Source organism: Bidens hawaiensis, unplaced genomic scaffold, assembly GCF_021521415.1.
Source record: "Bidens hawaiensis isolate Kalapana, Puna unplaced genomic scaffold, B.hawaiensis_p1.1 tig00041925_1, whole genome shotgun sequence".
NCBI lineage: Eukaryota > Viridiplantae > Streptophyta > Magnoliopsida > Asterales > Asteraceae > Bidens > Bidens hawaiensis.
The window spans coordinates 55,177-159,276 of NW_027505754.1; the positions used below are offsets into that span (position 1 = coordinate 55,177).

Here is a 104,100-nt window from a genome sequence, read left to right on the forward strand (position 1 = left end):
ATTAAATTATCCAAATATTCCAAACAACCAAAGTACATCATCTTTAAAAATAAAAACAAAATAAATTCAAATTAAGTCTTGATAATTTCTTCTAACTTAAAATCATTACTAAATCTTTATCTTGGCAATCAAATCTAACAAAACCTGCACTGCGTATAAAATAGAGTAGATTTGTCAAAACAAGGAAGAGTGAGTAAAACATCAGTAAATCTAAATACAACATAATACAAAAATGCAAAACTGTCATTTGTGAGATAATCAATAAAGCCATTGAGAAATTAAGTGTGTTGGTAAAACCATTGCCTTGCGAAGTGAGTTTTGGCTACTACGACGGTCGTATGATCATACTATGAATGTGATTATAATGGACCTCTCTGAATGCAAGAACGCACCCGATAATAAAATCTACAATAAATCTTTGTAATTTAACTTTCACAAGAACACACCCGATCATCAATCCCGACCGTCTTTCTGGTTTTAGATTCATTTATTGAAATCATAGTTATTTATTCCACAATTATTGTTACTTAGGATTTCTCGTTGGTAGTTTCCGAAGACCGTGGTTTACCGTTTTCTTATCTAATCATTCCCGCTTTGTTTAATTTCTAAGGTGTGTGTCAAACTCTCCTCTTTTAACTCAATATTATTGTTTTAGGGACATATGCGTTTCTAAATATTTTATTATTTTATTACTATTTAATACTCAACTTGCAACTATTAGTCATGTGTGTTTAACAATTTATGTCTAACATGTTATATGCTTATATGCTTATTTGCTTATACCGTCGTACTAGCCATTGCCCAGTTCATCTGTCATCGAGCTTATCGACAACTTATTTACTTGCTTATTTACCGTCATAGTAGCCATCGCCCGGTGGCATCGAGCTTATCGACAACTTATTTACTTGCTTATTCGATTAAATTTCTTATCTCATTTGATACAGTTTGCACATTTTACTATACTCATTATATATACACTCATCTGGTGTTTTACTCACTCAACCTAGTGTTGACAAAATTATTGTATTTTTAACGCATATGCAGGTCACCGTCTGATATGATTACCAAGATTGTTTGAAGAAACTTAAGGTTGCATGCTAGAGAAGAAGATACAAGAATTTAAATTTGAACTTTGTTTTACTTGTTATTTATGAAATTTTGTACTTTAGTTATTTGATTTTGTTTGATTATTTGAATTGGAATAATAGATATTATTATTTTAAATATTGCATGATAGTACCTAGCAATCAGCTCACGCCCCAGCATTTTCGTCGTAGGTTGGGGTTTGACATTGGTAAAACCTAAACATTGTTGGTCCAGCTTTGAGGCGGTCAGTCGACACGAATTCAGTCAGTTTTGGTTATGTGCGTTATGGCATCAGAACTAAAACAAAAACAAAATTGGACCAATGAGGTGGTAGCGTCGGTCAGTAAAGCTCGGGCTTTGCTAATACCCGAGCGTTGAGGCGATGAGTCTACACAAATTTGGCCAGTCTTCGTCACGTTCGTTACGATACTTGAACTAAAAAAATAAAAACAAAATTGGTATCCTATCGGTTTTCGTTAATGTACCGATACTAAACAAAATGCGATGATTGTACACAAACTCGATCGGTTTCACTTAACAACACAACTATCCGGTCCACACCAAAGTTAATGTTGAAATATAAACCATTCTATACACAAAAACATAAATAACACAATTAAAAAATGAATTTGCTACATCAGGGATTCGAACCCGGGTTACAAACAGGCACAAACAGTTTTTAAATTACTGGTTAACTCAATTTGCCTTCTTTTTCCTATTGCCATGTGGATTAATTTATTTTATATCAGCATATTTAAATTCTAACACACAAAAAATTTATTTTGAAAATTTATAAGTTTATTAACTTAAGCTTAGGCATCACTTTATACTATTTTACACAATGAAAAACACGTTAACTAAATTACACAGATAAGAATTTTAAGTTTGATGGCTGTCATTGAAAGTTATATATCTAAATAAATTAAATACCAATATCTTTCTTTTACTTTTAGGTTTCAAAAGTAAGTCGTACAGATATGAAATACACAAAAACATAAAGAACACAATTGAAAAAATAAAACAATGATGTGCTACTTTAGGGACTTGAACCTGGATTACAAACTGGCACAAATATTTTCCTTTACCAACATAATCACCAAGCCAACACCAATGCATGTATTATCTTACCAAACAATTAATACATATACAAAAACAAAAAGAGCCCACTTTGTGGCACCAAACTCTTCTTTTATGCTAATTAGATAATTTGAGTCGTCCGATCATCAGGGCCGGCCTTTAGGGAGGGCGGGATGGTCGACGGCCTCCTGCCCGACAGCCCGTTAGGCCCGAAATTTTTTTAAAAAAAAATTATTAAATGTATTTTTATGAAAACCAATATGTATATTTAATGTTAAACTTAATTACATAATAACTAGTCTGGCTTAGTGGTAAAAGGGTATGACTTTCAATCAAAAGGTTGTGGGTTCTAGTCTCATTTGATACATGGTTTAAGCTTATTTTTATACAAATGTTTTTTATACAACCAAAATCATAGCCAAGTATGCCCATTTAAAAGTTTAATTGTTTAAAGCCAACAAAATACTTAATTTACTTTAGGCCCAAAATATTTTTCGCCTTCAACCCAAAATAATTTTTGCCTTCTCGGAGCCGGGCCTGCCAATCATATACAAATGTCATTCTTATTTGTATAGGATGGTAAGATAAGATGTAAAATTAGAGGTCATGAGTTAAAATCCTATACATTGTAAAAATTTAGTCGTTCAAAAAAAATCTAATCATATAAATGTTTAACCCTCCATGTCAATAATATAAGGACGAATCTAACTATTTCATATTAATATAAGGAGTTTTAGAGATACTCTTTTATGGCTAGAGCTCCTAAAGGCGTCATTACGTCACATTAGCGTCACGTCTGTGCACTTAGATAAGGGGGCTTCATTGCTTTTTTCAATAACATTCATGCAATGGAAAAAAGCCGCTTAAAATTAAAAAATATAGTGAAAAGGGAAAAAAAAGAGATTGGTCAAGACCACATGGACCCCACTATACCTTTTCCTCACTTTTTCACTAGCGCCCGCCGCCCGCTATTCTTTTGACGATAACAAAGAATAACGCCCTGATGGGTGATGGTCGGGTATTTTGTATATATATATTAATGTACTAATTATCTAGTTTTACTGAGTGTACTGTTAAAACTTTGGTACTTCATACGTGCTTTTGTATTTCTGGTCATTGATCCTTAAAGATACCAAATAGGAGACCTGTACGAGCATAGAATGATATCACTGGAAGTCTGGAGCATGATTTGATGTATTGGGAAGTGTTACAAGGATTCGGGAAGAGTATGGATGAGAAATCACAAGCCGATGTTAAAACTGAACAAGATGGGTTGACAAAACGAGCTTATCCAGGGCTAGAAAATGAGTTACGGGGCCCATAATATATGAATTTTGGGTTTCTCGACGAGAGGAATCCAAATATGAGGTTTCTTAGGTCGCGATGCACGATGAGATGGGCATATGGCCATCGCGCATCGCGATGGACATAAAAAACGGGAAAAATCATGTTTTGACCTATATCTTCTATTTTACGAACCCTAATCAATTATTGACTACTTCCAGCAGCTATTAGGCGATTTTGGATGAATTTCAGGGCTACCAATCATCTCTTGATCAATCCTAATGGCCTTCCTCATCATAATTGAAGATCTATCGATGACGATGCTTGACTAGTCTTCTTCGATTCATTCCCGGGATGTAAAGTTGGTATTTTATTCAGTTTTTAATGTAACCAAGAACATACAATTTGTAATTATCGTTGATTGATCTATGAGTATTGATATTTAGTATTGTTGTGCATTCAATCGGTTTAGGTTTACGTTGATCAGAACGATTAGTTTGTTAGTTGCTATAGTAATTGCTCATAACGTTGTTTGACTAGATTGAATACAACGAAGCACACAATTTCCCTTAGTTGAGTCGCACTGGCAGTGGCCGTTTGATAATCAGCGCCGTGTGTTAGCGATTATTGGTGCCTAAGGTTTAACTTGTTAATCAGTCTTTAGTCAGTATGTGATAATTAATCGGTTATGTTGCATGAGAAACTGTTAAATTACATTCTTGAACCCCGGGGATGATTCATCTTTGTTAATTGCTTGAATTTGTGAATTTTATTAATTATTATTAAAACCAACTTAATTGCTTGTGTGATCATCACTAAAATATACTTCATAATGTTGAAACTTGTTTGCACGATTTATATTGACCACATACTCCTTGTGTTCGACACCCTACTTACCCTAGCTTGCTTAGGTGATTAGGAACTGATTTTAATTATTTTTTTACTAGATAGCGACAGTCTAGCGTCAATGGGTTTTATTAAAAGACTAGAGCAATAACTTTTCTTTATTTTTATTTGTTAATTGATAAATTATTATTAATTTTAGGTAATAATTAAAGATTTATGCGAGATAAGATGTTGATTAACAAAAATCAATCATTTTTCTATTTTCACTTCAGCATTTATTAGTTATTTACTTTTCTAACAAAAATTAGTTATGAAGTTGGAAAAAAGAACATGCAAAAGAAGTATTGTATTTGGGTCAAAGAAATATGTCATATACATTAATTTTGAAATCATTATTTGACCTTTAGCTCATAAATTTGGTTTATGATTAGTTACGAAGATTTATTCTTGGAAAGACAATTTAATACAAAGGTAAGAGTTTAATAATACATAATGAAATAAGTGTGATTACCCTATAAAATTTGATAAATTGAGAATAAGAGTTCTTCTTTATTCTAAAAAAATCTTACAATGCTTAATCTCTTTATCGTATTCATTCTCTTCATCATTCCAACATTTTCTTGTGCAGGTTCAACTAATTCTTCATCAAATTGCCTTTTGACTACTGATTGGCATATGTTTGTGAAGAATGGCCTCCCAAATGAGGACATTGTAGCTCATATTCGAGATGATGCTCCTTGGCATCAACCGGTATGTGACCACTGTAAACTATCTCCAGGGATTACTTTCGATTGGTACTTTTGTCCAGGCAGTTCTAGGTATTATTGCGACTTCACTTGGGGTTCAAAACAAAAAACCGTGTCATTGTATAGTAGCTACATTATAAGATTTTGTGGACATAAGTTTTTGTCGGGTACAGAGCATTGTTATTAGTTAGTTAAAGCAGACGGATTTTATGTAGCTAAGAAGGACCTAGCAATAGACGATCCAAATTGGAGTTATGAAAGCTCTTGGATTTAATTACATCATAACTATTATGGTTTTTTTAAAGAATGAGGTTTCAAATAAATATATCAATTTCATTCTAATTACTTCCGTCCCCTGTCTCTAGGGTGTCATGCCATTTTTTTTTACTTTGATCGTTTTTATTAGATTATTTATTATCGTATGTTTTTACTATTTAACTAACCTACCATTAATATATACATTTATATCACATGCAACCTGAAATTAATATTCATTTAAACGTTTAATTATAAAGCACTGCAAAACAAATTAGTATTACGGTTGAGGACGGTTGACAATTCGGCAAAAATCCGTTGGTTAAACTAGTTATTGGCGGCAGTTCATCGGGATACTCCATCATGTCGTGGGTAATTGAGTTTCCAACATATTAATGCTTGATTTCACCGACAGATTAACGATGGAGTATGTAGTTATGAAATTGAAAAACATTTTTCTAAACGACAGATTAAAAAATTGTTTTTTGACAAAAGAATTTTACTAACAAAATTTAGAAAAGAATATTGCAAATATGACGTGGATAATGCATAAAAGCATTTTGTGTCACATGCATCATTATCATTAGGTTAGAGATATTGTTGGTTTGAGATTGTTTTATGAGTTACCAACTTAAGCCCATACCACAAAGTGTGAGAAAGAATATTAGTTTACAAAAGAGAAAACTTCATAAAATAGGAATAAACTTTAACCAGTGTACTAATTAATAGTTTGATTAACCGTTTAAGTTTTTTTATTTTATTATTATTATTATTATTATTTGATATAATTTGGTCATACTATTTTGATTAACATGTTCCACTTATCAGCTTGTCAAAACCTTGAAACTTTTTATCCAGGAACTTGTTCAGAAATACCGTAATGAAAGGAAGATAGGAGTTTTTCGCTAGGTATTTGACCAATAAGATCGTCCAGTTCCTATAGAACCTATCACTAAAATACCCCTAGAGAGAGATAAGGCCAAGCGGAGCGAAAAGGGTTTTCCATGAGATGGTAAATGAAAACTATTAGCCCCACACGAAGTTTGTGAATAAGTGATTGTCTGATAATGAGCAAGGAATATCTGTCTTTCTGCTAAAGAGGATGTATTGAACTCATAATTCATTAGATACTTTTTAAACTTCAACATATATTAACCTTGATCAAGAGTTGCAATCTCTCATGTCAAAAATAAAACTGGTTGCAGAGGGAGGACGGTTCCTAAGAGGGGAAGGGGCACCCATATGAGTAGGGTTTATGGCTTCCAAACCACATGGCAACACCACCCCATCCCATGTGGGTAAGGTGCATGGCTTCATTTTATGGAAAAAGTTTGCCACACTACATTGATTCATTATTAACCATTGAAGAATTAAAATGAATTAATAAAGTTCTAGGGTACTTGTGGGTAGGTGATGTCTGTAAGTTTGTGGTTTGTGGGTACTTAATGGTAGAAATGAGGTGGCAGTACATGATTGACCAATGCATGAGTAATACCCATGAGTGCCCCTTCCTCTCTAATCATTCACGGTGGGTACATTCAGAGAAGACATCGAGAAGGAGGATAATTTTAAGATATATTATGTTAAATGGGCTCCAAAGACAGCAAACGATTAGATTAGACTTATTGGTGGAAATAGGGGTGCAAATGAGCCGAGCCGAGCCCAAACTCGACCAGTCTCGAGCCCGACTCGTTTAACTTACATAGAGCTCGAGCTCGGCTTGTTTACCATGTATAAGTTATTTTTTAAATAATATAATTATTTTTATATATCTTTTTCTATTATAGTTTTCCGTATAAAATAATATATATTATTTAGTTATTTTTATTTACTTTTTATTACATTATATATATTAATTAATATTTATTAAATATATATTTTAAAAGGTTATATAAATGGCATGCTTGTTTAGGCCCGTGAGCCGGCTCAAGCTCGATAAGTGAAGCTTGGGCTCGATTAAGCTCGCTTGTTCGAGCTTTTTAACGAGCCGATATCGAGTAACTCGAGCGGTCTCGGATCGTTTGTACCCCTAGATGGAAAGCAACATTTGTTATTAAAAAAATAAATGAATGTTACATATTGACTAGATAATAAAAACCAAATGGCATTTGACCAATAATATTTTGGTGTGTTAATTTGTTAACATAGAGAAAATTCATTTTTTTCAATTCATATGAGATAATTAATACATTATTTAATTCTTCGGTAACGAAAACAAGACAGTGGCATTGTAGGCAGGGATCTCTCCACACCAAGGAGCCAAATCACAATGGATCGAACAACTGGAAATGATAACAGAAAGCATAGGTAATTATAAGGAGTTCCAATCAGCGGATAAAGAAAGTAAACCACCTTACTTCTTTCGTCTATGAGGAAGAAATCAAATTGAAGAACCCGCGGTTATGCGCAAAACTTCAATTCTTGTTAGGGATCCTTCCTTTCTTCAAACGGAAGGAACAGATCTCTCCCTAGTTACGAACAAAAAACTGGGGCGGCCCATCTGGTTAGTTCAGCTATCACTGCTGGAAGCCCCTGCGGTTGTTCGGCTGCGTACTCCCCGTCCGCCTATCTCACACTCCCAAAGCATCTTTTTTTCATATTTCATTTTCCTTCGCCCGTCCATTCCTTTCAAGCGCCCTTAGACTCGTTACGTTATGGTTTCGAGGGTCATCCATTACGAAAAGACCTTCCTCTGAGTGGATATGTGGAAGTACGCTATGATGATCCAGAGAAACGTGTGGTTTCTCATAGTCACATCAAAAGATATTGTGGACAAAAGGTTTAATTTCTTTTGATTGGTACTTTTGTCCTAGTAGTACAAGGTATTATGACAATTTTACTTGGGGTTCAACCGTTCAAAACAAAAAATAGTGACATTGTATAGTAGCCACATCAAAAGATATTGTGAAGATAAATTTATATGAGGTACCGAGCATTGTTATTGGTTAGTTAAACTAAACAGATTTTTTGTAACCCTGAAAAACTTGTCAATAGATATCCAAATTGGAGTTATGAAATCCCTTGGATTTGAATATTGGATAGATATATATTTCTTTCTAATTTATTTCTATCCTTAGTTTTTAAATATGTGTGCCATTTTTGTTTTAACTTTTATCCTTGTTGATTAGGTTCATTATATTTTAACAACACGACTTTTTATAAACTTTAAGATTAATCAAGATAAAATATTGTTTGTACATCAAAGTAGTCATATATCGTGTCAACTTGAGTATTAAAAAAAACATTTTAAAATTATAGTTTCTTTAAAGTTGTTTTATTTAATGAAAAAATGGACGTTTATTAAATTAAATTATTTTGGTTGATAATTAAAATCCGTTTATGACTTAAGTTTTTCAATTAAATGCATAGCATGTGAGTTTTGTTTGAATTTAAATAGAACGAAGTAATTAACTTACTTATTACCAACTAGGTTTAAGACCCGCATATCACACGGACGAAAAATATAAAAATATATATATGAACCAAATGTTTATATATTCGAATACATTTATCATTGCAAAGTATACTGAAGGTGCAATTGTTTTATGACAAAACCAGAAAATGCATAACTATAAAACTGATTAAAATTGGAAGATAATGTAATTAGGTGAGTTATGGAAATGTGAATGTCATCTTTAGTGGTAATAATTTGCAATGTTTTCAGACCCGGCCCGGACGTCGACCCAGACAACTTGCCGGGTCAAAGGTCGGACCGACCCGGAAGGGTGGACCGGTGTTTAACCCGGATGATGTCATAAATAATTTAATATTATATATATAATAATAATAATAGTAGTAGTAGTAAATTAAAACATAAATAACAAACCAACTAATATTAATAATAATAAACTAAAATCGGATGTCAGGTTAGGAAATAGTAACGTCCGTGATAATATTGTATTGAAAGTATAATTTGTTTAAATTATAAATAAATAAAATGTTAAAATATATTACTTTAACCTGGATCTAAAAAACAGCCACCATCTTCCTCTCCATACATCTACCCTAACTTTATCTCATTCCACATCTCCATCTTCATACATGTAAGTTTATCACTTTCATGACTGAATCATATCACCATCTTCATCTCGCCATCTTCTTCATACCCCTATTCCTTTTTCTCTTTCACATATCTGCTTGTTTTTAGAGTTGCCGGATGACAACTGTCGGAATTGTGGCCGGAATATGTTTAGATTTTGCAATGTTGGTTAGAATCTTGGATTTAGTTACATTTACCGGTTCACCCGCCGGGTCACCGGGTCCGGGCCGACCGTCACCGGCAAGACCCGGCCGGGTTTTTAGAAAACGGTCGAATACCCTGACCCGACCCGGTATAGGGACCAGGTCCCGGTCAGACCGGTCCGACCGGTCGGGCCGGGTTTCAAAACACTGATAATTTGAATGCATGGATTAATGAGAAAATAGGAGACCAATGAATTCTATTCTATACAGTAAGTATATAGGTTACATAAATATGGGGTGAATAAAAACGACAAACATTTATACGCATGCCCAAAAAAGATAGAAATGGATGATTGATAAAACAAAAGCAACAAAACAAATTAATAATAAAATTATAATTGCAAACATTTTTATTATTTACATTTGTAAGAATAATATAATTAATTACAAACATTTATAAGCATGCACAAAAATGAGAAAATGTAACAACAAACAAGTCCAAACACGAATAGGTTCATAAAAACAAATCCGCCCATTTCATAAAGCTACTAAAGACATATAGCCCATCCATAGTGCCTCTCATACTTCCAAGCCCGATTCCTATATCGACTAAAACTAGATGAACTAATTCATAACTTGTAACAACTGAAATTAAGAGGATAACAGTTGCCAGCCAAATCTTGTGTTTTACATTATTTTTGCTGTTGAGACCAATTATTATGGGTCGGGCTAAACGTACCCTCCCTGGTTACTTGTCATACCCCCTCTTGGAAAACCAACTTTCATATTACCAATTGAAATCATATAATTACCAAATTAGCACAAAAATAAGGATTTCATATTATATTTTTTACAAGTTGCGTTTTTTTATGATTTCGAGTTTAGGGTTTTGGGTTTAGGGTTCGGGTTTAAGGTTTAGGATTTGGGTTTAGGTTTTCGGGTTTCGGTTTAGGGTTTAGGGTTCGGGTTTAAGGTTTAGGGTTCGGCTTTAGGGTTTTAGGTTTTCGAGTTTCGGGTTTATTTTGTAAAATAAGGATATTATAAATACATATATATTATTAAAATTAAAAAAAAGATATTATAAATATTTACAATATTGATACAAAAAAAATAGATTAATAGTAATACTTGATAGTTTTTTATTTGATATATGTAGTTGAGATTATTAAGTGAAAAAAATGTTGTAGGGACTAATATGTATATAAATAATGTTAAGAGGTAATAATAATTTTTCTAATAAGTTAAGAGGGTGTATATTTAGTAAAAATGATGTACGGGGAGGGTACGTTTAGCAACACCCTAATAACCCACTCGGAAGCTCAAGTGACAGTAGGCTCCCTTTTCCGATACACAACAATGATCCAACATTTAAGATCGAGCCCAGATTTTTATATAAATTTGTCCATTGAAAAGTCAACAAATCTATTATGGTCAAAATAATCCATCTTTTGTCAAACAAACAAACTTTCCAGACTTCCCAATTTAGCATGCATCATTTGCAATAAAGATGGTCGCTTTTAAATTGATTGCGTTATGCAAAATGTGTATATTTGTATATCTATCTAATATAACTATAAAATATATGAAAAAAGAAGTCTAGAGGTTCACACCAGCTGCTTGGCAAGCACATCAAGAAACCCAACCAAGCGAGAGAGCAAATGAGTTGGACACTTGGACAAACCTAAAAAAGAGTCAATAAAACACAATCCACTTAGTTTGAAATGTAAAATGTTATGGTGCTTCCCTAGGTACCCACAAGGGCCACAAGGGGGTACCAGAAGTTGGGCCTCCGTAGACATGCAAAAATGACAAAGGTCGTGAAGATTTGGTTAGTCAGTGAAATGAAATCAACGATTACACAAGGAATCTCATTTCATGAAAACAATTCCTTCCCACTCATTTTTTTTTCATTTCATTCATCTTTTTTCCTACTCTCTCTACAACACCACTTGACTACCACTGCCACCAGCCCACCACCACTACCATAACCAGTTAACCACCACCACCACTTGACCACAACCACTGTCGCTACCTGACCACCGCCACCACCTGACCACCAGTGCTACTAGGGATGACAATGGGTCGGATACTACCCATTTGTAAAAACGTGTCCCATATGCGGCCATTACCCGTTGGTATCGGGCATACCCGTTAGGATTTTCAAGTGCATTTTTTTTTATCATTATTATACTTTTATACCTTTTATTAATGCAACACCTATTGCAAACTAAAATATAAAAAACTCCATATATATAAACATTACAATAAAATACATAATATCATTATAATTTTTATATATACACTTCACAACTTATACAATACAAAGAATTTTTCGGGTATATGATTCAGGCATATAGTTCTGGTAAACGCGCATGGGTTTTCGGGAAATCGAGCCGCGTATCATTTAATCCCATACCCGGACCATACCCACATAAATTTTTAAATCTTAATCCCATACCCGACCAATACCCATTGGGTTTCGGGTATAACCGTCCCGTTTGTTTCGGGTATACCCGTCAGATTGGGCTTTTTTGCCATTCCTAAGTGCTACCCCCTCCCCACCAACACCAACACCACGACACTGCCTGACCACCACCGTCGCCATCCCGGACGTCAATGTAATTTTTTATTATGGTAATTATATTTAGAATATAAATATTTTTATTATTTCTATTTTATTTCCGTAAATTATATTTTTTACTACCAAACAACATAAAGTAATAATTCATTCATTTCCATATATTAACCTACCAAAACATATGAATGGTAATGACCCATTTTATTTACTCTCTCGTTCCATTTCCTCAAACCAAACCAAACCAAACATACAATTAAGAAAAAAAAAATCTAATTTTCTTTTCTTTTTTTTAAAAGTCAACCAATACATTTTATAATAATTGAATGAATTAAGAAAGCAACAAAAAAGCCATAAGTTTATACTATACTGGGCCTGCCGGCATCAAGTTTATTATCCTTCATTTCGTTGGTGGGAACTAAGAAACGCTTCTTTAAATATTCGAATATTTGAAAAAAGGAGAAGAAAAAAAGGAAGACGCCTCCATTACCACCAATCCCTAAACCACCACCGCCTCCTTCTGCTGCAGCTACTGTTATTAATATTATTATTTATTAATCTCCTCTCAATCAATCAATCAATCTTCACGGCTTCATCTCACCGCTGCTTCTGTTCGTAACCCTAATTACTAACCGCTACCGGTGCAACAGGTCAGTTTTCGATCATATTCATGATGATTTAAGATGATGCTATTTGGTGTAGAAGCTTCGATCGTGTTTTGATAAGCTGTTTATGGATTTTGCAACTATTGATATGATTTTCGTGTTAGGTTTTATGTACTTTATCTTCAATACGTGTAGTATGATATTGTTAATTTAGACTTGATCGAAGATATATTGTTTACAAAATGGAAATTGTTTTCAGTTTGATTTGAGAGAGTGATTGGAACTTAAAAGGTAGCTTAAACTGATAGGAAGCTCATATGCATGATATGAAGATGTTATGATTTGTGAATTTTGGTGTTTAATTTGGTTTATTGGAAGCATCGATTGTGTTTTGATTGAGCTGTGTATGGAGTTTGTAACTATTGATTTGATTTTCGTTAGGTTGGTTGTGGACGTTAGTGATATCGTTTTTAGGTTTTATAATACATATATGATTTTTGTTAAGTTAGTGATTATTGAAGATATATGAGCTACAAAATTGGAATAGCTTTGAGTTTTGACTTGGATTACTTAAAGCTAGCTTAAACTGACAGGAAGCTCATATACATGATATAATGATTTTGTGACTTGTGATTTTTCTATTTGATTGGTTGAAGCTGTCATTATGTTTTGGTTAAGCTGTTTATAGATTTGTTAGTTTTGAAATGATTTTCGTTAGTTTATTTGTGGACGTGAGTGATATGACTTCCAGGTGAGTTAGGGTTTAGGTCTTATACTCTTATGTAGTTTATCTTCAATAATATACGATTTTTGTTAATTTAGATTTGATCGAAGATATATTGTTTACAAAATTGAAATAGTTCTGAGTTTGACTTGGATTTTGAACGATTTGAGAGAATAATTGGAACTCGAAACTAGCTTAAACTGATAGGAAGAACATATACATGACATAAAGATTTTGTGATTTTGTTTATTGATAGGTTTTAGAAGATGTGATTTTATTTGGTTATGCTGTTTATAGAATTTGCCGTGTCGTTTCGCTGTTATTTTATTTACTAGTTGACTGATATGTTTGTTCCAGGTTAGTCAGGGTCCAGGTTTATGTTTGAGTAGCTTATGCTCTATGCATCATGGTTTAGTTGAGACTTAATCGAAACAGTTCTGATTGTGGATTTGGATTGGATTTTGTAAGATTTGAGAAATAACCGGAAATCAAAGCTACGTTAAACTTGATAGCAAGTTCAAATAGGGTATATTGGTGAAACTAAAAGATTGTAGGTTCTGAAGGTAACCTCTTTTAAGAACTACTCATTTTTCTGAGGAATTGTGTTAGTTTTTCATTATCCGGTGTAGAGTTTTTTATTCTGAAATACAGTAAATGATGGTGATATTGGGTTAATAGTTACTGCTTTATAGTAAATGGAATGTGATTATTGCATGTACATGTGCGTTAATGAGCATGCAACTATTTTAGGGGCTGGCTTCATATAATTTTCTGAATTAAATTTAATGCTGTTTGTGTTGGAAATTTGGTTGCAGAAATGGATGTCAATGGCAAGGATGATTTGAAGATACCACTTCTGGAACCCTCTGATGCTGTTGTACTAGATATTAAATCAGTTCGTACAATTACATTCAAAATAGGAGGTATCGAATGTGCATCATGTTCAACATCCATTGAATCTCTACTTCAGGATCTGAATGGTGTTGAGAGTGCCATTGTGTCGCCACTTCAAGGCCAAGCTGTTGTTAAATACGTGCCAGAACTTGTCGGCGTAAGCATTTTTTTGTGATGTTTACATTTATTGATAAACATTAAGCTATTGATTAATTTGAGTCTGTTATATCATATTATCAGGTAAAAGAAATTAAAGAAACCGTTGAAGATGCAGGCTTTGAAGTTATTGAAATTTCAGAGCAAGACATTGCAATATGCCGACTTAGACTTAAGGGAATGATGTGTACAAGTTGCTCCGAGTCGGTTGAACGTGCTCTTTCGATGGTTGAAGGTGTGAAAAAGGTGGTTGTTGGTTTAGCTCTTGAAGAAGCAAAGGTAAACTATGATCCCAATGTTATAAACACCGATCGCATAATCGAAGCAGTTGAAGATGCTGGATTTGGGGCTGAACTTATAGGTTCCGGCAATGATGGAAACAAAGTGCATATAAAACTTGAAGGAATTGTTTCTTTGGAAGATATGAATGCAATCAAGTGTTCTTTAGAGTCATTAAGTGGTGTCAATCATGTGGAAATTGACATGGATGAATGTAAGGTGACTGTTGGATATGATCCAGATTTGACGGGTTCACGATCACTTATACAGTTTATTCAAGAATCTTGTCATTATCAGGCAAGCTTATACGTGCCAGAAAGACGACACGAAACCGAGAAAAACCATGAAATTAAAATATACAGGAATCAGTTTTTGTGGAGCTGTTTATTTTCGGTTCCGCTTTTGTTGTTCTCTATGGTACTTCCAATGATTCCACCTTATGGAAACTGGTTAAACTATAAACTTCTTAACATGCTTACTGTTGGAATGGTTTTGAGGTGGATCCTCTGCACACCGGTACAGTTCATTATAGGTAAAAGGTAAGGTAATTTTCTTAATTCCATTTTGTTATTTAATTTCAAAAATACTTATTTTAACTTTTATTTTAGGTTTTATGTGGGGTCATATCATGCATTAAGGCGAAAATCTGCTAACATGGATGTGCTGGTTGCACTCGGCACTAATGCTGCTTACTTTTATTCTGTATACACAGTGATCAAAGCAATGTTTTCAGATGCATTTGAGGGACAAGATTTCTTTGAAACAAGTACAATGCTGATATCATTTATTCTTTTGGGTAAATATTTGGAGTCTATAGCTAAAGGAAAGACATCTGATGCTTTAGCAAAGTTGACCGACCTTGCTTCCGACACAGCCTGTCTTTTGACAATGGATAATAATGGAAATGTAATTTCAGAAACCGAAATTAGTTCTCAACTAATACAGAAAAACGACATTTTAAAGATATTTCCCGGGTCAAAGTTTCCAGTTGACGGGGTTATTATTGATGGTCATGGTTATGTGAATGAAAGTATGATCACAGGTGAAGCTATTCCAATTGCTAAAGGTCCCGGTGACAGGGTATAATTGCTTTGTTTTCTTCTTTTTATTTTTTTTTTGTTGAATTTGAATTGGTTAATGATTAGCATGCTATTTTTTTTTTTGAAATAATTTAAGGTGATTGGTGGGACTGTGAATGAAAATGGATGCTTGTTGATCAAGGTGACTCACATAGGGTCAGAAACTGCACTTTCACAAATTGTACAAATAGTTGAGGCTGCTCAACTTGCAAGAGCTCCTGTACAGAAGCTTGCTGATCGAATATCGAGGTTTTTTGTACCTGCGGTGAGTTAAACTCTTATTATTATTATTATTTTTTATTTTGTTTTAGCATAGTTTTATATATAACATGACTATTATTCAAATAATGCTTCTGTTGTAATCATGTTTGACACACCAATCATATGTTAGAAAAAAAACTGTTAGACAATAAGTGTTTACAGTCAAACAACCCGTGCAAATAAATTGCTTGCTTTTTACCTGAATCCATTACCAAACCTCCTGTTTGACTAGTCAACTTAGGGGTTTTAAACAGGTCGTCTTCGCGGTTTGGCCCGTCACAGAATATTTGACACGAACCTGAACACAACCAGGACTCGAAAATTGTGTCAGACATGTAAACCCAAACACGACCCGTTTGGCTCGAAGTTTTATTATTTCATGTAAAACAATTAGATTTTAATTATAAAAATATATGTTAATTTCTTTTTTATTTTTAAATTGTGGCAATGTGGCATAAGATAGCAAACCCATTTAATTTATTACATAAATTACATTCTAAAACAATAAATGGGTCAGACGGGTGAACCAGCGAACCCATTGGGCTGACTCGAACACGACCCGTTTAGCTAAATGGGCTCATGGGTTCGACCTTTTCCCAAACCTATTTATACCAAACCCAAACCCATGAATTTTGTGTTAGGTACATGTCGTGTTAGAAGTTCACACCTTTATCCAAGTCATGATGTGTGGACTTTTTTTTTATAATGTCGACTAGTTAATATCTTGATTTTTCAGGTTGTTGCAGCTGCTTTTGTGACATGGTTGGCATGGTTTATTCCCGGTGCATTTGGACTTTATCCAAAAAGCTGGATACCAAATGCAATGGATGAATTTGAGCTTGCATTACAGTTTGGAATTTCTGTTTTAGTTGTTGCATGCCCTTGTGCATTGGGTCTAGCCACACCTACTGCAGTTATGGTTGCAACTGGTAAGGGTGCTACACAGGGTGTCCTTATTAAGGGTGGTAACGCACTTGAAAAAGCACACAAGGTACTTTGTGATGTTTTGGGATGATGTTATGGATTATTTGATGGTTTATTGAGTTATGTTTGGATGTTGCAGGTTAACACAATTGTTTTTGATAAAACGGGAACATTGACTGTTGGAAAACCGGAAGTTGTTAGTGCTGTGCTTTTTTCTGAAATATCAATGGAGGAGTTTTGTAATATTGCAATTGCTGTTGAGGTGGGTCTATATTTTCTCAACGTTTACTTCACTAATTATATGGTTGGTGTCAAATTTGTTAATTTTTTGTGATACTTGATTTGACTTCTGGTTCAAAGTGGGTCATTTTAGCACTTGTCAAAATGACCAGGTTGGGTTGGGTTGACCCACATACTCACTTTACTTTTAAAGTTTTTGATAAATAGTTAATGTGCTGAAGTTTATTACAAAAACAATAGTATTATAGTGATAGTCTAAATCTTTGTATAAAAGCAATTTAAGAGGCTGTATGCAATATAAGTGGACTTTGGGCGAATTTAAACCCAATTTTTATAAATAATTAATTTGTTAAGAATGAGTACAAAACAATTTTTTTGTAGAAATTATGCAAATCTTATGAGTAAAAACAATTGAAGGAGACTGTGTATAATAAAATTGGACTTTGGTCTCCCATTTGGCATGTTTCCCTTTCAGCTACATTTTTTTATTTGACCTGTTTGAGATTATACACAACCCAGATTGATCCATTAAACGAGTTGAAGTTTCTAGACCTGTAAACAAACTGAATGTTCAGTGAACCGTTCACCGGGAATTTTGTTTATTCAGTAAACGAACAAACATGAACAAAACTTTTTGTTAATTTGGCTAAACGAACATGAACACATGTCTCGTTCATTCATTTATGTTCGGGAACCCTTGTTTATGTTTTTCATACATGTTCATTCTTTGATGTTTTCATTTATTGTTAAGCCCATTACAATTTTGTCTAGTTTTATTAACTAAAAATATCATCCATTACAATTTAGTTTAGTTGTATTACTTTTTAGGCCCAATGCATTAATATTCATGTATACTTTCAAATTGGTGTTTGCTCAATTATGTTTGTTTATATTCGTTCGTCTATGTTCAGTCATAATTATCTGTTTACATTCGTGAAATGATCGTTTATACTATTAATGCACATGAACAAGTTCATTTTCTTAATGAACGGAAACGAACAAGAAAACCCTGTTTGTTTAACTATTCGTCTATTCCTATCCGATCGTTTGTTCGGTTAAAGTGTAAAGAACAAACACAAACAAGAAACCCCCATTCTTTTAACTATTCATGTCCGATCGTTTATTCGGTTAAAGTTAAATGAATGAACACGAACATGCCCTGTTCGTGTTTGTTCAGTTCATTTACAGGCCTAGAAGTTTCCAATACTGAACAGATATTTCATATATTTATAGGCAAACAGTGAGCACCCAATAGCAAAAGCCATTGTGGAGCATTCAAAGAACAAACTACAGGATCATCAATCGCAAGTTGGAAACGGTTCAGTGGTGAAGGACTTTGAGGAGCACCCTGGAGCCGGAGTGGGGTGCAAAGTTGGAGACAAAACGGTTTTTGTTGGGAACAAGAAACTAATGAGGTTATCTAATGTTCCAGTTGACCCCGAGGTCGATAATTACTTTTCAGATAATGAAAAACTGGCACGCACGTGTGTAGTAGTGGCGGTTGATGGGAAGGTTGCTGGTGCTTTTGCAGTCACTGACCCAGTCAAACCAGAGGCTGCACACGTGATAACTTTTCTCAAGTCAATGAACGTTAACAGTATTATGGTAACTGGGGATAACTGGTCAACTGCAACCGCCATAGCAAAAGAGGTTGGGATTGAAAGTGTGTATGCTGAGATTGATCCTTTGGGTAAAGCCGATAGGATAAAAGATTTGCAGGTAAACTTGTTTTACTCGTGCCATTTCATTGTATAATATAACAAATCAAATATAAAAAACCATAATCGGGCCATTAGAGATGGACAAGCGGTCAAAGGTGGTTGACCGGGAATATTTTTTTAATCAAAGAGTCTTTTTTGCTAGATAATTAGTGTGTTTGATATGATTAGGGGTGTAAACAAGCCGAGCCGAGCTGGGCCTGTCTAAGCTCGAGCTCAACTCGTTTAAAGTTTTATTCTAAAGCTCGAGATCAGCTCGTGCATACTCGAGCAATGTTTGTTACTTATTTAATAGTTATTTAGTTATATTTATATATATTTTAATTATTTATATATGTATTTATAGTTATATTTTTTATAAATAACATAATATATATTTTTAAATTATTTTTATCATAATTTTATATATAATAATTATTATTATGTAAATATATTAATATTATATTTTATAATCGTTATATACATAATGGGCTCGAGCTCGAGATGTGAAGATTGGGCTCAAGCTTGTTTATTAAACTGGCTCTAATATAAGCCTGGGCCCAAGTGCATTTAACCTCGGCCTGATTCGAGCTTTTAGTGTGTCAATTACATATTGTAGCTCATGAGTGGCTTGCTTGTTTACACCTCCAGACGTGATTACAATAGTTCGATGGTTCAATATTTATTATATTACCTATTTGACTTGTTAAGGTCAGCCTTAGCTATAAATAGGTTTAAACCAACCTTGTGACCATTCGACCAATAGTATTTTCGGGTCAATAAAATGGTCAAGCATCTGATAACACAAAGTACGACCCGCAGGCAAGAGGAAAGACAGTTGCAATGGTGGGAGATGGAATAAACGACTCACCAGCACTCGTTGCAGCCAATGTGGGAATGGCGATTGGTGCAGGAACTGATGTAGCAATTGAAGCTGCTGACATAGTGCTCATCAAAAGCAACTTGGAAGATGTGATCACAGCCGTCGATCTCTCAAGAAAGACAATATCTAGAGTCCATCTCAACTATGTGTGGGCCCTTGGTTACAACATACTCGGCATGCCTATCGCAGCCGGAGTTCTATTCCCGTTCACTGGAATCCGGTTACCTCCTTGGTTGGCTGGAGCTCTTATGGCTGCTTCTTCTATTAGTGTGGTGTGTTCATCACTCCTCTTGCAGACATACAAGAAGCCCTTTGCATACTCAAAAAAGTAAAGGTTTTTTAGCTTGTGCGGAAATTATTTGCGTTGAGCTCCTAATAACGGGCTAGAAAAGTAACTATGTTAGCCATTTAGTAAAAAAGTTTTACATACATGAAAGTTATAATGCTGTTGACTTGATGTTTCATTTTGATTTTGACTTCCTATTTGACTTTTTAGCTTGTAAAAAAATTTGAATAACCTTATTTCTTTTTATATTGAGTTTTGACTTGCTATACATGTAACACATGGTCTCTTCACTCTCTTGTACGAACTAATACTGTTCGCTTTGCTAATTTGCACCCAACACAAAAAAGATAGAAAAACACGTATCTTGTACAAGATTATGGAGGCCATTTGATGCTTACTGTGAAATCTGAGTTGGGATTTGTTGTCGTGCTGACATGTGCCTAGTGTTTCTTAGCTGTTCCCGAGCTTTGATTCGAGCCCTAACACATAAATAAACCGGTTAGAAGATGACCCAAGGAGTGAAGCCTTGAGAGCACTCTCCAATGCTCAAGTCAATGAGTTAGTATATCGAGATACACATTTACATAAATCCACAATATACAAGCTTGTAATGTACAAACAGACTAGACAAATTGTTCTATTGTCTCGTGGTGTAAAACTTTCAATTTGAATCTGTAGAGTTCTGTTTTATTATTGGCTTTGGATTTGAATTTGGATTCACATCACATAGTCGACTCCAACGACTTCATAGACTCATTTGGAAGTTTTTAATAAATATAAAATAAATGAAAATAACAAATACAACATAAGTCCTTAGTATTGCAGAATGCAGATTGAAATGTTTGTAGAAACGAATCTTGTTAAGCTAGTGGATGATTTCCATACATGGAAAGCAATAAACGATGAATAAGAAAGCTATGAGAGTTGAATAAGAAACCAAAAGTTATAGAAGAAGAACGAAATTATAGACTAAATTATATATATATTAAAAACCAAATGTTTGTCATCTCACAAGTTTTACTATTCATGAGAAACACCAATTAGTTTCTTACATTTGTGCATAGCATCTCCACTTTCAACATTGGTAGTTACAACAATATTTACATTAATATCATTCTATGTCTACATAGCTATATTGATTTCTAAGAGTTTTGTCAATATAGTTGACAAATATATATTTTTAATCCTTAACTTTAAGTTTCACATATATACTTTTTTGCCCATTCAAATTTAAGTTTCACGTGTATACGTTTTTTTTCCATCAACTTTTGCTTTTCATGTTTCGCATATATAATTTTTTGGCCCTTCAAATTTAAGTTTCACGTGTATACGTTCATCAACTTTAGTTTTCCATGTTTCGCATATATATTTTTTTGGCTACTAAACTTTGGTAATTAAACTTTTGCCACGTAAATTTTGTCATTATGAATTGAACCGATACCGACCGACTTCCCGTCGTGTGCTAATCGCAACGTACGATTAGTTTTGAATTGCCAAACAAGTTTCACATATATACTTTTTGGCCCCTCAATGTTTGTTTTATATTTTTACTTTTTGGCTCATCAACTTGGGTAATGAAGTTTTCACGCTTACATCTTTATTTTTTGGTTCATTCAACTTTGGTAATGAACTTTTGCCACAATACTTTGATAGTAACACATCGAACTGATACCGACCGACTTTCTGCCACGTACTCGCTACAATGCAAACTAGCTAATTCAAACATAATGTATTTAATCTGTCCGCTGCAACGCTTGGATACAATTACTTGTTTGTTATAAAAAGTATTACAAACATTAAAATGATGTAAAATGGCGAATGGTTACTCCTAAGATTTTACATCTTCGTAACGTGTTAAGTTTTTGTTTGAACATGAAATGTTTGCCGTCATATTAACAAGTCATGAAGGACTTCCTAAATATGGAATGACGCAAAAAAAAGACCCTTTTGTATCCGTGTTATGTATTAATTTTTATTGGTTACATTAACTAGGGAACCATTTATTGTTAGAACGACGAATCCTTCGTATTTACGCCATGTGTCAACCTTTCTACATGTTACATTTCTTTAAGTAACGTGTTAATGCATCAAATTCATAAGACATCTGTAGTAGGGAGGGGTAAAACGCCCTCTATCCTCCTCCTCCTTATTCTTCTTCTTCTGGCCCAACCTCCTTCCAACTTCAACGTCTTCTCCACAACGCTTGGAGACATTTCAGGACTCAAAACACCCCTCAAAACGCAAGGGGGCGGTGTCCCCAGTGTTTTGGGTGCGTTTCCCTTCCAAAACGCTCCACTATGGGTGGCGTAAGCTAAAAGTATTTATTAAGGTGATAGATTATAGAATAGTCTAAAAGTTCTTTTTAACGGTCAACAAACAGAGAATTGTCTAGGTATTTCGTACGGGTGGCTCAATGGCTCAACAAACTGAAGATCACAAATATCCCAGTTTCCTTAATTGAGTCACCTATAGGGATGAGCTCGGGATGGTACTACCGACCGGTACCGATCCCGAAAATCCCGATTAGAAATTCAGAATTATTTGATACCGATATTTCATACAAAATTTAGAAAATACCAGTATTATACTGAACCGAACAGAGCCTATACCAACCATTATTATAAGTATTGTTACCAGTACCAAATCGATAAAAGTAACGACATCGCTAGTCACACATACATTCCTCCTCCAAAAAGTTAATAAATTTTTATTCACCTAGACTACGTCATTTTTGTTGTCCTTAAACCTGATTGATACTAGATTACGTCAACGACAAACAACATGAATTCAGACCGAACCTCTTCAGATTTGCTTCTAACTACTTCAGACCAAACCCCTTTCAACTTAGGTAATATCTTTCTTTCCCTCTTTCCTTTATTTAATTAATACTAATTATTTAGCTTTACCAGTACCAATTTCAGATCCAGTTTAATTGCATATTCATCATCACTGTAATTAATTAACCCAATGAATCTAACCAATCGAATGGATGAAGAACACCAATCTCTAACCTTTATGGAAACCGATATCCTAAACCCTAACCCCAATTCATCCTATCTAACCCAAGGGCAGAAAGGTCAATTCACCCTGGCCCCGAATGAAATGGTCCGATACCCGAGTCCGGTTGTTAATCCAGGTTGTAGCCTGCGTCGGGGACGATGATGTTAATAATGTCGGTGATGCTGCGGGTTCGAGTCGAAAATGTTTACATAAGAAGGGGAAATGGAAGACAGTGTCGAAGATCATGGTAAAGAAAGGCTGTAAAGTGTCGCCGCAGCAGTGCGAGGATAAGTTTAATGATTTGAATAAGCGGTTGAATGATATTTTGGGCCGAGGGGTGTCATGTCGAGTGGTGGAGAATCCGGCGTTGATGGATTCGATGCCGAGGTTAACGGTTAAGATGAAGGAAGATGTGAAGAAGATTTTGAGTTCGAAGCATTTTTGTATCTTTTTTGTTGTTCACTTAACTATAGGTTATATGAACCTTTAATAGTTATATACTTTTGATGGGATTGTTATTGTATGATATATAATATATCTCATTCATGTATTGTATTTGTGGTGACAACCTGCATTTGGAAATCTCTATTTACCTTAATGAAATCACAGACCAACTCGTTAGGACAGCAAGAAACAAGTACCAGTTATCGGATTGATCAACAAACCATTCACCAGATTGCAGTTGCAGATTGTAAAAACAAGAAATCAGAAAACAAAGAAACCTATAAATTAGGGATCAATTGAATGTCCAAGAAATAGCAGATTGCGAAAGCATCTATTTGAATGACCAAGACTTGCAATAGGGGAATGATTACGACGATAAACATCGAGAATATAATAGAATAGACAAACCAAGGTGTCCGGTTTGCGGGGGAGTTTGTCGAAGCCGTTGATCATGTTTTTGTCTCGTGCGGACTTGCTCAAGCCACTTGGCATGCTATTTCACTTGGTGTAAGATTCGTTTGGCGTATGCGTTCAGGATCTACCAGAGATTCATTAATACATATTTTTCGAAGAAGAAAGCTAAGGTGTTTAACGCCATTTGTATCATTACGTTTTGGTGCATTTGGAAGGCGAGAAATGATATGGTTTGAATTGTAAGCCGGTTGTGGTGGCGAGTGTGGTGTGTGATATTAAGGCTTTCGGGTTTTTATGGGTTAAGAACCAATCTAATATGTATAATTTGTCTTGGGAGGATTGACGAGGGTTTAAGGTGTAAGTAAGCGTGGGTGTGGTATCGGTTTTATGTTTTTGTGTGTAGATTGTTGTCAGTATTTCGGTGGACTTTCTCCTTGCCGGTGTTTATAATAACTTTTTGGTTGGTTGTTCAAAAGAACTAGGATGACAAACGAAAAGTTGAAAACGAACCCAAAGAAAATACCGTATGTTCAAAACATCTAGAGCACGTAATGAAACATGCAATAAACATCTACTCGAACCATACCCGTAAACATTTTAAAAGTTCTAACTTGTACACATAAATATATACTCTGAAAGCGGGAAAAAACAAAGACAAAGATGATAATGTATAATTTGTCTCAGGAGGATTGACGAGGGTTTAAGGTGCAAGTGTGTGCGTGGTGATGACAAACGAAAACGAACCCAAAGAAAATACCATACGTTCAAAACATCCCGAACATGTAATAATACTTCTAACAAACATCTACCCAAACCGTACCATAAACATAATCCTTAAGATAGTCATGGGCTCTAACTTCTAACTTGTACACATAATATTCTGAAGCTGCAAAAACAAAAACAAAAACAAAAACAAAACTAATAATAATAATAACAATGGAAGCACAGGGTGTGCAACAGCCATGGATGATGACCGCACAACCCCAACCACAGTACGCCTACGGTGCGCCGCCGCCGCCGTCGCAGCCATACCACCAGCCCACCACTCACGAAGAAATCCGTACGCTATGGATCGGTGACTTACCTTACTGGGCTGATGAATCCTACCTTCATTCATGGTTTGCCGCCACTAATGAGGTTACTAATTGCACTAATTACTGCTTATGTTTATTTCTATTGTGTATTTGTATCCTCTAGGGTTTCATACTCACAGAAATTAACCGTCAAAGCATGATCCTGGAAAAACTGATTGTTAGGATTTTGTAATTAGCAATTTAAATTGATGATTGTTGTTTAATTGTACCGGAAACTGTACAGGTTTTGGAAATTGGAAGAATTAGAGGTTGGAATCAAATGCACCAAAATTTGAAATTTAGGGTTATAAAATATTGTAAACGAACTCGGCTCGTTTAAATTATAGGGAGCTTGAGCTTGGCTTGTTTCGAGCTCTATTTCTAAAGCTCAAGCTCGCCCCATGAGTAGTTTTTCAAGCTCGGGCTTTGGCTCGGGTTGTTCTTAGTTTGTTAATTATCTTGTATATTTTTTTTATAATTATTTGTTACGTATGATTTTTTAATTATGATTTTGTACATTACATAATATATAATATTTGAGCATAGTAAATTATTAAAAAAGATGTTTTCAGGAAATTATATAATGTCGAAGTTGATCAAGTTGACCGACTACATCTGGTTCTGACTGAGGTTGATTGATTATGAGTAATATTGGCCGAATTGATCGCGTTTTACAACACTGATATATTATTATTTATTTTTAACGATTGTTAATAAATAATTATACATTAAATCAAAATTATACAATTAAAAGGCTTGTTTAGGCTCGCGAGTGGGCTCGAGCTCAAACTCCTATATTGAACAAGCTTATTTTTAGGCTTGAGCTCAATTCGATCTTTTTGCGAGCCAATCTCGAATAGCTCGCAAGCAGCTTGGCTCGTTTAAACACCTATTCTCAGTTATTGCAGATATTAACCACGGAAACACGTTACTGAAAACGTCAATTATAAGGATCTCATAATTAGCAGTATAAATTGATCTTATTGTTTTGTGTAATTCTACTGAAAACCATATTAGTTTTGAAATTTGAAATCAGATGTAGCAAAGTTTGACAATTAAGTCTTGATTATGGCATTTATGATGCAATTCCAGGTGCTTTCAATAAAGGTAATTCGTAACAAAGCAACAGGGCTTCCAGAAGGTTATGGATTTGTTGAATTTGCTTCACATGCAACAGCGGAAACTGTTCTTCAAACATACAACGGAACACAAGTTCCTGGAACCGAGTTAACTTTCAGGTTAAATTGGGCATCTTCAGGGATTGGAGAAAGACGACCCGATGCTCCGGACCATTCTATATTTGTAGGCGATTTAGCACCCGATGTTACAGATCATTTATTGCAAGAGACTTTTAGGACTCAGTATCCATCTGTTAGAGGTGCCAAAGTTGTGACTGATGCAAACACGGGTCGTTCAAAAGGGTATGGGTTTGTTAAGTTTGCGGATGAGATGGAAAGAAACCGAGCAATGACTGAAATGAACGGGATTTATTGCTCGACTCGACCTATGAGAATTAGTGCAGCAACACCAAAGAAGCCCACTGCTTTTCAACCGCAATATGTTGCACCAAAAGGTATGTATTATCATTTGAATGTGTTTTATTGTAGGTTAGAATATGTTACATCAAATGATAGAGAGAGAGGATGAGTTGTCTAGGTAGATTGGGATTGGGGTAAATGCGTGTGTTAACAACTTAACATATGACCCGTAGGCCCAAGTTAGGTTTCTCTAGGGTTCTGGTTTCTTTACTGTATGTATTGAGGATTCACCTAAGGGTATGCATAGGCTGGTTTGAGACAGTTTTTGGCTCAAACTGAACCAAAAACTGAGAATTTTGGTTTTATGCTTTTCAAAACCGTTCATGTTCGGCATGGGTTGGTCTTTTCGGTTTTTCCAGGTTGGCTTGAAAATTGTGGGCCGAAAAAAATTGTCCCAAAATATTGAATTTGGTTTTAGATATTTTTTGTTAATTAATAATTAATTGATTTGGGCTAAAGTATTTGGGTAATACTTTTTATTAAGTTTTTATAAACTTGTTAAAATTAAAATATGAAAATCCATTTGATCTGTTTGGCGTTTTTGGGTTTAGTTACATTACTTACATGCAAAATGGAAACCGAACCAAATGTTTGGTTTTTTTCTAAAACATAAAACCAAACCATCTGTTTTTAGTTGGGTTTGGTTATTTCAATATTTTGGTTCCGTCTTTCAGTTTCCTGCACACCTTCACTTCTCTTCATTCTAATTGATTTAGTTAAACTTGTACTAATGTTTACACTTTATAACTTTATTATGATTTACTGGGATATTTAAAGTCACATTATTTTATTTTAAATGTATGAATATAATGACTTTGTATATCTGGTTATTTAGGGGTCAAATAATTGGTATGAATGATCAGCTTCACACTTAGGAAGAACCATGATTACTCGTTGCCCTATATGCTATTCATTTTAAAGACTTTTCACCACATTTTCATTGTTAGTATTGCTGGCAAGAAAAAACTATAATCGTTGAAATTATATATGCTTAGATTTTTTTATGTATTAAATTAGTTATAAAAAGTATTAGATGGTTGATCATATATAGAATATTTTGGTCACTTTTTTACACCTTAATGGATGCTAAAATCTGCAAATTTGAGTTGAAGATGATGATTAATACACAATGTATTGTTGTATTTATTGGCAGGGTTATATCCAGCTTCTAGTATTCCTATGGACACTGATCCAACTAACACAACAGTAAGTTATCTGTATTAAAATATGGTTTTGTATCTATCTGTGTTCTTTATATGCATTGTTTTTATTGCAGGTTTATATTGGAAATCTTGATCCTGCTATTACAGAGGATGAATTGAGGCCGATTTTCTTGCAGTTTGGAGAAATAGTTTATGTCAAGATCCCTGCAGCCAAAGGATGCGGCTTTGTGCAATTTACAAATAGGTCAGTCTTTAATGTCAGGAAAAACTGTTTTCGCTTATGTGTCGGCCTATTTACCTGTATTTGGGCTGAATTGGGTTATCTTTTATCTTCAATGTGCCAAATTAAAATTTTATTTGTAAGGGATATGGGTGAAATGGGTCTAATAGGCTTGTAAACGAACCGAACAAACACAAACGGGGCATGTTCTTTTTTTTTTTTTTTACTTTAACCTAACAAATGATTGAACACGAACAATAAATGAATAAGGTTTTCTTGTTTGTTTTAGCTCATTAAGAAAACGAATGTGTTCACGTACGCGAAGAAACATAACTGAACATTGATGAACAAATATAAACGGACATAGTTGAGTGAACATCATGTAAAAGTAAACATGAACATTAAGCTGCTGTGCCTAAAAAGTTAGTAAAACTAGGCTAAGTTGTATTGGTGATTTTTTAATTACATAAAACTAGACTAAATGTAATGGAAATAAAAATGTGGAAAAATACGTAAGTGAACATAAGTTAAACAAACGTGAACTAGCGAACATAAATGAACATGGATTTAAATGAGTGAACGTAAACGAACGTTCATGAACATAAATGAACGAACAATGTGTTTATGTTAGTTTGTTTAACTAAATGAGCAAACATTGTTGTTCGTGATCGTTCATTTATTAAATATATGAACATAAACAGACTTCTTGTCAAATGGTTCACAAACAGTTCATTGAATGTTCGGTTCATTTACTGGCCTAGGTCAAAGTTGGTCAATGTTTAAATCAAATGCATAAAACCTCGTAAATAGTTTAGTTTGAAAATTTTGATCAATATCATAATAAAAAACTCTGTAACCATGAATTATTCAATCTTTTTGTAACCATCTCTTTATGATTAATAAGAATATATCTGTCTCATTCCATGTTGGATATTGTATATTTGTATGGTATGCAGGACATCTGCTGAAGAAGCAATTCAAAAGATGCATGGAAGTCAGATTGGTCAACTTGTTGTCCACCTTTCTTGGGGAAAAAGCAAGCAGGTCAAACATTATGGTCAAGAAAACTAAAAATTTCAAAGCCTAAAGGTTTAATATGCACTTTTACCAAAAAAATATTTTATGCTGTAGGACCCAGCTGGAATGTGGGCCCCACAACCCGATCCAACTCAATGGAGCAGTGCATATTATGGTTATGGGCAAGGTTATGATGCTTATGCTTATGGAGCAACTCAAGATCCATCATTATATGCATATGGCGCGTATGGTGGTTATGTGCAGTATCCTCAACAGGCAAGCCATTTTTCCTATTGTTATTGTATATCATTTCGCATTTCCTTAAAAACAAGTTATAAACTTCAATATAACTTTTATTCAATATGATATGATATTTAATTATTTATAAGATGTGATTGATTTCCAGGGTGAAGGTGAACAGGATATGGGTGCAGTGGCGGGAGTTGCACCGCCTGTGGAACATAGGGAGGAAATATATGATCCCTTAGCCACACCAGATGTTGACAAGTAAGTTTCTTCTTACTCATTTTATTATTATTATTATTATTATTATTATTATAAACTAATTTTTGTGCATTTAATTTTTGTAGATTGAATTCTATGTATCTTGCTACACATGGAAGCGCGATCTTGGGCCGTCCTATGTGGCAGAAAACATAATCTTTCTCATTACAATCGTAATTATGATTTTGTTCAATGAAAGAAAACTGAGCTAGTTGCTAGTTCACAAGAGTTTGACAATATTAGAAACTGCAATTATGTAGCGGAGATTGTAGATTCAAGCTGATTTATAAAATTCGGATTTTTATAGATATGGGGTTTGGTTTACTTGCTAATGTGTTTATGATATGTTGAATTATTTCAAGACATTTAGGGATTTACATATTTGAAGATCAAAAACCTTTTTAACATCTAAAACTAATCTAAGTTTAGGCTTGTTTGGCAGGATAAAATTATTATAATATATTTTGTTACCCATGGGATTTAAACCCTTACCTTAACCTCTTTATATTCAAATAACTAGAAAAGATAACAAAATCAATCTGGTCGGATTATTGAGTCTCAGTTTTTATGCTTCTGCATCACATTTTTTTGATGAAAATGTAGAAAGAAAACCTTCAATAAAGCTTGAAAAAAATGCAACATATTTTTTGTTTCTACTTAAAAAACTTTTTAAAAGTTCATATGAGGTTGCTATTTTATTTATCTTATCCCAAATACTTTTTTCCCTTGTTATCAGGGTGTTCAAAACTGCTTGAACAGTCTAAACCGAATCAAAATAACCTATTCTACCGGGTCAAGAGTACTGTGGTTTAGTTTACAGGTTGAAAAACCGATTTTCATGATTCGTCTCGTGGTTTTGGCTTGGAATAGATCATATAAACCGAACCGACTATAGAGGTAGGGTACCAAAAAGACCCAAATACCCTTAAGGGCTACCCGCGGGTCAATCAGAAGTCCCTCATAAGTCACCCGCGGGACATATAAACCATCCGCATAATCATCTGAGGAAGAAACACCCTCATAACGCATGCAGAAGCACCACAGCACCCTCAAAGGTCATCTGCGGGAAGAGCTATCCTTCCGCGTAAATAACCACGAGGTAAATGCTCCGGGACAGCTGTCAACACATGATTGCCTTCTAGAAGATTTACCAAGATGCTTTCTTGGGCAATATGTGAGCCCCCAGCCAGTCAATTGATGACAAGTGGCAAGGACGTTATAACCGTGCACATGGCCAATATCCCCCCAGTAGTCAATGGGAAAGAGACACGTGTCCAGGTTGTTATGCATGCACATGCAACGTATAGGATGAACCTACATGTCCAGACGGCTATGCAGGCATCTTCTTAAAGGATAGCTGGCCTCAATCACCTTCCAACACCCTTCGGCTATAAATACTCTCTCAACCATCATGAGGTATTCATTCACTCCCATTGTACTCTCTCAATTTACTTAAGTGCTTATATTCTACAGAACAGTACTTATTCTCACGCCGGAGGGTGGTTACGGGAAGACCCCCCCTCTTGTCCTTCCCGTAACGAGCTCACAGTGTCTGTTTTGCAGGTGTTTGTCACTGGACTTTAGGCAATTGGGTTCATATTGTTTGGCAGTTAACCGTATCCTACCCTGTTGACTCATCGGATCCAGGACTCATACCCGGGGAGAGGATCCGTGTTTCTTCACCGACCAAAAATAATATATACTTTGATTGTAACAACCAAAATAGAAACTATTACATTTATTTCGAACCACAAACACTATTCAATAACAAATCGAATTCGAAACAGTCACCGTGTAGAACAACCATAAATGCACAGAGTACAACTATATACTGCACGAAGACAACTCTTTAGTGAAGTTTAAAATAAAGTGTATAGTGTTCATCTCTCAGACTAAACAAAGGCTGCAGAAGATAATTCATATTCAACCCTTTAGCCACAAAGCTAATCGGATGGTAACTACTAATCCCATCATTCACCTTGAAGCTAGTCGCTGCCATAAACCCAGAATCCGAACCACCCGCATCACAGCTGAGTTTCACTGTTGCATTAAAACTATGCACAAAACAACCCTTCTGGCTTTCAGACTCCAATCTAACCATCCCTTCATTTCCGTCCACAAACCGGAACACCGCATTCCTCCTGGTATCGAATGAACCGCTTATTCCGAGATTCTGTTCCTTTCCTTGCTCTATGATTACCATTCCAGGGAGGCTGTATGGCTCTAGCATGACTGTTTTATTAATAACGTCGTTGCGTGATGAGACTCGGGTTTTGGGATCGACTGGGATGATTCTGAACGTCGAAAAGACGGAGTAGCTGGTTCCCGGGTCCGGGTATTCGACAGTAGTGAGGTAATTGGATGTGTGGGCAATTGCAAGTGTTGTGGTTCCAGTTTGTTGGGAAAGAGAGATTAACTGGGAGTTGTAATCCGATGGAACCGGAGTGATCCAGGCCGAAAGGGAATCAGAGTTCGGTTTTAAGTCGGAATCGCCTGTGATTATGGCGACTAGAAGATATGGTCCGAATAATATTGCATGAAGTGATGAATATTCAGACCGTTCATCTGCAATGTTAATATTTTTGTATCAGTCACTAAGAGTAGCATAAAGAGTCATTAACATATTTGTCACAAAAGAGTAACTAATATTTATTTCAGTCACTAAAGTAAAGAGTATTTATGTTTCAGTGACAAAAGGGTACCTTGAATAGCCTCAGTTCTAAGTGTGATCGGTAGTTCAAGGGTAATAACGTCCGATGAGCTCCATTTTTTTGTGACGGATAAGAAATTACCTGCATCAAGAAACTTGATAAAGCTTCATTATCAAAATAAAATTGTCTTTTTAATAAATGGGGTAAAAAAATGTTACGGTAACACCCGATTTCAAGCAAGATTTAGAGCTACCATAAATTCTTGTTATGAAATATGTGTTAATAATTTAATACATAGATGACATATAAGATTTATACCTGTAGATGTTAGAGGGACAGTGCGACCGTTAAGTGTTACTTTTGCATTTGATGTTGTCCAAAACGGTATTCTAAAATACAAAGTTGACGACAATCCTTCCTGAATAAAGCACGCAGTCGGTTTTGTAAACAATAAATCAATACCTAATATAACATTTTTCAGGATATTTAGAAACTTTAACCTTCTTTGGAGAGATTGTAGTTGTTACACGAAGGCGAGGGTCCCAAGACACAACGGGTGCAACTTTCTGGTCAACAACAATCTGTCCAAGTTTCCAGTTAACCGAGCTTGATATGTATTGGATAATGTACAGCCCAGGATCCTTTCCCGCATCTTCAAAGTAAATCGAATCACCCAATTTCGAGAACGATTCAATTCCTAAAGAAATGTTGAAAAATATAATTTTGTAGTCAAATAATTACATTTTTGCATTATTTATACAAGTAAATGTACTAAATTCAATATATAAACCTGTCCCATAACAACACCAAAAATCATTAAACTGTGTTCCCCATTTATGATATCCTGTAGCTTTCGACATGCCCGGGCCTAGTGGCAACATGTAAATCATAATTCCGGGTTCTTTCCCTCTTTGGATACTTAAGACACCGTTAGTCAACGCACGTTCATAATAATCAGCATACGCGATCTCTTTGGTCCATCTAAACAAATTCCTAGAAACCTAAAACACAAATGCAGGATTTATTATTATATACGACATCAAGACGAATAACTTGTTTACGAATCTACAAGGCACACCTTTAACATATTATAGGTAGTACATGATTCCCCGTTCTCGCTCTAAAAAAATTTGTATATAATAATGTAGTTAGGTCGAACGGGATTTCTACAAAAAATACCTTGTAGAGAGGATCGCCCGTAACTTCATATCGCGTCTGTGATCCGACAACAATTGGAATACCGTGTTGGCATGAAAGTCAGATAAATGATCGGCCTGCAAACACAATTTTTATTTTTTGCACAAGTTACTGATAGTACGATATTATTATATATAACTATATAAGTTACCTTTACAGCCAGCAGCCCGAGAAAACACGGTTTGTCAAACAGATGAGCCAACAAGTGCTTATTATCTCCCTAGTAACGAGAAATAGCCGGTTAACAAATGATTTATATTAATATAACATGTTATCAGGCTGACGCCACGAATAATTTAAGCAGACCCAAATTGACAGCATACCGTTATGGTATAGAGCCGATACAGGACATCATTCATTCCACCCGTCTCTTCATTCAAAGATAGCCAGTGCCGTTCAATAGTGTACTGTTTGATCACGTTTTGTACGCGTTTGCTAAAATAATCTGCCATTTGAGTCACCATTTTAGAGCTTGATTGTTTCCAGCCAAAACATACTGATCAACTAAACCTGCCATTATCTGATATTTACAAGAAACTAACGAATTAATATTTGGTAAAATAGTTAAAAATAATATTTAAAAACATGCCAATTCAACCTTGTGAATGGTGTAATATGGAGCCCAAACGAATTTAAGAGCTTCAAATCGATCAAAAAACTCAGTTGGGAAAGCCGAGAGGTAACCATCGCTCATTTGACACTCAGCGAGTGCAGATACTACTGCGGTCATCTTTTGTTTTAGAGCATCGTTCCCGGTGCTTGCCCACATGTGAGCTGTAGCACTCAAGTAATGCCATGATAATATTCAGTAGTGTATAACTTTAGTGTTACAAAACTACAAATAACGTGTAGATCGGATAATTATAGTCACCCTATTAGGATGCTGATGTTATAATACACAAAAATAATTAATTTTTGTTGTGTGTTAAATAACATATATATTATCTCCATGGCAGGTAAACTGGTAACAAGCTGCACTTTATGTAACCATGATGCACTTTAATAGTCATGTTACATATACTAAATAAAGTAACACAAGACACAAACCTGTAAAACTATCGCGAACCTCTTTATCTGGTGCCTCCCAACCGCCATAGGGGTCACCAGGCGTCGGCAGCCCTGCATTCTTTCTAAAGGTCCAAACCAACCGATCAACATCCAGCATTAACAAGTACTTCAAATTAGTTTGTTGAGCTTGACCATGTATCGAATCCGGGTCCAACCTCACATCATTTAAACTAATCTCATTCAAAAAATTCCCATTTGCATAAGACTTACCCCCTTGATTCTTCATCTGTCTATACATCATCATCCACTCGAATTCATCTTCCTGTTTCAACATTTTTCTAGGCAACAAACTAGCCCAAGCCGAATCATCGGTTGGGCTCAAATGAGTTGAATGATCATGTGACAGCAACACTTCATCTTTCCAAGTTTTGTTATGTGAATTCGACAACTCGTAACGAAGAATATGCGACGAGAGCTCAGTGCCAGTGTTGGTACATTCCTTACCAACAACAACATTACATGATAACATAACCAATATTACAACCACAAGCATCTTCATATTGGTTTAAAGTAACACAACAACGTACACTTGTGTTGAAATAAGTCACTTATATTAGTGAATACAACGAGTCGTGGACGGCACATAATTCGTTACCTGCCGCCACTAGAAAAGAATTCCTTTGGTGTTTCGCACGATAACTGGACACGTAATGACTGAAATGGAAGTGTGAGAATGGAAATAATGACATTGAAGTTAAGTAAATAATAAAAATGGGTATGAAGACTACTACATGAACAAGTAACTAAGTGTAAGTACAAAACAAGGGTAACTCACGGATGGGGTGTCGTTATCTAAGGATTTAGATGGATGTGAGTGAAGATGACAAATGAATGAATAATAATAATATTATTATGGGATTGTAAGCATAGCATGGACATGGAAGTGGTCAGAAAAGAAAGACTTTAAACAGTCCACTCTATGAATATATATGGGTGCCACTATCTTCTTTATGTACATGCACTAGTGTTTCTTTTAACTTTATATAAAGGTTACCTTGACTATGAAAACTCATACCTTTACTAGCCGAGTCGTGTCAGGGTTAAGGTCACCTTGAACTCGGCTCGGTTCGAATTTGAAACCTAAGCGAGCTAAGGAGTCTAGCCGAGGCATTTAAGCCAGGGCTAGCTAACCGAGCAGACTTTATGAGAGTCTGGACTCTCGAGCCTCGAATATTTTATACATCTTTAGATGTTAAATTTGGTGAAATCATGTTGTTTTGGTAAAACTATATCATTTTAGTTAAATATTTATAAATTAATCATCTATATCTACTCTTAGTATTAAAATATATTTGGTTTATAGATATATTTTAGCACGTCTCTATTTTATGTTACGTGGTGGATACAACTTTTCAAGTCATGATAAAGAGAAACAAATCTAACATCAAGAGTAATGTTAGGAAAAATTGTTCTAGGTACTAAAGTGTCATAATATTAAATAAATTTTGCAATTTAAGTGGGTAACCTCATCTTTTCACTTTTACCTTTAAACAAGTCACCTTTTTATATTAACTTTTTTTAACTCATAATGTTTTTTTAAATTTATATATAGGTTACCTTGACTACTAAAACCCGTATATTTACAAGCCGAACCGAGCTAACCCGGGTCAATTTGAACTCAACCACAGTTCGAATTTGAAACCTACGCGAGCTAAAGAGTCTAACCGAGGCAAGCCAAGGCTAGCTAATCGAGTCAATTTTAAGAGCCTCGATTTTGTATATATCTTCAAATGTGAAATTTAGTGAAATCATGTTGTTTTGGTAAAACCATATCATTTTAGTTAAAAATTTATAAATCAGTTTTCTATTTTTACTCTTAATATAGAAATTTATTTGGTTTATAATATTTTTTTTGTCACGTCACTATTTTATTTGTAGGTGGATACAACTTTTCAAGTCAAAAGAGAAAAAGAAATCTAAACATCAAGAAGGAAAAATAGTTCTAGGTATTTAACTATAAAGTGTCATAATATTAAAATAAATAATGTTTTACAGTTTTAAGTTGGCAACATTATCTATTCACTTTTCCTTTACACAAATCTTTTTCTGTTACTTTTTTTAAGTTATATATGTTTGGTTTAAAACAAAAAAGTTGTGTCGGAATGTCAACATTTCGAACACCATACGTCAAAAAGACATTTTCGTTTTTACTTTTTATTTTATTAATTTTTGTAGCAAAAGTAAACGAAGAAATAGTTGAAAAACTTTGAGTGGTGTTAATTATTTATGAAAGAGATTGCAACTTAATAAGATGGACAAAATACCACGTCATCGGCGGATGAACCTACAAAATTCCTCCTTAGGCATAACCAACTCCTTCGACGAAGTAAGTAACATCTAGTGCAAACCGGATCAATTATGTGCGAGTCATGACTTATGGACCATAAAGGTCTTCGGTCATGATTAATAATTGAATGAATCTAACCTTTAATAAACTATTTATATCAGCGTTCTGTTTCTAGTGAGCCCTGACAATGTTAGGATGTAACAATAATAAACACCCCAAACAAGTCAAATACAATGAGGTAATCATTAGCCATCATATCGAGCATTTGCACTCGCTTTTACTCTACCATGTACTACATTGATTCTTAAGCTGGAGGGTGGTCGGAGAAAGAACCGTCTCTCTCTGGTGAGCCTAATTAGTGTTCATTTTGCAGGAAGTAGTCGGTCATTGCTAAAGTCATATTCACGATCGAGCTAATTTGATCCGATCTCAATCAATGAACCGATCTTTGTAGCTTCAATTTGGATATGTAAAACCTTATAATTGGATAACTTGGTTCAATAAATTCTTCACTTCTGGTCAATTCCGTTTAGTTTGATCCAAATTCGTTTTGAAATGTTTGTTTTTATTTTAGCTAGGGAGTATTGAGTGGGAATATAAATGACATGTTACTTTTTTAGTTTCTTATAAGGAGAAGCAATTAAAAAAAATTCCAAACACCTACTTAGACCATCCGTAATGGAGTATTTTGCGCAGCGTTTTGGGCCAAAACGCCGGAGGCACACCGCCCCTGCCGGCGTTTTGGGTATTTCTTTTTTCCGGCGTTTTCCACAAAACGCAACAATGACACGAATTTCAACATATTTGACCGTTAATATTATTGGACAACTGATGGGTATTGAACAAGATCCAGATCCGCCCGTCTCAGAGTCAATTATATGCTGGATCTGCCGCCGTCGCCGTCATACGTGTCGAGGTGATCTGGCTGAGATCCGTCATAACTGGAGGAGAGGTGGAGGTGAGGTAGAGCTAGGGTTTTGGTGTCGTTAGATAGAAGGAAAGTGATTGTCATTGTTGTATTTTATTATTTTGGGTGTTGATATGATTGAAACCTTCATATGTTTGAGGTTATGGATTATACTCAGGTTATGGGTTTTACTTTTTCAAAAGTGCAGAGAAAGTGTCATGGTTAAAAACTTAGAATATTTCTTTCTGCTTTTTGTATTTAAAAAAACAAATAAAATTAATGATGACTGGGCGCCACGTGGCGCATAATGTCTGGGGGTGGAGAGTTATGACTACAACATGTTTTTGTAAAAAACCATAACTTTGACTGGGCGTCACGTGACGCATAATGTCTGGATGTGGAGAGTTATGACTACACGTTTTATATTTTGTTACTTCCATGAACCAAACCTAGATAGGTGTGAGAGGAAAGCAACCATTGATACTAACACAAGAAATGCATCTTTTTGGATCAATATTGATAACACAAGCCCCACATACCCAACTATTAAAAATCTAAGCCATTCAAGTCTCTTTCACAATTCATGATACCAAGCCTTTAGTTATACTTAGATGGGAAGTTTGCATTTAAGACCACGTTAAGTGTTGCTTCTTTGTTGTACTTAATCTTTTTTCTCATACATTAACTAACCGATTAATTATATGAAATATCCTATGATATTATTAGAAAATCACAAACTTAGTCCTAAAATTCTAAGATATGAAAGCACAGTTGGGTTGCAAAATTAACAGACATTAAAAATGCATGTTGCTGTACGTGCACATGAAATGACCATTAAATCATTAATCTTTTTGCTATATATATAAAAAGAAAAACCAACTCACCAATACTTTCTTTGTTCCTTTAACATTGATCTATTAGCTCTCCCTTCATCATTGTCACCGTCTTATCTAACACCATCGCTTATCTTCGTCGCTAACAAGACTATCATGCGTTGTTAGGTGTGGGTGATATAATGTACACAATAACCCATAATCATTTTATGACGATTCAAGTAGATCATTTGAAAATAAAGATTTTTATTTTGTGTATAAGTTTGATGGTAAAATCCCAAACACTAAATATTATTAACACAAAGAAAAGCAAGATTTTTAATAGAATATACCACCTAAATCGTTAGTATAATATAATCACTAATAATGTGTCTTATAGATTTTTAAAGTTTAATTTGATATAATACTTCATTTTATTATTAAGTCAAATAAAAAAAATTATCTTATATAGATAATTGATCATTGATAAAAATGAAAACGGAGTGTTTACTTGTTTTCTCTTTATTAAAGGTTACATGTTCAAGTTCAAACCCTAGTTGAAACATGTTCTTTTTCTCTCTTTCTTTTACTTAAAGGTAATTTTTTATTAAAGTCAATGAAAACATGATTTAAAAATACAAGGAATTTGAAAACTATTAACTTAGTGAAATATACAAAAACTGGTTTGATCCTTTCGTGTTACGGGAGTTTATTTAAGTTTTTGTATTAATTGTTTTGTTATTTTATGATTATTTATTTTATTTTTTAACGTAGTTTATTTTAATTTAATACATATATATTAGTTTGTTATTATATTTTTTGCGTTTAGGTATTTTCAATTGAGATGTGTAAGTTTTTTAGATTTTTAAGCGAACAAAAATACACAAACACGAACATGTTAATTTTTTTAAGTGAACAAACATAACCACAAATATTTGTCTAATGAAAAAGGGGACGTTGATGTAGTTGACGATAGCGGGTATTATCGGAAGTTAACCGGCGATAGAGTTGATAGACCATCAATGGAGAACATGTAAAGAAGATAAATTAAATTAGGGTTTGAGGATGAAAGTATTTACCAATAAATAAGATCTTATAACCCATTTGAGAGCTATTAGGGTTTGGCAAGACTCATAACCCGTGGAAATTATTCTTTTATGATTAAAGGGGTTATTTCACAAATAAATGAGATGTTATAACCCGTTTAAGAGTTATCCGGGTTTGGTGAGACCCATGATCCTCGAAAATTATTGTTTGATTAAGAAAGAGTTTCAAAAATAAATGAGATGTTATAACCCATTTAGATACTATCTAGGTTTGGTAAGATCCATACCCGCGATTTCGGGTCAAATGCATGAGAAGCATCCATTTATAAATCAATCAATTTGGTGGCTCTAGAGAATGGAAGGACAATCTGAGAGCGACACGTAGGATTTTATGGTAGACAATTATATAGATACAAGCTTATACGTGCCAGAAAGACGACACGAAACCGAGAAAAACCATGAAATTAAAATATACAGGAATCAGTTTTTGTGGAGCTGTTTATTTTCGGTTCCGCTTTTGTTGTTCTCTATGGTACTTCCAATGATTCCACCTTATGGAAACTGGTTAAACTATAAACTTCTTAACATGCTTACTGTTGGAATGGTTTTGAGGTGGATCCTCTGCACACCGGTACAGTTCATTATAGGTAAAAGGTAAGGTAATTTTCTTAATTCCATTTTGTTATTTAATTTCAAAAATACTTATTTTAACTTTTATTTTAGGTTTTATGTGGGGTCATATCATGCATTAAGGCGAAAATCTGCTAACATGGATGTGCTGGTTGCACTCGGCACTAATGCTGCTTACTTTTATTCTGTATACACAGTGATCAAAGCAATGTTTTCAGATGCATTTGAGGGACAAGATTTCTTTGAAACAAGTACAATGCTGATATCATTTATTCTTTTGGGTAAATATTTGGAGTCTATAGCTAAAGGAAAGACATCTGATGCTTTAGCAAAGTTGACCGACCTTGCTTCCGACACAGCCTGTCTTTTGACAATGGATAATAATGGAAATGTAATTTCAGAAACCGAAATTAGTTCTCAACTAATACAGAAAAACGACATTTTAAAGATATTTCCCGGGTCAAAGTTTCCAGTTGACGGGGTTATTATTGATGGTCATGGTTATGTGAATGAAAGTATGATCACAGGTGAAGCTATTCCAATTGCTAAAGGTCCCGGTGACAGGGTATAATTGCTTTGTTTTCTTCTTTTTATTTTTTTTTTGTTGAATTTGAATTGCTTAATGATTAGCATGCTATTTTTTTTTTGAAATAATTTAAGGTGATTGGTGGGACTGTGAATGAAAATGGATGCTTGTTGATCAAGGTGACTCACATAGGGTCAGAAACTGCACTTTCACAAATTGTACAAATAGTTGAGGCTGCTCAACTTGCAAGAGCTCCTGTACAGAAGCTTGCTGATCGAATATCGAGGTTTTTTGTACCTGCGGTGAGTTAAACTCTTATTATTATTATTATTTTTTATTTTGTTTTAGCATAGTTTTATATATAACATGACTATTATTCAAATAATGCTTCTGTTGTAATCATGTTTGACACACCAATCATATGTTAGAAAAAAACTGTTAGACAATAAGTGTTTACAGTCAAACAACCCGTGCAAATAAATTGCTTGCTTTTTACCTGAATCCATTACCAAACCTCCTGTTTGACTAGTCAACTTAGGGGTTTTAAACAGGTCGTCTTCGCGGTTTGGCCCGTCACAGAATATTTGACACGGACCTGAACACAACCAGGACTCGAAAATTGTGTCAGACATGTAAACCCAAACACGACCCGTTTGGCTCGAAGTTTTATTATTTCATGTAAAACAATTAGATTTTAATTATAAAAATATATGTTAATTTCTTTTTTATTTTTAAATTGTGGCAATGTGGCATAAGATAGCAAACCCATTTAATTTATTACATAAATTACATTCTAAAACAATAAATGGGTCAGACGGGTGAACCAGCGAACCCATTGGGCTGACTCGAACACGACCCGTTTAGCTAAATGGGCTCGTGGGTTCGACCTTTTCCCAAACCTATTTATACCAAACCCAAACCCATGAATTTTGTGTTAGGTACATGTCGTGTTAGAAGTTCACACCTTTATCCAAGTCATGATGTGTGGACTTTTTTTTTATAATGTCGACTAGTTAATATCTTGATTTTTCAGGTTGTTGCAGCTGCTTTTGTGACATGGTTGGCATGGTTTATTCCCGGTGCATTTGGACTTTATCCAAAAAGCTGGATACCAAATGCAATGGATGAATTTGAGCTTGCATTACAGTTTGGAATTTCTGTTTTAGTTGTTGCATGCCCTTGTGCATTGGGTCTAGCCACACCTACTGCAGTTATGGTTGCAACTGGTAAGGGTGCTACACAGGGTGTCCTTATTAAGGGTGGTAACGCACTCGAAAAAGCACACAAGGTACTTTGTGATGTTTTGGGATGATGTTATGGATTATTTGATGGTTTATTGAGTTATGTTTGGATGTTGCAGGTTAACACAATTGTTTTTGATAAAACGGGAACATTGACTGTTGGAAAACCGGAAGTTGTTAGTGCTGTGCTTTTTTCTGAAATATCAATGGAGGAGTTTTGTAATATTGCAATTGCTGTTGAGGTGGGTCTATATTTTCGCAACGTTTACTTCACTAATTATATGGTTGGTGTCAAATTTGTTAATTTTTTGTGATACTTGATTTGACTTCTGGTTCAAAGTGGGTCATTTTAGCACTTGTCAAAATGACCAGGTTGGGTTGGGTTGACCCACATACTCACTTTACTTTTAAAGTTTTTGATAAATAGTTAATGTGCTGAAGTTTATTACAAAAACAATAGTATTATAGTGATAGTCTAAATCTTTGTATAAAAGCAATTTAAGAGGCTGTATGCAATATAAGTGGACTTTGGGCGAATTTAAACCCAATTTTAATAAATAATTAATTTGTTAAGAATGAGTACAAAACAATTTTTTTGTAGAAATTATGCAAATCTTATGAGTAAAAACAATTGAAGGAGACTGTATAATAAAATTGGACTTTGGTCTCCCATTTGGCATGTTTCCCTTTCAGCTACATTTTTTTATTTGACCTGTTTGAGATTATACACAACCCAGATTGATCCATTAAACGAGTTGAAGTTTCTAGACCTGTAAACAAACTGAATGTTCAGTGAACCGTTCACCGGGAATTTTGTTTATTCAGTAAACGAACAAACATGAACAAAACTTTTTGTTAATTTGGCTAAACGAACATGAACACATGTCTCGTTCATTCATTTATGTTCGGGAACCCTTGTTTATGTTTTTCATACATGTTCATTCTTTGATGTTTTCATTTATTGTTAAGCCCATTACAATTTTGTCTAGTTTTATTAACTAAAAATATCATCCATTACAATTTAGTTTAGTTGTATTACTTTTTAGGCCCAATGCATTAATATTCATGTATACTTTCAAATTGGTGTTTGCTCAATTATGTTTGTTTATATTCGTTCGTCTATGTTCAGTCATAATTATCTGTTTACATTCGTGAAATGATCGTTTATACTATTAATGCACATGAACAAGTTCATTTTCTTAATGAACGGAAACGAACAAGAAAACCCTGTTTGTTTAACCATTCGTCTATTCCTATCCGATCGTTTGTTCGGTTAAAGTGTAAAGAACAAACACAAACAAGAAACCCCCATTCTTTTAACTATTCATGTCCGATCGTTTATTCGGTTAAAGTTAAATGAATGAACACGAACATGCCCTGTTCGTGTTTGTTCAGTTCATTTACAGGCCTAGAAGTTTCCAATACTGAACAGATATTTCATATATTTATAGGCAAACAGTGAGCACCCAATAGCAAAAGCCATTGTGGAGCATTCAAAGAACAAACTACAGGATCATCAATCGCAAGTTGGAAACGGTTCAGTGGTGAAGGACTTTGAGGAGCACCCTGGAGCCGGAGTGGGGTGCAAAGTTGGAGACAAAACGGTTTTTGTTGGGAACAAGAAACTAATGAGGTTATCTAATGTTCCAGTTGACCCCGAGGTCGATAATTACTTTTCAGATAATGAAAAACTGGCACGCACGTGTGTAGTAGTGGCGGTTGATGGGAAGGTTGCTGGTGCTTTTGCAGTCACTGACCCAGTCAAACCAGAGGCTGCACACGTGATAACTTTTCTCAAGTCAATGAACGTTAACAGTATTATGGTAACTGGGGATAACTGGTCAACTGCAACCGCCATAGCAAAAGAGGTTGGGATTGAAAGTGTGTATGCTGAGATTGATCCTTTGGGTAAAGCCGATAGGATAAAAGATTTGCAGGTAAACTTGTTTTACTCGTGCCATTTCATTGTATAATATAACAAATCAAATATAAAAAACCATAATCGGGCCATTAGAGATGGACAAGCGGTCAAAGGTGGTTGACCGGGAATATTTTTTTAATCAAAGAGTCTTTTTTGCTAGATAATTAGTGTGTTTGATATGATTAGGGGTGTAAACAAGCCGAGCCGAGCCGGGCCTGTCTAAGCTCAAGCTCAACTCGTTTAAAGTTTTATTCTAAAGCTCGAGATCAGCTCGTGCATACTCGAGCAATGTTTGTTACTTATTTAATAGTTATTTAGTTATATTTATATATATTTTAATTATTTATATATGTATTTATAGTTATATTTTTTATAAATAACATAATATATATTTTTAAATTATTTTTATCATAATTTTATATATAATAATTATTATTATGTAAATATATTAATATTATATTTTATAATCGTTATATACATAATGGGCTCGAGCTCGAGATGTGAAGATTGGGCTCAAGCTTGTTTATTAAACTGGCTCTAATATAAGCCTGGGCCCAAGCGCATTTAACCTCGGCCTGATTCGAGCTTTTAGTGTGTCAATTACATATTGTAGCTCATGAGTGGCTTGCTTGTTTACACCTCCAGACGTGATTACAATAGTTCGATGGTTCAATATTTATTATATTACCTATTTGACTTGTTAAGGTCAGCCTTAGCTATAAATAGGTTTAAACCAACCTTGTGACCATTCGACCAATAGTATTTTCGGGTCAATAAAATGGTCAAGCATCTGATAACACAAAGTACGACCCGCAGGCAAGAGGAAAGACAGTTGCAATGGTGGGAGATGGAATAAACGACTCACCAGCACTCGTTGCAGCCAATGTGGGAATGGCGATTGGTGCAGGAACTGATGTAGCAATTGAAGCTGCTGACATAGTGCTCATCAAAAGCAACTTGGAAGATGTGATCACAGCCGTCGATCTCTCAAGAAAGACAATATCTAGAGTCCATCTCAACTATGTGTGGGCCCTTGGTTACAACATACTCGGCATGCCTATCGCAGCCGGAGTTCTATTCCCGTTCACTGGAATCCGGTTACCTCCTTGGTTGGCTGGAGCTCTTATGGCTGCTTCTTCTATTAGTGTGGTGTGTTCATCACTCCTCTTGCAGACATACAAGAAGCCCTTTGCATACTCAAAAAAGTAAAGGTTTTTTAGCTTGTGCGGAAATTATTTGCGTTGAGCTCCTAATAACGGGCTAGAAAAGTAACTATGTTAGCCATTTAGTAAAAAAGTTTTACATACATGAAAGTTATAATGCTGTTGACTTGATGTTTCATTTTGATTTTGACTTCCTATTTGACTTTTTAGCTTGTAAAAAAATTTGAATAACCTTATTTCTTTTTATATTGAGTTTTGACTTGCTATACATGTAACACATGGTCTCTTCACTCTCTTGTACGAACTAATACTGTTCGCTTTGCTAATTTGCACCCAACACAAAAAAGATAGAAAAACACGTATCTTGTACAAGATTATGGAGGCCATTTGATGCTTACTGTGAAATCTGAGTTGGGATTTGTTGTCGTGCTGACATGTGCCTAGTGTTTCTTAGCTGTTCCCGAGCTTTGATTCGAGCCCTAACACACAAATAAACCGGTTAGAAGATGACCCAAGGAGTGAAGCCTTGAGAGCACTCTCCAATGCTCAAGTCAATGAGTTAGTATATCGAGATACACATTTACATAAATCCACAATATACAAGCTTGTAATGTACAAACAGACTAGACAAATTGTTCTATCGTCTCCTGGTGTAAAACTTTTAATTTGAATCTGTAGAGTTCTGTTTTATTATTGGCTTTGGATTTGAATTTGGATTCACATCACATAGTCGACTCCAACGACTTCATAGACTCATTTGGAAGTTTTTAATAAATATAAAATAAATGAAATAAATGAAAATAACAAATACAACATAAGTCCTTAGTATTGCAGAATGCAGATTGAAATGTTTGTAGAAACGAATCTTGTTAAGCTAGTGGATGATTTCCATACATGGAAAGCAATAAACGATGAATAAGAAAGCTATGAGAGTTGAATAAGAAACCAAAAGTTATAGAAGAAGAACGAAATTATAGACTAAATTATATATATATTAAAAACCAAATGTTTGTCATCTCACAAGTTTTACTATTCATGAGAAACCCCAATTAGTTTCTTACATTTGTGCATAGCATCTCCACTTTCAACATTGGTAGTTACAACAATATTTACATTAATATCATTCTATGTCTACATAGCTATATTGATTTCTAAGAGTTTTGTCAATATAGTTGACAAATATATATTTTTAATCCTTAACTTTAAGTTTCACATATATACTTTTTTGCCCCTTCAAATTTAAGTTTCACGTGTATACGTTTTTTTTCCATCAACTTTTGCTTTTCATGTTTCGCATATATAATTTTTTGGCCCTTCAAATTTAAGTTTCACGTGTATACGTTCATCAACTTTAGTTTTCCATGTTTCGCATATATATTTTTTTGGCTACTAAACTTTGGTAATTAAACTTTTGCCACGTAAATTTTGTCATTATGAATTGAACCGATACCGACCGACTTCCCGTCGTGTGCTAATCGCAACGTACGATTAGTTTTGAATTGCCAAACAAGTTTCACATATATACTTTTTGGCCCCTCAATGTTTGTTTTATATATTTACTTTTTGGCTCATCAACTTGGGTAATGAAGTTTTCACGCTTACATCTTTACTTTTTGGTTCATTCAACTTTGGTAATGAACTTTTGCCACAATACTTTGATAGTAACACATCGAACTGATACCGACCGACTTTCTGCCACGTACTCGCTACAATGCAAACTAGCTAATGCAAACATAATGTATTTAATCTGTCCGCTGCAACGCGTGGATACAATTACTTGTTTGTTATAAAAAGTATTACAAACATTAAAATGATGTAAAATGGCGAATGGTTACTCCTAAGATTTTACATCTTCGTAACGTGTTAAGTTTTTGTTTGAACCTGAAATGTTTGCCGTCATATTAACAAGTCATGAAGGACTTCCTAAATATGGAATGACGCAAAAAAACGACCCTTTTGTATCCGTGTTATGTATTAATTTTTATTGGTTACATTAACTAGGGAACCATTTATTGTTAGAACGACGAATCCTTCGTATTTACGCCATGTGTCAACCTTTCTACATGTTACATTTCTTTAAGTAACGTGTTAATGCATCAAATTCATAAGACATCTGTAGTAGGGAGGGGTAAAACGCCCTCTATCCTCCTCCTCCTTATTCTTCTTCTTCTGGCCCAACCTCCTTCCAACTTCAACGTCTTCTCCACAACGCTTGGAGACATTTCAGGACTCAAAACACCCCTCAAAACGCAAGGGGGCGGTGTCCCCAGTGTTTTGGGTGCGTTTCCCTTCCAAAACGCTCCACTATGGGTGGCGTAAGCTAAAAGTATTTATTAAGGTGATAGATTATAGAATAGTCTAAAAGTTTTTTTTAACGGTCAACAAACAGAGAATTGTCTAGGTATTTCGTACGGGTGGCTCAATGGCTCAACAAACTGAAGATCACAAATATCCCGGTTTCCTTAATTGAGTCACCTATAGGGATGAGCTCGGGATGGTACTACCGACCGGTACCGATCCCGAAAATCCCGATTAGAAATTCAGAATTATTTGATACCGATATTTCATACAAAATTTAGAAAAAACCAGTATTATACTAAACCGAACAGAGCCTATACCATTATTATAAGTATTGTTACCGGTACCAAATCGATAAAAGTAACGACATCGCTAGTCACACGTACATTCCTCCTCCAAAAAGTTAATAAATTTTTATTCACCTAGACTACGTCATTTTTGTTGTCCTTAAACCTGATTGATACTAGATTACGTCAACGACAAACAACATGAATTCAGACCGAACCTCTTCAGATTTGCTTCTAACTACTTCAGACCAAACCCCTTTCAACTTAGGTAATCTTTCTTTCCCTCTTTCCTTTATTTAATTAATACTAATTATTTAGCTTTACCAGTACCAATTTCAGATCCAGTTTAATTGCATATTCATCATCACTGTAATTAATTAACCCAATGAATCTAACCAATCGAATGGATGAAGAACACCAATCTCTAACCTTTATGGAAACCGATATCCTAAACCCTAACCCCAATTCATCCTATCTAACCTTCGGCAACACCAGACCCAAGGGCAGAAAGGTCAATTCACCCTGGCCCCGAATGAAATGGTCCGATACCCGAGTCCGGTTGTTAATCCAGGTTGTAGGCTGCGTCGGGGACGATGATGTTAATAATGTCGGTGATGCTGCGGGTTCGAGTCGAAAATGTTTACATAAGAAGGGGAAATGGAAGACGGTGTCGAAGATCATGGTAACGAAAGGCTGTAAAGTGTCGCCGCAGCAGTGCGAGGATAAGTTTAATGATTTGAATAAGCGGTTGAATGATATTTTGGGCCGAGGGGTGTCATGTCGAGTGGTGGAGAATCCGGCGTTGATGGATTCGATGCCGAGGTTAACGGTTAAGATGAAGGAAGATGTGAAGAAGATTTTGAGTTCGAAGCATTTGTCTTTTCCGGAGATGTGTGTGTATCATAACGGTCAAAGGATCCCGAATTGTGACGAGGTGGATGCTAGTGTTGGGCAACGTGGGTTAAAAGAGAGCGTCGTGGTTCATAGTTCGGATACTGATGATGACGATGACCATGATCATGAAATCACAGACCAACTCGTTAGGACAGCAAGAAACAAGTACCAGTTATCGGATTGATCAACAAACCATTCACCAGATTGCAGTTGCAGATTGTAAAAACAAGAAATCAGAAAACAAAGAAACCTATAAATTAGGGATCAATTGAATGTCCAAGAAATAGCAGATTGCGAAAGCATCTATTTGAATGACCAAGACTTGCAATAGGGGAATGATTACGACGATAAACATCGAGAATATAATAGAATAGACAAACCAAGGTGTCCGGTTTAAGGTGTAAGTAAGCGTGGGTGTGGTATCGGTTTTATGTTTTTGGGTGTAGATTGTTGTCAGTATTTCGGTGGACTTTCTCCTTGCCGGTGTTTATAATAACTTTTTGGTTGGTTGTTCAAAAGAAATAGGATGACAAACGAAAAGTTGAAAACGAACCCAAAGAAAATACCGTATGTTCAAAACATCTAGAGCACGTAATGAAACATGCAATAAACATCTACTCGAACCATACCCGTAAACATTTTAAAAGTTCTAACTTGTACACATAAATATATACTCTGAAAGCGGGAAAAAACAAAGACAAAGATGATAATGTATAATTTGTCTCGGGAGGATTGACGAGGGTTTAAGGTGCAAGTGTGTGCGTGGTGATGACAAACGAAAACGAACCCAAAGAAAATACCATACGTTCAAAACATCCCGAACATGTAATAATACTTCTAACAAACATCTACCCAAACCGTACCATAAACATAATCCTTAAGATAGTCATGGGCTCTAACTTCTAACTTGTACACATAATATTCTGAAGCTGCAAAAACAAAAGCAAAAACAAAAACAAAAACAAAACTAATAATAATAATAACAATGGAAGCACAGGGTGTGTAACAGCCATGGATGATGACCGCACAACCCCAACCACAGTACGCCTACGGTGCGCCGCCGCCGCCGTCGCAGCCATACCACCAGCCCACCACTCACGAAGAAATCCGTACGCTATGGATCGGTGACTTACCTTACTGGGCTGATGAATCCTACCTTCATTCATGGTTTGCCGCCACTAATGAGGTTACTAATTGCACTAATTACTGCTTATGTTTATTTCTATTGTGTATTTGTATCCTCTAGGGTTTCATACTCACAGAAATTAACCGTCAAAGCATGATCCTGGAAAAACTGATTGTTAGGATTTTGTAATTAGCAATTTAAATTGATGATTGTTGTTTAATTGTACCGGAAACTGTACAGGTTTTGGAAATTGGAAGAATTAGGGGTTGGAATCAAATGCACCAAAATTTGAAATTTAGGGTTATAAAATATTGTAAACGAACTCGGCTCGTTTAAATTATAGGGAGCTTGAGCTTGGCTTGTTTCGAGCTCTATTTCTAAAGCTCAAGCTCGCCCCATGAGTAGTTTTTCAAGCTCGGGCTTTGGCTCGGGTTGTTCTTAGTTTGTTAATTATCTTGTATATTTTTTTATAATTATTTGTTACGTATGTTTTTTTAATTATGATTTTGTACATTACATAATATATAATATTTGAGCATAGTAAATTATTAAAAAAGATGTTTTCAGGAAATTATATAATGTCGAAGTTGATCAAGTTGACCGACTACATCTGGTTCTGGCTGAGGTTGATTGATTATGAGTAATATTGGCCGAATTGATCGCGTTTTACAACACTGATATATTATTATTTATTTTTAACGATTGTTAATAAATAATTATACATTAAATCAAAATTATACAATTAAAAGGCTTGTTTAGGCTCGCGAGTGGGCTCGAGCTCAAACTCCTATATTGAACAAGCTTATTTTTAGGCTTGAGCTCAATTCGATCTTTTTGCGAGCCAATCTCGAGTAGCTCGCAAGCAGCTTGGCTCGTTTAAACACCTATTCTCAGTTATTGCAGATATTAACCACGGAAACACGTTACTGAAAACGTCAATTATAAGGATCTCATAATTAGCGGTATAAATTGATCTTATTGTTTTGTGTAATTCTACTGAAAACCATATTAGTTTTGAAATTTGAAATCAGATGTAGCAAAGTTTGACAATTAAGTCTTGATTATGGCATTTATGATGCAATTCCAGGTGCTTTCAATAAAGGTAATTCGTAACAAAGCAACAGGGCTTCCAGAAGGTTATGGATTTGTTGAATTTGCTTCACATGCAACAGCGGAAACTGTTCTTCAAACATACAACGGAACACAAGTTCCTGGAACCGAGTTAACTTTCAGGTTAAATTGGGCATCTTCAGGGATTGGAGAAAGACGACCCGATGCTCCGGACCATTCTATATTTGTAGGCGATTTAGCACCCGATGTTACAGATCATTTATTGCAAGAGACTTTTAGGACTCAGTATCCATCTGTTAGAGGTGCCAAAGTTGTGACTGATGCAAACACGGGTCGTTCAAAAGGGTATGGGTTTGTTAAGTTTGCGGATGAGATGGAAAGAAACCGAGCAATGACTGAAATGAACGGGATTTATTGCTCGACTCGACCTATGAGAATTAGTGCAGCAACACCAAAGAAGCCCACTGCTTTTCAACCGCAATATGTTGCACCAAAAGGTATGTATTATCATTTGAATGTGTTTTATTGTAGGTTAGAATATGTTACATCAAATGATAGAGAGAGAGGATGAGTTGTCTAGGTAGATTGGGATTGGGGTAAATGTGTGTGTTAACAACTTAACATATGACCCGTAGGCCCAAGTTAGGTTTCTCTAGGGTTCTGGTTTCTTTACTGTATGTATTGAGGATTCACCTAAGGGTATGCATAGGCTGGTTTGAGACAGTTTTTGGCTCAAACTGAACCAAAAACTGAGAATTTTGGTTTTATGCTTTTCAAAACCGTTCATGTTCGGCATGGGTTGGTCTTTTCGGTTTTTCCAGGTTGGCTTGAAAATTGTGGGCCGAAAAAAATTGTCCCAAAATATTGAATTTGGTTTTAGATATTTTTTGTTAATTAATAATTAATTGATTTGGGCTAAAGTATCTGGGTAATACTTTTTATTAAGTTTTTATAAACTTGTTAAAATTAAAATATGAAAATCCATATGTTCTGTTTGGCGTTTTTGGGTTTAGTTACATTACTTACATGCAAAATGGAAACCGAACCAAATGTTTGGTTTTTTTCTAAAACATAAAACCAAACCATCTGTTTTTAGTTGGGTTTGGTTATTTCAATATTTTGGTTCCGTCTTTCAGTTTCCTGCACACCTTCACTTTTTTTCATTCTAATTGATTTAGTTAAACTTGTACTAATGTTTACACTTTATAACTTTATTATGATTTACTGGGATATTTAAAGTCACATTATTTTATTTTAAATGTATGAATATAATGACTTTGTATATCTGGTTATTTAGGGGTCAAATAATTGGTATGAATGATCAGCTTCACACTTAGGAAGAACCATGATTACTCGTTGCCCTATATGCTATTCATTTTAAAAACTTTTCACCACATTTTCATTGTTAGTATTGCTGGCAAGAAAAAACTATAATCGTTGAAATTATATATGCTTAGATTTTTTTATGTATTAAATTAGTTATAAAAAGTATTAGATGGTTGATCATATATAGAATATTTTGGTCACTTTTTTACACCTTAATGGATGCTAAAATCTGCAAATTTGAGTTGAAGATGATGATTAATACACAATGTATTGTTGTATTTATTGGCAGGGTTATATCCAGCTTCTAGTATTCCTATGGACACTGATCCAACTAACACAACAGTAAGTTATCTGTATTAAAATATGGTTTTGTATCTATCTGTGTTCTTTATATGCATTGTTTTTATTGCAGGTTTATATTGGAAATCTTGATCCTGCTATTACAGAGGATGAATTGAGGCGGATTTTCTTGCAGTTTGGAGAAATAGTTTATGTCAAGATCCCTGCAGCCAAAGGATGCGGCTTTGTGCAGTTTACAAATAGGTCAGTCTTTAATGTCAGAAAAAACTGTTTTCGCTTATGTGTCGGCCTATTTACCTGTATTTGGGCTGAATTGGGTTATCTTTTATCTACAATGTGCCAAATTAAAATTTTATTTGTAAGGGATATGGGTAAAATGGGTCTAATAGGCTTGTAAACGAACCGAACAAACACAAACGGGGCATGTTCTTTTTTTTTTTTTACTTTAACCTAACAAATGATTGAACACGAACAATAAATGAATAAGGTTTTCTTGTTTGTTTTAGCTCATTAAGAAAACGAATGTGTTCACGTACGCGAAGAAACATAACTGAACATTGATGAACAAATATAAACGGACATAGTTGAGTGAACATCATGTAAAAGTAAACATGAACATTAAGCTGCTGTGCCTAAAAAGTTAGTAAAACTAGGCTAAGTTGTATTGGTGATTTTTTAATTACATAAAACTAGACTAAATGTAATGGAAATAAAAATGTGGAAAAATACGTAAGTGAACATAAGTTAAACAAACGTGAACTAGCGAACATAAATGAACATGGATTTAAATGAGTGAACGTAAACGAACGTTCATGAACATAAATGAACGAACAATGTGTTTATGTTAGTTTGTTTAACTAAATGAGCAAACATTGTTGTTCGTGGTCGTTCATTTATTAAATATATGAACATAAACAGACTTCTTGTCAAATGGTTCACAAACAGTTCATTGAATGTTCGGTTCATTTACTGGCCTAGGTCAAAGTTGGTCAATGTTTAAATCAAATGCATAAAACCTCGTAAATAGTTTAGTTTGAAAATTTTGATCAATATAATAATAAAAAACTCTGTAACCATGAATTATTCAATCTTTTTGTAACCATCTCTTTATGATTAATAAGAATATATGTCTCATTCCATGTTGGATATTGTATATTTGTATGGTATGCAGGACATCTGCTGAAGAAGCAATTCAAAAGATGCATGGAAGTCAGATTGGTCAACTTGTTGTCCACCTTTCTTGGGGAAAAAGCAAGCAGGTCAAACATTATGGTCAAGAAAACTAAAAATTTCAAAGCCTAAAGGTTTAATATGCACTTTTACCAAAAAAATATTTTATGCTGTAGGACCCAGCTGGAATGTGGGCCCCACAACCCGATCCAACTCAATGGAGCAGTGCATATTATGGTTATGGGCAAGGTTATGATGCTTATGCTTATGGAGCAACTCAAGATCCATCATTATATGCATATGGCGCGTATGGTGGTTATGTGCAGTATCCTCAACAGGCAAGCCATTTTTCCTATTGTTATTGTATATCATTTCGCATTTCCTTAAAAACAAGTTATAAACTTCAATATAACTTTTATTCAATATGATATGATATTTAATTATTTATAAGATGTGATTGATTTCCAGGGTGAAGGTGAACAGGATATGGGTGCAGTGGCGGGAGTTGCACCGCCTGTGGAACATAGGGAGGAAATATATGATCCCTTAGCCACACCAGATGTTGACAAGTAAGTTTCTTCTTACTCATTTTATTATTATTATTATTATTATTATTATTATTATTATTATTATAAACTAATTTTTGTGCATTTAATTTTTGTAGATTGAATTCTATGTATCTTGCTACACATGGAAGCGCGATCTTGGGCCGTCCTATGTGGCAGAAAACATAATCTTTCTCATTACAATCGTAATTATGATTTTGTTCAATGAAAGAAAACTGAGCTAGTTGCTAGTTCACAAGAGTTTGACAATATTAGAAACTGCAATTATGTAGCGGAGATTGTAGATTCAAGCTGATTTATAAAATTCGGATTTTTATAGATATGGGGTTTGGTTTACTTGCTAATGTGTTTATGATATGTTGAATTATTTCAAGACATTTAGGGATTTACATATTTGAAGATCAAAAACCTTTTTAACATCTAAAACTAATCTAAGTTTAGGTTTGTTTGGCAGGATAAAATTATTATAATATATTTTGTTACCCATGGGATTTAAACCCTTACCTTAACCTCTTTATATTCAAATAACTAGAAAAGATAACAAAATTGAAGAAACGTGGATCGGCTCACTGGTAGACGATCAACTTTCCTCGGGTATGAGTATGCTATTTCACCGATGGTTCTCCGGAGTATGAGTTCTTCCACCTACAAAACGAGCAGCACCGTGAACTTACCCCTCAGAAAGGGACAGAGGGGTCCTCTTTGGGGTAACCCTCCGGTGTGAGAATAAGAGATTGTAGGAGAAGATAATAATAATCTGAGAGTAAGGAATTGGAATGTATTTTCTTGTTTACCTCCCCTTGTGGAGGTGGTGTGGTATTTATAGTGTTAGGGTTTCCAATGATTGGGCTCAGATCCCATTAGGGCCTTTTTGGCCTCCTCCTGTTGCTTTGCGCCACGTGTCCTTAGGACACCTGGTGCTTTTTCATTGATTATTCTCTGACCCGGGTATTTCACCTGACCCATGTGCAATCACGTGGTAGCACATGGGTTTTGCTGAGTTGTCCACCTTTCATTGGTACCTGTCAACATCAGCATATTCTTATTCCTTAAAGGATACCTTCTGGAAGGTTGCTGACGAGCACAATCAAGGTTGTCCTTATTCTGATTTGGATAAGGACGAGGTTGATTATGTGCACGTGTGATATGCGCCTATCCTGAGGATGCGCGAAGTCTTCTCTTTATTCTCACGCGCAGATGTTTCATGCGCAGAAGTGATATGCGCAAGCATATGTAATATGCGCCACGCGCAGATGTGATATGCGTGAGCATATATGATGCGTGAGCATGCGATATGCGCCACGCGCAGATGCGCCACGCGCAGATGTGATATGCGTGAGCATATATGGTGCGCGAGCATGTGATACGCGTGAGCATATGTGATGCGTGAGCATATATGATATGCGCCGTGCGCATAGGTTTTGGCTTTGTGCCTTCATGATATCTTGATTTCAAGCCTCTTGTCTATATCTTGTGGGTTGACCCGCCCCGCTCGATGTTAAGGCGGGTACATACCTCTTCAAAAATCAATCGGGTCGGATTATTGAGTCTCAGTTTTTATGCTCCTGCATCACATTTTTTTGATGAAAATGTAGAAAGAAAACCTTCAATAAAGCTTGAAAAAAATGCAACATATTTTTTGTTTCTACTTAAAAACTTTTTAAAAGTTCATATGAGGTTGCTATTTTATTTATCTTAGCGGAAATTAAAACACGGTTATAAAGCCAATAATTTACAAAAAAAATAACAAAAAAACAAATGACTTCAAATTGTTGGATATAAGGTGTAGTTTTCGACAAGAGAAAGTTACAATGACTATGACGATCGAACCAAGCTACACCTATAACCTAACAAAAATAATTCTTCTAGGGGCTACAACAATATATTATAAGTACAAAGATAAATTTAAGTTGGTTTGTTTAGTTAGTATAGGATCAAACTAATTGTCACTCCAACACCTACAAAAGCCAAGCCCTTTTCAGGAAATTATAACATTTAAGCATAGTTGGTATAATTTATTGTAAGCTAACTTAATCACATTTTGAACAGGCATAATTAATCAAGACATTGATGACACCCGAAAAGCCCATTTATTATTGTGGCCCATGTGTCAGGATATCTAAACATATGTTATCTATAACCAATTTCATACTAGTATCACCAAATCAGAGTGGCGCAGCGGAAGCGTGGTGGGCCCATAACCCACAGGTCCCAGGATCGAAACCTGGCTCTGATATCTTAGAGAAGGCTTCCGGTTAATTTTTTATTTTTATATATAACATAAAAATATGATAAAATACAATATTAATACAAAGTGAGCATAATATAACATAAAAATATGATAAAATACAATATTAATACAAAGTGAGCATAAAACATAAAAACAACATATCCCAAATACTTTTTTCCCTTGTTATCAGGGTGTTCAAAACTGCTTGAACAGTCTAAACCGAATCAAAATAACATATTCTACCGGGTCAAGAGTACTGTGGTTTAGTTTACAGGTTGAAAAACCGATTTTCATGATTCGTCCCGTGGTTTTAGCTTGGAATAGATCATATAAACCGAACCGACTATAGAGGTAGGGTACCAAAAAGACCCAAATACCCTTAAGGGCTACCCGCGGGTCAATCAGAAGTCCCTCATAAGTCACCCGCGGGACATATAAACCATCCGCATAATCATCTGAGGAAGAAACACCCTCATAGCGCATGCGGAAGCACCACAGCACCCTCAAAGGTCATCTGCTGGAAGAGCTATCCTTCCGCGTAAATAACCACGAGGTAAATGCTCCGGGACAGCTGTCAACACATGATTGCCTTCTAGAAGATTTATCAAGATGCTTTCTTGGGCAATATGTGAGCCCCCAGCCAGTCAATTGATGACAAGTGGCAAGGACGTTATAACCGTGCACATGGCCAATATCCCCCCAGTAGTCAATGGGAAAGAGGCACGTGTCCAGGTTGTTATGCATGCACATGCAACGTATAGGATGAACCTACATGTCCAGACGGCTATGCAGGCATCTTCTTAAAGGATAGCTGGCCTCAATCATCTTCCAACACCCTTCGGCTATAAATACTCTCTCAACCATCATGAGGTATTCATTCACTCCCATTGTACTCTCTCAATTTACTTAAGTGCTTATCTTCTACAGAACAGTACTTATTCTCACGCCGAAGGGTGGTTAAGGGAAGACCCCCCCTCCTGTCCTTCCCGTAACGAGCTCACGGTGTCAGTTTTGCAGGTGTTTGTCACTGGACTTTAGGCAATTGGGTTCATATTGTTTGGCAGTTAACCGTATCCTACCATGTTGACTCATCGGATCCAGGACCCATACCCGGGGAGAGGATCCGTGTTTCTTCACCGACCAAAAATAATATATACTTTGATTGTAACAACCAAAATAGAAACTATTACATTTATTTCGAACCACAAACACTATTCAATAACAAATCGTATTCGAAACAGTCACCGTGTAGAACAACCAAAAATGCACAGAGTACAACTATATACTGCACGAAGACAACTCTTTAGTGAAGTTTAAAATAAAGTGTATAGTGTTCATCTCTCAGACTAAACAAAGGCTGCAGAAGATAATTCATATTCAACCCTTTAGCCACAAAGCTAATCGGATGGTAACTACTAATCCCATCATTCACCTTGAAGCTAGTCGCTGCCATAAACCCAGAATCCGAACCACCCGCATCACAGCTGAGTTTCACTGTTGCATTAAAACTATGCACAAAACAACCCTTCTGGCTTTCAGACTCCAATCTAACCATCCCTTCATTTCCGTCCACAAACCGGAACACCGCATTCCTCCTGGTATCGAATGAACCGCTTATTCCGAGATTCTGTTCCTTTCCTTGCTCTACGATTACCATTCCAGGGAGGCTGTATGGCTCTAGCATGACTGTTTTATTAATAACGTCGTTGCGTGATGAGACTCGGGTTTTGGGATCGACTGGGATGATTCTGAACGTCGAAAAGACGGAGTAGCTGGTTCCCGGGTCCGGGTATTCGACAGTAGTGAGGTAATTGGATGTGTGGGCAATTGCAAGTGTTGTGGTTCCAGTTTGTTGGGAAAGAGAGATTAACTGGGAGTTGTAATCCGATGGAACCGGAGTGATCCAGGCCGAAAGGGAATCAGAGTTCGGTTTTAAGTCGGAATCGCCTGTGATTATGGCGACTAGAAGATATGGTCCGAATAATATTGCATGAAGTGATGAATATTCAGACCGTTCATCTGCAATGTTAATATTTTTGTATCAGTCACTAAGAGTAGCATAAAGAGTCATTAACATATTTGTCACAAAAGAGTAACTAATATTTATTTCAGTCACTAAAGTAAAGAGTATTTATGTTTCAGTGACAAAAGGGTACCTTGAATAGCCTCAGTTCTAAGTGTGACCGGTAGTTCAAGGGTAATAACGTCCGATGAGCTCCATTTTTTTGTGACGGATAAGAAATTACCTGCATCAAGAAACTTGATAAAGCTTCATTATCAAAATAAAATTGTCTTTTTAATAAATGGGGTAAAAAAATGTTACGGTAACACCCGATTTCAAGCAAGATTTAGAGCTACCATAAATTCTTGTTATGAAATATGTGTTAATAATTTAATACATATAAGATTTATACCTGTAGATGTTAGAGGGACAGTGCGACCGTTAAGTGTTACTTTTGCATTTGATGTTGTCCAAAACGGTATTCTAAAATACAAAGTTGACGACAATCCTTCCTGAATAAAGCACGCAGTCGGTTTTGTAAACAATAAATCAATACCTAATATAACATTTTTCAGGATATTTAGAAACTTTAACCTTCTTTGGAGAGATTGTAGTTGTTACACGAAGGCGAGGGTCCCAAGACACAACGGGTGCAACTTTCTGGTCAACAACAATCTGTCCAAGTTTCCAGTTAACCGAGCTTGATATGTACTGGATAATGTACAGCCCAGGATCCTTTCCCGCATCTTCAAAGTAAATCGAATCACCCAATTTCGAGAACGATTCAATTCCTAAAGAAATGTTGAAAAATATAATTTTGTAGTCAAATAATTACATTTTTGCATTATTTATACAAGTAAATGTACTAAATTCAATATATAAACCTGTCCCATAACAACACCAAAAATCATTAAACTGTGTTCCCCATTTATGATATCCTGTAGCTTTCGACATGCCCGGGCCTAGTGGCAACATGTAAATCATAATTCCGGGTTCTTTCCCTCTTTGGATACTTAAGACACCGTTAGTCAACGCACGTTCATAATAATCAGCATACGCGATCTCTTTGGTCCATCTAAACAAATTCCTAGAAACCTAAAACACAAATGCAGGATTTATTATTATATACGACATCAAGACGAATAACTTGTTTACGAATCTACAAGGCACACCTTTAACATATTATAGGTAGTACATGATTCCTCGTTCTCGGTCTGCAAGGTGGTCGCTAGTCGTTTTGGGTCCGACCTGATACCAAACTTGTTTATCCACATTGAAGCTAACATATTTATATAATATATTATAAAATTTTTTAAAAAAATAATAGTCTGTGATCATCAAGACCAAAGTTTTTTACTATCCATACCAGAACTCACCAACTGATGTCCCTCCTGTAGCATACATGTGAGAAGAGTTCACAATATTCATGAAGAATGTACTGAGTTCCTGTAAAATGAAAACACAAAATTTTATTCTTTTATATAATACTGGAGTTAAATCGGAGGGGAGTTTTATAAAAAATACCTTGTAGAGAGGATCCCCTGTAACTTCATACCGCATTTGTGATCCAACAACAATTGGAATATGCGTGTTGGTATGAAAGCCAGATAATTGATCGGCCTGCAAGCACATTTTTTTTTTGTGCACAAGTTACTAATAGTATATGATATTATTCTATATAACTCAAAATTGTATATAAGTTACCTTTATAGCCAGCAGCCCGAGAAAACATGGTTTGTCAAACAGATGAGCCAACAACAAGTGCTTATTATCTCCCTAGTAACGATAAATAGCCGGTTAACAAATGATTAATATTAATAAAACATATTAGCAGGCTGACGCCTTGAATAACTTAAGCAGACTCAAATTGACAGCATACTGTTATGGTATAGAGCCGGTACATGACGTCATTCATTCCACCTGTCTCTTCATTCAAAGATCGCCAGTGTCGTTCAATAGTGTACTGTTTGATCACGTTTTGTACGCGTTTGCTAAAATAATCCGCCATTTGAGACACCATTTTTAGAGCTTGATTGTTTCCAGCCAAAACATATTGATCAACTAAACCTGCCATTATCTGCTCTTTACAAGAAACATGAATTAATAATATTTGGCAAAGTAGTTAAAATTAATATTTAATAAAAATGTCATTTTAACCTTGTGAATGGTGTAATATGGAGCCCAGACAGGTTTAATAGCTTCAAATCGATCAAAAAACTCAGATGGGAAAGCCGAGAGGTAACCATCGCTTGTCTGACACTCACCGAGTGCAGATACCACCGCAGTCATCTTTTGTTTTAGAGCATCGTTTCCGGTGCTTGCCCACATTTGAGCTGTGGCACTCAAGTAATGCCCTGATAATATTCAGTAGTGTATAACTTTAGTGTTACAAAACTACAAATAACGTTTAGATCAGATAATTATAGTCACTCTATGAGGGTGCTGATGTTATAATACACAAATATATTATCTTCGTTGTCAGGTAAACCGGTAACAAGTTGCACTTTATGTAACCATGATGCACTTTAATAGTCATGTTACATATACTAAATCAAGTAACACATAGGAAGACAAGACACAAACCTACAAAATGACCGCGAAGCTCTTGATCCTTGGACTCCCAACCGCCATAGGGGTCACCAAGCGTCGACAGCCCTGCATTTTTCCTAAAGCTCCAAACCAACCGATCAACATCCAACATTAACAAGTACTTCAAATTAGTCTGTTGAGCTTGACCATGTATCGAATCCGGGTCCAACCTCACATCACTTAAACCAATCTCATTCAAAAAATTCCCATTTGAATAAGACTTACCCCCTTGATTCTTCATCTGTCTATACATCATCATCCACCCGAATTCATCTTCCTGTTTTAACACCTTTCTAGGCAATAAACTTGCCCAAGCCGAATCGTCGGTTGGAGTCAAATGAGTTGAATGATCATGTGACATCAACAACACTTCATTTTTCCATGTTTTGTTATGTGAATTCAACAACTCGTATCGATAAGTATGCGAGGATAACTCAGTTGGAGTGTTAGTGCATTCCTTAGCAACAACAACATCACATAATAACACAACACATATTACAACCACAAACATCTTCATACTAGTTTAAGTAACACAACACAACACTTGTGTTAAAAACTTGAAATAAGTTACTTATATTAGCGAAAACATTGAGTCGTGGACGGCAAATAATTCGTTACCTGCCGCCACTAAAACGGAACAAGTGATGACTGAAATGTGAGTGTGATAATGGATATGAATAATGGCGTTGAAGTTAAGAAAATAATAAAAATGGTAACAACTAACAAGTAAGTATAAGTACAAAACAAGGGTAACTCACGGATGGGGTGTCGTTATCTAAGGATTTGGATGGGTGTGAATAAGATGACAAATGAATGAATAATAATAATATTATTATGGGAATATTTTGATCAGAAACATGACAAAATGTTTAGGTTTTGGTGATGAATTTGTTGGTCCTGAAGATTTGTTAGCATGGACATGGAAGTGGTCAGAAAGTAAATACTTTAACAGTCCACTCTGTGAATATGGGTGCCACTATCTTCTTTATTTACACTAGTGTTTTCTTAACTTTATATAAAGGTTACCTAGACTACTGAAACTCTTGTTTTTACTAGTCAAGTCGAGTCGAGTCAGGGTCAGCTTGAACTCAATTTGGTTTGAATTTGAAACCTAAGCAAGCTACGGAGTCTGGCCGAGGCAATTAAGCCAGGGCTAGCTAATCGAGTTAACATTATGAGAGTGTTGACTCTCGAACCTCGAATTTTTTATACATCTTTAGACGTGAAATTTGGTAAAATCATGTTGTTTTGGTAAAATTATATCGTTTTAGTTCCATATTTATTATTTAGTTTTCTAGTTCTACTCTTTAGTATTGAAAATATATTTGGTTTATAATATTTATATTATCACGTCACTATTTTCTGTAAGGATGGATACAACTTTTCAAGTCATAAAGAGAAAAAGAAATGTAAATATCAAGAGTAAAGTGTCATAATATTGGAATAAATAATGTTTTACAGTTATAGTGGGTAACATTATCTATTCACTTTTCCTTTACACAAGTCATCTTTTTATATTAGTTTTTTTCTTGTTACCCTATATTTGTTTGTTTTAAAACATAAAAAAGGGGTGTTGGAATGTCAACATTTCGAATACTATATACGTCTTTTACGTTTTCATTTTTATTTTTCATTTTATTATTTTTTGTGGCAAAAGAAAACGGCGAAATAGTTGAAAAGCCAAGGTTTAAGAGTGGTGTTAATTATTTGTAAAAGATGTTGCATCTAATAAGACGGACAAAATACCACGCCGTCTATCGATGAACCAACAAAATTCCTCCCCGAACATATACCAACTACTTCGACGAAGTATGCAACATCTAGTGCAAGCCTGATCAATTATGTGCAAGGCGCGATTTACTGACCATAAAGGTCATCCTTAGTTCGTGAATTGATGACAGAATGAATCTCAACTTTAACAAACTATGTCAGCTCCTTTGCAAGTGAGACCTAACACTGACTTGTATGGAGGGAACCACAATAGTAAATACCCCAAATAAGTTAAATATAATGAGGTAATCATTAGCTACATATCGAGTATTTGCACTCACTTTTACTCTCTCCCTTATACTTTGCCGGGTGATCGGATAAAAGACCTTCTCTCTCCTGTAAAGTCATTTGATCTTTGATCCGATCTCAATCACTGAACCGATCTTTGAAGCTTCAATTTGGATATTAGGAAATTTTATAATTGGATAGTTTATTTCAATAAATTCTTCAATTCCGGTAAACTCTGTTTGGTTTGATCCAAAGTCGTTTAGAAATATTTGTTTTTATTTTTAGCTAGGGATTATTGAATGGGAATATAAATGACATGTTACTTTTTTAGTTTCTCATAAGGAGAAGCAATTAAAAAAATCCAAACGCCTGCTTATAGTTAGTTTCTTCCATGAACTAAAACTAACATGTTGCCAAGTTTCTAATAAATAAGATAGGTGCGAGAGGAAAGCAACCATTGATACTAACACAAGAAGAAATGCATTTTTTTGGATCAATATTGATAAACACTAGCCCCACATACCCAACTATTATGAATCTAAGCCTTTCAAGTCTCTTTCACAATTCATGATACCAAGCCTTTAGTCATACTTTGATGGGAAGTTTGCATTTAAGACCACGTTAAGTGTTGCTTCTTTGTCGTACTTAATCTTTTGTCACATACATTGAATAACATATTAAAATATTATAACATGTCTCGTTTACAACGCTAACAGACGTTAAAAATGCATGTTTTGTCAATATGAAATAACCCTTTACTCTTTTTGTGTAAAAAAACCCTCACCTCGATCTATTGGTTCTCAATTCATCATAGCCACACACCATCGCAATACCATTGTCACATCCAACACCATCGTGTATCTTCATCATCAATAATAATTTTATGACGATTTCAGCTAAACTGTTTGAAAGAAAGATTTTTATTTTATATGAAGGTGAAATTCAACACTATGAAATACCTTTAACTAACACTGTGAAATTTTTTAATATAATACAACACCTAAATCACTAGTGTTATTTTTAATAATGTGTCTTCCATATTTTAAAGTACAATTTGATATAATAATTCATTTTATTATAAACTGATTCAAAAAAATATTACTCAAAGTCTCAAACAAGCTATATTATCGTATTTAAAATTAGGGTTGTCATAACTGCTTGCTGCTAGCTTAAAAATTGTTTGAAAAATGCTCGTTCGATTTCGGCTCGGTTTGAAAATGAGCCGTTCGGCTCGGTGCGGTTTGAAAACAAACCAACCGCAAGCAAAACCTATCTCGGTTCGGTTCGTTTTTGCTATTTTTTTATGTATTCTTTATATGTATATATATAAAAATAAAGTATTTTTTAAAGTTTTTGAAATTTTCTTATTTTGTGTTGACTTTAAAGTTCAATTTAAACTCTAGTTGCTCGTTTTATATATGTATCTTGTTAACTTTGAGTTTTAGACATTTTAGGGTTGGGAATCTAGACATTTTGGAGTTTAAAGTCTAGAAGTAATGATTTGTTTTTATTTTTAGAAATTTAAAATTAAAAACGTTAAAACGAATCCAAACAAACTCAAGCCAAAACAAGTCGTTTGGTTTCAAACCAAACAAAGTTCAATCACAAAAATATCGCTCGTTTCTTAAAATTCAATCCGCTCGGTTCGGTTCGCTTTTAAATCAAACCAAGTATGAACAAGTCTATGTTCAATTCGACTCGGTTCTTGAACAACGCTTATAAAAGTAATTATAACCATAATCATACTTATTATTACTTCGTAGGGTTATGTTATGATATGAAGTGTGTTTTTTTGAAAATGATAATAAAAAATAATTTACTATAATAATTTTGGACATGGATGGTTGAGATTAATTCATAGGTGAAATCAAGTGAAGGGGAATGAGTGAATGACATAATGGTGGTAACACATTTATTGACTTTCTCTACTTATATACAAGTCACATGTTAATTGCTCAATTATTTTAAAATGTCTATAATTTTTTATACGACATTTTTTTAAATAACAAAATCACCATAATAACGAGTGTTTGTTCTAATATTTTATATGAGTATCATATTGCTATAATTTTTTTTTAAAAAAATAGTGGGTTTTTTACAAATTGTGTTTTACTAATAATTGTGTGTTATCAGATTGTGTTATACAATTGTGTTTTCCATTGTGTTTTTCATAGTGTTTTTCCGATGAAATTTCCCAGCAAATTCTCTGGCGAGGTGGTGGCGGTGGGTGACGATTATGGTAGGCTGGGTAGCAGTGGAGTGGTGGTGCTTGTAGGAGTTGAGTGAATATGTAAGTGAGTTTTAAATTAAGAGGGTTTTTAAATTAAAAAAGTAGTGGATCAAAATGCCCTCCTTACTAGCCTTCCTAGAAAATCAAACTTCTTATTTGAACTTAACCCTTACTTCGTATATTAAATACTTAAACCATGCGTAGTCAAAACTATGTACACCCGGGCATTTTGCGCCATGTGTCGCACAAAACCCTCTCTAACAAAACAACTTTTGGGAAAATGCCTTCAAAACACCCCTCTCCTCCCCCTCTCTCACAAAATCCTCAAAATTTGAGTCATCACAACGTTATGTGCATAACGCTTACCACCATAATTTCTTCTATAATGCCAGGAGGGTAGTGTTCATAGATGTTATGACTCGAAAAAGCCACATAATTTCATCCACAATGAATGATCTTTATGATGAAAGAAAAAACTAAAATGGAGTGTTAATTTACTTTTTCTCTAAATTAAAGGTCAGGTTTTCAAACTTCAAAGTTCAAACCCTGGAACACATTCTTTCTCTCTTTCTTTTACTTAAAAGGGTGAGTGTAAATTGGAAGACTCGGTAACTTTAATTTAGTGAATGTCTCGTTGTAATTTGATAATGTCACTTTTATTTTCTACTTTTTTTTCTTAGACTTATGTATGTTTGGGTTTCTTGCCACTTGTTTGAGGCAACTTTTTTTTTTCTCTTTTGGAAATATTGGGCTTTTAAAAAAACTTATAAAATTAATTTTTAATTAAAGTCAATGAAATCATGATCCGGTAAATAATTTATATTTATATTTTTAAATATTAACGTCTACCTTACAAAGTTACACTAGAAACATCATTGTTTATAAATAAACGAGATAAACTGTATCGATCTGTTAACAATATCAATAAAAACAAAATATAAGGAATTTGGAAACTATTAACTTAGTGAAATATACAAAAACTTCCTTTAATAAACACAAAAGCGAATATATTAATCAGTTTAAAACAACGATACCAATGTCTCGTCTTTTATTGTGTCTTTATAATTGTTTAGCTAAAGTGATGTAATAAAACCAAAAATATATATATAAAATATACACTCTAGGCAGAATATACTCATGTGAAAAGTCAGTGAGAACAGGAGTATGGGTCACTTAGATTATAAATAAAAAATATTAGGGTTTCTCATAAAATCCGAATAATGGAACCACAATCAAAATAATCCAACCGGTTGGGAAATCGTGGTTCAGTTATAATTGGTCTGTAATCGATTTATGGGTCAAGTTATTCTACAAATGTGAACAAAAATGAGAAGAATGACAATGATTTCTAATTACACAAAAAGACCCCTAAAAATAAAAAATAAATAAGTAAATAAATCATAACTCAAAATATAATAAAAAACAAAAAAAGTAAAAACACAAAAATGTTTCCACCATCTTTCTCATTCTCATAAAAAAGACACAAAGGCAAGTGAAAAAGTCGTTGTGTCTTTTTGTTTATTATTGTGTTTTATGTTTATTTTCGTCATTGATTGTGTCTTTTTTTCCTTGACGTTGTGTATTTTTTCTTTATATTGTGTCATATTACTCAACATTAATTGTGTTATATTTTGCAATCTATTGTGTCTTTTTTTAGTTATAATTGTGTTTTTTTGTTCATTTTCGTCATTGTGTCTTTGATCACACCATTGTGTTTTTTCATATTTTTTATTATTATTTTTGAACGGGAATGATGGCGGAAACATTTTAGTTTTTTTTTTTCGTTTTTTATTTATATTTTGAGTTATGATTTTTTTATTATTTTTTTTGAATTTATTTTAAGGAGATTTTTTTGTGTGGTCAAAAATCATTCTCACACTTATCATTTTTATCTCCCTTTGTATTCTAACTTACCGTTCGAGTCACCAACAATTACCTAAATCAATAGAATGAAAATCCCACTCTTGATGATCCAAAATAGCTAAAAACTAACTTTATCCAAAATTTTGTGTGAGGCGTTGAAGATTAAAGTATTCTACGCCTTCTATAGAATCTAAAAGAAACCAAACCAAGCTAACAACATGATGAATCTTGCACAAACGGGATGATGTAGAAAGATGGGTAGAGCGTTTAAGGATTTCACCTATAGTGAAGAAGAATGTCAAAGAAAACTTACGTCAATAAAGAAGTTAAGCCCAAACCATAGAAGCTATGCAAGGCCAACCTTGAAGATGAGCAATGTGGGCCTAAAATATTAAATATATAAGTTGTTTTTTTATAAATTTTATATATAACCAAATTTAAACAACCAAGTATACCCATAATACATCTCAATTAAACCATTAATGATTTAAATCCATTTAAATCCAATCCAACTATACAATCATGTTCATTTTAGGTTCATCTTTTTATCTACATGACCGATTTCCAAGGGGCCTAAAATATTAAATATATAAGTTTTTTTTTAATAAATTTTATATATAACCAAATTTAAAAAACTAAGTACACCCACAACACATCTAATTAAACCATTAATGATTTAAATCCAATCCAAATATACAATCATGTTTATTTTAGGTTCATCTTTTTATCTACATAACCGATTTATTTTATTTTAAGCTTTGTACACTATTGATTAAACCAGTTACATCATAATTTCAAAAAAAGATTATAGTTAAATATTACAGAGACCCATCTTTTCACTCGTTCTGAGCCCCTAGTTGTTATTGGATTCTTAAGGACGGCTGCGAAACAATGGCACAACAAACAAAGAGGTGGTCGATCGATCCATTAAATAAACCACGTACGTGTGGGGTATTGACGAGAATGTAAGGTGATACCTTGTTTGGCCTAAGAATCCCATTGGTCCTATTTGAACCAACTTTTTCACTTGTTGAATCAAGTGATTTAACATTATTGATAGTATGTACTTTTATTTTTTTTAATAATCATTCCATATATAATGTATTATATAAAACGATTATGGTTTTGAAATTTATTAATTATTATCATCATCAACATTTCGATACAAATTTAATAAAAAAAAACGACTTCATATGAAATATAAAATTATATGTTAAACATATTAATCCGAAACATGACACGACTTTAAGTCTAACCTAACACATTACAAATAAGTATATAGGTTTGGTTTAGGTTCACATTAAAGTGGTTTATTGGTGAATGCAAAAAGGAGATATCCCTTCACTAAAATGAACATGGCGAACATTCTAAAAACGCTCGACATATATATCAAGGCATAGTAGCCATGATGTAGAGGTATGTAGTCAAGAAAGATGCATGTGCTAACCGAAAAATCCAAATTGAGGCGGTTGTACGTATGAAACAGAGTGGATGAAAACATTTAATACGAAAATAAAGAAAGATATAATCGGAAGACTTTTGGAAGAAATGTTCATAAAGAGATCTCTTGGTGGTTGTGCAAGATGGCATGCGATTATGTAGATAAATAGTTGTATGAACGCATAGTGCCAAACACGTCGATTACAAAGAATGAACCTTCTTTGAACGACATGGTGATTATGACGCTCGACAAAGCCACTTTAAAGTGTTAGCTCACTGATGTGAGGATATGGCCTCCAATGAACAATCCCATATCCCAGCCTAAGGATTCCACATTAGAAATAGCAATAGCAATAGCAAGGGACTCCCTAATCTAGATGGCTTTGTCAAGCGTGAAAAAAAAAATTTTAAACCAAAGAGAAAAAAATAATATAGGCAGATAGCAACCTTAAAACTACCAAATAATATAATATAACCCCGTAAGCAATTAAATACAATTCACCGACCATTTACATAGAATACAATTAACTAATTAAGATGATTACAAAAAAATATAATAAAATAATATGGTAATTATATAACAATAAACCTTAACTTATACTATCTCCGACAATCATTGTAACTTATATTATCTCTAATAATTATTGCATTGAGATAGATAACTAGTTTAATAAAAACAAAATCTCTACTTCATTAATTCTAAACACTAACTAGCCAAACTGTCTAGCTTTAAAATCACGGCTATACCTACTACTTTTTCTACAAAGACAATTTATTTTTTTATTTTTGTTACCTATGAGATTAAACCCGTGTAATCAGACATTTAGCCTACCGTTAATACCTAATTTTATGGTTTCCTTGTTAAGTTGTGAGATCTTTATATATTGGGATCTCTAATACAGAGATCTCACAACTCAACAAGGGAATCATAAAATTAGAAATTAAACAATATATTCAAATAATTAAAAAGATGATGATAAAATCAGTCTGGTATGATTATTGTGTCGAATGCTATGCTCCTACATCAAATTGATTTACAAGGTAAAAACTTAAAATCATTGTTGTTTTCCTTCTTTTCGGTTAGTGGTATCTAAAACTGATATAAATGGTTCCTTTAATAGTTTTGTGTTTAGAAAGAAATTATAGATTATTTCATTATGATGTTTGTAACATGTAACTGATAAGAAAATTAAGTTTTTATAGAATATTTATTATGATGTTAATTTGTAACATGTATCCAATAAGAAAATAAAGTTTATAGACTATCTAAAATACATCATTATCTAAATTTTCTAATTAAGGAAAAACGCAATCATGAAGACGAATGTGATGAAGAACCCGAAATCCTTGAATTTCCTCCTCGGTATTACGATGAAAACATAAGACAAAATCAAGATAGTAGTCACAAGCAAAATGAAGAAGTAAAAAGAATGCTGAAGAGGTAGGTCCCAGCAGAGCCCAGTTGGACCCGCAAGACTCACCTTGAAAAGGGACGTCTGCGCAGTTGAACCCGCAAGACTCCTTAACGGACGTCTGCGCGGTTGAACCCGCAAGACTTAACTTAAAGGGACGTCTGCGCCGAGACCAACTGGATCCGCAGGACCCACCATGCTCAGAGACGTGACGTCCTTACGCGCAGTACGCAAGCTGTTCCCGCAGGAAAAGCCTCCCAATGGTGAAGTACTCTGCCTGTTCCCGCAGCTGCGGATACAAGCCATCAGGGAAGGCTACCTGCGCAGCAAAGCTACACGCACAAGGCACTTAGCTCATAATAATTCAGTAATGTCACATGAAGAAGGAATGAGCAAAGCCGGGAATACTCCCGCCCAAATGAGCCAGTTCGTACGATACGGGAAGATCTTTTGTACTGTACCTGACGAGGTATGGACAAAAGATCTGACCAAAGATACGACAGCTCACTGACAACAGTATGACGAGCAGCACGCTCTTGTACTGTATGTCACTATTAGCCGCTGCCTACTCACCAACCTGTCGGAGGACGTGCATAGCCTGCAGTTGGTGGAACAGGAATAGTACACAGCCGGCCTGGTCAATATCAGCCGCTGCCTACCCACCAACTACCAGCATGGCATGTGCGTAGCCCACAGTTGGCAGAACAGGAACACTATTCAGCCGGCTGTACCTTCTTGGAAACCTACATTCGGCTATAAATACTCCAACACCTTGGAATGGTATCTCATCTCATCTTATATCTTATACCTGATATCTGCTCTAGTCATTCTCTTAATATACACTTATATTCAAGAGCAATCTAGTCTGATTCTCACGCCGGAGGGTGGTCACAAGGAGGTACCCCCCCTTCTCAGTGACGAGCTCACGGTGTCTGTTTTGCAGGTTATCAGAAGAACCATCTTTTCCGGATCTAACCCCTCGTGGGAAACATCTATTTAACCCCCAGATTATCCGTAATCTGCCCGGGGTCGATTAGTGTTTCTTCATTGGCGCCATCCGTGGGACAAAAGCTAGAACTTAATCCTTTTCAGTTTTCTCAAAACTTCTGGAAAAATGGTTAAAGAAACCCCGGTAACCACAACCCCAGCTACTGGGGGAATACCGGCGACTACACAGTTTTTACGAACACTACCTCGGTTACCCAAGCCGGGGCAAGTGCAGTAAATTTTACGAACACTACCCCAGTTTCCCGAGCTGGGGCAAGTGCAGTAAATAATTGCTCACTGGGATTCACCGATACCCAGTTAGAGAGACAACGAACGAGGCTCCCCCGCCAAACACTCGATGAAGTTAAAGCGTGGGCGGAAGCACGTCAAAAAGAATTCCAAGCTGAGTTGGATGAACGCTTACGTTCACTCCAACAGGCTGGTGAATTCGTAGAGTACTTGGACGATGATTCGGAGGAATCCGATAGTGACGCAAACCCTCGTCATAGGGCGAAAAGGAAGCGTAAGGAAACAGACTCCCAACCGAGAAGGCATTTTGGAGAAACCTTCAAACCAAAAAACGCGGGTGGAAACCCACGTGACTTCTCCAAAGCATTTAGACCAACTGCGGCAAATGCGGGAACGTCCAAATTTGCAAGGGACATTGCGGAAGCAATCGCCCCGAAAAGTGCCAAACAGATGTCCAACATCGGCACTTACGATGGTATATCTGATCCAGACGATCATTTGAACAGATTCATAGTGGGGGCAACCGTCAGTAATTGGACGGAACCTGCGTGGTGTTACATGTTCCAAATGACGCTTGTTGGGCCAGCTAGAGCGTGGTTCGATCGTCTACCGGTCAACCACATCTACGATTGGGCAGACTTCCAACAGAAGTTTAGCCAACACTTCAGCCAACAAAGAAAGTATACCGAAGAGCAATGGACAATCCTCAATTGCATTCGAGAGGAAGATGAATCTTTGCCAGACTTCATCACTCGCTTCAACTCAAAGAAGCTAAGTCTGGGTAATATTAGCGAAGATCTTGTTCGCGCTGCTTTCATCCAGGGCGCGAAAGACCCAGAGCTCATCCGCACCTTAACGGGTAAAGATGGCATGCCATCCACATGGGATGCCATCATGACAACAGCTAAACGCTTTGCGGAAACGGAGAAGCAACTGGGTAGAGATCTCCCCAGAGCACAAACCTCTACACCCAGAAAACAAGAGAAGACAACGTCCTTACCGCCCGACTAAACAAAAAGCGGAAGCTAGGCATTTGGCAGTCAAGGGTAAACTTTGACACCTCATCCGGCTTGCAACATCGGTTAGGCGGAAGGGATAACGTACAGTCGAACCAGAACTCTTGATGGACGCCACTCACCAAAAGCGTCACCGAGATATTCGCCACTGAGAAGCTCCCATGGCCAAAGGCTCCAATAATCCGACATCGTCACAATGCTGATCGGAGCAAATACTGTGACTTTCACAGGACAAACGGCCACAACACTGAAGAATGCACAGACGTGAAGGATATCGTCGAAGCATTTGTCAGAGATGGGACGCTCGCGCACCTCGTGGCGTAATGAACGCTGAGCAGGCTGATGCGTGTAGAACCCCAGTTGGGGAAAACACGAATAAAATTGCAGCTTCAATGTTGGAGACTACATACTGCGTAAACAACGAGATCCCGAACCAGGTGCATATCGGCTCGATGGCACTCCCATCCCAACAACATGGAAGGGAGCTCAGTTACACAGTTTGCATATAGATCAATTCCAAACTTGTAAAGAAAAGGCCCAGAGCCACTTCTAATGGAAATGATTATTCTTAGAACATTGATGCTGATGATCTTACATTTATACTTATGAACTTTCCACACTGATTTGCCGGTCTTCACCGCATACATAAGTGGGGAAGTCGTTGCTTGTGGAAGGCGGCAAAACCCGCATAAACACAAAAAACGGCAAACCTTCACGCAGGTCAGTCATAGGTAAAGTTTGGTCATCCCACTAAATGATAGTGCCGGTCCTAACCGCACAAATCATGATAGAGGAAACCGAACTAACCCATTGACAACCGCGCGTCGAACGGTTAATTTATTCAAAACACTGATGCCGGTTTTCACCGCATAAATAAGTGTAAAGAAATCGTTGCGTGTGGACGGCGGCAAAACCCGCATAAACACAAAATGGCAAACCTTCACGCAGGTCAGTCATAGGTAAAGTTTGGCGATCCCACTAAATGAAAGTGCCGGTCCTAACCGCACAAATCATGATAGAAGAAACCGAACTAACCTATTGACAACCGCGCGTCGAACGGTTAACCTATTCAAAATACTTAGAAAATTTCTAAAGGATGAGGAAAACCTCCACGCAGATCAGATATAGGTGAAGTTTAGCCATCCTACCAAGTGCAAGTGACGGTTTTACCCGCACAATCACGAAGGAGGAAGCAAAACTTCAACCTATTATCTACCACGTTCAAAGGTTAACTTATTCCAAACACTTAGAAAATTTCAAACGAAAAGATGAGGAAAACCTCCACGCAGGTCAGATATAGGTAAAGTTTAGCCATCCTACTAAGTGCAAGTGACGGTCTTACCCGCACAATCACGAAGGAGGAAGCAAAACTTCAACCTATTATCTACCACGTTCAAAGGTTAACTTATTCTAAACACTTGGAAAGTTGCTAATTTAAACTAAAGTATGCATGAGCAAGTCATATAATGTTTATAAAGCAAGTCATCCAGTGAAAGTAGCGGTCTTACCCGCACAAAGATTTATATTTCATAATTATTCAAGTATTACAAGAATGGCCGGGTAACTACCCGCCTACATGAATATAAATCTATACAATGTAAACCTATCCTAACAGTGGGAAGGGATCTTAAGGTTCAAGCTTCAGGACCACTCCCCCCAAACCCACTTGTACCCGCACCATCAGTTGGCTGTGGCGGTTCAAGGAAGGTCTTTAGAATGGCTAGCCCATCATCAGCAGTAGCAACTTCGTTCACCTTCTCCACCACCGGATGCGGGAAGGCGGCATACTGATTCACTGCTTGGTCATATACAGCTTCAGTATCAACATCATATAAAGGGAAGTTGGAAGGCGGGATGTCTTTCTCAACGAACCCTAGACCAAGCAGGAAGCCGGCCTTTTCCCCATCCTCATGAGAAGCGTTGAGGGCTGCGCTCATGGCATCGTCGTATGATGTGTCCGTGAAGACTTGATGCACAACCTACAAGAAAAAATACAAGTATCAAAACCTTTTCTATGTACAAAGAAAAGCGTAAAGATATAATGAAAATACGCATACCTGAGACAACGCTTCTCGAAGAAGCCATTCCTTGGCAACCAGAGCCTCCTGGAGGGCGGCTTGAGCTTGGTTACGGGTGCGTTCGGCTTCACTTTTGTTAAGGTTGGCGAGCAACACTTCCTTAGCAGCAGCCTCTTCAACGCCCTTTAGCTTCCGCTCAGTGTGGTCAAGCACGCCCCTCTGGTCCAAGATCTCTTGGAGCTTCTTGGCGTCTTCCATAGCCAAGGCATCATGAGCCTGCTGGAGCCTCTCTAGCTTGGCTTTAAGCTCCTCATTCTCAATGCGTAGAGGCTCAGCAACAGCTTCAGCCTTGGTGGCCCTCTCAGTTGCGTTCCGTGCAGTTTCCTTAGCCAGCCGAAGCTGTTCGTTAACAGCTTGGGCAGCCTTGGAACGGGCCTCGAGACGGGCCTGAACTTCAACTTCAAGGGCCTGGAAGGCCTTCTCCTTTTCCGCAGCCACTGCGGCAAGCCTCCTGTTCTCCTCCCGGATAGCCCGCGCCTGAGCCACCTCTTGGATACGCGCAGCTTTTAACTTGTCGTTTTCACGACAAAGCAGCTCGACGCGCGGCTGCATCCGAGCCAGGAGAATCCGAAGCTCATTGGTTAGTCTACCCTCCTGGTAGCTAGCCATTGCTTCCCCCAACGCACCACTGGGAGCTGCGTGACGAGCCCACTCCACGCACTCCACAGGCGTGCGAAGGGTTGTTCCTCGGCGGATGTTCCATCGTGGAACATACACTTCATTGGAATCCGACATTGCAAAAACAAAAAGCAGTTAGGAAAAGATGATATATATAAAAAAAAAAGACCAAAAGAACCCTACGCACCTATAGGGTCGACAACAGGCCGATAGCCGCCAAACCCATCACCTGAACCCAAGGGAAATCCATCCAAGAAGTCAGGCAGATGGGAAGGAGGCAGAGGTTGGCGAGAAGCCCCAAACACACCTAAAGGATCGGCCGTAGTTGCCGACAACGGAGGAGGCATGGTGGAGGCCGCCGCGGTAGAAACCAACGGAGGTGAACTCACCGGAGGTGAACTCACAACCGTGGTCGCCGCTGCGGAGGAGCCCGCAGAAATAGTCACCGCCGGCTCAGTGAAAGAATCAGTAAATATGGCACTGACAGCCGGCGGAGATGTCATCACAGTTGGAACAGTTGGCTCAACTGGGCGAGCAACTGAACCAACTGAAGCAGGCGCAGCCGCCTGGGTCATCGCCTCAGGTAGGTTGACCAAGCCTACCGTCATGGGTCCGGAGGTGCTCCTCCCCGCTCCACCCTGGAATGCGGTAGCATCCACGCATGTAAAAAGAAGATATAAGTATAATGACGGAAAGATATGAAGTTAAAAGTAAAGGAAGTTTGTACTTACGGGTTTTCTTGAGCCTAAAGGTGCGAACAAGCGGGGACGAACCCGATGGAGCCGGCCTCTTCACGCCGCTCACTGTCGTCGTCCTGGGCTGCTCGGAGGTGACAGTTGTCTCAGCCTCCAGAGCAGTGGTCTTATCACCACCTGGGTTCCCCGCCGCCTCCTCGCTCTCGGTCTCCGAATTTGACCGGTTCCCCGGATCGGCAGTGGAGGCAACCTTCGCCTTCCCCTTCCCGCCGGCAGCCTTCTTTTTCCGCACCAACGGAGGACCATCTGCGGATTCCTCATCATAAGATGACAAGATTAGAGGAATTCCAGCAGAGGTTTCAGCATTGAGAGGTCGAGGGTTGAATAACTCCTTACCTGGCCGCGCGGCGCTCAGAATGGGGTGGCCTGGCGGGTATACCTCCACAAACCGATTCCTCGTTTGCTCCAAGATGGGCAACTCGTTCTCATCGAGAGCACGAGTACCCATCCGAGCGGGACCATCAGCCTCCCGCGGATGCAGGAGCGACTGCAATTCGTTTCCCTCTGAAATAAAAAAAAAGAAACAGTTAGAAGAAAAACCTATATCAACAAAGAAGACAGAGCATACCGTAAGGGACAGAGTTCAAACCGTATTCGAGGACGATGGGAATCTGTGACGCCTCCTTCCACACCCGGCTCATCCCGAGCATCGCCATCCCAGACTCCGCAAAACGGTACACCGGAGTCTGGACCCGGGAGATCTTGGCGAACCACTCCGCCTCCTGGTAGTTGAGGGCGTGAAGGGCGGGGAGTGCTCTCCTATTCTTAAACGTCATCGCAAGGGGGATGACGCGAGCGGAGATATAAAAAAACTCCCGCTTCCACGACCGAAGACTGCGCTCGGTAGCGCAGATCTTCAAACCCTTGATCCGATTGACCAAGGTGTAACACCCCTGGATGCACCTCCAAGAATAGAAGGTCATCAGGCGGTCAACATGGGGCTCCACGCCCAGAATGAGGCACACCCACTCAAAGTGGCGGATCTTGGCGATCGCCATCGGGTGTACCTCCGTCAAATGCACACCGTGCCTCTCCAAGACACGGTATACAAACTTCGTCAATGGGAACCTGAGATTCCCATAAACGAAGAATGCAGCGTACACCCCTACCTTGCCCTTGGGGGCATCGTACACCGTCTGGTGTGGCTCCGGAAACTCAGGCTCGAACGACTCGAGTATGAACTTCCGGACGACGTACTGATAGAGGTCGGCCGGAAAAGCACACTGGCACTCGTCAGCAGTGCTCTTGTCGTCCTTTTCGGACGTCGACGTCGGGTTCTCGACGAACAACTCAGACTCCTCGGCAGTGGCCTCAAAATCACGGGTAGAAGACATGTTTTGGATGTACAGAAAAACGATTTCAGAAGAATGCTCGACGGAATAGTGAGTATTCGCCGGAAATCGTTTAGAAGATGAAGAGAGAAGTGAAAGTGTGGACTATGGTGCACCCTCTCGCCCTTTATATACTCATCGCAATTAATGCGATGAATTTAATGCGGAAGAGAGAGAAATCGCAGGTGCAATGAAACTATGACACGTGGCAAAGAGCAAGCTGGCAACAGCTGTTGAAAGGACGCGTGCCATTAATTTCGCGGCCACGCGCCCGAAAAATCGCGCCCACGCGCCTGAAAAAGCGCCTGGAATGACCATATAATGTCACGTCGCCATAACTTCCTGCACGTCCTGACACTGTCAGAAGAAACCGTCGGACGACGTTTCAACAGTTTGGACTGTTCTTATCCTTTCACCAACTCTTCGAATTTCAAAAAGATTCAAAAGTAAGCGGGAAAATACCCCTTACCTTGGCAACCAAGAAACTATAAGACAGGTGCGAGTACAGTGTTAAGGCAAAACCCTTCACATACTTAGCACCTGCAGGGAATTGAAGCTAAGAATACCTCGGCAACCAAGTAACCATAAGACGGGTGCGAGTACAGTGTCAAGGCAAAACCCTTCACATACTTAGCACCCGCAGGGAATTGAAGCCAGGAATACCTTGGAAGTAACTATAAGACGAGTGCGGGTACAGTGTCAAGGCGAAACCCTTCACATACCTAGCACTCCGCAGGGAATTGAAACCAAGAAGGATCTTCTGGGCAGTGCTTGCGGAAACGGGAATAACATCCCCGCATAGCGGGAACGTCGAGAACTAGATTGTTTGAACCTCCAAGATGGAATTGGTTGTTTAAACATAATTGATCACTATGTTCAAAACTACCAAAACCTCATGGAGAATCTACACAAGTGGAACTCAACGCTCCTGACTTGCGAGGAGGTTACAGACCTACCCGCATCACACCCAAAGATCAAGCAGAAAAGTCGGGAATTTCTGCACGTGACATTAGGACTTCCGCGGGAAGAATCCCCATGGAAAACCTTAAAACTAAAACCTTTTCAAAACCCCTTGTTTAAGTCCAAAAGTTCACCTCACTTATTAACAATTCATGAGAAGAACATTGGACTGGGGGGACTTGAAGAGGTAGGTCCCAGCAGAGCCCAGTTGGACCCGCAAGACTCACCTTGAAAAGGGACGTCTGCGCAGTTGAACCCGCAAGACTCCTTAACGGACGTCTGCGCGGTTGAACCCGCAAGACTTAACTTAAAGGGACGTCTGCGCCGAGACCAACTGGATCCGCAGGACCCACCATGCTCAGAGACGTGACGTCCTTACGCGCAGTACGCAAGCTGTTCCCGCAGGAAAAGCCTCCCAATGGTGAAGTACTCTGCCTGTTCCCGCAGCTGCGGATACAAGCCATCAGGGAAGGCTACCTGCGCAGCAAAGCTACACGCACAAGGCACTTAGCTCATAATAATTCAGTAATGTCACCTGAAGAAGGAATGAGCAAAGCCGGGAATACTCCCGCCCAAATGAGCCAGTTCGTACGATACGGGAAGATCTTTTGTACTGTACCTGATGAGGTATGGACAAAAGATCTGACCAAAGATACGACAGCTCACTGACAACAGTATGACGAGCAGCACGCTCTTGTACTGTATGTCACTATTAGCCGCTGCCTACTCACCAACCTGTCGGAGGACGTGCATAGCCTGCAGTTGGTGGAACAGGAATAGTACACAGCCGGCCTGGTCAATATCAGCCGCTGCCTACCCACCAACTACCAGCATGGCATGTGCGTAGCCCACAGTTGGCAGAACAGGAACACTATTCAGCCGGCTGTACCTTCTTGGAAACCTACCTTCGGCTATAAATACTCCAACACCTTGGAATGGTATCTCATCTCATCTTATATCTTATACCTGATATCTGCTCTAGTCATTCTCTTAATATACACTTATATTCAAGAGCAATCTAGTCTGATTCTCACGCCGGAGGGTGGTCACAAGGAGGTACCCCCCCTTCTCAGTGACGAGCTCACGGTGTCTGTTTTGCAGGTTATCAGAAGAACCATCTTTTCCGGATCTAACCCCTCGTGGGAAACATCTATTTAACCCCCAGATTATCCGTAATCTGCCCGGGGTCGATTAGTGTTTCTTCAAATGCATAGAAATATGTTAAAGTGAACACATGTATTGATGTCAAAGCAAACTGATAACTTTATTGAAATGAGCAAACCTACTTAAATAGAGAAGTACATAACGGAAATAAACAAACTAGTCTGGAAAATAGGAAATAACCAAAAGAACCGGTGACTCCTAAAGAACCGGTGAACAATTCAAAACAAAACAAACTTCAAATGACCACGTGCATGCATGTACTTGACTTATTCCATCATTCCCTCCCTCAAACTAGATGGACATTCCCAACTAGTTTGTTCTTTACTGAACATGCTTCACTGAACATACTCCAAGCTTCTTCCTCATGACTTCAAACAATTCTCTCTTCAAAGGCTTTGTCATCACATCAACAACTTGGTCTTTTGTTCCACAATGCTCCAAGACTATTGTTCCCTCTTTAACTAAATCTCGTAGGAAATGAAACCGCACACCTATATGCTTGCATCTCCCATGGAAAACCGTGTTCTTAGATAGTTTGATTGTAGACGTATTGTCACACTTGATGACTGTACTACCCTCCAACATTATACCGAAATCTTCAATAACTCCTCTCATCCATAATACTTGACAAGCACAAGCCGTAGCCGCCACGTATTCAGCCTCGGTAGAAGATAGTGTCACAATATTCTGTTTCTTCGATGTCCATGCAATCACACCTCCATCCCACATCACAACATAACCGGATGTACTCTTTCTATCTTCAGTGTCACCACCAAAGTCACTATACGTGTAGACTTCCAACAACCCTTCTCCCCCACGTTTATACCATATTCCATAGTATAGAGTTCCCTGCAAATACCTCAAAACTTTCTTTGCTGCTTCAAAATGAATATTGGTAGGGCTAGACATATACCTACTGATCAAGCTAACAACAAACTGAATATCAGGACGTGTTGTTGTGATATACATGAGACTACCAATTATTTGCTTAAAGAGAGTCTCATCCATTCTCTCTCCTTCATCGGACCTTAGCTTGCAACCCGGAACTATTGAACATAACACCGAGTTACAATCTACCATATTGAACCTTTTTAATATTTCACCAGCATATTTCTTTTGGGAAATATGTATACCATTTGCTGTTTGTAGTACCTCAATTCCCAAGAAAAACCTCATTTTTCCAAGATCTGTCATTTCAAACTCCCTTTTTATAGAACACTTGAATTCTTCCAACATAGTTAAATCATCACCTGTATAAATCAAGTCATCCACATATACATTAACAAATAAAGTATTCCATTTCAAATTCTTTTTGATAAAAAGTGTGTGCTCTGCATTACTCATTTCGAAACCTTCCTTGATAAAGTAACCTTCAATTCGACTAAACCAAGCATGAGGAGCTTGCTTTAATCCATATAATGCCTTGCGGAGCTTGTAAACTTTGTGCTCTTTATTATTTACTACATAGCCTTGCGGTTGCTGTACGTACACATCTTCATCCAAGCTTCCATGTAAGAAAGCGAACTTGACATCCATTTGAAAGATGTCCCAACCCCGCTGTGCAGCCACTGCTATCATAAAACGAATCGTATCCATTCTTGCCACCGGTGCGTATACATCCGTGTAATCAATACCATATTCTTGACCATAACCCTTAGCCACCAAGTGAGCCTTATGTTTCTCGACTTCTCCTCGCTCGTTCACCTTCGTTTTAAATACCCACTTCACCCCTATACACTTTGCTTCTTTAGGTAGATCAACAAGATCCCATGTACCATTTCTTTCAATAGCTTGTATTTCAACATCCATGGCTTTTTTTCACTTAGTTTCTTGACTTGCTTCTTCATAAGTTGTTGGTTCATGATGAGTTACCTCCATTGCATTCAACTCATCTTCCCTTGTGTAATAATCTTGCAAGTAAGACGGGGGCCTGCGTTGTTTACCCTCCCTTGGTCTTGCATCACTTGATTCGGCTTCCTCAGTGGAACATTAGGCACAACTTCATTATGTTGGTCACTGGTTTCTTCACATGGGACATCAGAACCCACTTGGACATTTTCATCGTCCCCCCATGTTAAGGTGTCTGCTTCATCTTTCTTCTTGTTCACTTCCCAATCCCAACTTTTACCTTCCTCAAACAACACATCTCTACTTATTATTACCTTCATGGTTTGTGGATCGATTAATCTATAAGCTTTAGATTCTTCACTTCTCCCAACCAAGATACACTTCTGACTTTTGCTATCGAGTTTGGTTCGTGTTTCCTTTGGGATATGTGCGTGAGCAAGACATCCCCAAACCCTTAAATTTTCAACATTCGGCTTTTCTCCACTCCAAGCCTCCTGTGGAGTTATGTCTTTGAGAGCCTTAGTTGGACAACGGTTGAGTAGATGGTAACTCCAAACAGCAGCTTCTGCCCAAAAATATTTAGGCATTTTTTTAGCTACTAGAAGAGTAACTACCATGTTCATAACCGTGTGATTCTTCCTCTCCGCCACACCCGTTTTGCTGTGGTGTGAGTCTCGTAGTTAACTGCCGTTTGATGCCATGATCTAAGAAAAACTTCTTAAACTCTTCAGACAAGTACTCTCCCCCTCTATCAGTTCTGAGCCCTTTTATTTTTTTTCTGTTTCAGTTTCCACTTTACTTTTAAAAATCTTGAATTTTTCAAAGGCTTCCGACTTTTCTTTTAGTAAATACACCCAAGCCTTTCTACTGTAGTCATCTATAAAGCTGAGAATGTACCTCTTGCCACTCTGGGATGAGGGCTTAACTGGACCAAATATATCTGAATGCACAAGCTCTAGAATAACCTTAGCTCTCCATGTACCGGACTTTGGAATTGCCTCTCTACTTTGTTTCCCAGCACAACAATCACCACACAAGTCATCATTAATAGTAAATAAAGGCATACCTTTGACCATAGCCTTTTGTTGTAGTATGCCCATACTTGTTGCATTGAGATGTCCATATATCTCATGCCACAACTTTGAAATGTCACCATCACTAGAATACAAACTTTTCTCCATACCCTTTTCTTTACTTTTGTCACATACAGAAGTACTATTTGTACTTTTCCCATTAACTTGTTCAACTAGAGGAAACATCCTATTGTTTGTCATAACACTTTCAAACAATAGACCTCTTTTATCATGATATATTCTACACACTCCATTTTTTATGACAAAGACTAGGCCCTCTCTTGAAGTTGACCTATGCTAAGTAGGTTATTCTTAAGCTCGAGTACATAATACACATCACTAATAGCATAGGGGACCCCATAAAAGAACAACTTAATTTGCCCTTTTCCACCTACTTTCATTCGGGTATTATTACCTAGCTTAACCGAGTTAGAGAAACCTTCATCTAAATTAACAAATTTTTCTTTATCCCCACACATGTGGTTTGAACAACCTGAGTCCAAAAACCACAAACAATTTCTACTTTCATACCCACTTTGTGCCATGAATACACTAACCTTTTCACCAGCATGTTGCTCTTCATCATTCTTGCTGTCAAGTGGATCCACATGTGCCATCAACATTATTTCTTCTTCATCAAAACCGGCAAAGTTTGCTTCATTGAAATTTGGACATTCATATGAGAAATGTCCAAGCTTGTGACATCTATAACATTCCACAGTTTCTCGATTCATAGACAGTCTTCCACGTCCCCGTCCACGACCACGAGGACTACCACGTCCCCTTCCACAACCCCTTATGCCTGAATTATCACCTTGTTCCATCTTGAAAACTTGTTCCTCTTCCTTTTCTGGTTTTTTGAACTTTTGTTCATGCACAAGGAGCGAGCTTTGGAGTTCGTCTACCGTCATTGTTTCTGTGTTTTTGGATTCTTCGATGGACACCACTACAAACATATACTTTTCGGTAAGGGTTCTCAGAATTTTCTCCACGATTTTCTGATCTGTCATGGTCTCCCCGTTGCTTCTCATCAGATTGGTCACCGTCAATACTCTCCCAAAATATTCTGTTATCGACTCGGTGGCCTTCATCTCCAATATCTCGAAGTCTCGACAGGGCTTCTGAAGCATGGACCTTTTGATACGAGCATTCCCTTCATACTTCTGTTTCATGGCGTCCCAAATCGATTTGGATGTTCGCCTATCCAAGATCTGCCCGAACGTCACTCTGTCAATTGCTTGATACAGGTAATGCTTCACTTGTAGGTCCTTTGCGCGTAGATCAGCCAGGGTCTTCTTCTGTGCTTCACTTTGGGCTACACCCACGGCTGGCTCGATGATGCCTAGATCAACCAGATTCCACATCTGTTTTGCTCGCAGCAAATTTTCCATCATCTCTCTCCAATGATCGTAGTGCCCGTCGAACACCGGAACTTTCAATTTTTCAGCGCTCATGATTGCTACTCTCTTTCTCTCTTTGATCGTTGTTTTTTTGCTCTGATACCAAATGTTAAAGTGAACACAGGTATTGATGTCAAAGCAAACTGATAACTTTATTGAAATGAGCAAACCTACTTAAATAGAGAAGTACATAACGGAAATAAATAAACGAGTCTAGAAAACAGGAAATAACCAAAAGAACCGGTGACTCCTAAAGAACCGGTGAACAATTCAAAACAAAACAAACTTCAAATGACCACGTGCATGCATGTACTTGACTTATTCCATCAAAATAATGATGTGCATAGAATGCATGAAGATAATAATGTGCAAGGAGTGGATGAACTTATGCAAGAAGAAGAACATATTGAGCAGCAAACAAATACAGCTCAATACCGAAACAAGTGAAACCCAACTCAATAGTGAAATCAAACAATGATGGGCCTCAGCCCATTTATGAAACTAGTGACAGTATGCCCTCAAGAGAAAAGAGAGAACGAACTCGATCAAAGCGGTTTGACGGTTACGAGGTGGAGCTCCCACCATCCATCGACCATGCATTACTCGCTTCCAACCAAAACTCCTCGGCTGTACATTTTATGGCAAGTTATATTTCTCATAATAAATTCTCAAAATCCCACAAAGCTTTTCTAACGGCTATTGCTACACATGGTTAAACCAAGTGTGCAAGACAAAAGTTGGATAGAAGCCATGCAAAGAGAAATAAAACCCCCTTGATTTAAATGACACTTGGACTCTTGAGGAGTTACGCAAGGGAAAGAGAGCCATAGATTCAAAATGGATCAATAAAGTGGAGTACAAACCAAATGAAGAAGTGGAAAAGTACAAAGCAAGATTGGGGGCCAAGGGGTTCACCCAATTGGAAGGCATTGACTTTCATGACACTTTTGCTCCCGTGACAAAATTAGTGACTGTCAAGACTTTCTCACGATTGTTGTCAAGAAAGGTTGGACAATCCATTAACTTGATATCAATAACGTCTTCTTACATGGAGGTTTGAACAAAGAGGTTTATATGAAGATTTCTCAAGGATTTAAAAAGGGAAAAGAAACAAAGTTTGTAGGAACTGGTATAATAAATTCACCTCAACACTTCTTGAAATTGGTTTCACACAATCGAAGGCTGATCATTCTCTTTTCATCTTTAAAGGGGGAGACGTGTTCCTAGCATCTCTAATATATATGTCGACGATGTCATTGTTGTCGGTAATGACACCATCAAAATAGAAGAAACGAAGGCTTTTTTTAATGATAGGTTCGGCATAAAAGATCTTGAAGTTCTAAAGTATTTTTTGGGCATTGAGGTAGCATGAAGTCGAGAAGGTTTGGTTCTTAGTCAAAGAAAGTATGTTCTTGATATTCTAGAAGATAGTGGGATACAAGGTTGTCGCCCTAGTGCATTTCCATTAGAACAAAATTTGAAGCTTAGCAAAGGAGATAAGGAGGAATGGGTTGATGCCAACAAGTACCATCGCTTGGTAGGGAGACTACTTTACCTACAAGCGACCAGACCTGATATTGCCCATTCAGTTAACGTTCTAAGTCAATTGTGGCAAACCCACAACATAGTAACATGGATGCAGCCATGAGGGTTTACGTTACTTGAAAGCTACCCCCCCGGGCAAGGTATCCTTCTACCAAAATAAGGAGGAATGAATCTTATGGCATACTCTGATTCAGATTGGCTTGGGTGTCCCGACACTAGGAGATCCAGGACCGTTACTTGCTACTGATAGGGGGACTTTGGTCTCTTGGAAATCAAAGAAACAGTTAGTGGTATCACGATCTTTCGCAAAAGCCAAATATATAACAATGACAACACAGTAAGTGAAATTTTATGGATGTGTTGGTTCTAACGAGAATTGGGAGTTAACCAAACCAACCCGACCACCCTTTTTTTGTGACAACCTAGCAGTCAAGCACATCACTAACAATCCAGTCTTATTTGAACGGACGAAACACGTGGACATGGATTGTTACTTCGTTAGAGAACGAGTCAAGTCTAAAGAAATAGAGCCAACATACATTGACACAAAACTACAAGTAGCCGACTTATTAATTAAAGCATTGGGATCTAGACAGTTGCAGCTCCTACTTGGCAAGCTAGGCATTTGTGACCTTCATGCTCCAACTTAAGGCGGAATAAAGAAGAAAACGATTTATATTAATTAATTAATAGAATGTTGTTTTTCCTTTTATTGTTGGTTTTCTTATTTTAAGTCTTTCAAGGCTTTTTTATCACCGTAACAATCACATTTGGTGATTATGAAGATATTGCAATACACAAACGAAATTGATTCCAATTTCTTTAGTGTTAGATTGGCTTACTTAAATAAACAAGTCATGTTAGTTGACCCAAAACTTTTTTTCATGTCATGCTTCAAATCGTGTTTGGAATTGTTGTGTCCAACTTAAACTATTATCAAACAATAAATGCAATTGTTGTATAGGGTCAATAGAGTAGAGGCCAAGCAATATATTTTATAAAATAATAGAACAAGTTTTATCTGATGCAACATTGCTTATAGAAAAAATGGGAAAACTTTATGGAATAGCAACAAAGTTTTAATATATAGGTTGTTTAATGTTGATTCTGTTAATTTTATTCATTTAGACTATCTGCAAAGCTCCAACTCGTTCTTCTCACATATAAGCCCAATCAGCAGCATGCCACATCAGTCTTATCCAAACACATTTTTACGACCAACATTGCTATACCTATTGTTCCAATATGCAACCTACTTTTTACTATTTAATTATATATGATTTTAGATAGAAAAAAAAAGAAAAGAAAACAGTAAAGTAGGAATTCTACACGTAGCCAAGAGCATACCCAACGCTACATGTGTGAAGAGCGAAGGGCCACATCATCCCGGGCGGGTGAAATCTCCCCACGTTGGATGCTACTTTATAAACATACAACCCTAACCTAACCATACAATTCAATTACAAAACAATTATAAACGAACAATCGATTTCTCTTGTTTTTTTTTATAATTTCCATTATGGTTACATTATTTGGGTCCATACTCCTTTTTTCTCTGACTCTTCACATGAATATATTCCGGAGTGTATAATTTTATAATTTTTTTTGATTTATTAATAACCCAGATAACTTTTAAATCGGGTTATAACATCTTAGTTATTTGTGAAACCTTTTTATAAAACTCTAAGTGTATTATAAATTTTCTTACAATAAATAAAATTAAACTCCAATAAAGTATATAAATATTAAAAACGAGTAATGTAAAACAGCCCCCGTAATACGGGAGATAAAAACTAGTATCTATATAATTGTCTACCATAAAATCCTACGTGTCGCTCTCAGATTGTCCTTCCATTCTCTAGAGCCACCAAATTGATTGATTTATAAATGGATGCTTCTCATGCATTTGACCCGAAATCGCGGGTATGGATCTTACCAAACCTAGATAGTATCTAAATGGGTTATAACATCTCATTTATTTTTGAAACTCTTTCTTAATCAAACAATAATTTTCGAGGATCATGGGTCTCACCAAACCCGGATAACTCTTAAACGGGTTATAACATCTCATTTATTTGTGAAATAACCCCTTTAATCATAAAAGAATAATTTCCACGGGTTATGAGTCTTGCCAAACCCTAATAGCTCTCAAATGGGTTATAAGATCTTATTTATTGGTAAATACTTTCATCCTCAAACCCTAATTTAATTTATCTTCTTTACATGTTCTCCATTGATGGTCTATCAACTCTATCGCCGGTTAACTTCCGATAATACCCGCTATCGTCAACTACATCAACGTCCCCTTTTTCATTAGACAAATATTTGTGGTTATGTTTGTTCACTTAAAAAAATTAACATGTTCGTGTTTGTGTATTTTTGTTCGCTTAAAAATCTAAAAAACTTACACATCTCAATTGAAAATACCTAAACGCAAAAAATATAATAACAAACTAATATATATGTATTAAATTAAAATAAACTACGTTAAAAAATAAAATAAATAATCATAAAATAACAAAACAATTAATACAAAAACTTAAATAAACTCCCGTAACACGAAAGGATCAAACCAGTTTTTGTATATTTCACTAAGTTAATAGTTTTCAAATTCCTTGTATTTTTAAATCATGTTTTCATTGACTTTAATAAAAAATTACCTTTAAGTAAAAGAAAGAGAGAAAAAGAACATGTTTCAACTAGGGTTTGAACTTGAACATGTAACCTTTAATAAAGAGAAAACAAGTAAACACTCCGTTTTCATTTTTATCAATGATCAATTATCTATATAAGATAATTTTTTTTATTTGACTTAATAATAAAATGAAGTATTATATCAAATTAAACTTTAAAAATCTATAAGACACATTATTAGTGATTATATTATACTAACGATTTAGGTGGTATATTCTATTAAAAATCTTGCTTTTCTTTGTGTTAATAATATTTAGTGTTTGGGATTTTACCATCAAACTTATACACAAAATAAAAATCTTTATTTTCAAATGATCTACTTGAATCGTCATAAAATGATTATGGGTTATTGTGTACATTATATCACCCACACCTAACAACGCATGATAATCTTGTTAGCGACGAAGATAAGCGATGGTGTTAGATAAGACGGTGACAATGATGAAGGGAGAGCTAATAGATCAATGTTAAAGGAACAAAGAAAGTATTGGTGAGTTGGTTTTTCTTTTTATATATATAGCAAAAAGATTAATGATTTAATGGTCATTTCATGTGCACGTACAGCAACATGCATTTTTAATGTCTGTTAATTTTGCAACCCAACTGTGCTTTCATATCTTAGAATTTTAGGACTAAGTTTGTGATTTTCTAATAATATCATAGGATATTTCATATAATTAATCGGTTAGTTAATGTATGAGAAAAAAGATTAAGTACAACAAAGAAGCAACACTTAACGTGGTCTTAAATGCAAACTTCCCATCTAAGTATAACTAAAGGCTTGGTATCATGAATTGTGAAAGAGACTTGAATGGCTTAGATTTTTAATAGTTGGGTATGTGGGGCTTGTGTTATCAATATTGATCCAAAAAGATGCATTTCTTGTGTTAGTATCAATGGTTGCTTTCCTCTCACACCTATCTAGGTTTGGTTCATGGAAGTAACAAAATATAAAACGTGTAGTCATAACTCTCCACATCCAGGCATTATGCGTCACGTGACGCCCAGTCAGAGTTATGGTTTTTTACAAAAACATGTTGTAGTCATAACTCTCCACCCCCAGACATTATGCGCCACGTGGCGTCCAGTCATTATTAATTTTATTTGTTTTTTTAAATACAAAAAGCTGAAAGAAATATTCTAAGTTTTTAACCATGACACTTTCTCTGCACTTTTGAAAAAGTAAAACCCATAACCTGAGTATAATCCATAACCTCAAACATATGAAGGTTTCAATCATATCAACACCCAAAATAATAAAATACAACAATGACAATCACTTTCCTTCTATCTAACGACACCAAAACCCTAGCTCTACCTCACCTCCACGTCTCCTCCAGTTATGCCGGATCTCAGCCGGATCTCAGCCAGATCACCTCGACACGTATGACGGCGACGGCGGCAGATCCAGCATATAATTGACTCTGAGACGGGCGGATATGGATCTTGTTCAATACCCATCAGTTGTTCAACAATATTAACGGTCAAATATGTTGAAATTCGTCATTGTTGCGTTTTGTAGAAAACGCCGGAAAAAAAGAAATACCCAAAACGCCGGCGGGGGCGGTGTGCCTCCGGCGTTTTGGCCCAAAACGCTGCGCAAAATACTCCATTACGGATGGTCTAAGTAGGTGTTTGGAATTTTTTTTAATTGCTTCTCCTTATAAGAAACTAAAAAAGTAACATGTCATTTATATTCCCACTCAATACTCCCTAGCTAAAATAAAAACAAACATTTCAAAACGAATTTGGATCAAACTAAACGGAATGGACCAGAAGTGAAGAATTTATTGAACCAAGTTATCCAATTATAAGGTTTTATATATCCAAATTGAAGCTACAAAGATCGGTTCATTGATTGAGATCGGATCAAGTTAGCTCGATCGTGAATATGACTTTAGCAATGACCGACTACTTCCTGCAAAATGAACACTAATTAGGCTCACCAGAGAGAGACGGTTCTTTCTCCGACCACCCTCCAGCTTAAGAATCAATGTAGTACATGGGAGAGTAAAAGCGAGTGCAAATGCTCGATATGATGGCTAATGATTACCTCATTGTATTTGACTTATTTGGGGTGTTTATTATTGTTACATCCTAACATTGTCAGGGCTCACTAGAAACAGAACGCTGATATAAATAGTTTATTAAAGGTTAGATTCATTCAATTATTAATCATGACCGAAGACCTTTATGGTCCATAAGTCATGACTCGCACATAATTGATCTGGTTTGCACTAGATGTTACTTACTTCGTCGAAGGAGTTGGTTATGCCTAAGGAGGAATTTTGTAGGTTCATCCGCCGATGACGTGGTATTTTGTTCATCTTATTAAGTTGCAATCTCTTTCATAAATAATTAACACCACTCAAGGTTTTTCAACTATTTCTTCGTTTATTTTTGCTACAAAAATTAATAAAATAAAAAGTAAAAACGAAAATGTCTTTTTGACGTATGGTGTTCGAAATGTTGACATTCCGACACAACTTTTTTGTTTTAAACCAAACATATATAACTTAAAAAAAGTAACAGAAAAAGATTTGTGTAAAGGAAAAGTGAATAGATAATGTTGCCCACTTAAAACTGTAAAACATTATTTATTTTAATATTATGACACTTTATAGTTAAATACCTAGAACTATTTTTCCTTCTTGATGTTTAGATTTCTTTTTCTCTTTTGACTTGAAAAGTTGTATCCACCTACAAATAAAATAGTGACGTGACAAAAAAAAATATTATAAACCAAATAAATTTCTATATTAAGAGTAAAAATAGAAAACTGATTTATAAATTTTTAACTAAAATGATATAGTTTTACCAAAACAACATGATTTCACTAAATTTCACATTTGAAGATATATACAAAATCGAGGCTCTTAAAATTGACTCGATTAGCTAGCCTTGGCTTGCCTCGGTTAGACTCTTTAGCTCGCTTAGGTTTCAAATTCGAACTGTGGTTGAGTTCAAATTGACCCGGGTTAGCTCGGTTCGGCTTGTAAATATACGGGTTTTAATAGTCAAGGTAACCTATATATAAATTTAAAAAAACATTATGAGTTAAAAAAAGTTAATATAAAAAGGTGACTTGTTTAAAGGTAAAAGTGAAAAGATGAGGTTACCCACTTAAATTGCAAAATCTATTTAATATTATGACACTTTAGTACCTAGAACAATTTTTCCTAACATTACTCTTGATGTTAGATTTGTTTCTCTTTATCATGACTTGAAAAGTTGTATCCACCACGTAACATAAAATAGAGACGTGCTAAAATATATCTATAAACCAAATATATTTTAATACTAAGAGTTGGTATAGATGATTAATTTATAAATATTTAACTAAAATGATATAGTTTTACCAAAACAACATGATTTCACCAAATTTCACATCTAAAGATGTATAAAATATTCGAGGCTCGAGAGTCCAGACTCTCATAAAGTCTGCTCGGTTAGCTAGCCCTGGCTTAAATGCCTCGGCTAGACTCCTTAGCTCGCTTAGGTTTCAAATTCGAACCGAGCCGAGTTCAAGGTGACCTTAACCCTGACACGACTCGGCTAGTAAAGGTATGAGTTTTCATAGTCAAGGTAACCTTTATATAAAGTTAAAAGAAACACTAGTGCATGTACATAAAGAAGATAGTGGCACCCATATATATTCATAGAGTGGACTGTTTAAAGTCTTTCTTTTCTGACCACTTCCATGTCCATGCTATGCTTACAATCCCATAATAATATTATTATTATTCATTCATTCATTTGTCATCTTCACTCACATCCATCTAAATCCTTAGATAACGACACCCCATCCGTGAGTTACCCTTGTTTTGTACTTACACTTAGTTACTTGTTCATGTAGTAGTCTTCATACCCATTTTTATTATTTACTTAACTTCAATGTCATTATTTCCATTCTCACACTTCCATTTCAGTCATTACGTGTCCAGTTATCGTGCGAAACACCAAAGGAATTCTTTTCTAGTGGCGGCAGGTAACGAATTATGTGCCGTCCACGACTCGTTGTATTCACTAATATAAGTGACTTATTTCAACACAAGTGTACGTTGTTGTGTTACTTTAAACCAATATGAAGATGCTTGTGGTTGTAATATTGGTTATGTTATCATGTAATGTTGTTGTTGGTAAGGAATGTACCAACACTGGCACTGAGCTCTCGTCGCATACTCTTCGTTACGAGTTGTCGAATTCACATAACAAAACTTGGAAAGATGAAGTGTTGCTGTCACATGATCATTCAACTCATTTGAGCCCAACCGATGATTCGGCTTGGGCTAGTTTGTTGCCTAGAAAAATGTTGAAACAGGAAGATGAATTCGAGTGGATGATGATGTATAGACAGATGAAGAATCAAGGGGGTAAGTCTTATGCAAATGGGAATTTTTTGAATGAGATTAGTTTAAATGATGTGAGGTTGGACCCGGATTCGATACATGGTCAAGCTCAACAAACTAATTTGAAGTACTTGTTAATGCTGGATGTTGATCGGTTGGTTTGGACCTTTAGAAAGAATGCAGGGCTGCCGACGCCTGGTGACCCCTATGGCGGTTGGGAGGCACCAGATAAAGAGGTTCGCGATAGTTTTACAGGTTTGTGTCTTGTGTTACTTTATTTAGTATATGTAACATGACTATTAAAGTGCATCATGGTTACATAAAGTGCAGCTTGTTACCAGTTTACCTGCCATGGAAATAATATATATGTTATTTAACACACAACAAAAATTAATTATTTTTGTGTATTATAACATCAGCATCCTAATAGGGTGACTATAATTATCCGATCTACACGTTATTTGTAGTTTTGTAACACTAAAGTTATACACTACTGAATATTATCATGGCATTACTTGAGTGCTACAGCTCACATGTGGGCAAGCACCGGGACGATGCTCTAAAACAAAAGATGACCGCAGTAGTATCTGCACTCGCTGAGTGTCAAATGAGCGATGGTTACCTCTCGGCTTTCCCAACTGAGTTTTTTGATCGATTTGAAGCTCTTAAATTCGTTTGGGCTCCATATTACACCATTCACAAGGTTGAATTGGCATGTTTTTAAATATTATTTTTAACTATTTTACCGAATATTAATTCGTTAGTTTCTTGTAAATATCAGATAATGGCAGGTTTAGTTGATCAGTATGTTTTGGCTGGAAACAATCAAGCTCTAAAATGGTGACTCAAATGGCAGATTATTTTAGCAAACGCGTACAAAACGTGATCAAACAGTACACTATTGAACGGCACTGGCTATCTTTGAATGAAGAGACGGGTGGAATGAATGATGTCCTGTATCGGCTCTATACCATAACGGTATGCTGTCAATTTGGGTCTGCTTAAATTATTCGTGGCGTCAGCCTGATAACATGTTATATTAATATAAATCCTTTGAGGGTGCTGTGGTGCTTCCGCATGCGCTATGAGGGTGTTTCTTCCTCATATGATTATGCGGATGGTTTATATATCCCGCGGGTGACTTATGAGGGACTTCTGATTGACCCGCGGGTAGCCCTTAAGGGTATTTGGGTCTTTTTGGTACCCTACCTCTATAGTCGGTTCGGTTTATATGATCTATTCCAAGCCAAAACCACGGGACGAATCATGAAAATCGGTTTTTCAACCTGTAAACTAAACCACAGTACTCTTGACCCGGTAGAATAGGTTATTTTGATTCGGTTTAGACTGTTCAAGCAGTTTTGAACACCCTGATAACAAGGGAAAAAAGTATTTGGGATATGTTGTTTTTATGTTTTATGCTCACTTTGTATTAATATTGTATTTTATCATATTTTTATGTTATATTATGCTCACTTTGTGTTAATATTGTATTTTATCATATTTTTATGTTATATTATGCTCACTTTGTATTAATATTGTATTTTATCATATTTTTATGTTATATATAAAAATAAAAAATTAACCGGAAGCCTTCTCTAAGATATCAGAGCCAGGTTTCGATCCTGGGACCTGTGGGTTATGGGCCCACCACGCTTCCGCTGCGCCACTCTGATTTGGTGATACTAGTATGAAATTGGTTATAGATAACATATGTTTAGATATCCTGACACATGGGCCACAATAATAAATGGGCTTTTCGGGTGTCATCAATGTCTTGATTAATTATGCCTGTTCAAAATGTGATTAAGTTAGCTTACAATAAATTATACCAACTATGCTTAAATGTTATAATTTCCTGAAAAGGGCTTGGCTTTTGTAGGTGTTGGAGTGACAATTAGTTTGATCCTATACTAACTAAACAAACCAACTTAAATTTATCTTTGTACTTATAATATATTGTTGTAGCCCCTAGAAGAATTATTTTTGTTAGGTTATAGGTGTAGCTTGGTTCGATCGTCATAGTCATTGTAACTTTCTCTTGTCGAAAACTACACCTTATATCCAACAATTTGAAGTCATTTGTTTTTTTGTTGTTTTTTTTGTAAATTATTGGCTTTATAACCGTGTTTTGATTTCCGCTAAGATAAATAAAATCGCAACCTCATATGAACTTTTAAAAAGTTTTTAAGTAGAAACAAAAAATATGTTGCATTTTTTTCAAGCTTTATTGAAGGTTTTCTTTCTACATTTTCATCAAAAAAATGTGATGCGGGAGCATAAAAACTGAGACTCAATAATCCGACCCGATTGATTTTGTTATCTTTTCTAGTTATTTGAATATAAAGAGGTTAAGGTAAGGGTTTAAATCCCATGGGTAACAAAATATATTATAATAATTTTATCCTGCCAAACAAACCTAAACTTAGATTAGTTTTAGATGTTAAAAAGGTTTTTGATCTTCAAATATGTAAATCCCTAAATGTCTTGAAATAATTCAACATATCATAAACACATTAGCAAGTAAACCAAACCCCATATCTATAAAAATCCGAATTTTATAAATCAGCTTGAATCTACAATCTCCGCTACATAATTGCAGTTTCTAATATTGTCAAACTCTTGTGAACTAGCAACTAGCTCAGTTTTCTTTCATTGAACAAAATCATAATTACGATTGTAATGAGAAAGATTATGTTTTCTGCCACATAGGACGGCCCAAGATCGCGCTTCCATGTGTAGCAAGATACATAGAATTCAATCTACAAAAATTAAATGCACAAAAATTAGTTTATAATAATAATAATAATAATAATAATAATAAAATGAGTAAGAAGAAACTTACTTGTCAACATCTGGTGTGGCTAAGGGATCATATATTTCCTCCCTATGTTCCACAGGCGGTGCAACTCCCGCCACTGCACCCATATCCTGTTCACCTTCACCCTGGAAATCAATCACATCTTATAAATAATTAAATATCATATCATATTGAATAAAAGTTATATTGAAGTTTATAACTTGTTTTTAAGGAAATGCGAAATGATATACAATAACAATAGGAAAAATGGCTTGCCTGTTGAGGATACTGCACATAACCACCATACGCGCCATATGCATATAATGATGGATCTTGAGTTGCTCCATAAGCATAAGCATCATAACCTTGCCCATAACCATAATATGCACTGCTCCATTGAGTTGGATCGGGTTGTGGGGCCCACATTCCAGCTGGGTCCTACAGCATAAAATATTTTTTTGGTAAAAGTGCATATTAAACCTTTAGGCTTTGAAATTTTTAGTTTTCTTGACCATAATGTTTGACCTGCTTGCTTTTTCCCCAAGAAAGGTGGACAACAAGTTGACCAATCTGACTTCCATGCATCTTTTGAATTGCTTCTTCAGCAGATGTCCTGCATACCATACAAATATACAATATCCAACATGGAATGAGACAGATATATTCTTATTAATCATAAAGAGATGGTTACAAAAAGATTGAATAATTCATGGTTACAGAGTTTTTTATTATTATATTGATCAAAATTTTCAAACTAAACTATTTACGAGGTTTTATGCATTTGATTTAAACATTGACCAACTTTGACCTAGGCCAGTAAATGAACCGAACATTCAATGAACTGTTTGTGAACCATTTGACAAGAAGTCTGTTTATGTTCATATATTTAATAAATGAACGACCACGAACAACAATGTTTGCTCATTTAGTTAAACAAACTAACATAAACACATTGTTCGTTCATTTATGTTCATGAACGTTCGTTTACGTTCACTCATTTAAATCCATGTTCATTTATGTTCGCTAGTTCACGTTTGTTTAACTTATGTTCACTTACGTATTTTTCCACATTTTTATTTCCATTACATTTAGTCTAGTTTAATGTAATTAAAAAATCACCAATACAACTTAGCCTAGTTTTACTAACTTTTTAGGCACAGCAGCTTAATGTTCATGTTTACTTTTACATGATGTTCACTCAACTATGTCCGTTTATATTTGTTCATCAATGTTCAGTTATGTTTCTTCGCGTACGTGAACACATTCGTTTTCTTAATGAGCTAAAACAAACAAGAAAACCTTATTCATTTATTGTTCGTGTTCAATCATTTGTTAGGTTAAAGTAAAAAAAAAAAAAGAACATGCCCCGTTTGTGTTTGTTCGGTTCGTTTACAAGCCTATTAGACCCATTTCACCCATATCCCTTACAAATAAAATTTTAATTTGGCACATTGAAGATAAAAGATAACCCAATTCAGCCCAAATACAGGTAAATAGGCCGACACATAAGCGAAAACAGTTTTTTCTGACATTAAAGACTGACCTATTTGTAAACTGCACAAAGCCGCATCCTTTGGCTGCAGGGATCTTGACATAAACTATTTCTCCAAACTGCAAGAAAATCGGCCTCAATTCATCCTCTGTAATAGCAGGATCAAGATTTCCAATATAAACCTGCAATAAAAACAATGCATATAAAGAACACAGATAGATACAAAACCATATTTTAATACAGATAACTTACTGTTGTGTTAGTTGGATCAGTGTCCATAGGAATACTAGAAGCTGGATATAACCCTGCCAATAAATACAACAATACATTGTGTATTAATCATCATCTTCAACTCAAATTTGCAGATTTTAGCATCCATTAAGGTGTAAAAAAGTGACCAAAATATTCTATATATGATCAACCATCTAATACTTTTTATAACTAATTTAATACATAAAAAAATCTAAGCATATATAATTTCAACGATTATAGTTTTTTCTTGCCAGCAATACTAACAATGAAAATGTGGTGAAAAGTCTTTAAAATGAATAGCATATAGCGCAACGAGTAATCATGGTTCTTCCTAAGTGTGAAGCTGATCATTCATACCAATTATTTGACCCCTAAATAACCAGATATACAAAGTCATTATATTCATACATTTAAAATAAAATAATGTGACTTTAAATATCCCAGTAAATCATAATAAAGTTATAAAGTGTAAACATTAGTACAAGTTTAACTAAATCAATTAGAATGAAGAGAAGTGAAGGTGTGCAGGAAACTGAAAGACGGACCCAAAATATTGAAATAACCAAACCCAAATAAAAACAGATGGTTTGGTTTTATGTTTTAGAAAAAAACCAAACATTTGGTTCGGTTTCCATTTTGCATGTAAGTAATGTAACTAAACCCAAAAACGCCAAACAGAACATATGGATTTTCATATTTTAATTTTAACAAGTTTATAAAAACTTAATAAAAAGTATTACCCAAATACTTTAGCCCAAATCAATTAATTATTAATTAACAAAAAATATCTAAAACCAAATTCAATATTTTGGGACAATTTTTTTCGGCCCACAATTTTCAAGCCAACCTGGAAAAACCGAAAAGACCAACCCATGCCGAACATGAACGGTTTTGAAAAGCATAAAACCAAAATTCTCAGTTTTTGGTTCAGTTTGAGCCAAAAACTGTCTCAAACCAGCCTATGCATACCCTTAGGTGAATCCTCAATACATACAGTAAAGAAACCAGAACCCTAGAGAAACCTAACTTGGTTCTACGGGTCATATGTTAAGTTGTTAACACACACATTTACCCCAATCCCAATCTACCTAGACAACTCATCCTCTCTCTCTATCATTTGATGTAACATATTCTAACCTACAATAAAACACATTCAAATGATAATACATACCTTTTGGTGCAACATATTGCGGTTGAAAAGCAGTGGGCTTCTTTGGTGTTGCTGCACTAATTCTCATAGGTCGAGTCGAGCAATAAATCCCGTTCATTTCAGTCATTGCTCGGTTTCTTTCCATCTCATCCGCAAACTTAACAAACCCATACCCTTTTGAACGACCCGTGTTTGCATCAGTCACAACTTTGGCACCTCTAACAGATGGATACTGAGTCCTAAAAGTCTCTTGCAATAAATGATCTGTAACATCGGGTGCTAAATCGCCTACAAATATAGAATGGTCCGGAGCATCGGGTCGTCTTTCTCCAATCCCTGAAGATGCCCAATTTAACCTGAAAGTTAACTCGGTTCCAGGAACTTGTGTTCCGTTGTATGTTTGAAGAACAGTTTCCGCTGTTGCATGTGAAGCAAATTCAACAAATCCATAACCTTCTGGAAGCCCTGTTGCTTTGTTACGAATTACCTTTATTGAAAGCACCTGGAATTGCATCATAAATGCCATAATCAAGACTTAATTGTCAAACTTTGCTACATCTGATTTCAAATTTCAAAACTAATATGGTTTTCAGTAGAATTACACAAAACAATAAGATCAATTTATACTGCTAATTATGAGATCCTTATAATTGACGTTTTCAGTAACGTGTTTCCGTGGTTAATATCTGCAATAACTGAGAATAGGTGTTTAAACGAGCCAAGCTGCTTGCGAGCTACTCGAGATTGGCTCGCAAAAAGATCGAATTGAGCTCAAGCCTAAAAATAAGCTTGTTCAATATAGGAGTTTGAGCTCGAGCCCACTCGCGAGCCTAAACAAGCCTTTTAATTGTATAATTTTGATTTAATGTATAATTATTTATTAAAAATCGTTAAAAATAAATAATAATATATCAGTGTTGTAAAACGCGATCAATTCGGCCAATATTACTCATAATCAATCAACCTCAGTCAGAACCAGATGTAGTCGGTCAACTTGATCAACTTCGACATTATATAATTTCCTGAAAACATCTTTTTTAATAATTTACTATGCTCAAATATTATATATTATGTAATGTACAAAATCATAATTAAAAAATCATACGTAACAAATAATTATAAAAAAAATATACAAGATAATTAACAAACTAAGAGCAACCCGAGCCAAAGCCCGAGCTTGAAAAACTACTCATGGGGCGAGCTTGAGCTTTAGAAATAGAGCTCGAAACAAGCCAAGCTCAAGCTCCCTATAATTTAAACGAGCCGAGTTCGTTTACAATATTTTATAACCCTAAATTTCAAATTTTGGTGCATTTGATTCCAACCTCTAATTCTTCCAATTTCCAAAACCTGTACAGTTTCCGGTACAATTAAACAACAATCATCAATTTAAATTGCTAATTACAAAATCCTAACAATCAGTTTTTCCAGGATCATGCTTTGACGGTTAATTTCTGTGAGTATGAAACCCTAGAGGATACAAATACACAATAGAAATAAACATAAGCAGTAATTAGTGCAATTAGTAACCTCATTAGTGGCGGCAAACCATGAATGAAGGTAGGATTCATCAGCCCAGTAAGGTAAGTCACCGATCCATAGCGTACGGATTTCTTCGTGAGTGGTGGGCTGGTGGTATGGCTGCGACGGCGGCGGCGGCGCACCGTAGGCGTACTGTGGTTGGGGTTGTGCGGTCATCATCCATGGCTGTTACACACCCTGTGCTTCCATTGTTATTATTATTATTAGTTTTGTTTTTGTTTTTGTTTTTGTTTTTGTTTTTGCAGCTTCAGAATATTATGTGTACAAGTTAGAAGTTAGAGCCCATGACTATCTTAAGGATTATGTTTATGGTACGGTTTGGGTAGATGTTTGTTAGAAGTATTATTACATGTTCGGGATGTTTTGAACGTATGGTATTTTCTTTGGGTTCGTTTTCGTTTGTCATCACCACGCACACACTTGCACCTTAAACCCTCGTCAATCCTCCTGAGACAAATTATACATTATCATCTTTGTCTTTGTTTTTCCCCGCTTTCAGAGTATATATTTATGTGTACAAGTTAGAACTTTTAAAATGTTTACGGGTATGGTTCGAGTAGATGTTTATTGCATGTTTCATTACGTGCTCTAGATGTTTTGAACATACGGTATTTTCTTTGGGTTCGTTTTCAACTTTTCGTTTGTCATCCTATTTCTTTTGAACAACCAACCAAAAAGTTATTATAAACACCGGCAAGGAGAAAGTCCACCGAAATACTGACAACAATCTACACCCAAAAACATAAAACCGATACCACACCCACGCTTACTTACACCTTAAACCGGACACCTTGGTTTGTCTATTCTATTATATTCTCGATGTTTATCGTCGTAATCATTCCCCTATTGCAAATCTTGGTCATTCAAATAGATGCTTTCGCAATCTGCTATTTCTTGGACATTCAATTGATCCCTAATTTATAGGTTTCTTTGTTTTCTGATTTCTTGTTTTTACAATCTGCAACTGCAATCTGGTGAATGGTTTGTTGATCAATCCGATAACTGGTACTTGTTTCTTGCTGTCCTAACGAGTTGGTCTGTGATTTCATTAAGGTAAATAGAGATTTCCAAATGCAGGTTGTCACCACAAATACAATACATGAATGAGATATATTATATATCATACAATAACAATCCCATCAAAAGTATATAACTATTAAAGGTTCATATAACCTATAGTTAAGTGAACAACAAAAATGATACAAACTTATAACCATTTCAAAATACATATTTATATCAATCACACTCAACAACCTGATTCCTATGCTTTAGCTGCGACACCATCCGCTCGTTCTACAACATCGACCGTTCATTCTCCAGCCTCGCAACCTCAAGCTCTCGGTCCTTCCGGTCACAAAACCTTTCCCACTTAAACCTTCGCTGCTCCATCTCAAACCCTTCACTCTCAATCCCGACTCGTTGCTCACACAACTCCAACATTCGTTTCCTCACCCACTCTTTCTTCTGCGCCTTCGAGTTATTAACATCCTCAAAAAACTCATTCATCTCATCACGAAACCTATTCTTCACCATCACCCGTTCACCATCATCATGATCATCATCATCGTCGTCATCATGGTCATGATCATCATGATCATGGTCATCGTCATCATCAGTATCCGAACTATGAACCACGACGCTCTCTTTTAACCCACGTTGCCCAACACTAGCATCCACCTCGTCACAATTCGGGATCCTTTGACCATTATGATACGCACACATCTCCGGAAAAGACAAATGCTTCGAACTCAAAATCTTCTTCACATCTTCCTTCATCTTAACCGTTAACCTCGGCATCGAATCCATCAACGCCGGATTCTCCACCACTCGACATGACACCCCTCGGCCCAAAATATCATTCAACCGCTTATTCAAATCATTAAACTTATCCTCGCACTGCTGCGGCGACACTTTACAGCCTTTCGTTACCATGATCTTCGACACCGTCTTCCATTTCCCCTTCTTATGTAAACATTTTCGACTCGAACCCGCAGCATCACCGACATTATTAACATCATCGTCCCCGACGCAGGCTACAACCTGAATTAACAACCGGACTCGGGTATCGGACCATTTCATTCGGGGCCAGGGTGAATTGACCTTTCTGCCCTTGGGTCTGGTGTTGCCGAAGGTTAGATAGGATGAATTGGGGTTAGGGTTTAGGATATCGGTTTCCATAAAGGTTAGAGATTGGTGTTCTTCATCCATTCGATTGGTTAGATTCATTGGGTTAATTAATTACAGTGATGATGAATATGCAATTAAACTGGATCTGAAATTGGTACTGGTAAAGCTAAATAATTAGTATTAATTAAATAAAGGAAAGAGGGAAAGAAAGATATTACCTAAGTTGAAAGGGGTTTGGTCTGAAGTAGTTAGAAGCAAATCTGAAGAGGTTCGGTCTGAATTCATGTTGTTTGTCGTTGACGTAATCTAGTATCAATCAGGTTTAAGGACAACAAAAATGACGTAGTCTAGGTGAATAAAAATTTATTAACTTTTTGGAGGAGGAATGTACGTGTGACTAGCGATGTCGTTACTTTTATCGATTTGGTACTGGTAACAATACTTATAATAATGGTATAGGCTCTGTTCGGTTCAGTATAATACTGGTATTTTCTAAATTTTGTATGAAATATCGGTATCAAATAATTCTGAATTTCTAATCGGGATTTTCGGGATCGGTACCGGTCGGTAGTACCATCCCGAGCTCATCCCTATAGGTGACTCAATTAAGGAAACTGGGATATTTGTGATCTTCAGTTTGTTGAGCCATTGAGCCACCCGTACGAAATACCTAGACAATTCTCTGTTTGTTGACCTTTAAAAAAAACTTTTAGACTATTCTATAATCTATCACCTTAATAAATACTTTTAGCTTACGCCACCCATAGTGGAGCATTTTGGAAGGGAAACGCACCCAAAACACTGGGAACACCGCCCCCTTGCGTTTTGAGGGGTGTTTTGAGTCCTGAAATGTCTCCAAGCGTTGTGGAGAAGACGTTGAAGTTGGAAGGAGGTTGGGCCAGAAGAAGAAGAATAAGGAGGAGGAGGATAGAGGGCGTTTTACCCCTCCCTACTACAGATGTCTTATGAATTTGATGCATTAACACGTTACTTAAAGAAATGTAACATGTAGAAAGGTTGACACATGGCGTAAATACGAAGGATTCGTCGTTCTAACAATAAATGGTTCCCTAGTTAATGTAACCAATAAAAATTAATACATAACACGGATACAAAAGGGTCTTTTTTTTGCGTCATTCCATATTTAGGAAGTCCTTCATGACTTGTTAATATGACGGCAAACATTTCAGGTTCAAACAAAAACTTAACACGTTACGAAGATGTAAAATCTTAGGAGTAACCATTCGCCATTTTACATCATTTTAATGTTTGTAATACTTTTTATAACAAACAAGTAATTGTATCCACGCGTTGCAGCGGACAGATTAAATACATTATGTTTGAATTAGCTAGTTTGCATTGTAGCGAGTACGTGGCAGAAAGTCGGTCGGTATCAGTTCGATGTGTTACTATCAAAGTATTGTGGCAAAAGTTCATTACCAAAGTTGAATGAACCAAAAAATAAAGATGTAAGCGTGAAAACTTCATTACCCAAGTTGATGAGCCAAAAAGTAAATATATAAAACAAACATTGAGGGGCCAAAAAGTATATATGTGAAACTTGTTTGGCAATTCAAAACTAATCGTACGTTGCGATTAGCACACGACGGGAAGTCGGTCGGTATCGGTTCAATTCATAATGACAAAATTTACGTGGCAAAAGTTTAATTACCAAAGTTTAGTAGCCAAAAAAATATATATGCGAAACATGGAAAACTAAAGTTGATGAACGTATACACGTGAAACTTAAATTTGAAGGGCCAAAAAATTATATATGCGAAACATGAAAAGCAAAAGTTGATGGAAAAAAAACGTATACACGTGAAACTTAAATTTGAAGGGGCAAAAAAGTATATATGTGAAACTTAAAGTTAAGGATTAAAAATATATATTTGTCAACTATATTGACAAAACTCTTAGAAATCAATATAGCTATGTAGACATAGAATGATATTAATGTAAATATTGTTGTAACAACCAATGTTGAAAGTGGAGATGCTATGCACAAATGTAAGAAACTAATTGGTGTTTCTCATGAATAGTAAAACTTGTGAGATGACAAACATTTGGTTTTTAATATATATATAATTTAGTCTATAATTTCGTTCTTCTTCTATAACTTTTGGTTTCTTATTCAACTCTCATAGCTTTCTTATTCATCGTTTATTGCTTTCCATGTATGGAAATCATCCACTAGCTTAACAAGATTCGTTTCTACAAACATTTCAATCTGCATTCTGCAATACTAAGGACTTATGTTGTATTTGTTATTTTCATTTATTTCATTTATTTTATATTTATTAAAAACTTCCAAATGAGTCTATGAAGTCGTTGGAGTCGACTATGTGATGTGAATCCAAATTCAAATCCAAAGCCAATAATAAAACAGAACTCTACAGATTCAAATTGAAAGTTTTACACCACGAGACAATAGAACAATTTGTCTAGTCTGTTTGTACATTACAAGCTTGTATATTGTGGATTTATGTAAATGTGTATCTCGATATACTAACTCATTGACTTGAGCATTGGAGAGTGCTCTCAAGGCTTCACTCCTTGGGTCATCTTCTAACCGGTTTATTTATGTGTTAGGGCTCGAATCAAAGCTCGGGAACAGCTAAGAAACACTAGGCACATGTCAGCACGACAACAAATCCCAACTCAGATTTCACAGTAAGCATCAAATGGCCTCCATAATCTTGTACAAGATACGTGTTTTTCTATCTTTTTTGTGTTGGGTGCAAATTAGCAAAGCGAACAGTATTAGTTCGTACAAGAGAGTGAAGAGACCATGTGTTACATGTATAGCAAGTCAAAACTCAATATAAAAAGAAATAAGGTTATTCAAATTTTTTTACAAGCTAAAAAGTCAAATAGGAAGTCAAAATCAAAATGAAACATCAAGTCAACAGCATTATAACTTTCATGTATGTAAAACTTTTTTACTAAATGGCTAACATAGTTACT

General features: G+C 36.2%; 6 protein-coding genes, 2 non-coding genes and 2 pseudogenes across 10 annotated transcripts; 5 read left to right on the forward strand and 5 right to left on the reverse strand.

Annotated features, from left to right (window-relative positions):
* Window positions 1–12,524: 12,524 nt before the first annotated feature.
* LOC143615168 (copper-transporting ATPase HMA4-like) lies at window positions 12,525–20,361 on the forward strand. Its single transcript, XM_077088368.1, has 9 exons — window positions 12,525–12,701; window positions 14,196–14,431; window positions 14,515–15,248; window positions 15,318–15,789; window positions 15,886–16,053; window positions 16,786–17,040; window positions 17,113–17,235; window positions 18,447–18,932; window positions 19,733–20,361. The coding sequence occupies exons 2-9, from the start codon at window positions 14,198–14,200 to the stop codon at window positions 20,123–20,125; spliced, it is 2,865 nt and encodes a 954-aa protein (XP_076944483.1). The 5' UTR covers window positions 12,525–12,701; window positions 14,196–14,197; the 3' UTR covers window positions 20,126–20,361.
* A 4,481-nt stretch (window positions 20,362–24,842) lies between these two features.
* LOC143615163 (polyadenylate-binding protein RBP47B'-like) lies at window positions 24,843–29,819 on the forward strand (annotated as a pseudogene). Its single transcript, XR_013150421.1, has 8 exons — window positions 24,843–25,074; window positions 26,103–26,583; window positions 27,702–27,754; window positions 27,825–27,955; window positions 28,888–28,975; window positions 29,063–29,224; window positions 29,355–29,455; window positions 29,539–29,819. The product of XR_013150421.1 is annotated as a polyadenylate-binding protein RBP47B'-like (transcript).
* Window positions 29,820–31,175: 1,356 nt separating this feature from the next.
* Window positions 31,176–35,207, reverse strand: LOC143615162 (uncharacterized; annotated as a pseudogene). The gene is made up of 10 exons (XR_013150420.1): window positions 34,348–35,207; window positions 33,899–34,095; window positions 33,624–33,820; window positions 33,452–33,520; window positions 33,182–33,377; window positions 32,894–33,104; window positions 32,604–32,800; window positions 32,422–32,521; window positions 32,155–32,244; window positions 31,176–32,017 (listed from the first exon to the last, which is right to left on the reverse strand). The product of XR_013150420.1 is annotated as an uncharacterized LOC143615162 (transcript).
* Window positions 35,208–39,840: 4,633 nt separating this feature from the next.
* On the forward strand, window positions 39,841–45,183 carry LOC143615174 (copper-transporting ATPase HMA4-like). Its single transcript, XM_077088371.1, has 7 exons — window positions 39,841–40,074; window positions 40,144–40,615; window positions 40,711–40,878; window positions 41,610–41,864; window positions 41,937–42,059; window positions 43,269–43,754; window positions 44,555–45,183. Exons 1-7 carry the CDS (start codon window positions 39,950–39,952, stop codon window positions 44,945–44,947), a joined length of 2,022 nt encoding a protein of 673 aa, XP_076944486.1. The 5' UTR covers window positions 39,841–39,949; the 3' UTR covers window positions 44,948–45,183.
* Window positions 45,184–49,390: 4,207 nt separating this feature from the next.
* On the forward strand, window positions 49,391–54,326 carry LOC143615164 (polyadenylate-binding protein RBP47B'-like). The gene is made up of 8 exons (XM_077088366.1): window positions 49,391–49,566; window positions 50,594–51,074; window positions 52,193–52,245; window positions 52,316–52,446; window positions 53,375–53,462; window positions 53,550–53,711; window positions 53,842–53,942; window positions 54,038–54,326. The coding sequence occupies exons 1-8, from the start codon at window positions 49,396–49,398 to the stop codon at window positions 54,105–54,107; spliced, it is 1,257 nt and encodes a 418-aa protein (XP_076944481.1). The 5' UTR covers window positions 49,391–49,395; the 3' UTR covers window positions 54,108–54,326.
* A 1,777-nt stretch (window positions 54,327–56,103) lies between these two features.
* Window positions 56,104–56,175, forward strand: TRNAM-CAU (transfer RNA methionine (anticodon CAU)). The gene has a single exon. It is a non-coding gene; the product is annotated as a tRNA-Met (tRNA).
* A 1,171-nt stretch (window positions 56,176–57,346) lies between these two features.
* Window positions 57,347–61,704, reverse strand: LOC143615161 (uncharacterized). The gene is made up of 12 exons (XM_077088365.1): window positions 60,755–61,704; window positions 60,329–60,525; window positions 60,051–60,248; window positions 59,876–59,947; window positions 59,696–59,791; window positions 59,538–59,617; window positions 59,344–59,419; window positions 59,056–59,266; window positions 58,766–58,962; window positions 58,584–58,683; window positions 58,326–58,415; window positions 57,347–58,188 (listed from the first exon to the last, which is right to left on the reverse strand). The coding sequence occupies exons 1-12, from the start codon at window positions 61,275–61,277 to the stop codon at window positions 57,473–57,475; spliced, it is 2,556 nt and encodes an 851-aa protein (XP_076944480.1). The 5' UTR covers window positions 61,278–61,704; the 3' UTR covers window positions 57,347–57,472.
* A 31,670-nt stretch (window positions 61,705–93,374) lies between these two features.
* On the reverse strand, window positions 93,375–93,446 carry TRNAM-CAU (transfer RNA methionine (anticodon CAU)). Its single transcript has one exon. It is a non-coding gene; the product is annotated as a tRNA-Met (tRNA).
* A 794-nt stretch (window positions 93,447–94,240) lies between these two features.
* Window positions 94,241–99,170, reverse strand: LOC143615165 (polyadenylate-binding protein RBP47B'-like). Its single transcript, XM_077088367.1, has 8 exons — window positions 98,995–99,170; window positions 97,486–97,966; window positions 96,315–96,367; window positions 96,114–96,244; window positions 95,096–95,183; window positions 94,847–95,008; window positions 94,616–94,716; window positions 94,241–94,532 (listed from the first exon to the last, which is right to left on the reverse strand). Exons 1-8 carry the CDS (start codon window positions 99,163–99,165, stop codon window positions 94,463–94,465), a joined length of 1,257 nt encoding a protein of 418 aa, XP_076944482.1. The 5' UTR covers window positions 99,166–99,170; the 3' UTR covers window positions 94,241–94,462.
* Window positions 99,171–100,299: 1,129 nt separating this feature from the next.
* On the reverse strand, window positions 100,300–101,214 carry LOC143615173 (uncharacterized). Its single transcript, XM_077088370.1, has one exon. It carries the CDS (start codon window positions 101,212–101,214, stop codon window positions 100,300–100,302), a length of 915 nt encoding a protein of 304 aa, XP_076944485.1.
* Window positions 101,215–104,100: the final 2,886 nt, after the last annotated feature.

Bases quoted from the DNA above. Each gene is read 5' to 3' on its own strand.
- LOC143615168 (XM_077088368.1), top strand. From the start codon at position 14,198: ATGGATGTCAATGGCAAGGATGATTTGAAGATACCACTTCTGGAACCC. The intron at 16,054-16,785 runs GTGAGTTAAACT...TTGATTTTTCAG, and splicing joins CGAGGTTTTTTGTACCTGCG to GTTGTTGCAGCTGCTTTTGT. The intron at 17,041-17,112 runs GTACTTTGTGAT...TGGATGTTGCAG, and splicing joins CACTTGAAAAAGCACACAAG to GTTAACACAATTGTTTTTGA.
- LOC143615174 (XM_077088371.1), top strand. From the start codon at position 39,950: ATGGTACTTCCAATGATTCCACCTTATGGAAACTGGTTAAACTATAAA. The intron at 41,865-41,936 runs GTACTTTGTGAT...TGGATGTTGCAG, and splicing joins CACTCGAAAAAGCACACAAG to GTTAACACAATTGTTTTTGA. The intron at 42,060-43,268 runs GTGGGTCTATAT...ATATATTTATAG, and splicing joins ATATTGCAATTGCTGTTGAG to GCAAACAGTGAGCACCCAAT.
- LOC143615164 (XM_077088366.1), top strand. From the start codon at position 49,396: ATGATGACCGCACAACCCCAACCACAGTACGCCTACGGTGCGCCGCCG. The intron at 53,463-53,549 runs GTCAAACATTAT...TTTATGCTGTAG, and splicing joins CTTGGGGAAAAAGCAAGCAG to GACCCAGCTGGAATGTGGGC. The intron at 53,712-53,841 runs GCAAGCCATTTT...ATTGATTTCCAG, and splicing joins ATGTGCAGTATCCTCAACAG to GGTGAAGGTGAACAGGATAT.
- LOC143615161 (XM_077088365.1), bottom strand. From the start codon at position 61,277: ATGAAGATGTTTGTGGTTGTAATATGTGTTGTGTTATTATGTGATGTT. The intron at 58,684-58,765 runs GTTAAAGTTTCT...TGCTTTATTCAG, and splicing joins CTACAATCTCTCCAAAGAAG to GAAGGATTGTCGTCAACTTT. The intron at 58,416-58,583 runs GTATAAATCTTA...TTCTTGATGCAG, and splicing joins TGTCCCTCTAACATCTACAG to GTAATTTCTTATCCGTCACA.
- LOC143615165 (XM_077088367.1), bottom strand. From the start codon at position 99,165: ATGATGACCGCACAACCCCAACCACAGTACGCCTACGGTGCGCCGCCG. The intron at 97,967-98,994 runs GTTACTAATTGC...ATGCAATTCCAG, and splicing joins GGTTTGCCGCCACTAATGAG to GTGCTTTCAATAAAGGTAAT. The intron at 96,368-97,485 runs GTATGTATTATC...ATTTATTGGCAG, and splicing joins GCAATATGTTGCACCAAAAG to GGTTATATCCAGCTTCTAGT.
- LOC143615173 (XM_077088370.1), bottom strand. From the start codon at position 101,214: ATGGATGAAGAACACCAATCTCTAACCTTTATGGAAACCGATATCCTA.